The 144,179-nt window shown below is 42.4% G+C and overlaps 3 protein-coding genes and 1 pseudogene across 10 annotated transcripts; 1 reads left to right on the top strand and 3 right to left on the bottom strand.

Annotated features, from left to right (window-relative positions):
* Positions 1–17,362: 17,362 nt before the first annotated feature.
* On the bottom strand, positions 17,363–55,244 carry LOC139375142 (KN motif and ankyrin repeat domain-containing protein 3-like). 3 transcript variants are annotated; one of them, XM_071116682.1, is made up of 11 exons: positions 55,076–55,244; positions 34,022–34,110; positions 31,999–33,885; positions 31,739–31,841; positions 31,367–31,606; positions 24,410–24,500; positions 23,872–24,091; positions 23,533–23,675; positions 23,230–23,430; positions 18,473–18,571; positions 17,363–18,121 (listed from the first exon to the last, which is right to left on the bottom strand). In XM_071116682.1, exons 2-11 carry the CDS (start codon positions 34,056–34,058, stop codon positions 18,062–18,064), a joined length of 3,081 nt encoding a protein of 1,026 aa, XP_070972783.1. In that variant the 5' UTR covers positions 34,059–34,110; positions 55,076–55,244; the 3' UTR covers positions 17,363–18,061. The 3 variants fall into 3 exon arrangements, with proteins under 3 accessions (XP_070972783.1, XP_070972956.1, XP_070972871.1); XM_071116855.1 differs by lacking the exon at positions 55,076–55,244 and adding an exon at positions 44,762–44,815; XM_071116770.1 differs by lacking the exon at positions 55,076–55,244 and adding an exon at positions 42,768–43,047.
* Positions 55,245–68,617: 13,373 nt separating this feature from the next.
* LOC139411429 (angiopoietin-related protein 4-like) lies at positions 68,618–76,644 on the top strand (annotated as a pseudogene).
* Positions 76,645–79,963: 3,319 nt separating this feature from the next.
* On the bottom strand, positions 79,964–111,009 carry LOC139372511 (dipeptidyl peptidase 9). Of its 3 annotated transcripts, none has more exons than XM_071112352.1 (21): positions 110,862–111,009; positions 104,701–104,791; positions 104,264–104,502; positions 103,764–103,876; positions 103,131–103,304; positions 101,281–101,452; positions 96,402–96,512; positions 95,465–95,593; positions 92,048–92,109; positions 91,768–91,868; positions 89,279–89,456; positions 88,793–88,952; positions 88,406–88,485; positions 88,072–88,224; positions 87,811–87,946; positions 82,578–82,723; positions 82,284–82,430; positions 82,041–82,193; positions 81,574–81,716; positions 81,108–81,219; positions 79,964–80,796 (listed from the first exon to the last, which is right to left on the bottom strand). In XM_071112352.1, the coding sequence occupies exons 2-21, from the start codon at positions 104,754–104,756 to the stop codon at positions 80,704–80,706; spliced, it is 2,658 nt and encodes an 885-aa protein (XP_070968453.1). In that variant the 5' UTR covers positions 104,757–104,791; positions 110,862–111,009; the 3' UTR covers positions 79,964–80,703. The 3 variants fall into 3 exon arrangements, with proteins under 3 accessions (XP_070968453.1, XP_070968531.1, XP_070968378.1); XM_071112430.1 differs by having other exon boundaries at positions 101,281–101,449; positions 110,862–111,003; XM_071112277.1 differs by lacking the exon at positions 110,862–111,009 and adding an exon at positions 106,258–106,343.
* Positions 111,010–123,750: 12,741 nt separating this feature from the next.
* On the bottom strand, positions 123,751–143,730 carry LOC139372203 (DAZ-associated protein 1-like). 4 transcript variants are annotated; one of them, XM_071112041.1, is made up of 13 exons: positions 143,595–143,730; positions 142,274–142,314; positions 141,478–141,644; positions 140,912–140,977; positions 140,333–140,437; positions 139,988–140,036; positions 134,035–134,117; positions 130,162–130,309; positions 129,870–129,899; positions 129,145–129,297; positions 128,437–128,604; positions 126,045–126,137; positions 123,751–124,590 (listed from the first exon to the last, which is right to left on the bottom strand). In XM_071112041.1, the coding sequence occupies exons 1-13, from the start codon at positions 143,624–143,626 to the stop codon at positions 124,418–124,420; spliced, it is 1,308 nt and encodes a 435-aa protein (XP_070968142.1). In that variant the 5' UTR covers positions 143,627–143,730; the 3' UTR covers positions 123,751–124,417. The 4 variants fall into 4 exon arrangements, with proteins under 4 accessions (XP_070968142.1, XP_070968194.1, XP_070968267.1 ...); XM_071112013.1 differs by having other exon boundaries at positions 124,298–124,590; positions 140,333–140,440; XM_071112093.1 differs by lacking the exon at positions 126,045–126,137 and having other exon boundaries at positions 140,333–140,440.
* Between the last annotated feature and the right edge of the window lie 449 nt (positions 143,731–144,179).

The following is a 144,179-nucleotide window of genomic DNA, read 5'->3' as shown; positions in this document are numbered from 1 at the left end:
CTCTCTCTCCCGTCCCTCTCTCGGCTCACAGTGGAGGCAGCCGTCTGCAGTACAGGGCCGACGGGACATGGCGTCGGCGTTGGAGTGGCGTGCCCCTGCCCTGTGCACCAATGTGAAGTCATATGGCTGAAGCTCCTCCAACCAGCGTGCCACCTGCCCCTCTGGCTCTCTGAATGACATGAGCCACTGGAGAGCAGAGTGGTCAGTCCTTACAGTAAAGGGCAGGCCACCCAGGTATTACTTGAAGTGTTTGACGGAGGCCACAACAGCCAAGAGCTCCCACCAGGTGACACAGTAGCGGCGCTCATGTTTGTCAAATGTTTTGCTGAAGTACGCCACCACTCTCTCCCCCTCTGGCCCCACCTGGGCCAGCACCCCACCCATGCCCATATTGCTCGCGTCTGTGTCCAGGATAAAGGGCAAGGTGAGGTCAGGGGGGGCGAGCACGGGGGCCTCGATCAGTGCACGTTTGAGGGTGTTGAACGCCTCCTCACACTCCACTGTCCAAGTGAAATCCTTGTCCTTCGGCAGCAGGCGGTTCAGGGGAGCAGCGACGCTTGAGAAGCCCTGTACAAACCTCCTGTAGTACGAGGCCAGGCCCAGGAAGCTCTTCAGCTGACGCTGGTCGTGGGGGTGGGCCAGTCTCTGACAGCCCCCACCTTGTCCTCCATGGTGCTGATCCCCTCCTTCCCCACTTGGTGGCCCAAGAAGGACTCCTCTCTCCTCATGAAGTGGCACTTCTCGGGGTGGAGCTTCAGACCCGTGGCAACCACCCTCTCCAGCACATGCCGTAGCGCCCCCAGGGCTGACTGGAAGGAGCTGCCACGGGCCAGGATGTCATCGAGGTATACCAGACACTGCTGTCGGGGGATGCCATCCAGCACCCTGTCCATCAAACGCTCAAAAGTAGCTGGAGTGTTGCACAGGCCGAAGCACAGGACCTTGAACTGCCAGTGTCCTCTGTTAGTGGAGAAGGCAATTTTGGCTCTGGCCTCTGGGGAGAGGGGTACCTGCCAGTAGCCACTGTGGAGGTGTAGTGAGGAAAACCAGGAGGACCCCCTAACTAGGTCCAGCGACTCATCGATACATGGTATGGGGTATGAGTCCTTCCTGGCTACCTCATTCAGCCGCCTGTAGTCCACACAGAACCTCAGCTTGCCCCCCTTCTTAGGAACCATGACGACTGGCGCCGCCCAGGGGCTGTCTGAGGGCTCGATGAAGTCTGCCCGCTGCATCTCCAACACAGCCTTGTCTGCGCCTCCTGGCGTGCCAGCGGGATACGGCGGGGATGCATCTTGATGGGTCGAGCATCATCTGTGTCAATCTCATGCTGCACCAGATGAGTCTGATCCACCTCTTCCTCACTCAGCGCAAAGCTGTCTCTGAATTCAAACAGCAACTGCCATTCCTGCTGCTCGGGGTCAAGACCAACACAGTTCCTCCCCCATATCTCCCTCACTGCAGACAGTGTCCTCTCCTCTCCCATCTGGGGTAGCTGGACTGGGGGGGCGCAGCCCGGGCTCACAGAGGGCTGTGTCGTGGAAATAACTGGGGGAATGTAACACACAGCCGTAGGTGACAGAGGGGCTGGGGAAAAGTCACACACGGATGTGGGGGGGGGGGGGGGGCAGCCATGAGTCTCTGCTGCTTTAACTGTTGGAGTAAAGGGTTTGTTGGGTTGCATGAATGTGACATTAGGGGGGGCCATGGTGACTGCCGGCCCTCCCTGGAAGCTCAGTGTGCCCCCATTTAGGTCTAACTGGCAGCCTGTGCTCCTAAGAAAGTCCAACCCCAGTATACAAGGGTCCTGCACAGCCGCCACCCACACAGGATGACGCACAGACCTGCCCCCTACTGTCAGAGTCATTAATCCCTTCCCTTTCATGGGTTTCAGCTCACCTGTGACTGTGCGGAGCTGCACAGTTGTGGGCTCACACTGAGTTCAACCTGGCACAATATCTGGCCTCACCAGGGTTACTGTGGACCCAGTGTCCACCAGGGCAGAGCAGGGCACCCACTCCACAGTGACATGACAACACAGGTCCGGCCCACCACAACAACAGGCTCCATCCGCTTGCCCTCGTCTGCTTCTGGGGGAAGTGGAGCCTTGCTTCGCCATCTGTGCCGGTGGGCTCCTCCTGGAGAAGCGCTACCCGGTCTTTGCGGACCCCGAGCCGTTTCCCTTAACTCTGGGGGGCATTGGGCAAACTCGGCGCAGATGGCCTGGCTGGCCACACCCCCAGCAGACCCTGGGACCAGGGTGTGTGTTTTGTGCTGCCTGTAGCGACACAGCACGAATTAGTTCTGTCATTTCAGCCACCCATGCAGGCTTTTCCGTCTCCGGGCTGCTCTGCCCCCCAGCTCGCACAGGAGGTCTGTCTCCCTGCACCCCCACCAAAGCCCCAGCTGAAGCCCACACCAGCTCCCTCTCCAAAGCCATCTCCAAGGCTATCTGCAATGACTCAGGATGAGGCTGTCACGATTCTTCAAAGTCGAACCCAGAAGCAGACCAGGACAAGGAGAGTAGGAAAAAGGTGAGTATTTATTTACAAGTGAATGGGTAGATATATCCAGGTGGTGTAGCGGGTAGCGGTGATGAGTTAATGGGAGTAAATAGGTGGATCCAATGGGGAAGCGGAATCTTCTGACGACCAGGCGGGAATGGGGTAAATGATCCGGGTGAGTAACTGAAGACAGAACAAACAGAGGTAAGTTCAAGGCAAGCAATATGTAACAAACAACAAAACAACTTCTATCCAACTTGAGGCTGATACTCTGGCACAACATACTGTTCATGGCTAACGATCCGGCAGGGAATAGATGTCAGGTCCGGGCTTATGAAGAGGAGAGATGATGATCAGGACCAGGTGTGCAGATAGCTGATGGGATACAGGTGCGGGTAATCAGAAACCCCAACTGGCTACATTGCCCGGCAACCAGACAGGGTGCGTTCCAGGACGCCGGAAAAACTCTCCAGGACAGAACATAGGCAAAAAACAGACTCAGGAAACGGGATTCGTGACAGTACCCCCCCTCCGACGAACGCCACCGGGCGGACTACCCGGAGCGCCAGGGTGGAGGCGGTAAAAGTCACAAAGCAGGTCATCGTCAAGGATCTGACGCCGAGGAATCCAACTCCTCTCCTCAGGACCATATCCTTCCCAATCCACTAAATACTGGAACCCTCGACCCCTCCGTCTGGAGTCCATGATGCGGCGCACCGTGTAGACAGGACCACCTCCGATCATCCGAGGAGGAGGAGGACGAGGAGGAGGGGGCAACAGAGGACTGAGGTGAACCGGCTTGAGGCAGGAGACATGAAAGGTGGGGTGTACTCGAAGCGTTGCCGGCAATTTTAGTCGGACCACAGCAGGGTTAATGATTCTCTCCACCACGAACGGACCAATGAACTTTGGTGACAGTTTCCTCGACTCAGTCCGTAGAGGAAGATCCCGTGTAGCCAACCATACCTTATCTCCGATGGTATAAGCGGGATCAGGAATACGGCGACGATTCGCCTGGATCTGATACCGGTCAGAAACTCTAAGGAGAACCTTCCTGGCCCGATGCCAGGTCCGGTGGCAACGACGAATGTGGGCCTGGACAGAAGGGACCGAAAGATCCCTCTCCTGAGAAGGAAACAAGGGAGGTTGGTATCCGTACAGGCATTGGAAGGGGGACATCCCAGTGGCAGATGAAGGAAGGGTATTATGGGCATACTCGACCCAGGGTAATTGAGATGACCAAGAGGTGGGATCAGAGGAGACAAGACAACGCAGCGTGGACTCCATCTTCTGGTTGGCTCTCTCCGCCTGACCATTAGATTGGGGGTGAAATCCAGATGTGAGACTGACTGTAGCTCCAATGGCCAAACAGAAGGATTTCCAGACAGCAGAGGTAAACTGAGGACCACGGTCAGAAACAATGTCACAGGGCAACCCGTGGACCCTGAACACCTCCCTAACCAGTATCTCGGACGTCTCAGTGGCAGAAGGCAGCTTGGAGAGGGGAACAAAGTGGGCAAACTTGCTGAATCTATCCACAATGGCCAGAATAACCGTGTTACCAACAGAAGAGGGCAACCCCGTGACAAAATCCAGGGCCAGATGCGACCAAGGTCGTTGGGGAATAGGTAGGGGGTGAAGAAGCCCAGAGCTGGCCCAATTGGTACTCTTATTCTGCGCACAAACAGGACAAGCGGCAACAAACCTCCGGGTATCTTCTCCCATGGCAGGCCACCAAAATCGTCTGCGCAGTAGCGCCATAGTCCGAGCAACACCAGGGTGACAAGCTATCTTGCTGGCGTGGGACCACTGAAGGACAGCAGAACGAACCGACTCAGGCACGAACAACCGACCGGGTGGACCGTTACCGGGCCCGGGCTGTGTCCGAAGAGCCGCCATCACCTCCTCCTCAATCCTCCATGTAACGGCTCCCACGACAACGTTCTGGGGAAGAATCGTCTCAGTCTTGGCCTCACTCTCCTCCGTCTTGGAGAACATCCAGGACAGGGTGTCCGCCTTCCCGTTCTTCGACCCAGGTCGGAACGTCAGGGAAAAATTGAAGCGTCCAAAAAACAAAGCCCACCGGGCCTGACGAGAGTTGAGACGTTTAGCCGATTGCACGCAAGCCAGATTCTTGTGGTCAGTCCAGACCACAAACGGTTGCTCCGCTCCCTCCAACCAGTGACGCCACTCCTCCAAGGCAAGCTTCACAGCGAGAAGCTCCCGGTTACCCACATCGTAGTTTCTTTCAGCTGGAGAAAGACGACAAGAGTAGAAGGCGCAGGGATGGAGTTTACCGTCAGTGGAGCTACGCTGGGACAGGATGGCGCCCACCCCCACATCAGACGCATCCACCTCCACAACGAACTGACGGGAAGTGTCAGGTTGAGAGAGAATCGGGGCGTTGGTGAATCGGCTCTTCAAATCTAGAAATGCTCGGTCTGCCTCAGGAGACCAACAGAATTTTCTGGTGCAAGACGTCAGTACAGTTAAAGGGGCGGCCACCCGGCTGTAATCACGGATAAACCTCAGATAAAAATTTGCAAACCCCAGGAATCTCTGGAGCTGCAATCTCGAACCGGGCTGAACCCAATCCCGAACCCCCCGAACCTTCTCTTGGTCCATCTTGATCTCTCCCCTGGAGATGATGTAACCGAGGAAGGACGTCGTGTGGGCGTGAAAATCACACTTCTCAGCCTTCACGAACAGACGGTTCTCCAATAACCGCTGCAGGACCTGCTTGACATGCTGAACGTGGCTAGAAAGCTCCTTCGAGAAGATGAGGATATCATCCAGGTAAACAAACACAAAAATACCAATCATATCTCTCAGAACGTCATTCACCATACTTTGGAACACAGCAGGAGCGTTGGTCAGTCCAAACGGCATCACCTGGTACTCGAAATGTCCCATCGGAGTATTGAACCCAGTCAACCACTCGTCTCCCTCCTTGATCCGAACCAAATGATAAGCATTACGTAAATCAAGCTTCGTAAAAACCGTAGCACCCTGTAAAGAATCGAAAGCCGAGCTCATCAAGGGCAGGGGATACTTGTTCTTGACCGTAATATCATTCAAACCCTGATAATCAATACACGGTCGAAGAGAGCCATCCTTCTTGCTCACAAAAGCTCGCTCTGCACGGAGGGGGGCATGTGAGCATATGCCCGCCGAGAGAGGCTCTCAATGTCATTAGCTAGCGCCCGTAGTGGCTGCCTGCATCTATTACTCAGTGGCCAACACCTCATTTGGCCGCCTTTCATTCCAGTTCTCTGCTGCCTGTGACTGGAACGAATTGCAAAAATCGCTGAAGTTGGAGACTTTTATCTCCCTCACCAATTTCAAACATCTGCTATCTGAGCAGCTAACCGATCGCTGCAGCTGTACATAATCTATCGGTAAATAGCCCACCCAATTTTACCTACCTCATCCCCATACTGTTTTTATTTATTTACTTTTCTGCTCTTTTGCACACCAATATCTCTACCTGTACATGACCATCTGATCATTTATCACTCCAGTGTTAATCTGCAAAATTGTAATTATTCGCCTACCTCCTCATGCCTTTTGCACACAATGTATATAGACTCTCTTTTTTTCTACTGTGTTATTGACTTGTTAATTGTTTACTCCATGTGTAACTCTGTGTTGTCTGTTCACACTGCTATGCTTTATCTTGGCCAGGTCGCAGTTGCAAATGAGAACTTGTTCTCAACTAGCCTACCTGGTTAAATAAAGGTGAAATAAAAAAATAAAATAAAAATCTATATTTAGGATGTTTTAAACATTAATCAGCAATAAGGTTCCAACCGGAGAATTTCATTGTCTGAAGAAACGCATTGGAACGGAAGAACACTCTCTCGTGACCTCGTGCAATGAGACCGACGCTTTCTGCCAGACCACTCACTCAAAGAGCTATTATGAGCCCCTCCTTTATAGTAGAATCCTACAACCAGAATCTAAAGACGGTGACATCTTGTGGAAGCCCTAGGAAGTGCATAAGCATCCATATCTAAAATGGACTTCAAATGGCACTGTTTTCAAAATCGAGTTCTCACTTCCTGTTTGGATTTCTTCTCAGGTTTTTGTCTGCCATATGAGTTCTATTATACTCACAGACATAATTCAAACAGTTTTAGAAACTTCAGAGTGTTTTCTATCCACCAGTAATAATAATATGCATATGTTCCCATCTGGGAAAGAGTAGGAGGCAGTTTACTCCAGGCACGCCTTTCATCCAAAAGTGAAAATGCTGCCCCCAGTAGTACTTTCAAGTATTTTTACCAAAATATTTTACACCACTGCTAAATGAGAGAATGATATCGTGATTATTTCAATCAATCCAGTGACCATTTGTTTTGCTAACTCTATTTCATGTGCTACAGAAGCACCTCTAACCAAACAACAGTGCTAAGTGGCTGCACACTTTAATTAAAGGGTAACTACACTCACTTTTTTTGTGTGGTCTCCTGATTTGGTTAAGCATTGTTATAGACTTACAACATCCAATGTTGTTGTTTTACTATCAAAAGAGGGACTTGGAGATCAAAAACCTGAAAAAAAAATGGAAAACTCTGAATGTATCTGTTTCAATAGAAGGCCTACTATTAGACTATTTGCACAGTACAGCTTGGTTTGGCCTGACTGTGAAAGACCAATATGGGATTTATAATTTTAGGTCATTGTCCCTGTTTCTCATAGAATTTTTGACACAGGGGCCTTTCCTTCACCTGGTGAAGTAAATAATTAAATAATATAAATAATTATATTTGGGCATAATTAGAGTATACCCACTTCTCCAGGCACCATTACACCACTGGATAGGTGAATGTGTTCTATTGATCTGAAATTGTGCTGTTGCTACTGCCTATTAGCTGTACAATTGTAACGTTATACAGGGGGAAATATGATAAATTATTCACATTAACACGTAGCATCAACAACGAATGAAAACATGACATTTTTAGAACTGTATTGTTTGCATTTTGATAGCCTTGGGGCACAACATCAGGAGTCTGTGTATTGGTTGGAGTCCCTGAGTTGTGCATGGTGGTGGTTTGCGACTGAAAATAACCATACCACAATATAACCGTCTGGCTTCACTTTTCCTGTGAACAAAAGCATATGTATAATCTCTCGGAACTCTATTTACCAGACCTAAAATGAAATGTATCATTCGCTATCAATTTATTGAGGCGGCATGTAACCGAAAGGTTGCTGGATCAAATCCCTGAGCTGACAAAGTAAAAATCTGTCATTCTGAACAAGGCAGTTAACCCACTGTTCCCCGGTAGGCCATCATTGTAAAAAAATATTTGTTCTTAACTGACTTGCCTAGTTAAATAAAGGCTCAATTAAAAAAAACATTTAAAATAAACTTTTGTACAAACTCCAACTTTTGTCAAAATCCAACTTTTGTACAAACCGCACCATATTCCTGCTGTGTGAACAGTGGTAGATTTTGTGGTAGGAATTCTCACGTGAAGTGCGTGGTCTAATGTTAGCCCGCTGTCTAACTGTCTAACAACGCAAGATTATGGTGTGGTTTGGACAAAAGTTGAATTCTGACATTTATAAATGCAATCTCTGATGAGAGACTAGGCTCTCCTCCATCTTGTACTGCGTTGTGAACCCTATCCTATGCTCTCCGTCCAGTAGTGGAACGAGATTGCATGAAGAAGACGTACGACGTAATGAAATACATCACGATGTAAGCAGGGCATAACCCTTCAACATTACTGCCTTCTTCTTTGGTATCATGGCGTTTGCACATTTTGTTTGTGCATGCCCCCACTTACTGTGTGGTAGTGTTTGTTCATCCTCTTACATTAGTGATATAAAAAGGGGAACAATTGTTTAAAAAAGTTGCACACCCAACCAACCCTACACCTATATAACACTATTTAAAAATCTCAAAACATCTTAGTGGCCATCATCTGCAGTAAAATCTCAAACACCCAGGTACTTCTCTGCAGCTGCCACCTACACCCATTAAAAACCCACTACCCCATTCCACTACTTTGACCCTATCTGCTCCTTCACCATGACAATGGCCTGGGAGGATGGGACATCACCCCACAACACACCCTGTAACTCTTCTGTCAAATCTCATATACCCAAATACTTCTCTGCAGCTGCAACCACAACATACATTTTCTGTGATTTACGTTCCATTTCTGCAGTACAGTTGATGACCATTGCTATGAACGCTAAGAAGCCAACCATATGTAAGCAATAAGGCTCGAGGGGGTGTGGTATATGGCCAATATGCCACGGCTAAGGGCCGTTCTTATGTTGCGGCGTGCCTGTATATAGTCCTTAGCCGTGGTATATTGGCGATATACCACAAACCCCCGAGGTCCCTTATTGCTATTATAAACTAGTTATCAACGTAATTAGAAGAATACAAATAAATGTTTTGTCATACCCATGGTATACTGTCTGATATACCATGGCTTTAAGCCAGTCAGCGTTCAGGGCTTCAACCACCCAGTTTATAATGAAGCATATATCACTCGTTGTTCTATCCCTCTGCTGGCTTAAATCCACTACTCAGTGGGATCCTCTCAGGATCTCCCACCCTTAACCCAGCATATGACACCTTCTGCACTATACTCGGACTCTGGCCACTTCAAACTGCCTCTAGCACTTCCAAACTACAGCAACATGGGCACCCCTACAGTTGACACACACAACTTTATCCACTGAAACTACACAATCCTCTGTCCCATGCCCTTCTGCACAAGTCCCACATCTTGGAATCTCCCTCTGACACACTGCTGCAACATGACCATAAATGTTCCACCTGAAGCAGCGCAGTGGATGCGACACAAAAGCTCTAACAGGATAACTGATGTATCCTAACATGACTTTGTCCGGTAGAGACTGACTCAAAACTAAAAAGGACTGACAGTGACTGATCTGATGAAGATTCTCTGGTCGGATGAAACCAAGATTGAACTCTTTGCCCTGAATGCCAAGCGTCACATCTGGAGGAAAGTACAGGGAGATCCTTGATGAAAACCTGCTCCAGAGCGCTCAGGACCTCAGACTGGGGCAAATGTTCACCTTCCAACAGGACAACGACCCTTAGCACACAGCCAAGACAATGCAGGAGTGGCTTCGGGACAAGTCTCTGAATGTCCAAGCCAGAGCCCAGACTTAAACCCGATCAAACATCTCTGGAGAGACCTGCATTATTTCCCACCCACCACCCGCCAACCCCCTCTTTTATGCTACTGCTACTCTCTGTTCATCATATATGCATAATCACTTTAACCATATCTACAGTGCCTTGCGAAAGTATTCGGCCCCCTTGAACTTTGCGACTTTTTGCCACATTCCAGGCTTCAAACATAAAGATATAAAACTGTATTTTTTTGTGAAGAATCAACAACAAGTGGGACACAATCATGAAGTGGAACGACATTTATTGGATATTTCAAACTTTTTTAACAAATCAAAAACTGAAAAATTGGGCGTGCAAAATTATTCAGCCCCCTTAAGTTAATACTTTGTAGCGCCACCTTTTGCTGCGATTACAGCTGTAAGTCGCTTGGGGTATGTCTCTATCAGTTTTGCACATCGAGAGACTGACATTTTTTCCCATTCCTCCTTGCAAAACAGCTCGAGCTCAGTGAGGTTGGATGGAGAGCATTTGTGAACAGCAGTTTTCAGTTCTTTCCACAGATTCTCGATTGGATTCAGGTCTGGACTTTGACTTGGCCATTCTAACACCTGGATATGTTTATTTTTGAACCATTCCATTGTAGATTTTTGCTTTATGTTTTGGATCATTGTCTTGTTGGAAGACAAATCTCCGTCCCAGTCTCAGGTCTTTTGCAGACTCCATCAGGTTTTCTTCCAGAATGGTCCTGTATTTGGCTCCATCCATCTTCCCATCAATTTTAACCATCTTCCTTGTCCCTGCTGAAGAAAAGCAGGCCCAAACCATGATGCTGCCACCACCATGTTTGACAGTGGGGAGGGTGTGTTCAGGGTGATGAGCTGTGTTGCTTTTACGCCAAACATAACGTTTTGCATTGTTGCCAAAAAGTTCAATTTTGGTTTCATCTGACCAGAGCACCTTCTTCCACATGTTTGGTGTGTCTCCCAGGTGGCTTGTGGCAAACTTTAAACAACACTTTTTATGGATATCTTTAAGAAATGGCTTTCTTCTTGCCACTCTTCCATAAAGGCCAGATTTGTGCAATATACGACTGATTGTTGTCCTATGGACAGAGTCTCCCACCTCAGCTGTAGATCTCTGCTGTTCATCCAGAGTGGTCATGGGCCTCTTGGCTGCATCTCTGATCAGTCTTCTCCTTGTATGAGCTGAAAGTTTAGAGGGACGGCCAGGTCTTGGTAGATTTGCAGTGGTCTGATACTCATTCCATTTCAATATTATCGCTTGCACAGTGCTCCTTGGGATGTTTAAAGCTTGTGAAATCTTTTTGTATCCAAATCCGGCTTTAAACTTCTTCATAACAGTATCTCGGACCTGCCTGGTGTGTTCCTTGTTCTTCATGATGCTCTCTGCGCTTTTAAACGGACCTCTGAGACTATCACAGTGCAGGTGCATTTATACGGAGACTTGATTACACACAGGTGGATTGTATTTATCATCATTAGTCATTTAGGTCAACATTGGATCATTCAGAGATCCTCACTGAACTTCTGGAGAGAGTTTGCTGCACTGAAAGTAAAGGGGCTGAATAATTTTGCATGCCCAATTTTTCAGTTTTTGATTTGTTAAAAAAGTTTGAAATATCCAATAAATGTCGTTCCACTTCATGATTGTGTCCCACTTGTTGTTGATTCTTCACAAAAAAATACAGTTTTATATCTTTATGTTTGAAGCCTGAAATGTGGCAAATGTGGAAAGGTCGCAAAGTTCAAGGGGGCCGAATACTTTCGCAAGGCACTGTACATGTACATACTACCTCAATAAACCTGACTAGCCGGTGTCTGTATGTAGCCTCGCTACTTTTATAGCCTCGCTATTGTATATAGCCTGTCTTTTTACCGTTGTTTTATTTCTTTACCTAACTATTGTTCACCTAATACCTTTTCTGCACTATCGGTTAGAGCCTGTAAATAAGCATTTCACTGTAAGTTCTACACCTGTTGTATTCGGTGCACGTGACAAATAAACTTTGATTTGATTTGAAATAGCTATGCAGCGACGCTCCCCATCCAACCTGACAGAGCTTGTGAGGATCTGCAGAGAAGAACGGGAGAAACTACCCAAATACAGGTGTGCCAAGCTTGTAGTGTCATACCCAAGAAGACTCAAGGCTGTAATTGTTGTAGCAAAATGTGGAAAATGTCAACGGGTCTGAATACTTTCCTAAATCCCTGTACACATACAGAGACAGAGGGGCGATGTTTCACTCGGTTGGATGCTTTCTCTGGTGAGACAATTTTTATTTGTCACATACGAATGTTTAGCAGATGTTATTGCGGGTGTAGAAAAATGCTTGTGTTTCTAGCTTCAACAGTACAGTAATATCTAACAAATAATATCTAACAATTTCACAACAATACAGACAATACACACAAATCTAAAGTAAAGGAATGGAATTAAGAATATAGAATTATTTGGGAAAGCAGTGTCAGAGCGACATTGACTAAGATAAAGTAGAATAGGATAGAATACAGTATACACAAATGAGATGAGAAATGCAAAATATGTAAACATTATTAAAGTGACTAGTGTTCCATTATTAGAGAGGCCAGTGATTTAAAATCTATGTATATAGGGCAGCATCCTCTAATGTGCCAGTAATGGCTATTTAACAGTCTGATGGCCTTGAGATAGATGTTTTTCAGTCTCTCGGGCCCAACTTTGATGCACCTGTACTGACCTCGCCTTCTGGATGAAAGCGTGGTGAACAGGTAGTGGCTCGGGTGGTTGTTGTCCTTGATGATCTTTTTGGCCTTCCTGTGACATCGGGTGCTGTAGGTGTCCTGGAGGGCAGGTAGTTTGCCCCCGGTGATGCGTTGGGCAGATCGCACCACCCTCTGGAGTGCCCTGCGGTTGCGGGCGGTGCAGCTGCCGTACCAGGCAGAAGTAAAATTATAAAAACACAGAGACGAAAGAGTTCCTTTTTCTCTTGGTACATTTCTTGAGGAAACCTTGTCACCCATGAATATGTACCACTGGGTGAATGTGCTGCTAAAAAAAGCCAATCCGGGCGAACATAAAGAACAAACACTGTTCATGATTCCACTCGTTCGCAAAGAAGGCAAATGTTATTAGAACTGTCAGATCAAGAATATAAGTGTTCTGAGCTTTGATCAATGCTGGGAGCAATATTTAGATGTTGACACGTAATTAATTTTGTTTACAAAATTTATATTTTGCACTATTCATTAATTTTTCAAATTAGAAAAAAATTCTGAAATCCGGACCTCGTTGTTCTCATATGTAGTTATGGCCATGAGAGCCCTTTATTGCAACAGAAGGCTCTGGTCTGGCCCGTAGACTATACAGACAGTCAGACCTATTTTATGAGGCAAGATTCTCTGACACAGATTAGAGACATGGTTCTGTGTCAGGTGATAAATTGTATAAACAATATAATATGTCATGTTATTACATGAATTTGCATTAAAAGATGGCTTGATGTCTGACAGGATGGTTATTGCTTGAAATACTATTTAACAAAATTTCACCTTTATGGCTTGATCATGTTTGACAGAAGAATACCTTACATCAATGTCTCCCAAACTTTTTAGTCCCGTACCCCTTCAAACATTCAACGTCCAGCTGTGTACCCCCTCTAGCACGAGGGTCAGCGCACTCTCAAATGTTGTTTTTTGCCATCATTGTAAGCCTGCCACACACAAACTATACGATACATTTATTAAACATAAGAATGAGTGTGTTTTTGTCACAACCCAGCTTGTGGGAAGTAAACAAGGAGCTCTTATAGGACCAGGGTATAACAACACAAGGCGAGATCCAGATGCAGACACAGGAGGCAGACGGTTTGAACTCTGATATTTATTATAATCCAAGGGGTAGGCAAAAGGCAGGTCGGGAGGGGCAAGAGTTCATAGCCAGGGCAGAGTCCAAAATGGTACAGGGCGGCAGGCAGGCTCAAGGTCAGGGGCAGGCAGAGTGGTCAGGCAGGCGGGCTCAGAGTCAGGACAGGCAAGGCAAAGGAAGACGAGAGAAAAAAAATAGGAGCTAAGAGAAAAAAAACACTGGTTGACTTGGTTGAACTGGCACAGACAGAAAACACAGGTATAAATAATGGGGAAGATGGGTGTAATTTTGCTCTTTATTTAGCCATCTTACTTATAAAACCTTATTGGTTCATGAAAAACTGTCACCATAGGTTAACCTTTCTAGGGCAGGCGTTCCGCTGAAAAGGCAGCGCGCGAAATTCAATTTTTTTTTTTTTAAATATGTAACACATTAACAAGCCCAATACAGCAAATGACAGATAAACATCTTGTTAATCTACCCATCATGTCCGATTTAAAAAATGCTTTACAGCGAAAGCACAACATATGATTATGTTAGGTCACAGCCAAGTCAAAAAAACACACAGCCATTTTTCCAGCCAAAGATAGGAGTCACAAAAAGCAGAAATATAGATCAAATTAATCATTAACCTTTGATGATCTTCACAATACATGTATGTTTTGTTCGATAATATGCATATTTATATCCAAAAATCTCAGTTTACATTGACACATTACTTGCAGTAATGTTGTGATTCCAAAACATCCAGTGATTTTGCAGAAATACTCATAATAAACATTGATAAAAGATACAACTGTTATTCACAGAATTAAAGATAGACTTCTCCTTATTGCAACCGCTGTGTCAGATTTCAAAAAAACTTTACGGAAAAAGCATAATCTGAGAACCGCGCTCAGAGCCCAAAACAGCCAGAGAAACATCCAACATTTTTGAGTCAACAGAAGTTAGAAATAACACCATAAATATTCACTTACTTTTGATGATCTTCATCAGAAGGCACTCCCAGGAATCCCAGTTCGACAATAAATGACTGAACGGTTCCATAAAGTCCATCATTTATGTCCAAATAGCCACTTGTTGTTAGCGTGTTCAGCCCAGTAATCTTCATGAGGCGCTGGCACTTCGTCCAGATAAAAACTCGAAATGTTCCATTACAGTCCTTTAGAAACATGTCAAATGATGTGTTGAATCAATCGTTAGGATGTTTTTAACATAAAACATCAATAATGTTCCAACCAGAGAATTCCTATGTCTGAAGAAAAGCACTGGAATGAGAGGTAAACTCTTGTCGGGAGCGCTCGTCATGAGACCAAGGCACTATGCCAGACCACTGACTCAAAGAGGTCTCATGAGCCCCTCCTTTATAGTAGAATCTTCATTCAAGTTTCTAAAGACGGTTGACATCTAGTGGAAGTCGTAGGAAGTGCAACTTGACTCCATAGACACTGTATATTCGGTTGGAAAAACTACAAACCTCAGATGTCCCACTTCCTGGTTGGATTTTCTCAGGGTTTCGCCTGCCATGAGTTCTGTTATACTCACAGACATCATTCAAACAGTTTTAGAAACTTCAGAGTGTTTTCTATCCAATACTAATAATAATATGCATATATTAGCATCTGGGACAGAGTAGGAGGCAGTTCACTCTGGGCACGCATTTCACCCAAAAGCCCCCTATCCCAAAAGAGTTCATGAGAAGGGTGTGCTTGAAAGGATGCACATAACTGCAATGTTGGGTTGTATTGGAGAGAGTCTCAGTCTTAAATCATTTTCCATACACAGTCTGTGCATGTATTTAGTTTTCATGCTAGTGAGGGCCAAGAATCCACTCTCACATAGGTAAGTGGTTGCAAAGGGCATCAGTGTCTTAACAGAGCGATTTGCCAAGCCAAGAACCTCTGAGCGCAGCCTTATCCAGAAATCTGGCAGTGGCTTCTGATTAAATTCAATTTTCACAGAACCGCTTGTTTCAATTTCGATGACACTCTCTTGTTCAGATATCGGTAAGTGGACTGGAGGCAGTGCATGAAAGGAATAACGAATCCAGTTGTTTGTGTCATCCGTTTCGGGAAACTACCTGCGGAATTGCACACCCAGCTCACAGGGCTTCGGTATATCACTTTTTTTTAACCTTTATTTAACTAGGCAAGTCAGAACAAATTTTTATTTCCAATGACAGCCTAGGAAGAGTGGGTAAACTGCCTTGTTCAGGGGCAGATCAACAGATTTTCACCCTATCGGCTACAGGGATTTAATCTTGCAACCTTTCGGTTATTAGTCCAACGCTCTAACCACTAGGCTACCCGCCTCCCAATTTGGCATTGTCTATAAGCTTGAGTTCATTTGCACACAAAAATTCATACAATGATGGAAAGACCTGTGTGTTGTCCTTGTTAATGCAGACAGAAAAGAGCTCCAACTTCTTAATCATAGCCTCAATTTTGTCCCGCACATTAAATATAGTTGCAGAGTCCCTGTAATCCTAGATTCAGATCATTCAGGCGAGAAAAAACATCACGCAGATAGGCCTGTCGTGTGAGAAACTCGTCATCACTCAAGCAGTCAGACAAGTGAAAATTATGGTCAGTAAAGAAAACTTTAAGCTCATCTCTCAATTAAAAAAAACCTGCCAATACTTTGCCCCCTGATAACCAGCGCATGTATGTTGTAAAAGCATGGTCACTGCACATATCATTGCATAATGCAGAAAATACACGAGAGTTCAGGGGCCTTGCTTTATCAAAGTTAACCTTTTTCACTGTAGTGTCCAAAACGTCTTTCAAGCTGTCAGGCATTCCCTTGGCAGCAAAAGCCTCTTGGTGGATGCTGCAGTGTACCTAAGTGGCGCCGGGAGCAAATGCTTGCATTCACGTTACCACGCCACTATCTCTCCCTGTCATGGCTTTAGTGCCATCAGTACAGATACCAACACATCTTGACCACCAAATTCCATTTGATGTCACAAAGCTGTACAGTACTTTAAAAATGTCTTCTCATGTTGTCCTGGTTTCCAGTGGTTTGCAGAAGAGGATGTCTTCCTTAATTGACCCCCCATAAACATAATGGACATATACCAGGAGCTGTGCCAGGCCTGCCACGTCTATTGACTCATCCAGCTGTAACACATATAATTCACTGGCTTGTATGCAAAGCAGGAATTGTTTCAAAACATCTCCTGATGCGTCATGAAACAATGTTGTTTGATGAAGTCATTGTCTGTATAGTTTCGTTTGACCTTTTCCTCCAGCATTGTCCCAGCCATATCCGTGGCAGCAGGAATAATTAAGTCCTCCACAATAGTATGGGGCTTGCCTGTCCTAGGCACTCGGTAGCTCACCATATAAGACGCTTCTAGCCCCTTCTTATTAATGGTATCTGTTGCTTTTATTCGTCTTTATTCTCGCTCAAAAAACTCCTGTGGCTTATTTTTTTAAATTGTCATGTATACGTCTGAGCAAGAATGAAAGTTTCCCTCGAGAGAGTAATGGTTAATGTGATTGGATGTTAATGATTTGACTAGGCTACCTGTATTTGACATTGTATTGTTATTTCGCTGAACACTAGAGGGTTTCATTTTATTTTTGGCAGTGAAATAAGGCTACTCAGGCGAGAGAGAGAAACTAACCCAAATGTATAGCCCCGTTGGAAAATATAAATGTACTGTTAGAAAATGTGAAGAAAAAAAAGAAAACAAATATTTTAAAATTTTTAAAATGTGAATCATATTTATATCTGGCATACCCCGGACGGCATTACTCGTACCCCAGTTTGGGAATACCTGCCTTACATCATCTTATTTAATGAACATTAACAGCAACCTTCTAGTATATCTGCTTAGTACAAAATTTAACAGAGTCACATGTTATGTAAATATATGTTTATTTTTTTACATGAAAATAGATACATGAATATACAAGGCATAGACAGTTAGTGCAAACTTGGAACTATTTTGGCATGAAGATTGAGAAGACTACTACTCAAGTCTCATTTTCAGTTAATTTATCACCTGATTTACTTAACAAAAGAAACATATAAATAGGTGGTCCAGGTGTTCTCTATTGTTACTACAAGCAAGGGGGGAGGCCAACCCGTCAAATGGTCTACTCCATGAAGTTTGCACTTGTGTCTAAAAAACACTCATTTGCTCAAAACATATTTTTTGTACCCTTACGTGTGTGTACATTACTGTATTTATACGTGGGATATTGTTTTTCAACAGGAAAAGTTGTTTTTTTAAATAGCTGGAGTGCGCCTTTAAAAGCGGGAGGGGAACTCAAACTAAACACAATCAATGAGTGCAAATATATGTGAGGTCTGCTTTACTGTATCATAGAAAAATATGCTGCAGACCTTGACCTTGTTGCAAATGCAGATTATTGGCTTATATAATAACGGTTTAAGGCATTTATTGAAAAAATAATATTATATTAACAATACAAATAAATGAATGACATATGCCATTATATAAATACATATATTTACGTAGACAGCGGTAGTATTGCAGTGGCGCATTTTCAATGCTCAAGTCCAGTTATGTTTGTTTTTCCATATTGGTGGCCCATTACTCCGCAGCAGGCCATGTCTTTTGAGGACTAGTGGGGCTTCGAGTCTTGGTTGTCCCCTGAAAGAAATATACCAACGTTTTCAGCCTGATAGTAATAAAACAGGGCAAAAATCACAATGAACAGTAATAAACTGGAGGGGAAAAATACATGGCGCTTTATAGAATGTGCTCTATGGGTCACTACTGCTACACATGTCAAGACAGGATCTTTCAACTAGCAGCCAACATACCACACCCAAACTAAACATTGGAGTGTAGCCGAAGCGCTAAAATTACACACTTCAAATAGTAGCAACATTGTGCATGACACAGATATGTTGTGAGTGCAACCTATACTGGATTCATGGTCTAACTGGATGTTTGTCATATAAAAAAAGGCAGGCCTCCAGACCAGTCTGGGGAACTCACAGCTGTCTGGGCTTTGGCGTAGTTCATGTGGGCGTAAAGCAGCACAGCTGTGTCATTGTGAGAGGCCTCCAGCGCGATGGACAGAGCATTACTGCCGTCCTAGAGAGGGAGGAACACAAAAGGGAGAGCAGGCTTAGCTATAAATCCTCTGAGGATACACATAGCACTCCTGCACATTCATAGCCACAACACACAGTTTAGGAAGATTAATCATTTGTAGACGCAAATTGACTTGAAAATCTATGGCAAGACCTGAAAACGGTTGTCTAGCACTAATCAACAACCAATTTGACAGAGCTTGAAGAATTTTGAAAGAATAATGGGCAAATGTTGCACAATCCAGGCATGGAAAGCTCTCAAGAGACATAACCAGAAAGACTCAAAGCTGTAATCGCTGCCAAAGATACTTCGACAAAGTATTGAGGTGTGTGAATACTTTGACATTTCTGTATTTAATTTCCCAAAATTTCTAAAAATATGTTTTCACTTTGTAATTATGGGGTATTGTGTGTAGATGGGTGAGATTTATTTTTATTTAATCCATTTTGAATTCAGGCTGTAAAGCAACTAAATGAGGAATAAGTCAAGGGGTATGAATACTTTCTGATTAGATTATTCAACCCCCTGAGTCAATAGATGTTAGAATCACCTTTGACAGCGATTACAGCGGTGAGTCCTTCTCTAAGAGCTTGGCACACCTTGATTGTACAATATTTGCACATTATTCTATTTTAACATTTTCAAGCTCTGTAAACTTGGTTGTTGATCATTGCTAGATAGCCACTTTCAAGTCTTTCCATAGATTTTCAAGCTGATTTACCGTAATTGCTGGACTATTAAGCGCACCTGAATATAAACCGCACCCACTGAATTATTAAAAAATATGTATTTTGTACATAAATAAGCCGCACATGTCTATAAGCCGCAGGTGCCTACCGGTACATTGAAACAAATGAACTTGGTCACTATCTTCCTCCTCCTGTGCACTGAAACCACTGAAGTCATCTCCTTCGGTGTCGGAGTTGAATAGCCTCAGAATTGCTTCATCCGATGTTGGATCGTTTTCATTGTCGCTCTCGTCACTTTCATCCGGAGGCAAATACCCCGCTGAGCTCATGCTGCCCCTTCAACACGCAGTAGTCCAGCCTTTCGAAACCCGTTGATGATAGTGGATTTTTTGACAATGCTCCACGCTGTCAGGACCCACTGGCAGACTTGATCATAAGTTGCTCTTCGCATGCGGCCCGTTTTAGTGAAGGATTTCTCCCCACTTGTCATCCAAGCCTCCCACTGAACAAGGAGCGCCACCTTAAATGCACGATTTACACTGATGTCGAGTGGCTGCAAATACTTTGGGCCATCTGCTTTTCTTCCCTCTGAAAGCTTTTGTTGTCTTTTTGCACTGAGTCAGTTCCTCACGCTGCTGTTTCCATCGTCTTATCATCGACTCATTAAGGCCAAGCTCCCGTGCAGCAGCTCTATTTCCTTTTCCAACAGCCAGATCGATCGCCTTCAACTTGAAAGCTGCATCATATGCATTTCTCCGTGTCTTTGCCATGATGAGGGTGACAAAATTACTACCGTAATCAGAATGATGGGAAGTTTGAGCGCGCTCGATTTACGTCACATTATGTGACGGTGCTCAGTTTTTTGCCGGCATGAATCTTGAGAAAGCGGGAAAAATCCATAAATTAGCCGCGTCATTGTATAAACGCGAGGTTCAAAGCGTGGGAATAAAGTAGCGGCTTATAGTCCGGAAATTACGGTAAGTCAAAACTGTAACTAGGCCACTCAGAAACATTCAGTGTTGACTTGGTAAGCAACTCCAGTGTGTATTTGGCCTTGTGTTTTAGGTTATTGTCCTGCTGAAAGGTGAATTTGTCTCCCAGTGTCTGTTGGAAAGCAGACTGAACCAGATTTTCCTCTAGGATTTTGCCTGTGCTTAGCTCTACTCCATTTCTTTTTATCCTAAAAACTTCCTAGTCCTTGCCAATGACAAGCATATTCATAACATGATGCAGCCACCACCATACTTGAAAATATGAAAAATAGTGCTCAGTGATGTGTTGGATTTGTCCAAACATAACACTTTGTACTCAGGACATAACGTTAATTTCTTTGCCACATTTTTTGCAGTTTTACCTTAGTGCCTAATTGCAAACAGGACGCATGTTTTGGAATATTTTATATTCTGTACAGGCTTCCTTCTTTTCACTCTCATTTAAATTGGTATTGTGGAGTAACTACAATGTTGTTTATCGTCAGTTTTCTCCTATCATATCCACTCTATAACTGTTTTAAAAACCCCATTGGCCTCATGCCTGTATCTTTGTAGTGACTGGGTGTATTGATACACCATCCAAAGTGTAATTAATAACTTCACCCTGCTTAAAGGGATATTCAATGTCAGATTTTTTTTTTACCCATCTACCAATAGGTGCCCTTCTTTCTGAGGCATTGGAAAAACTCCCTGGTCTTGAGTGTTGAATCTGTGTTTGACATTCACTGCTCAAATTAAGGTTTTTACAGATAATTGTATGGGTGGGGTACAGAGATGAGGTAGTCATTCAAAAATCTGGTTAAACACTATTAATTGCACACAGAGTGAGTCCATGCAACTTATTATGTTAAGTTATTTAGGCTTACCATTACAAAGGGGTTAAATACTTAACATTTCTGCTTTTCATTTTATTTTTGTACTTTTACCACTTTCTCTTCCCAATACAAGTCTTGTCCCATCACTGCAAGTCCCCTACGGACTTGGGAGAGGAAAAGGTCGAGAGCCATGCGTCCTCCGAAACACGACCCTGCCAAGCTGCACTGGTTCTTAACACACTGCTCGCTTAACATGGAAGCCATCCGCACAAATGTGTCTGAGAAAACATCGTCCAACAGGCAACCGAGGTCAGCTTGCAGGTACCTAGCCCGCCACAAGGAGTCACTAGAGCACGATGTGACAAGGAAATCTCGGCCAGCCAAACCCTCACCTAACCTGGACGACGCTGGGCCAATTGTGCGCCACCTCATGGGTCTCCCGGTCACGGCTGGCTGTGACACATATTGGGATCGAACCCGGGTCTGCTGTGACGCTTCAAGCACTACGATGCAGTGCCTTAGACCGCTGCGCCACTCGGGAGGCCTTCTGCTTTTCATTTGTTATTAATTTGACAACATTTCTAAAAACATGATTCCACTTTGACATTATGGGGTCTGTAATCCAATGACACAAAATCCCAATGTAATCCGTTCTAAATTCAGGCTGTAACACCATTTTGGGGGGGGAAAGTCAAGGGGTGTGAATACTTCCTGAAGGCACAGTATATATATATTATCCTCAGAAAACCTGGGGCACCAAATAAAATCACCTGCGAGCCAAATTTGGCCAATAAAATGACACACCCAAATCTAACTGCCTGTAGCTCAGGTAAGGTAAGGAGGTAAGGATATGTATATTCTTGATACCATTTGAAAGGAAACACGTTGAAGTTTGTGGAGAATATAACACATCACATCTGGTAAAAGATAATGCATTCAAAAAAGCACGTTTTTTAAAAATGTTTTTTGTTCCATCATCTTTCAAATGCAAGAGAAAGGCCACAATGTATTATTCCAGCCAAGGCGCAATTTAGATTTTGGCCACTAGATGGCAGCAGTGTGTGTAAAGCTTTAGACTGATTAAATTAACCATTGCATTTCTGTTCAAGATTTTGTATCAAGACTGCCAAAATGTGAATAATTGGCTTATTAATACATGTTCAAGTTCATAACTGCACTCTCCTCAAACAATAGTATGGTATTATTTCACTGTAATAGCTACTGTAAATTGGACAGTGCAGTTAGATTAACACGAATTTAAACTTTCTGCCAATATCAGATATGTCTATGTCCTGGTAAAATAAATTGTTGCATACAACCTCATGCATATCGCATTAACCTACGTTAGCTCAACCGTCCCACGGGGGACCCACCGATCCTGTAGAGGTTTTAAACTGCTGGGCCGGTGTGGGTACAGGATTTTCTTCTAGGCAGCTAAGCAACACACCAACTAAGTGACGCTGGAATCAGGCTGGAACGAAACCCTGCACCCACACTGGCTCTTAATGTCCCCCCCCCCTCGCTCTAGGTTACACACCAGCAAAGGGTTAACCCACATCTCTGTCTGTCTCCCAGTCCTCAACAATTAGCTCTATCCAATTGTCACAGGGTTGGGAAAAAAAGCATGTTCCCAAATACTTTCCCAGCCCCTCTCAGTCCAGCTGTGTCCTACTGAAACCCAATCCATGTGCTGCACAGCTAACACATTTTCCCCCAGATATGAGTCTGGGCTGGAGGTTCAAAGTAGTCTGAGAAAAATGTATTATAAAGTCATACTGTAGAAAAACACTTGGTGTATAGGTTCTAAAATGATTCTCTCTTATTGAGAAAATAAAAGTGTTCATACAAACAAGAATTTATCAAATAAATAAATTGAATATGTGTTTTTGTATTCACTTCTTGGGTGCATCTCAATGATCTATTGTGGTTTCCTCCTCTGCTCTCCTGTCCTTCATCTGCAGCTCTGATGTTAAGATGGGAAATATGGCTAAAGCCTATCAGAGCACTTGCTTTGATCTGCTTATTTTTTTCAGTTCAGCGTGAAACAGAAAAGATGTAGAGGATGAGGAAAGTGGACAGGAAGAGGAAGCCAGGTAAGCATATCAAGACACACTCTGTGAGTGTACAGGGTAAACAGACAGACAGACAGCAAAGGAACTCACATTGTCCACAATGGAGATGTCACAGCCCGGCTGGTCCAGGAGCAGCGAGACAATCTCGGCGCGGCCGTGCTCGCTGGCGCACATGAGCGCCGTGGAGCCCTCGTCATCCTGCACGTTCACGTCAGCGCCACAGTCCAGCAATGCCCGCACCATCTCCTGCCGTCCATGGCTAACAGCTAGCATCAGCCCCGTCTGGCCAGCCTAAACACAACTTAGCCCAGTTAGCATAGTGTTAGAGAAACACACATAAGCAGTATTGACAGAGGGGATAGAGTGGATGTGAAGTGATTGAGAAGGACTTGCCTGGCTGGCCTTGGCGTTGACATTGCCCTGACTGAAGAGCTTCCTGACCACCACCATGTCATCCTCCTCTTTCACAGCTGAGAGGGCCGCCAGCATGATCGCAGTGTAGCCTGCCTTGTTCTGCTTATCTACACAACACATGCCTGCACAGAGCACACACACACACCTTGTTGAAACCCCGGGGCATGGCATAACTAATGTGAGTTTATGCCTGTAGTTAAACCATAAATAACCAAACTTCTGAATATTCATTATAATAGGCCCTCTTCACTAAGGTCATAAACATTGACCCTAACACAACTTCCCAAAGATAAGTGAAGACTCCTCACTCCAACTAACCTGTGTCCAGCAGTAGCCCCACCACAGTGAAGTTGGAGTGGGAGACGCTGTAGTGCAAGGCTGTGTTGCCATTGCCATCGGTAATGTTGACGACGTGGGCCAGCAAGGCAGAGGAGACTTCTGTGAAGGCCATCAGGTAGTCTGAGACACGGGGCTGCTGGGCCAGCTTGGCACTGGAGATGCGGAACCATTCCAGCTGCACAGTGTGAGTGCTGGAGATCTATAAGACAAGACAAGGGAGAAGAAGAGAGGATGTGGGATAAGGATAAGGGATATAGGGATAAGGGGTATAGGGGTATGTCTGGGGTATAGGGATAAGGATACGGATGGAATACTACTACATAAAGGTTATCATACGAATATGATTATAAACACTTCAAGTCATGGAACTTTAAAATATCACTCTTAATACTGAGAGGGAACACTTGAGAGATGATGTGCATTTTGGAAAAAAACTAGCCGGAAATTGTATGGGAAATTTAAGATTTCCAGGATATTATCAGAGAAACAGAGAAATTAAAGGCATGCTGAAACTCACCACTTCTTTACTCTTCAGTGTTTTGACATCATCATTCAGATGGTTCTTCAAAATGAGACAAGCTTCACGCATTTTTGCACTCAGCTCAAACCTAGGACAAAGGATTACTGCAATTAGATGTGGAAGTTATCTATGGGTCGTGACAAACGGGGATCTAACACTTGTGCAGTTAGCCAATGGATGAGGCTCCTATTAAAAGTATTCAACTCATTTTTGTAAACATCTTGGCTATAATTCCTCGGCAATATTATACAGATGCATAGCTTCACAGATGATAATGTTGCGAAATAACTTTAAGATATTAGGGTTTCATATGTTAATTCAGGACTGATTTGCTCCCATTACTTATTTGGCATTTATGCTAACTTAAAAAAATTCAGGCTACAAACCAAAATAAAGGATTCAAGTTTTACTACCAACAGACTTCTTTCAAGGAAAGCAAACTATCAACAAAATATGAAAATTCTGTTATTTATCCCTTTAAAATTATGTTGAATACCCATTTAAATTTTTTCAGGAAGTATTCACACGCCTTGACTTTTTCCAGATTTTGTTGTTGTACAGCCTGATTTTTTTTGTCATTGTCCCACACACAATACCCCATTAATGTCAAAGTGGAATTATCTTTTTCAAAATGTTAACAAATTAATTTAAAAAAAATAAAAAAGCTGAAATGTCTTGAGTCAATATGTATTTGTTATGGCAAGCCTAAATAAGTTCAGGAGTAAAAATGTGCTTAACAAGTCACATAAGTTGCATGGACTCACTCTGTGTGCAATAATAGTGTTTATGATTTTTTAAATCTCTGTACCACACATACAATTATCTGAAATGCAGAGCAATGCATTTCAAACAGATTCAACCACAAAGACCAGGGAGGTTTTCCAATGCCTCACAAAGAAGGGACCCTATTAGTAGATGGGTGAAAAATAAGGATGCCTGTACAGAATAACAATATTCCCTGTCTGGCCCTGAAACCACTGAGGACTCTCTGGCTAGTGGGAGCATTCGTCCTTCTGCCTTCTCTGCCAGCGAAAGGTTCTTCTTCGTGGAAAAAAAGGACAAGGCCCTACGTCCATGTATCAACTACCGGGGCCTCAATGACACCACTCCTCTCCTTGACTTTCAAACCTCTCCAGGGGGCAAACACGGAGTGGAAGACGGCCTTCAACACAGCTAGTGGACACTATGAGTACCTGGTCATGCCGTTTGGACGCTCCCGCAGTGTTCCAGGCCCTGGTCAACGATGTGCTTCGTGACATGTTGAATTTATTTGTGTTTGCCTACCTCGACGACATCCTTGTTTTCTCCTGTTCTGCTCAAGAACACTTTCTCCATGTCCGACAAGTTCTTCAGCGCCTCCTAGAGAACCAGTTGTTCATGAAAGCAGAGAAGTGTGAATTCACCGCTCCACTGTCTCCTTTCTGGGATACGTCATCGCTGAAGGGGATGTTCAGATATATCATGAAAAGGTGAGAGAGGTGGTGGATTTGGGATTTCTACCGCTGCTTCATTCAGGGCTACAGCACCCTGGCTGCTCCCCTCTCTGCACTCACTTCTCCCAAGGGGCCGTTCACATGGTACCCAGCTGTAGACATGGCGTTTTTGAACCTTAAGCATCGGTTTACTACAGCCCCCATTCTCATCCATCGAGACCAGGGATATGGCTGAGGTCGAGGTCGACGCTTCTGACGTTGGAGTGGGGTCCGTCCTGTCCCAGAGGTCTGCCCAGGACCAAAAGCTGTATCCCTGTGCCTTTCATGTCCCATCGTCTCAACCCCGCTGAGAGAAACTACGACGTAGGAAATCGGGAACTTCTGACTGTCAAGATGGTGTTGGAGGAGTGGAGGCACTGGCTGGAAGGGGGCGGAACATCCATTTTTGGTGTGGACCGACCATAAGAATTTAGAATATCTTTGTGTCACCAAGCGCCTTAACTCTAGGCAGTAACTCTAGGCAGGCCCGCTGGGCTCTGCTATTCACCAGGTTCAACTTCACCATCTCCTACTGCCCAGGGTCCAAGACCATCCTCCCTACCTCATGTCTTGCAACTACAGTTGTCTGGGGTATCGAGAGCCAAGCTAACCGGATGCTTGTCCCTGATTTGGCCCGATCTCAGGTCCTGGAATGGGCTCATCCCTCCAAGCTCACCTACCATCCCGACTCCCGTCGAACCCTGGCCTTCCTCCAACAATACTTTTGGTGGCCCACTAAGGTTCCTGACGTCTCAGCCTTCGTCACCGCATGCACGGTGTGTGCTCAGAATAAGACTCTGCGGCAAGCTCCGGCTGGCCTCCTTCAGTCACTCCCTGTTCCTCTGGTCCCATATATCCCTGGATTTTGTCACTGGGCTTCCTCCGTCTGATGGCAACACCATTATCCTGACACTAGTGGATAGGTTCTCTAAAGCCGCCCATTTCATCCCTCTCCCCAAGTTACCTTCAGCCAAGGAGACGGCCCAGCTCATGGTGCAGCACATCTTCCGAATCCATGGAGTCACTGTCGACATTGTGTCTGATTGTGGTCCCCAATTCTGGAAGGAGCTCTGCACCCTCATTGGGTCGTCGGCCAGCCTGTCCTCCAGGTTTCATCCCCAGTCCAACGGCCAGATGGAACATGCCAATCAAGACCTGAAGCCGATGCTTAGGTGCCTCGTCTCGACCAACCCCACCACCTGGAGCCGGCAACTTGTGTGGGTGGAGTACGCCCGGAACACTCTTTACTGCTCGGCCACTGGGCTCTCGCCCATCGAGTCCATAGGGTATCAGCCCCTGTTCTTCCCAGAGCAAGAAGAAGAGATCAACATACCCTCGGCCCAGATGTTCGTCCTCCACTGTCGGTATACCAAGAAGAGAGCTCGGTCTGCTCTTCTCAAGACCACCTCAAGACCATTGTTGACAAGACGACCACCACCGAACTCCAGCTCCCCGCTATCGTCTCGGGGATATGGCTGTCTATGCGGGACATGCCCCTCTGGGTGGAGTCCAGTAAACTTTCCCCGTTTTATTGGTCCTTTCCCCATCTCTAAAGTCCTTAGTCCCACTGCTGTTCATCTTCTGTTGCCCCGTACCCTCCATATACATCCCACTTTCATGTGTCCAGGATTAAGCACTTGTTTCACAGCTCTATGTCTTCTGTTTCCAGGCCCACCCCTCCTCCCCGTCTCATCGACAGCCATCCGCCGTACACGGCAAGACGCCTACTGAGTGTTCGACATAGGGGCAGAGTTTTCCAATACCTGGTTGACTGTGAGGGTTATGGCCCGGAGGAGAGGTGCTGGGTCCCCCCTAAGGACATCCTGGACCCGGCCCTCAACGCCGACTGTCCCCACATGCACCCCGGTCAACCAGGTATGCGCCCAGGTAGCACACCAGGTGGCACCCCTAGAGGGGGGGGTACTGTCACACCCTGATCTGTTTTACCTGTCTTTGTGCTTGTCTCCACCCCCCTTCAGGTGTCGTTCATCCTCCCCATTATCCCCAGTGAATTTAGACCTGTTCTCTGTTTGTCTGTTGCCAATTCGTCTTATCTCGTCAAGTCTACCAGCGTGTTTTTCCGTGCTCCTGTTTTCCTAGTCTCCGTTTTCTAGCCCTCCCAGTTCCGACCTATTCTGCCTGCCCTGACACTGAGCCCGCCTGCCTGACCATTCAGCCTGCCCTGACCTCGAGCCTGCTTGTACCCTTCGGACTGACCTGGTTAATGAACTTCTGCCTGTCCTCAACCTGCCTATTGCCTGCCCCTTGTATTTTAATAAATATCAGAGACTCTAACAATCTTCCTCCTGTGTCTGCATCTGGGTCTCACCCTGTGTCGTTATAATTCCAAAAAATGCATCCTGTTTACAACAGGGCACTAAAGTAATACTGCAAAAATTTGGCCTGAATAAGTGTTATGTTTGGGACATATCCAATACAAATCACATTTTTTTTGTCACATACACATGGTTAGCAGATGTTAATGCGAGTGTAGCGAAATGCTTGTGCTTCTAGTTCCGACAATGCAGTAATAACCAACGAGTAATCTAAATTCCACAACTACTACGTTATACACACAAGTGTAAAGGGATAAAGAATATGAGATGAGTAGGTTATGTAAACATTATATTAAGTGGCATTGTTTAAAGTGGCTAGTGGCTAGTTTTTACATAAATTTCCATCCATCTCCATTATTAAAGTGAGCTGGAGTTGAGTCAGTATGTTGGCAGCAGCCACTCAATGTTAGTGGTGGCTGTTTAACAGTCTGATGGCCCTGAGATAGAAACTGTTTTTCAGTCTCTCTGTCCCTGCTTTGATGCACCTGTACTGACCTCACCTTCTGGATGATAGCGGGGTGAACAGGCAGTGGCTCGGGTGGTTGTTGTCCTTGATAATCTTTATGGCCTTCCTGTGACATCGGGTGGTGTAGGTGTCTTGGAGGGCAGGTAGTTTGCCCCCGGTGATACGTTGTGCAGACCTACCCTCTGGAGAGCCTTACGTTTGTGGGCGGAGCAGTTGCCGGTGATACAGCCCGACTGGATGCTCTCGATTGTGCATCTGTAGAAATTTGTGAGTGCTTTTGGTGACAAGCCGAATTTCTTCAGCCTCTTGAGGTTGAAGAGGCGCTGCTGCGCCTTCTTCACAACGCTGTCTGTGTGGGGGGACCAATTCAGTTTGTCCGTGATGTGTACGCAGAGGAACTTAAAACTTACTACCCTCTCCACTACTGTCCCGTCGATGTGGATAGGGGGGTGCTCCCTCTGCTGTTTCAGAGGGAGCACGATCATCTCCTTTGTTTTGTTGACGTTGAGTGTGAGGTTATTTTCCTGACACCACACTCCGAGGGCCCTCACCTCCTCCCTGTAGGCCGTCTCGTCGTTGTTGGTAATCAAGCCTACCACTGTAGTGTCATCTGCAAACTTGATGATTGAGTTGGAGGCGTGCATGGCCACGCAGTCGTGAGTGAACAGGGATTACAGGAGAGGGCTCAGAACGCACCCTTGTGGGGCCTCTGTGTTGAAGATCAGCAAGGTGGAGATGTTGTTACCTACCCTCACCACCTGGGGGCAGCCCGTCAGGAAGTCCAGTACCCAGTTGAACAGGGCGGGGTCGAGACCCAGGGTCTTGAGCTTGATGACGAGTTTGGAGGGTACTATGGTGTTAAATGCTGAGCTGTAGTCGATGAACAGCATTCTCACATAGGTATTCCTCTTGTCCAGATGGGTTAGGGCAGTGTGCAGTGTGGTTGCGATTGCGTCGTCTGTGGCCCTATTGGGGCGGTAAGCAAATTGGAGTGGGTCTAGGGTGTCAGGTAGGGTGGAGGTGATATGGTCCTTGACTAGTCTCTCAAAGCACTTCATGATGACGGAAGTGAGTGCTGCTGGGCGGTAGAACACATTACTGAGTACCACTACATATTTTCAAGCATAGTGGTAGTTACATCATGATATGGGTATGTTTGTAATCGTTGAGGAAAACCTGGTTCAGTCTGCTTTCCATCAGACACCGGGAGATGAACAGTGCATGGGTAAAATCGTGGATATCCATGGTATAGAGTTGTGCTAAAAAAACATGTTGACTCACCCCACCCACTTGTAGAGAAACGCCAATGCCACCCTCCTCTTTCATGTTGCCTAAACGGTGTATGACTCTGTCACACAGTACCCACTTTTAGTTTTGGTTGTCCTAGGCTACCTGGCTAAAATACTTGCTCGCTAGCTTCCTTTCATGGGCAACCAGGCCAACTAGTTAACATTAGCATACTACATCTAGAATTTCCATCTTCTCAGGCCAGGGGCACAATGTATGAATTTATGGTTGGATCATAATCATCGTTATAATTATTGGCCAGTACGGAAAATTTATTAAAACCACAAGTCCAAATCCCTACCGATGGCTAATTTAGGAAAGGGATTATTTTAGTTAGCTAGCTAGCCACCGGAGGACAACAACACAACGAGACGCAACAATTCAAGTTTTTGTCTGTCAATAATGAAGTTTGGCTTGTGATGGGATTGGTCTCTAGCCAAATCTAAACTGGCTTCCCTTGACACCTTTTTTGGTATGCCAGGACCATTCACAGCTGAGCTCACTGATTTTATCTCAACGCCGATTGTCTATTTATTTATTCATTTTTATATCAAGGGAGACCAAACACTCGCTGGCTTACCTTGCATTTAATGCTATGGGCGGCAACAATGTCATACTGTTTCTGACCAGACAGCATCAGATAGACACGTGACATACTGAGACAGAGGGGCGCTGTTTTGTTCGCTCGGATGCTTTCTCCAGTGAGATACATTCAGCCTCTGCGAATTGAAGGAAATTTATGAAAGACAGAGAGACGATTTTTTTTCTTTTTTTTTGGTACATTTTTTGGGGTAGCCTGGTTTCTCTTGGCATTCATGAATACATGCCACTGGAGATTAATTCACCTTTCAGCAGGACAATAATCTAAAACACAAGGCCTAAACTACACTGGAGTTGCTTACCAAGAAGACAGTGAATGTTCCTGAGTAGCCAAGTTACAGTTTTGACTTAAATCTGCTTGACAATCTATGGCAAGACCTGAAAATGGTTGTCTAGCAATGATCAACAACCAATTTGTCAGAGCTTTAAGAATTTGCTAAAGAATAATGGGAAAATATTGCACAATCCAGGTATGGAAAGCTCTAAGAGATTTACCCAGATAGACTCACAGCTGTAATCGCTGCCAAATGTGATTCTACTGTATTGACTCAGGGAGTTGAATCCTTATCTAATCAAGATATATTTGTGTTTTATTTAGAATTTTTTACAAATGTTAGAATTTTTCTTCCACTTTGACATGACAAGAGTATTTTGTGTAGATCGTTGAAAAAAATCAATGAAATGCAATCCCTTTGAATCCCACTTTGTCAAGGGATCAAGGGATGTGAATACTTTCTGAAGGCACTATCTGCCACCACTGACTTCTATGAGCTGTAGCCATAATCAAGCATACTTCTCTTTCACTTTATCTGGAATCTCCTCAGTGGCTCCAGTCCCTGCTGCTAAGGCCACATCATCACTATCGGTGTCATCTATATTCATGCTCCTCTCCTCATCGGAGGTCTCCTCCAGAGCGGCCGCTGCATCTTCATCATCACTACCGTCTGAGCAATCACCTACTTCACTGCCACCTGAGGAACTCCCCTCTTCCTCATCATCATCCTCCTCCTCTTCACTAGATGTCGACTCATACCTGGACAGAAGCACGTCTAGTTAGTTATCTTTAAGATTGGTCATAATTTCCTTAGAATATGGCCCGTGTATTGTCAGAGTAATGGTAATATGTGCTATTTGACACATTCATTGATGGCAAAGCACCACTTACCCCCCGTTGAGAATGCCAACAAACTGCAAGCTTTTCTTGCCGCTGCTGCGTGATTCACTGGAACTACTCCCATCCTTCTTCTTCATGATTGATTTCAACATACCTGTGGCCACAACGGATGTGGCGAGTGACCCAACCAGTATGCTAGTACATTGAATTCTATATTACTTTTATACCTGCTTTATTAGTGTGGGGGAATCATTTATCTTCTATATGAAGTACTATTGTATAACAGTTAAATAAATACACTTGGCACTCACTTCCAACCGTTGTTGCAGTTGTTGGAGTGCTGGGTGCCATTTCCTCCTCTTTCACTCCCTTTCCTTTGGGTAAACTGACCGTCTCCTTGCCAGGGTTGACCTTGTACTCCGCGATGGTCGTCTGTCTCCTCTTCAGCGCAGTGACTGGAGCTTTCTGCTCTATGTCCTCCTCCATGTACAGATTCTCCCATTGACTTCCAGTGCTGACCAGTACTACTGGGGTTGATTCCGCTTCTGCAGGGATCTCCACAGAGTCAGTCTGAGTGCTCTGGTCATAATATCCGGCTCTCAAATCCTCACCTACACATGCGTCAACCACCTCAGGACAACAGGAGACTGCGACATTCTGTGAAGCTGGTGCGGACATTGTAGAGGCTTCAGTCCCCACTTGGGCATGGGCAGAGTCTGGTTTGACAAGGACCCCCTTGTCGGACGTTGCCTTGGACTTCCTTTCATTCTCCTGGGCTTTGAGCACCGCCAGGACCTCGTCAGCCTGGCCAAGTCGCCCCTCCAGAACCGAGATGGACTCCTGCTGGAACTTGATGTTGTCCTGTAGGGTGTCGATCTCCCTCTGGGCATCGCTGCTTAGGCCCAGCTGGGATTCCATCACCCAAACTGAGGCCTCCTCTGTCTCCACTACAGCCTGCACCCCCTCCTCGCGGATGGCCGGCGCCTCCGTGGCCATTCCTTTCTCGCAGACGTCCATCTGCAGCGTGCCCTCTGAGGCGTCCTTGGTGCCCAGGCTGTAGTAGAAGACCCCAGCATCCAGCAACATGTCGTCCCCGATGGCCACAGACTTCTTCTCCACAACCTTTTCCGGAACTTTCTCAGAACGTGCTCCATCTTTTTCTGTCTTGCCTTCGAACTTCTCTGTCAGCTTTCTGAGGTCCCCTAATTTACTGGGACTCTTTGGACATCTGGGACTCTTAGGGGATAAAATAGGACGTTCCTGACTCCATGTGCCTGCGTCCAACGTGGTGGTATTAGTACTGCTGACTACTGTTGTAGCCTGTTGTTGGGCCACCAAGGTCTTCTTCTCCTGCAGTGCCAGTAGGAGCATGTCTTTCTCAGCCTGTAGCTTGGCCACCTCTCTTTCCAGCACTGGGACACCCTTTACTCGCTCCTCCATCTCCTTCAGTTGCTTCAGGGCAGTGGCCATCTGTTCTCTCACCGTCTGCAATTGGCTGGGGGGCAGAGTAGCCATTCCGGTGCTAGAGGCCGGAGTGCTCTTACCGGAGGTGTGGGGACTGGGTCTGTACAGGCTACTCTGAGATGGGCTGGGAGAGGCAGAGGACAGGTGCAAGAGCTGTCCATCCACGCTGGCTGCTGCACTAGCTGGGGTGACATGGGTAGGGGCAGTCCTGGGGTTTTGCTTTGGTGGGTCTGAGAGCTGGAAACGGGTGCCATTTTGGTGCTGATGGCTCTGCTCCTGCTGCAGTCTCAGGCTGGTCTCCAGGAGGGTCCTCTCTACTCTGGAGTTACGTAGTGGAGGTGGTGGTGGCACTTTGGCGCCGGCAGAGAGAGGAGGGCTGAGGACAGATAGCGAGGACAGGAGTTTCCCCTCACTGGGAGCAGAGCCAATGCGATTCCGTGGGGGCGGGGGAGGGGGCACTCGACCATCTTCGCTGGCGGGCGAGGAGAGGGACTCTGTGGAGGTCCAGCCGCTGGCGCGTCCCCCCACACTCGGGCTCCGCTGGGAAACTTTGGCCCCCCGGGATGACCTGCGGGAGTTGACGGGTGCCCGTCGGACGTGGTGGCCGCTTTCTATTTCCTCCACATACTTGAGGAAGTCCAGGTCCAGCTGGAAGCCATACGGTGTCTGAACCGAATAAGAGCCCTGTTGATCCGCCTCTTCCTGACTGGAGTATAGAAACGGTGCGCCCAGATCTACAAGCCGCAATAAAACATTATAATAACAGGTAGCAATTAGACTATATCCATAATTTGTTACCACATAATGACTTGGTAAATACCAGATGGAACTGAACGTCTAATGAAGTGAATAGAGGTGAAATGTGCTTACCAGGCAGCTTTGGGTTGACCTGAACAGACTGAGTCATGGTTGGGGACTGACACCTTTCAGCAGAAGCCCCCAGAGAATCTATTCACAACCTGGGCAGAGAATGGACACAGAGACTCAGATACCTGTGTACTGTATGTGTGTTTCTGAGGATAGTTTTCAGACCCCTTGACTTTTTACACATTTTGTTATGTTACAGCCTTATTCTAAAAAGGAAATATCACATTTACATAAGTATTCAGTTTGGCACACCTGTATTTGGGGAGTTTATCCCATTCTTCTCTGCAGATCCTCTCAAGTTCTGTACAGGTTGGATGGGGAGCATCGCTGCACAGCAATTTTCAGGTCTCTCCAGAGTTGTTCGATCGGGTTCAAGTCCAGGCTCTAGCTGGGCAACTCAAGGACATTCAGAGACTTGTCCCGAAGCCACTCGTGCGTTGTTTTGGCTGTGTGCTTAGGGTCGGAGCAGGTTTTCATCAAGGATCTCTCTGTACTTTGTTCTGTTTGTCTTTCCCTCAATCCTGACTAGTCTCCCTGTCCCTGCTGCTGAAAAACATCCCCACAGCATGATGCTGCCACCACCCTGCTTCACCTTATGGATGGTGCCAGGTTGGCTCCAGATGTGACGCTTGGCATTCAGGCTCTTTTGAAGAGTTTATCTCATTCTTCTCTGCAGATCCTCTCAAGTTCTGTACAGGTTGGATAGGGAGCATCGCTGCACAGCTATTTTCAGGTCTCTCCAGAGATGTTTGATCGGGTTCAAGTCCAGGCTCTGGCTGGGCCACTCAAGGACATTCAGAGACTTGTCCCGAAGCCACTCGTGCATTGTCTTGGCTGTGTGCTTAGGGTCGGAGTAGGTTTTCATCAAGGATCTCTCTATACTTTGCTCCGTTTATCTTTCCCTCAATCCTGACTAGTCTCCCAGTCAATGCCGCTGAAAAACATCCCCACGGCATGACGCTGCCACCACCATGCTTCACCTTAGGGATGGTGCCAGGTTTCCTCAAGACGTAACGCTTGGCATTCAGGCCAAAGATCTCAATCTTAATTTCACCAGACCAGAGAATCGTGTTTCTCATGGTCTGAGAGTCTTTAGGATAATCAATGGAAAAATGATGTACCTGAGCTCAATTTCAATACTCATAGCAAAGTGTCTCAATACTTATGTAAATAAGGTATTTCTGATTTGTTTTTTAATTATTTGCAACCATTTCTAAAAAACAGTTTTTGTTTTGTCATTATGGGGTTTTGTATGTAGATTGATGATGAAAATGTTTTATTTAATCAATTTAAGAATAGGGCTGTAATGTAACAAAATGTGGAAAAAAGTCAAGGGGTCTGAATACTTTCCGAATGCAATGTACATATGTAGGATCTTAATTTGATCAAGTTTTCTACAGCAGGAAAATAATCCTGAAGCAACAGGAAATGTAAATTATTATGTGGATTATAATTAATTGAGATTTTGGTTGATACATTTTTGGTAAGGGTCAAGTCTGAAATTTCAAAGTGGAAATGATACATTTCAGAAGCATTTTTAAACCTCAAATACACTCCTGCAACAGGGTGATCAAATTAAGATCAATCATCTCTATGTATTTTTCATGTGTTTCCCAGAGGTAAAGAGAGCATGAAGCTTAAAATTATACTATTCAGACCGTTACAGCTTGATGCTTCAATTAACTGCAGCAATTCCTTCTCATTCAAGATGAAACCTTGCCATAAACTGCCTATGAAGCTCTTACTGTAAGGAGAGCTGAAGACCTTCATATGTGACTTGTTTCAGGAAACTAGGCGTATGTCGCACGTCACTACTTCACAGGAGAGGCATTTGAAAGCAAACATTTATTTTTTATAAAAATGCATTTTTGGCAGAAATGCCTTCTGGAAATAGTGAACTTTCATGTGACATAAAAACAAACGTGTACGCTATCTGTAAATATGAACAAACATTTTCTGAAACCTAGTTGGTTTGGCTACGAAAAAAAGACAGGAAACTTCCCACTAGTTATGATTGCTTCTGTCTATAACAATAGCTGCTGAGTATGTGTAGGTAATCCTTTCTAAAGAGGCTTTTTTGAAAGATATCACAAAGAACTGTGATAATGTTGCTAATGCTCTCCACTTTATGGAGGACCGAGTTTTGAATTCAGTGGAATGCCCGGTGGAAGCTGAGTATGACAGCTAAGGAGTTGGAGAAAATTCTGGCATTTGATTGCAAATAACATGGAGGGAGTCTAGAAAATAACACACTGTTGTATAAAACACCTGTCTCCGGATTACATTGTCAAAATAAGGGCAACCACGGCATCCATGACAGAGAGGGAGAAGCATTCATCCACGTATACAATAAGAGAGTCTAGCTAGCTACATTTTCATATATTATAAGTTTCTAATGTTGTCAGAATGCTGTTTACATTGCAAGTTAAAGCGTACTGTTAGCTAGCTAGCTAATGTTACGTGTATGATCTGTGTAGCAATATTATTATTTTTAGAGCCATTTGCATATCCTACCAATCATTGACTTCAGTGATGTCATTTACAAAATAGCCTCCAACACTCTACTCAGCAAACTGGATGCAGTCTATCACAGTGCCATCCGTTTTGTCACCAAAGCCCCATATACTACTCACCACTGTGACCTGTATGCTCTCGTTGGCTGGTCCTCGCTACAGTCATAGCCAAAAATGTTGAGAATGACACAAATATGAATTTTCACAAAGTCTGCTGCCTCAGTTCGTATGATGGCAATTTGCATATACTCCAGAATGTTATGAAGAGTGATCAGATAAATTGCAATTAATTGCAAAGTTCCGCTTTGCCATGTAAATTAACTGAATCCCCCAAAACATTTCCACTGCATTTCAGCGCTGCCACAAAAGGACCAGCTGACATCATGTCAGTGATTCTCTCGTTAACACAGGTGTGAGTGTTGACGAGGACAAGGCTGGAGATCATTCTGTCATGCTGATTGAGTTTGAATAACAGACTGGAAGCTTCAAAAGGAGGATGGTGCTTGGAATCATTGTTCTTCCTCTGTCAACCATAGTTATCTGTAAGGAAACATGTGCCGTCATCATTGCGTTGCAAACAAAGGGCTTCACAGGCAAGGATATTGCTGCCAGTAAGATTGAACCTAAATCAACCATTTATTGGATTATCAAGAACTTCAAGGAGAGCGGTTCAATTGTTGTGAAGAAGGCTTCAGGGAGCCCAAGAAAGTCCAGTAAGTGCCAGGACCGTCTCCTGAAGTTGATTCAGCTGTGGGATCGGGGCACCACCAGTACAGAGCTTGCTCAAGAATGGCAGCAGGCAGGTATGAGTGCATCTGCACGCACAGTGAGGCAAAGACTTTTGGAGGATGTCCGGGTGTCAAGAAGGGCAGCAAAGAAGCCACTTCTCTCCAGGAAAAACATCAGGGACAGACTGATATTGCATCCGGAAAAAAGCTTGTCCAGTGAAGACAAGGTCATGCCAACAGTAAAGCATCCTGAGACCATTCATGTGTGGGGTTGCTTCTCAGCCAAGGGAGTGGGCTCACTCACAATTTTGCCTAAGAACACAGACATTAATAAAAAATGGTACCAACACATCCTCCGAGAGCAACTTCTCCCAACCATCCAGGAACAATTTGGTGACGAACAATGCCTTTTCCAGTATGATGGAGCACCACTCCAAGCATTGCTTATACAATAATGGGCTGCCATCAGTCAGGATGTGGCCCAGAAGTTAATTGGCAGCATGCCAGGGCAGATTGCAGAGGTCTTGAAAATGAAGGGTCAACACTGCAAATATTGACTCTTTGAATCAACTTCATGTAATTGTCAATAAAAGCCTTTGACACTTATGAAATGCTTGTAATTATACTTCAGTATTCCATAGTAACATCTGACAAAAATATCTAAAGACACTGAAGCAGCAAACTTTGTGGAAATTAATAATTGTGTCATTCTCAAAACTTTTGGCCACGACTGTACATATTTGTCGCCAAACCCACTGTCTCCAGGTCATCTATATGTCTTTGCTAGATAAAGCTCCGTCTTATCTCAACTCACTGGTCACCATAGCAACACCCACCCGTAGCACACGGTCCAGCAGGTATATTTCACTGGTCACCCCCAAAGCCAACACCTACTTTGGCCGCCTTTCCTTCCAGTTCTGCTGCCAATGACTGGAACGAATTTAAAAAATCACTGAAGTTGGAGACTGATATCTCCCTCACTATTTTTAAGCATCAGCTGTCAGAGCAGCTTACCGATCGCTGCAACTGTACACAGCCCATCTGTAAATAGCCCATCCAACCAACTACCTACCTCATCCCATATTTGTCTTTGTTTTTTCTGCTCTTTTGCACACCAGTACTTCTACTTGCACATCTTCATCTGCACATCTCTCACCACAGTGTTAATTACTCAATTGTAATTACTTCACCACAATGGCCTATTTATTGCCTTACCTCCTTACTTCATTTGCACACACTGGATACAGATTTTTCTATTGTATTATTGACTGTACATTTGTTTATCCCATGTGTAACTCTATGTTGTTGTTTTTGGCCCACTGCTTTGCTTTATCTTGGCCAGTTCGCAGTTGTAAATGAGAACTTGTTCTCAACTGGCCTACCTGCTTAAATTAAAATGTAAAAAAAAAAAAAGATAGTTATAGCCTGGTTAACACCTTCTATATCCTGTGCATGTGACAAATAAACCTGTCTTTTATTTGATATAGTGTGTATTTACCAGAGACAGTAATGTGAAGAACAACATGACCTGCACCAAAGTCAAATTAGGTCATAAACGTTAGGCCAAGGAGACCAAGTTCTAAAATTCTCCGGTAGAATGCCCAACTTTTATTTCGTCACACATTTACAACCATAAGCTATTTTCTGAAATTAGCTCGCCATTAACTTGCAAATAAGGATCTTGTTGTGAGTTTATTTTCCTGTAATAATGAATACAAATTAGCTAAAGTTAAGACATTGTCAGCTATATGATATGGTAATTATTTGAACTGGTTAGCCAGCTAACTTAAAACCTCTTGGTGTTAGGGGGCAGTATTTTCATTTTTGGAAAAAAAACGTTCCCGTTTTAAACGGGATATTTTGTCAGGATAAGATGCTAGAATATGCATATAATTGACAGCTTTGGATAGAAAACACTCTAACGTTTCCAAAACTGTAAAGATATTGACTGTGAGTATAACAGAACTGATGTTGCAGGTGAAAGCCTGAGAAAAATCCAATCCGGAAGTGCCCCAGGTTTTGAAAGCGCTGCATTCCAATGACTCCCTATTCAGCTGTGAATGTACCTCAACGAGCTTACGCTTTCTACGTATTCCCCAAGGTGTCTACAGCATTGTGACGTAGATTTACGCATTTCTGTTGAAGAATAGCCGTAGGCAGCCACATTGCGTAAGTGGTCACATGGTGGCTCCGAGAGAGAATCTCGTGTAAAATACAGAGGTAGCCATTACTCCAATCGGTCAAAGTGAAAAACGAATTGTCCCGACGAATAGATATTAGAAAAACACCTTGAGGATGGATTCTAAACAACGTTTGCCATGTTTCTGTCGATATTATGGACATAATTTGGAATATTTTTCAGCGTTGTGGTGACCGCAATTTCCGGGCGATTTCTCAGCCAAACATGAAGAACAAACGGAGCTATTTCGCCTACAAAAATTATCTTTTGGGAAAAAATGAACTTTGGCTGTCTACCTGGGAGTCTCGTGAGTGAAAACATCCGAAGTTCATCAAAGGTAAACGATTTAATTTGATTGCTTTTCTGATTTCCGTGACAAGTTTGCCTGCTGCTAGCAAGGCATAATGCTATGCTAGGCTATGATAAACTTACACAAATGCTTGTCTAGCGTTGGCTGTAAAGCATATTTTGAAAATATGAGATGACAGGGTGATTAACAAAAGGCTAAGCTGTGTTCCAATATATTTCACTTGTGATTTTCATGAATAGGAATATTTTCTAGGAAGATTTATGTCCGTTGCGTTATGCTAATTAGTGTCAGATGATGATAACGGTCCCATTCACGGGCTGGGCGTCACTACAGGTTAAGCTAACTTAACTTAACTTTAGCTAGCCAGCTAACAAGCTAGAAACGAACCAAAACATTCTTTAGAAAGTTGCTTTTAGTTGCCTGGTTTGCTAGATTGACATATACTAAATTAATTTTTAAACAGATGGGTTTATTGGTGTTAAAATATACCAGTTATGCTATTTTGGACCACCAGGCTGCTGATGTCATGCAGCCTGTCATTTTTGTGTTTATACTTTTTCATAAGAACAACGACAGGTTTGATGTCGAACAACAATAGAATGTTCATGATGTCACTGCGACAACTGTCTACAGATATGTCAATAGACGTAGTATAAACCAGTATTGAAATCTTTGGTTGTTTAGCACATGGCCTCAAGTGAATCCATAAAGAGACTGGTGGGGCTAATGCTTAAGAGGGTGTGACGATGCTGAATGAGTGTAGACAAAGAAGAGCTTTCCAGTAGGTGTACCAAAACATTCAAGGAAAATTTTCTCAAAAGTGGGGTTACAAATTTATCAACTTTCAAAGCAGAATTACTTTCCCATTGTTCCTCAACTGTTGTGTTCGATATATACTTTCTAGCTCTGAGTCTTTGCTTTTATCCAATGTAAAAAACACAATTTCTAATTTTGCTACAGAAGACCGAATTGAGCCAGTCGGTCACATATGTTCTCACATGGCTTACAAGACAGCCTCCTGGGCAAATTAAAAGTAGAGAGAATCCATTTAGCAATATTTCTGAATTCACCCCTTGTTGAAAAGCAATTTCCTACATTGGTCTGGGGTGGGGTTTTTAAAGCCTTCATAGCTAAAGTAGTATGTTATTTCTCTCACCGACCCAGAATGACAACTCTCGTAGAAAAGCTAACATACACAACAACACATATACAGAGTTCAGAGTTGTGGGTCACATTTCCTTAGACAACTAGACTAAGAAAGAGAGATTGACACAGGGTCAGAGCACCCTAATACACAAACACACAGATTCTGTTTCCCTATAGCCTCTGGCACATTCCACCACACTTCCCTCTCACAACTTGCTAGCATGGACCAGGCTGGGACATGTAGACCTACATGGTAGTTGTGATAACATAGAAGGATAAATTAAAAAACATCTCCAAATACATGGATTTTCTGTAATCTCTCGTTGTAATTCAAGGAGAAGCTATGCACAAAATGTTGACACTGTGACAGCAAAGCCCAGCGTAGCCTACATTAATATTCCACAAAGCAAGACATTGGATTAAAATAAAACACAAAAACTGATTGCAGAGGCTAGTCTCTACAGCCCCTTCCCTTCATCTCACCAAGCCAAGCTTATCACAAGAGAATGCCATCCACTGACACTGGCCATTAGCCTGAGACTTCAAGTGGAGATTGGTCTGGGGGACTCTGGTTAGCTTCAGACATGCCTGTTGTCACCGCTTTTATTTGACATCTAGCAAAAACATTTTCCTGGCTAGGGAACACTCTGGGCCTTAGTTATAGCCTATAACTTTAATAGGGCCAGGATTTCAATTCCCAGTCTGGTATAACTCCAAGGCCTTCTTCACAACATCCAGTCAAATTAGTCAAGGTGCTGCGCAGATTAACCAATCTCTAAATCATCTCAACTTCCAAACAACTAATTTATTTTATTTAGCCAGGATAGTCCACTCAGTAACAATTGCCACTGTTGCACATATCATCATGTTGGAAGGATTAGGTTATCTACACAGCCACAAACTCATAACCAACCTTGTGAAAAAGCCAGGGGTAACGAGGCAGGATCGACAACACTTAGATAAACACAAAGAAACCCTTAGTCAGGTATTAGCAACCACCAAAATTCCAGATCAGAAGAGACTCAGATCAGAAGAGTGTAACATAGACACGTAGCCTCCATCCCACCCACTCCCTCTCCTCAGATTAGAGGAGTGTAAAATAGACATGTAGCCGAGCCTTTATGCCACCCACTCCTTCCCTCACTCCTCCTTACTTAGTGTCACCAGCTCCCACTCAGCACAAACAGGCCCGTTCAAGATGTTTTTCCAGGTCCTGATGACAGGCACCAAATTACAACACACACACACAGTCAGGGGAGAAGCCACATCCCTCTGCCTAGTGGTTAGAGCGTTGGGTCAGTAACTGAAAGGTTGCTGGATCAAATCCCCGAGCTGTAAAGGTAAAAGTCTGTCGTTCTGCCCCTGAGCAAGGCAGTTAACCCACTGTTCCCCGGGCACCGAGGACGGATGTCGATTAATGCAGCCCCCCAGGGTTAAATGTGGAAGACACATTTCAGTTGAAGGCATTCAGTTGTACAACTGACTAGGTATCCCCCTTTGTTTCATCAACAGCAGTGAGCCACAGCCACAGCCATGTCACACACACATACACCCGCATGATGTGACCGCACACACAGACACATGCAAGCGCAACTGCCTGTTACACAATGTTCTATGTTGTTGTTGCAATCTTGTAGATCATGTCATATGATCCCATAAATGACAAAAACAAATGCCTATGGCTGTAAGTCAATATAAAACTAATAGAAGGTTTAACTTTGTAAAGCCGTCATTGGATTCGGACACACTGGAATACTCTACAAGTTGAAGCCAAGCTACTATAAACTAAGCAATTGCACATATTTCCAATAGCTGTTGATGGTTTCTATAAAGATTTGTTATCCTGTTTAACATAACGACTCTCTACCATTACCGTCATCACTGAGGTGGCTGTTTCCCCGGCATTCACCATAATTCTAACACTGAAGAATACTTTTTCAGCGCTGCTTTTCAACAGGAAGTGTTCTGGCCGAGGGCTACTGGCTACATGGCAGGAGCCATGTTTTGGAAAAGTGACCTCATCCCGGCCACCACCTCCCTTTTCCCTCAAAGGAGAGGGTCAACAGCAAACCCGGCTGACAATAGAGAAAGCAAGGCTTCTAGCTCCACAGATAGACGATAGTCACTCCAGCTCAGCCCACACTTATTAACCCAGATTCGGGTCTTATTGGGCAAGGCTATTCCTTCATCCTTCCAGCCCACCCCACCACAACTACAGGCTCATCTTTACCATCAGACTACTGAACATAACAAAAGCCCCATTCAGAAGAGACACACACTCATAGGGTAGTGCCTCACTCTAATCCTTGTTTGAGTCAGTGTGGCTCAGCTCAGTACAGCTCAGCTGCTGGGATAAATCTGCAGTTTCCTGAAGGGAAGCAGGTCTGAGAACAGCACCCGGCCCACAGGGGAAACCTCCTATTGTCTCGCAGTAGGAACTCAGGGCCGCTCCAATCCTGACAGGAAACCCATCGCTAAGGCCAAAAAGCTGCTTCCTGTGACACCAGAAGAAAAATCCAGGGAGAAGACAAGCAAAAACGAGGAGCTGAACAAACACACTACTTGTGTATTGCCATACAGGATTAACCCCTGTTTTACCAAAAAGGCTCACTTTTCTGTTTCCATCTACATGGGCCGGTACCCGTGTCTCACTGAGCCAAAGCCAGGCTACTGTTACTTTTCAGCTGTAATTTACATAACAATGTCTAACTGTGAACTTTAACACCTTCTCACAAAGCAACTATTTTGGTTATGAAGAGGTTGTTGATTCTGCTCTTCACAAGTTCTCACTGTCAGCCCTAGCTTTGGAAACACAATTTCCCTAGTATAAACAAAGGGGATGTACACTAGTGTAACACTGCTTTTACTGTCGAAAAGCAGCCTAAGTTTCTGCAAAACAAGAACACACAGGCGTGCACACAGGAATGCAAACTAGAGGTCGACCGATTATGATTTTTCAATACCGATACCTATTATTGGAGGACCAAAAAAGCAGATACCGATCAATCGGCCAATTTTTTTTAATTTTTTTATTTGTAATAATGACAATTACAACAATACTGAATAAACACTTATTTTAACTTAATATAATACATCAATAAAATCAATTTAGCCTCAAGTAAATAATGAAACATGTTCAATTTGGTTTAAATAATGCAAAAACAAAGTGTTGGAGAAGAAAGTAAAAGTGCAATATGTGCTATGTAAGAAAGCTAACGTTTCAGTTCCTTGCTCAGAACATGAGAACATATGAAAGCTGGTGGTTCCTTTTAACATGAGTCTTCAATATTCCAAGGTAAGACGTTTTAGGTTGTAGTTATTATAGGAATTATAGGACTATTTCACTCTATACCATTTGTATTTCATATACCTTTGACAATTTGATGTTCTTATAGGCACTTTAGTATTGCCAGTGTAACAGTATAGCTTCCGTCCCTGGGCTCAAACCAGCAACACAACGACAACAGCCACCATCGAAGCAGCGTTACCCATGCAGAGCAAGGCTCAGAGCGAGTGACGTTTGAAACACTATTAGCGCCGGCTAACTAGCTAGCCATTTCACTTTGGTTACACCAGCCTAATCTCGGAAGTTGATAGGCTTGAAGTCATTAACAGCGCAATGCTTGACGCACAACGAAGAGCTGCTGGCAAAACGCACAAAAGTGCTGTTTGAATGAATGTTTACGCGCCTGCTTCTGCTTACCACCGCTCAGTCAGATACTTAGATACTTGTATGCTCAGTCAGATTATATGCAACGCAGGACACGCTAGATAATATCTAGTAATATCATCAACCATGTGTAGTTAACTAGTGGTTATGATTGATTGTTTTTTATAACATAAGTTTAATGCTAGCTAGCAGCTTACCTTGGCTTACTGCATTCGCATAACAGGCACTCCTTGTGGAGTGCAACGAGAGAGAGGCAGGTCGTTATTGCGTTGGACTAGTTAACTGTAAGGTTGCAAAATTGGATCCCCCGAGCTGACAAGGTGAAAATCTGTCATTCTGCCCCTGAACAAAGCAGTTAACCCACCGTTCTTCGGCCGTCATTGAAAATAAGTGTGTGATAAATGTGTTCTTAACCGACTTGCCTAGTTAATTAAAGGTATAAAAAAAATAAAAAATAACAATTGGCAAATCGGCGCCCAAAAGTACCGATTTCTGATTGTTATGAAAACTTGAAATCGGCCCTAATTAATTCCGATTAATCGGTCGACCTCTAACGCAAATCCACTACAGCTCCTGGTCTTTTCCTGGCGTCCAAGCATCCCATCACGACACATAATGCAGAAATTAGACATGCAAATGTGTACACAGCATGAAGTGCCTGGGAAGTTCACAGAAATAACCCCCTGCCACCAGATGTTTCCCCAGGTATTTAGGGCCACATCCGTATCCGTAATTCTGTCTCGTAAATCATGCGTTGATGTCAATGAGGGATTTCGAGATACACATTGCAGTCCAAAGTTTTGCCCTTACAGCCTTAAATACGCTTCTAGACTAAAACCTAATCTTTTAACTATCAACTTGGGTATCAAACATCACATGCATCCCCCCCTCCCCCACACACATTCAAGCCCCACAATGAAGCATTATGCCACTTCGGTGGTGAGGCTGTTTGCAAAAGTTTTCTGAGGTCTCCTTGTTCCTTGTTCAATCTCCCATTCCCGTTCCCCCTCACTCTCCCTCCCCAAAGGGTTCAAAATGTCACAAAGTGAATTCAATCAGGCATTGGGGAAGTCCGTGGCTTTGAATGGTGTTAGGAAGGCCAAGTACAAAACCCAGTCTAACAGGACCTTGTCTTCCCACCCAGACACCATGTTGGCTCCAAGCACCACACTCAAAGTGGAGCTATTTGCATGCAGATTTTACAATGGTCTCAATGTCCTGCCCAAGCTCTTTCTAAAATGGTCTGAAGGTCTAGCTCCTCAGCAAGGGTCCTCATATAGGCCTTAGTGGAAAACAGAAATGGTAAGACATTCTGACATGTACTGTCTTTAATGTCCCTGGGGAGAAAGTGGATCAAATTAAAATAAATGAGTGCCATGGTTCTGCAACATCTTACTGTTCAACTTCAACCCAAGTTACTGTACTGAGATTGAATTAACTACTTAACATTTTCAAATGGTTTATTTTCAAACTGTTATATTGTCAACTAAGAAAACTGAGAAAATGACTTGACCGGACTTGGAATGGTCCAATAAATGATGCAATAAAAACATAGCCTAATGTCTAGGTCTCTGGAAACATGATCTTATTGACCCATTTGGCAAGCCTAGGGGCTGCATGCAGCATAGAGACTGAACCATTTGAGACTGAACCATTTGCCTTCTTCACAACAGTAGCAAATGAAGCCTCCAGATGTTTTATTTTCATACCTCCAGTAAAAAGACCAGATGTCAGCTAGCCGCAGTTGTCTAAAACCACACTCCAAAACCTGTTTATTACTCAGTTATTTCCTTTACTGGTGCAAATTACACTTATTCACCAACATCTTTACTTCAAGTTTATAGAGGAGGATAGGGACAGCTGATTTGTGGGAAAACCTTCTCCAGATCCAAGACTTAACAAAAACGACAATGCGTAAGCTCTGCTCACCTCAAAGTAAAGCTGAGAATCATACTGTATATTTAACTAGGCAAGTTGATTAAAAACAAATTGTTATTTTACAATGACAGCCTACCCCTCCCCTAACCCAGACGACACTGGGCCAATTGGGACTCCCGATCACAGGTTGTGATACAGCCCAGGATCGAACCAGGGTCTGTAGTGACACCTCTAGAACTGAGGTGCAGTGCCTTAGACCGCTGCGCCACTCAGGAGCTTTAAAATATATCCAGGCACAATCCCAAATTATCCCTGTAAGTGTTTAAAAAAGTGGCCTTGGGGAAATTGTTAGAAGCAGCTGATTGCACTTTAAGCGGGAATAAACAGCATCTCAAGGTACTAGATTCAATTAGTAAATAGGCTCTCTCCCCCAGACCTTGTTAGAGTTTACATGGGTATTTTTAGCTAATTTATTCTCACACACTGTATATCATGTAGTAGGGACTCAATCTAATATCCAAGATAGATTCAATTTAATAATGTTTCAATGCAATGAAAGCCCATTAAGCAGTATGCTCGAGAGGTCGACCGATTAATAGGAATGATTAATTAGGGCCGGTATTTTTGGACACCGATTTGGCCGATGTTTTTTTACACCTTTATTTAACTAGGCAAGTCAGTCAAGAACACATTCTTATGTTCAATGATGGCCTAGGAACAGTGGGTTAACTGCCTTGTTCAGGGGAAGAATGACAGATTTTTACCTTGTCAGCTCCGGGATTCAATCTTGCAACCTTACAGTTAACTAGTCCAACGCTCTAACCACCTGCCTCTCATTGCACTCCACGAGGAGCCTGCCTATTAAGCAAATGCAGTAAGAAGCCAAGGTAAGTTGCTAGCTATCATTAAACGTATCATAAAAAACAATCAATCAATCATAATCACTAGTTAACTAGCCTAGTGGTTAGAGCGTTGGACTAGTAACCGGAAGGTTGCAAGTTCAAACCGCCGAACTGACAAGGTACAAATCTGTCGTTCTGCCCCTGAACAGGCAGTTAACCCACTGTTCCTAGGCCGTCATTGAAAATAAGAATTTGTTCTTAACTGACTTGTTTAGTTAAATAAAAATAAAATTAAAAAACACATGGTTGATTATATTACTAGTTTATCTAGCGTGTCCTGGGTTGCATATAATTGATGCAACACAGGGGGATGATTTAACAAAAGCGCATTTGCGAAAAAAGCACAATTGTTGCACGGCTGTACCTAACCATAAACACCCATGCCTTTCTTAAAATCAATACACAGAAGTATATATTTTTAAACCTGCATATTTAGCTAAAAGAAATCCAGGTTAGCAGGCAATATTAACCAGGTGAAATTGTGTCACTTCTCTTGCGTTCATTGCATGCAGAGTCAGGGTAAATGCAACAGTTTGGGCAGCCTGGCTCATTGCGAACTCATTTGCCCGGATTTTACGTAATTATAACAATGAAGGTTGTGCAATGTAACAGCAATATTTAGACTTATGGATGCCACCCGTTAGATAAAATACTGAACAGTTCCGTATTTCACTGAAATAATAAACATTTTGTTTTCGAAATGATAGTTTCCAGATTCTACCATATTAATGACCTATAAATACTATAACTACAACCTAAAACCTCTTACCTTGGAATATTGAAGATTCATGTTAAAAGGAACCACCAGCTTTCATATGTTCTCATGTTCTGAGCAAGGAACTTAAAAGGTAGCTTTTTTACATCGCACATATTGCACTTTTACTTTCTTCTCCAACACTTTGTTTTTGCATTATTTAAACCAAATTGAACATGTTTCATTATTTATTTGAGGCTAAATAGATTTTTATTGATGTATTATATTAAGTTAAAATAAGTGTTCATTCAGTATTGTTGTAATTGTCATTATTACAAATATATATTTTTTAAATCAGCCGATTAATCGGTATCAGCTTTTTTGGTCCTCCAATAATCGGTATCAGTATCGGCGTTGAAAAATCATACTCGGTCGACCTCTAGTATGCTCCTACTCATATCAATAAAATCTTCTCTCTAGGACAACCAGTCATTTTTTAGGATGGTGTGTCAATCTCCAAGTTGGCCAAATAAGGCCGCATTTATTGTAGCTGGAGATTTTAACAAAGCAAATTTGAGGAAAACGCTACCGAAGTTCTATCAACACATTGACTGTAGTACTCGCCCTGGGAAAACACTCGGCCACTGCTATTCTCTCTTCCGGGATGCCTACAAGGACCTCCCCCGCCCTCCCTTCGGCAAATCAGATCACGAATCTATTTTGCACCTCCCTTCCTATAGGCAGAAACTCAAACAGGAAGTACCCATGCTAAGGTCTATTCAACGCTGGTTTGAATAATCGTAATCCATTCGTCAAGATTGTTTTGATCACGCAGACTGGGATATGTACCGGGTAGCCTCGGAGAATAACTTTGATGTATACACGGACACGGTGACTGAGTTCATCAGGAAGTGTATAGGGGATGTTGATCTTGTTCCCACTGTGACTAATAAAACATATCTAAATCAGAAACCGTGGACAGATGGCAGCATTTGCGCTAAACTGAAAGCGCTGACCACCGCATTTAACCATGGCAAGGTGACTGGGAATATGGTTGAATACAAACAGTGTAGTTATTCCTTCTGTAAGGCAATCAAACAGTACAGTCAGTACAGAGACAAAATGGAGTCGCAATTCAACGGCTCAGACAGAAGATGTCCAGTTGTCGGAAGTTTACATACACTTAGGTTAATTATGTGGATATATTAAAGCAACATCTCAAGACATCAGGCAGGAAGTTAAAGCTTAGTCGCAAATGGGTCTTCCAAAATGGACAATGACCCCAAGCATACTTCCAAAGTCGTGCAAAATTGCTTAAGGACAACAAAGACATGGTATTGGAATGGCCATCACAAAGCCCTGACGTCAATCCTATAGAAAATGTGTGAGCAGAACTGAAAAAGCATGTATGAGCAAAGAGGCCTACAAACCTGACTCAGTTACACCAGCTCTGTCAGGAGGAATGTGCCCAAATTCACCCAACTTATTGTGGGAAGCTTGTGGAAGGCTAACCGAAACGTTTGACCCAAGTTAAACAATTTAAAGGCAATGCTACCAAATACTAATTGAGTGTACAGTGGGGCAAAAAAGTATTTAGTCATCCACCAATTGTGCAAGTTCTCCCACTTATAAAGATGAGAGAGGCCTGTAATTTTCATCATAGGTACACTTCAACTATGACAGACAAAATGAGAAAAAAAATCCAGAAAATCACATTGTAGGATTTTTAATGTATGTACACTTCTGACCCACTGGGAATGTGATGAAAGAAATAAAAGCTGAAATAAATAATTCTGTATACTATTATTCTGACATTTCACATCCTTAAAATAAAGTGGTGATCCGAACTGACCTAAAACAGGGAATTTTTAATAGGATTAAATTTCAGGAATTGTGAAATACTGAGTTTAAATGTATTTGGCTAAGGTGTATGTAAACTTCTGACTTCAACTAGCCACTTCGCAGACGACGACGTCTTGCTCCCGGACAAGCTAAACACCCTCTTCGCCAGCTTTGAGGATAACACAGTGCCATCGACACGGCTCCGTAGCACTCACTTCTGTCATCATGAAGTGCTTTGAGAAGCTAGTTAAGGATCATATCACCTCTGCCTTACCTGACACCCTAGACCCACTTCAATTTGCTTACCGCCCCAATAGATCCACAGACGATGCAATCGCCATTGCACTGCACACTGCCCTATCCCATCTGGACAAGAGGAATACCTATGTAAGAATACTGTTCATTTACTATAGTACCCTGCAAGCTCATCATCAAGATCGGGGCCCTGGATCTGAACCCTGCCCTGTGCAACTGGGTCCTGGACTTCCTGATGGGCCACCCCCAGGTTGTGAAGGTAGGAAACAACACATCAACTTCACTGATCCTCAACACAGGGGCCCCACAGGGAAGTGTGCTCAGCCCCCTCCTGTACTCCCTGTTCACCCATGACTGCGTGGCCACACACACCTCCAACTCAATCATCAACTTTACAGACGACACAACCATAGTAGGCCTGATTACTAACAATGATGAGACAGCCCACAGGGAGGAGGTGAGGGGACTGGCAGAGTGTGCCAGGAAAATAACATCACCCTCAACGTCAACAAAACGTAGGAGATGATCGTGAACTTCAGGAAAAAGCAGAGGGAGCACGCCCCTATCCACATTGACGGGACCGCAGTGGAGAAGGCATACACGCCACTGACAGTCTGAAATGGTCTACCCACACAAACAGTGTGGTGAAGACAACGCCACCACCCGCAACCGCAGGGCGTTCCAGAGGGTTGTGCGGTCTGCCCAATGCATCACCGGGGGCACACTGCCTGCCCTCCAGGACACATACAGCACCTGATGTCACAGGAAGAAAAAAATAATAATAAAGGACATCAACCACCCGAGCCACGGCCTGTTCACCCCACTATCATCCAGAAGGCGAGGTCAGTACAGGTGCATCAAAGCTGGGACCAAGAGACTGATAAACAGCTTCTATCTCAAGGCCATCAGACTATTAAATAGCCATCACTAGCCGCCTACCATCGGTTACACAACCCTGCACCTTCTTAATTCCATTATTTTCCTTTGAGATGTGTGTGTATTGTTGTGAATTGTTAGATTTTACTACACTGTTGAAGCTAGGAAAAGAAGCATTTCGCTACACGCGCAAGCAATAACATCTGCTAAATACAGTTGAAGTCGGAAGTTTACATACACTTAGGTTGGAGTCATTAAAACTCATTTTTCAACCACTCCACAAATTTCTTGTTAAAAAACTATAGCAAGTCGGTTAGGAAATCTACTTTGTGCATGACACAAGTAATTTTTCCAACAATTGTTTACAGATAGATTATGTCACTTATTCCCTTCATCACAATTCCAGTGGGTCAGAAGTTTACGTAAATCATTCTCTCTACTATTATTCTGACATTTCACATCCTTAAAATAAAGTGGTGATCCCAATTGACCTAAGACAGGGAATTTTTAATAGGATTAAATGTCAGGAATTGTGAAATACTGAGTTTAAATGTATTTGGCTAACGTGTATGCAAACTTCCGACTTCAACTGTATGTGTTTGTGACCAATAATATTTTATTTGATTTGAATGATAACTCCTCCAATATCAGAAACAGCCAAGTAGAGGCCTTCTTCGCGGAATATTGGAGCCATTTGTATCATCAACAATAAACAATATGGCTGCTGTAGTGAATGATATCACTCTAGCGGTGTGGGGGCTGTGCTTTGGCAAAGTGGGTGGGTTATATCCTGCCTGTTTGGCCCTGTCCGGGGGCATTGCCGGACAGGGCCACAGTGTCTCCCGACCACTCCTGTCTCAGCATCCAGTATTTATGCTGCAATAGTTTGTGTCGGGGGCTAGGGTCAGTCTGTTAAAACTGGAGTATTTCTCCTGTTTCATCCGGTGTCCTGTGTGAATTTAAGTATGCCCTCTCTAATTCTCTCTTTTTTTCCTCTCTCTCTTTCTCTCAGAGGACCTGAGCCCTAGGACCATGCCTCAGGACTACCTGGCCTGATAACTCATTGCTGTCCCCAGTCCACCTGGTCATGCTGCTGCTCCAGTTTCAACTGTTCTACCTGCGGCTATGGAACCCTGACCTGTCACTGGACGCGCTACCTCTTGGCCATGTTCTGTTATAATCTCCACCCTGCATAGCCAGAAGAGGACTGGCCACCCCTCAGAGCCTGGTTCCTCTCTAGGTTTCTTCCTAGGGTTCTGGCCTTTCACCGTTCTTCTACATCTGCATTGTTTGCTGTTTGGGGTTTTAGGCTGGGTTTCTGTACAGCACTTTGTGACATCGGCTGATGTAAAAAGGACTTTATAAATACATTTGATTGATTCATTGATGGAGATGCAATATAAAGACCTCTCTATGGCAGATGGAGCCAACTTAACCATGGGGATGCAGACATAAAATCCACTGAAGGCCTTGATCAAAGGAGATGATTGTACAACTAGTGTTCAGGGAACGGTCAAACCTCAAGTGGCCTTGAATGAATAAGTCAATAATCTAACTCAATCAAACAATGAACAAAACTCTCTGCAGATTGGATATTCAAGGTGAATGAAAGGTAAAGGGAACAGGCAGAGAAGAAAACGAAACATAGTAAATTTACTATGATGGCATCAAGGTTTTGGAATATAGACCTATATATTACAGAATATAATATATATTTTCTTGTTTTGTTAGACGCTGAGAACGTCCTCAGCATCAGACAGTTTCACTGCCCCCACAACACCCGTCACTACATTTATGGTGGTTCTATTTTTGAAGACAGACACTGTAAGTCATACTCAAGTGTACAGTTGCAGGAACCCGACCATATCCCCCCCTGTGAGCTCATCAATGTTGTTGAAAGCTTAACATGTTACCGTCCAACACGCGTAATTGTTGTGATTTGCTACAATGAATCTCAAGACATATATAGCAGAACAAGACATCAGTCACTGCTCCTCGAAGGGGTTGACAACAGGCATGAGCAAGTGCTTTAGCTACTGTCAATCTGAGAAGGGCAATTTCATCTCCTATTAAAGCCTTTAAACCCACTTTTTTGTTTTTTTCCCACATTGCGTTTTGGTTAAACATCTAACTGAATTAATACAAATGTGCCAACTGCCAACTTTTTACCATTAATATTTTCTTGGATAGGAGGATGTTCACATTGTTATGAAGCCGTTTCATATGGATACTTACTTACAACAAGAAAGGTTAAATATGACGTTTTACTACAACTTTGGGGTTGTTCAAATAGATCTCAGGAGGAAATATTGCTTTCAATAACAGTTTGAAAAGCATTGCATTGATGGTGGAAAAATGCGGAGGCAGGGAATTCATGCTTAAACATAAATAATCACACTCTAAAACTTAACATAAAACTGTTTGCCACTTATTTTTTAACTATGGAGGCTACTGTCTAAGGGCACAACAAGTCAATGCAATTATCCTATGTACAATAGAGGCCTCTTGTTTGGACAGATATTTGCTGCTCAAATATGATTAATTCTGTTTTACATCCAACCTTAGCTTAGATCCTTTCTTCCCACATAACCAGTGAAAGGTTTAATTATGTTTATCTGTATATTGTTGTAGAAATGATCTAGCCTGCATCAATGGTTTATTGTCCATTAAAATATAAACAAAGAGATTTAGGAATGTACATCATGAACCAGTATGTTCTTGTAGATGCGCAACATTTTGTGATCTTACAATTAACATCAGAAAGCCAGATGGTTCACAACATGTGAATTCAGGATGAAAGCATATGGAAGTTACAAAACAATGATTTAATGAATTCGAGCTGGCAATAAGACAGTTTATAGCATAGAATCACATGACAGACAACATGGGGATGGTTAGCAGTCAAGTGGATGAATTACAGTCTGGACAAGCCATGTCTGGGGCACAACTCACCCCCCAATAGGAGAATCAATTGTGATCACAACAAGCCAATTCCACGAAGCTGTGATTCATTTAGTAATCCCCATATCACAATGTGATTATGTGTGTTATTATGAAGCAAGACACGACTTTCTTGTCCTCCACAGAGTGAATACAATTGACAGCACCACAGATTGTAGCCCTAATGGGGGATGTGCAGAGGGGGGGGGGGGGCATTTCACTGACAATGGAGTATTTTCATACCATGTCATGTCTTACTGTTTGTTTGATGATGACGACTTTGTTTAGCTACAACTCCAAATATTTTTTGCTTGGGGTAAAAAAAGTTTTTTTGACTTCCTGGGTGTATTATAATCTTAAATGTACTTGTCTAAATCTAATGTCACTAATCAACAGACATCCAGCCTCATGTAACACCTTTATAACGCCATTCTATGCGTTCAGTAGCCTATACATCGATGAAGTACTACTTTAACAGTTATCTTGCATGGGGTGTGTCAATTTCTCTCTCTTCTCAAGACTAAAATCACTCTAAAAATGTTTAATTAATTTGAATTAAATTCAAACAGATGTTCTTGGACTAGCCCAGTTTTGTTCAAATGGGGCTCTTTGTGGACCCGACGATACTGTCTTTATGCACACATAGGATATTAATTGTGGCTTTTCATGTGCTGTCTCTGAACAGTAAACTAAATAAATCCACAAATGTATGAACAATTTATTCGTATATAACGTTACTTGATTGGTTATACACAAATATAACCGTACAGTTGATGTTTTAAACTATGGCAGATGGTTCGCTACAGACTTTTCAGAATACAGTTGGTTACGGAACAAATATATGCCTACGATACGATGGGCTTCGTACGGGTCGGTAACATTCACAACTATCTGAGCACTATTTTCAATGCACTAAATAAGAAGCGCACACAATATGTTATGTAGGTCTACGTAAAAAGGAAAAGCGATAGAAATCAATCAAGGCATGGTCCATACAGTTGATAGAGCGGCAACTTTACCTGTTCCCTTTGCTTTTACGCAAATGTTGAGCCCATTTGATAGGCTATCGTTCGAGGAATATGTAGTGCATGCAATAATGTATCATTGAAATGTGTTTGTCTTACCTTTCAGACTTCCTAAGGCTTTCTTTTAACTTTCACTATAATTTCTCCGAGCATTCTTGGTAATAAAGTTAGGAAGGAAAAACATGCCACCCCTTGCGCTTTCCCACTCTTCAACAGGTTTATGAGTCAATGATAGACAGGCGAATCAACCAATCCGTGCAAGGGGATGTGTGCCCAATTGAAGTAGTAAGGGACAGAAACCGTGGAAAGTATTTTATACCTCAGTGGAAGTGACTGATGTATTATGATGTTATAGCCAGAATATAAATACTTTTTAATATGTTTCGAAAATTAAAACTAACTTTGCATATTTATCACAATATCTAAAAATAAGTTTGTGGCCAAATTCTTGAGTCATGATTGAGCAAAACATTTGTCATGTTGTAGTTGGCCTAGACTAGTGCCATTTGTCAATGGGAAATTTTGTTGCAGTGTCATGTACACTTTAAACGTGTACATGACACTGCAAAAAAAATTCCCCATGGGGACAATAAAGTCAGTAAGTAATGAGAAATAAGTTATTGTTTTGCCAACAGATCTTCTTTCTACATTTTATAAAAATGGCAAAAGTTTCACTACTGCTCTAATTCATAAATGTAGTCTCTGAAGTGTAAAATATACTTTATTTATTTGAGCAAAGATGTGTTCATGTTTGCCTTCAAGCTATTTAGTGCATAGTGGAATGTTTTGGAATTAAGTTAGCTTGTGATAACTGTATGAAAATAATTATGAAGAATATAGTTATCTGGTCAAATACCAATGTAAATTGGAAAGCCTGCATAGGAAAGGATATTGCCTTGATTTGCCATGAAAAGGATGTCAGTGACGTTTAATATGTTCTGCTCAATAGCATTATCTATTTAGAACGATCATGCCTTCATAATCAAAAATAATACACTGAACAGTAAGGTTTTGTTGCTATGAATTACTTTTGCATGATGTTTTTATTCTATGTGATTCAATTGTGTTAACTTCAAAGCATTCATAGGATGTCTGCTCTATTGCAAGTCATTTTGAGGTGACTGTAATAGGACATTGAATCAGAATCAGGAAACATTACAGCCATGCAACAAACAATACTAGGAATTTATCTTGGTGTGTTGGCTCAGAACAAAAACATCATCAGATTAACATCAATACAGATATACAATATAACACTGTAGAAACCACCATTTACACAATACATTCGCAGGAATGTCCCCAATGTGAGGTAATGTAATGAGGTAAGTGATGCATGTGTGTGTGGAAAGCGCATGGAGGGCAGGAGTGTTTTGGATAAAAGCAATTGCAATACTTCCCACTTGAGAATGCAAAGATGTGTGATGGGGAAAGTCACCTTAATATTTACCACTCCTACCACGCCTGGACAGCATTGTGTGTGTGTATAGCGGAAGCCAGTAAAATGAGAAACACATTTTTTTATGAGCATCCTTCTTGTACTTGCAGCTGTTCCTTTCTGCTGACCAGCAGTTTTTTTTTAAATTACAAACAGAAACAGCTACTACAGATGTTATGTTTTCCAGACAGCAGTTACTATTTTATTGTTCAGTGCTAGTTACAAAAACTCATTAACTGGGAATAAAATTGCAGTCTGATAGGATATGTTAAAAAAATGTAAACTGAACTATAATCTATAAAGAATTAACCAAGTCTAGGTTTCGCAGAGTAAGAATTAACCAAGTCTATGCTTCGCAAAGTGGGAGGGTCATCTTCAATGCCTTCTCGCATCATGTCAACACGTCTCACAATTTCTCCTATTGACCTGGCTGCAACCATATGGCCTAACAGTAGAGAGCACTATTGCATTACAGTTACTGTATTTCTCAGATTGTACAAGGCACTACTTACTGACCAGTAAAGCCTCTAAGGGTAGGGTTAAGATAAATCTGGTCACTGAATAAAATATTGTTCCATTTTACAAGAGCGTGACAGAGGGAACAGTGCTTGACTAACCACACACATATCTGACTAAAGTTTTGTAATGGCTTCCCTGCTCTGTCATGAACATTGAAAATATCTTTACTTTGATGAATCAGCAGAATGTATCTTCAAGAGAAACATCAGCCGTGTTTGAGAGCAGTTGCTGATCAATGATTGAGCGGACTGACTGATCTACAAATAATAATGAGCAGTTATTTAGGATGAAAGGTGATTTGTAGATCATTCAGTCTGCCGTCACCGACTGCTGTGAAGTCGAAACTCTGACATAGCCACTATTTTATAACAGGGTTTTTACTGCGGAAATAGACTGCAAGGAGAATGCTAAAAGTGGGAAAGGGGATACCAGGGTGAGCGCACAGATAGCGCTCCTTCTCTGTGATTTACCAGAGAAACCAGAGATAAGTTAAAGGAAAATGTCACAATTTTTCAACTTCATATTCATAATCTCCAGCACCACCCCAACATCCATCATATGTGAAAACTGCATGGTTCATTAGTCGTACAACAAAAGGACAGGCAGTGGGGCTGAAGAAAACAAGCACTGATTAATATTGAGATAATTAATAAAACATATAAAAAAATCCCTTGGGATGTCCTGTTGTGTCAACATCCTGAGGAGGAAGAGGAGACTGTTTTTATTGCTCCAATTCTAGGTTAGTGTTGACCCTCCCTTGGTATGGGTCCAGGGGTAAAACTGAGGAGCACAACATGACATTGACACAATGTAACAACAACAGACACTGGCAGAGACCTTCAAGATCCATGAGAGAATGGCATAAGTGATCAATCACTTCAGCTACTAACTTCTACAGTTTCCCATATCTCATTTTAAAATGTTCCTTCCATGTTTAATCACTGTTATGTGTGCCAGTTGAGTAATGCAATTAATGTAGGCTAGGTGTCAATGAAGACCACGGACTAGTGGTCCGTGTTCCTTCTGCCAAGCATTTAGATTAGTTCCGTTTCACATTTTCATTTTGAGCCATAGATAAAAGTCCATGCCTGTTTATTCTTATATCTATGCTCAGATTGAAATGTTTTGAGTGCAAAAATACTAACATAATATTTCTCTCCCAGATCCTTAGTTCATTGAACTCTGTGGTGGAGTGGAGGATGCCAGAGAATGGCGCCAGGATGAGTGTTGTGGGTTTTCCTCCAAGTCAGAAGCTGACCCCCGGTTGATGGCCACAGCAGAATAGAGAACTCCCAGGAGATGAAGAGTCCTGGGGTTACTGTTAGACATTTAGCGGAGGTCACTTTCTGACTGATTATCTTTCAGTGAGCCATGATAACATAGTTAGCTTCCACGCTACTGTTCACTGAGAGGCTAAATTACAACAATTACTAGTCATAATAACGTCATCATTGACCTCTCTATTTATTTTTCCATTCCTGGGGGCCTGTCATGCCAAATAGTGTCCCCCTCTACGTCACAATGGGATTCAATGAGTTCTGACGCAGTGGGGGACACTATTTGAATGGGGACATTATTTGGCATGACAGGCCCCCTTGCTCTGACAGATGTCTGTAGGAGTCTACCATGTCTCAGGGCAAGCAGACCCTCCTCACAGATGTAGGATCTTAATTTGATCACTCTTTTTTTTTGCTGAGAATTTGCGATACAAACTTGTAGTGTATTCATGGTTTAAAAGACTTCTAAAGTTTGTAATTTACACTTTGTAATTTACACTTAAAATGTCAGACTTGATTTACCCATAACGAAAAATGCATCTACCCCAACAAAACATTTCCGTTAATTAAAATCCACATAGTAATTCACATTTCCTGTTGCTGCAGGATTATTGTCATGCTGTAGCAAACTCGCTCAAATTACAATCCTGTAGGAGGTTGCATGTTTGTTTCACCAAGCCAATTTCATTAGTTGAATCAGTGCTGGACTAGAACACAAATATGCACCCTCAGGAATGGAATGTGAAACCTTGTTCTGTTATGTAAGTCCCTTACTGTCTATACAAGCTGCAGAAGACAGAGATAGGCTATCTAAAGGAGATAAAGCTTAGTGTGGGTGAAGGTTGTATGGGGGCTTGCCATTGCTACACGGGGGACACACACTCTCTAACCCCACAGGTTGGCACAGTATGTTATTGAACTACATCTCAGTGCTAGAGGCATCACTACAGACCCTGGTTCGATCCTGGGCTGTATCACAACTGGCCGTGATCAGGAGAGTGACGCACAATTTGTCCAGCGTTGTTCGGGTTGGGGAGGGTTTGGCAAGGGTAGGCCATCTTTATAAATAAGAATTTGTTATTAACGGACTTGCTTAGTTAAACAAAAGAAAAAGTTGTTTCAGCAGTGTAAAGCCTATGTAAATAGCAGGCGTGATGTCTCTTTTTTTAAATGCATTTACGTAACACTTCGATTTCCTCCTAATTGCAATTTACAGACGATATATAGTGGAGCAAAAAAGTATTTAGTCAGCCACCAATTGTGCAAGTTCTCCCACTTAAAAAGATGAGAGAGGCCTGTAATTGTCATCATAGGTACACTTCAACTATGACAGACAAAATGAGAAAATAAAATCCAGAAAATCACATTGTAGGATTTTTTATGAATTTATTTGAAAATTATGGTGGAAAATAAGTATTTGGTCACCTATAAACAAGCAAGATTTCTGGCTCTCACAGACCTCTAACTTCTTCTTTAAGAGGTTCCTCTGTCCTCCACTCGTTACCTGTATTAATGGCACCTGTTTGAACTTGTTATAAGAATAAAAGCTGTCCACAACCTCAAACAGTCACACTCCAAACTCCACTATGGCCAAGACCAAAGAGCTGTCAAAGGACACCAGAAACAAAATTGTAGACCTGCACCAGGCTGGGAAGACTGAATCTGCAATAGGTAAGCAGCTTGGTTTGAAGAAATCAACTGTGGGAGCAATTATTAGGAAATGGAAGACATACAAGACCACTGATAATCTCCCTCGATCTGGTGCTCCACGCAAGATCTCACCCCGTGGGGTCAAAATGATCACAAGAACGGTGAGCAAAAATCCCAGAACCACACGGGGGGACCTAGTGAATGACCCGCAGAGAGCTGGGACCAAAGTAACAAAGCCTACCATCAGCAAGGGCATTGGAGATGAAACATGGCTGGGTCTTTCAGCATGACAAGGATCCCAAACATACCGCCCGGGCAACGAAGGAGTGGCTTCGTAAGAAGCATTCCAAGGTCCTGGAGTGGCCTAGCCAGTCTCCAGCTCTCAACCCCATAGAAAATCTTTGGAGGGAGTTGAAAGTCTGTTGCCCAGCAACAGCCCCAAAACATCACTGCTCTAGAGGAGATCTGCATGGAGGAATGGGCCAAAATACCAGCAAGTGTGTGAAAATCTTGTGAAGACTTACAGAAAACGTTTGACCTCTCTCAATACTTGCAATGACATAAACTTTTGTTATTGACCAAATACTTATTTTCCACCATAATTTGCAAATAAATTCATAAAAAATCCTACGTGATTTTTATGGATTTTTTTAGCACATTTTGTCTGTCATAGTTGAAGTGTACCTATGATGAAAATTACAGGCCTCTCATCTTTTTAAGTGGGAGAACTTGCACAATTGGTGGCTGACTAAATACTTTTTTGCCCCACTGTATACACATAAATGATGATTATCTAGTTGATTTTGCCAGCAAAAAACAGTAAGAGGATGACCATTGGGAAAAGTTGGCATTGTTGTTTCCTGACTGACTCAGATTTTCCATGAGTGCGCTATCCTCAGCTATGTAATACTGAAACTGCTTGTAAGGAAACCAAATTGAGCAATTACTGGATTATCACACTCTCCCCTGCCATAGGCAGCAACCAAGCTTGCTCTGTCATAAGATTCCAGACTCTAAACTACCACCAACAACTATGGCCCAAACTACTTCTTCAGAAAATATATTTTCCATATGGCCTGTAAATTAGCCAAAGGGATGACAAGGGATATACGTATATTACTCTATAAATTCAGGGGAGTTCTTAGTTATAATTTCATCTGCTTAAAGTTGACGCTTAAAGGCATCAATAAGTCATAAAATCCATTGGATATTGTGTACTGGCAAGAGAAATTGTGTCGTATCCTATCTACTGTAAGACAAGAAACCAGTCATTTTTAAGGACATGCTAAAGTCCAAAATGGAGAGAAAAACATATGTTATATTTGTTGTCCTGGTAAAAAGGACTCAGAGAGTATTGGATTTGACAGACAGAAAGTTATTTTAAAATACCTGAATGAGTTGAACATAGTCATGTTAAAAACCCCTAGAGTCATACCCCCTCTGAAATCTAATTAGCATAATAGAAAAAGCCCCATCAAAATCTGTCCGTTTAAGAGATATCTGTTATCTTGCATGGGCTGCGTCTCAATCCACCACATCCACCAATGGTGGCCTTCCGCATCTGCGGTGGAAGGTGGCCGAGCTACAACAGGGTTTGTCAGACCATGAGACGTCCCAAAAATCGGTATTCTCACGAAAACGTCTAGCGTCTGAACAGTTTGTCCTACAAAACTATTAGGTAAGAGTTTAATACATTTCCAGGATACAGTTGAACGAAATTGGGCAGAATCCATTTCCAGGTTACAGTGACTGAAATTTGGCAGAATCCATTTCCAGGATACAGTGACTGAAATTGGGCAGAATATATTTCCAGGATACAGTGACTGAAATTGGGCAGAATGTAGGAGAGTATCTTCATGTCACGCCACAGTTGCAACATCATGGGAAAATCTATTTGATTAGCTGAGCAAGGGTTGAACATGTGTGTATAACAAAGTTTTAAGTAATGTTTGCTCCAGCAGGCATTCCACTCATGACACTTATCTTTTAAAAGTACGAAAATTCCAGTTGAATTCAGTAGACACGAGGTATTTCTTACCACATCTACAATTAACTTGGGGTGTACATTGATTTGTGGACAAGTGCATGTATGGTGTATGTTACCAATTGACCATGTAAGGGTTAAGGTCGGGGTAAGGGTAAGGGTAGCGGGTAAGGGTAATGGTTAAGGTTAGGCATTAGGTTAGGGATGTCCCAATAACCCTAGACAGCACCAACTTGATAGCATTTGGTCACATCACAAAATAGATTTTTAAATTAAAAGAGGCAACAGGTAAATTAACAGTGATATAGAGAAGATCATCTAGGACACAGTTCATATAAGGCCTATAGAAAGACAGACAACATGCAGAACACAGGTACTATACATTTGGAATCTGGGTGATGGGTCAACATGAAGATGAATGGAATTTCAGTTCCTGCATTGAAAATAACAGCTGTGTGGTTGCTAACATAAAATGTCAATTCCCCCACCACACCCCCTGAAAAAAAACAAGTGTAACCATGTGTTTCATGGAAAGGCATATACAGTGAGGGAAAAAAGTATTTGATCCCCTGCTGATTTTGTAAGTTTTCCCACTGAAAAAGAAATGATCTGTCTATAATTTTAATGGTAGGTTTATTTGAACAGTGAGAGACAGAAAAACAACAAGTACTAAGTCATGTTTTGCAGAGGGGTCAAATACTTATTTCCCTCATTAAATTGCGAATCGGTTTAGAACATTTTTGACATGCGTTTTTCTGGATTTTTTTGTTGTTATTCTATCTCTCACTGTTCAAATAAACTTACCATTAAAATTATAGACTGATAATTTCTTTGTCAGTGGGCAAATGTACAAAATCAGCAGAGGATCAAATACTTTTTCACTCACTGTAGTAATGGTATATCTACTGTCCTCTACTCTTCAGCTAAATAACAATTTGTGCAACTTGATGTTAAGATATTGAATGATCCCATTAAATCAAAACTAACAATGCGAGCGTACATTAATCAAAATCATAATCAAGGATTAACACATTTACACGTAGAAGCCTGTTTGTGGGTTTATAGATCTCAACTAATCAGTCATAGAACACTCCAGCTGTGCATGTCTAATCAGAAACAGCCATGGAAGTAAACTCAGCAACAAAAAAATTAACATCCCTTTTTCAGGACCCTGTCTTTCAAAGATAATTCGTAAAAATCCAAATAACTCCACAGATCTTCATTGTGAAGGGTTTAAACACTGTTTCCCATGCTTGTTCAATGAAGCATAAACAATTAATGAACATTCCCCAGTGGAACGGTCATTAAAGAGGCCTTTCTACTGACTCAAAAACAGCAAAAGAAAGATGCCTAGGGTTCCTGCTCATCTGCGTGAACGTGCCTTAGGGATGCTGTAAGGAGGCATGAGGACTGCAGATGTGGCCAGGGCAATAAATTGCAATGTCCGTACTGTGAGATGCCTAAGACAGCGCTAAAGGGAGACAGGACAGACAGCTGATCGTCCTCGCAGTGGCAGACCACGTGTAACAACACCTGCACAGGATCGGTGCATCCAAACATCACACCTGTGGGACAGGTACAGGATGGCAACAACTGCCCGAGTTACACCAGGAACGCACAATCCCTCCATCAGTGCTCAGACTGTCCGCAATTGGCTGAGAGAGGCTGGACTGAGGACTCGTAGGCCTGTTGCAAGGCAGGTCCTCACCAGACATCACCGGCAACAACGTCGCCTATGAGCACAAACCCACCGTCGCTGGACCAGATAGGACTGGCAAAAAGAGCTCTTCACTGACGAGTCACGGTTTTGTCTCACCAGGGGTGATGGTCGGATTCGCGTTTATCGTCGAAGGAATAAAGGTTACACCAAGGCCTGTACTCTGGAGTGGGATCGATTTGGAGGTGGAGGGTCCGTCATGATCTGGGGCGGTGTGTCACAGCATCATCGGACTGAGCTGGTTGTCATTGCAGGCAATCTCAACTCTGTGCGTTACAGGAAAGACATCCTCCTCCCTCATGTGGTACCCTTCCTCCAGGCTTATCCTGACATGACCCTCCAGCATGACAATGCCACCAGCCATACTGCTCATTCTGTGCGTGATTTCCTGCAAGACAGGAATGTCAGTGTTATGCCATGGCCAGCGAAGAGCCCAGATCTCAATCCCATTGAGCATGTCTGGGACCTGTTGGATCGGAGGGTGAGGGCTAGGGCCATTGCCCCCAGAAATGTTCGGGAACTTGCAGGTGCCTTGGTGGAAGAATGGGGTAACATCTCACATCAAGAACTGGAAAATCTAGTGCAGTCCATGCGGAGGAGATGCACTGCAGTACTTAATGCAGCTGGTGGCCACACCAGATACTGACTGTTACTTTTGATTTTGACCCACCCTTTGTTCAGGGACACATTATTCAATTTCTGTTAGTCACATTTCTGTGGAACTTGTTCAGTGTGTCTCAGTTGTCGAATCTTGTTATGTTCGTACAAATATTTACACATGTTAAGTTTGTTGAAAATAAACTCAGTTGACAGTGAGAGGACATTTCTTTTTACTTTCTGCCTCAAGATGCTGATACAAGACTCCTGCCACATGATACCATCTTCACCATTCACACACAAACCTGCAAAGGAAAAACAATAATGAGAGTTATTTTATTGCTGTGGTAGAAATCTAGTCTTCACAATCCCACACCATACCAGGGCCATATGGTATTTAAATGTACATGGCTTTGCACAATACTTGGGTCGCTCCACCAATTCCGTGCCTTTTGAGAAGTGTAACTTGGTCAAAAGAGACGTTTGATTTCACCTCATTTTAACATTCAGACAAAGAGCACATGTTCAACTTCATAAAAAACAAGTTTGCTCATCAAGAGTTTAAATAAAAATAAATAAATAAATACTAGAAATGTAACAGATGACAATTTTTTCTTAAACCAGCCATAAATCCCCTTGTGACAGGGGGAATGGAAGCTTGTTATGTACAACACGAACGCAAGATTTACACACACAAAACAATCAATATATATATATATATATATATATATATATATATATATATATATATATATATATATATATATATATATATATATATATATATATATATATATATATAGCTGGTCCATCTATGTGTAACAGAGTTGTAGTGTTATGCTGGACCCACCCCATTTTCCACCACAAAACACGAGAAAACATCAAAAAAGACTAAAACCAGCTCATATTGCATTTTTTTCCCCAAAAGGAATAGTTTCACCATATTAAAACGAGACTTCAGTTCACTTGTGTTATCCTTAAAATGAGGGACAGACATTAATCACTAATCACATTAAATAACTTTGTCAAAGTAACTAAATAGGGCCCTACAATGATAGCGAAACTTGGAGACGTGTGTTAAACGTCTTCCTAGAAGTGAAACACAGTTGACATGTCAAAATGCTTAATTTTGACACTTTAGCAAATGTTTTTTTGGGGGGGGAATTCTCTATTGGTTTATTAAAGGGCACTTCATATAAGAACGTTGGTGCACAATTTCTACTTAAAATATCTAGAAGGAACTCATTTCGTGGAATGACCCACTATTCTTTAGAATGCTGTGACATTTAAACCTATGGTTGGGAGCGTTTGTGTCTTGTGAAGGTTTCCTACACTGCTTATGAAATTAATTTGACCATTATTAGCTACATAGGCCTTATACCAGAGTAACGACAGTGGCTCAGTACCGGTACCCCCTGTATATAGCATATTTTATTGCGTTACTTTTTTTAAATGTATTTTTTACTTTAGTTTATTTAGTAAATATTTTCTTAACTCCATTTTTAGAACTGCATTGTTGGTTAAGGTCTTGTAAGTAAGCATTTCACAGTAAGGTCTACACTTGTAGTCAGAGCTTGTGACAAATAACATTTGATTTGAATAACCAATGCAATGACCTTGAAACAATGTTGCACTGTACATTGTAAGGACTTTTATCTATACTGAACAAAAATAAATGCAAATTACCCCTTTTTCCTCCCCCAATTTTTGTGATATCCAAATTGGTAGTTACAGTCTTGTCCCATCGTTGCAACTCCCGTATGGACTCGGAATAGGCGAAGGTCGAGAGCCATGCGTCCTCTGAAACACTACCCCACCAAGCCGCACTGCTTAACATACAACAATTTCAATGAGTTACATTTCATACGTATTTAGGAAATCAGTCAGTTGAAATAAACTCAGACCCTTATCTATGGATTTCACATGACAGGTCAGGGGCACAGCACAGCCATGGGTGGGCACAGCACAGCCATGGGTGGGCATAGACCCACCCACTGGAGAGCCAGGCCCACCCAAACATAAATAGTTTGCCCCCACAAAAGGGCTTTATTACAGACAGAAATACTCCTCAGTTTCATCAGCTGTCAGGGTGGCTGGACTCATCCGATCCCGCAGGTGAAGAACCTGGATGTGGGGTTCCTGAGCTGTATGGTTACACATAGTGAGGCCGGTTGGCCGTACTGCTGAATTCTCTAAAACGACGTTGGAGGTAGAAAAATGAACATTACGTTCTCTGGCAACAGCTCTGGTGGACATTCCTGCAGTCAGCATGCCAATTGCACACTCCCTCAAAACTTGAGACATCTGTGGAATTTTAGAGTTGCCTTTTATTGTCCCCCAGCACAAGGTGCACCTAATGATCATGCTGTTTAATCAGCTTCTTGATATGCCACACCTGTCAGGTGGATGGATTATCTTGGCAAAGGAGAAAAGCTTACTAACAGGGATTAAAAAACACATTTGTGAACAGCTCATGAAACATAAGACCAACACTTTACATGTGCGTTTATATTTTTGTCCAGTATAGTTTGGATGACTTGACTTAAAATAATTTTGCAAACTAGTATGCAAAACATACAATTTGCAAACATGTTCAGATTTACATAATAGTTTGTGTGAAGTTTTTTTTTTTTTTTTTTTACTATGATAAATTACTCAAACTTGCAGGAAGCAATTGTTTTTACTGGGTCAGGAAAAGTGTAGGTTCATCTAATTACAATTAAGTTGCATCACAAAGTTGACCATTGTGTTCTGGTGTGCATAAAAAAAACACTTCCTGGACACTAGTGGATTAGAGGTCAACAACCACAGTATCCTGACCTACAGTATCCTAGCAGTACAAGGTGACATGCAGGATGGCAGTCCAGGATTTGCGTCTTTAAAACACGATTCCCCAATTTCGGCCTACAGGTAATTTTATATATATATTTTGTTCTTGGACATAAATGACTGTAAAATCACCAGGAAACGAGCTCAAAGTGATTTTAATTTAAAAGATTTGTTCCCAAGTATTCCCCCACATAGAGGCATGTGATCATATCACAATGTAATCAAGGTTTTACATTACTCGGTTTTGTTTAGAATCCTTTCAGTGAATTTTCAGCGCACAAATGATTTATAACTATGGCTGAATGGAATAGGGGACCCCTGCTTTAAAGTTTCCCTGAGATAGTTTTGGAAACACTCTTAGGATGCTTATTACGTTGCATAAACATAAGTGCTTTTTTATTCCCCACAGGAACTTTTCTGGTTTCAATACAGCACCATGTTCTCTTCAGTCTCTTGTTCCACACAATGGTTTCTAGTCAATATAACCTCTTGAGAAAAAGGTTATGCAACTTGTCTACAACCGAAGACGCTGTCAAAATGCTACCATTCACTGACATATGGAACTTAAGCATCATATTAATTTTAAATAGCCAACTACACAAATACACAGTAATATGTATAAAACCATTTCATAAAAGTACTTCAAGTAAAATTCTTAGTCAAAAGTACCATTGATGGAACAGAAAAACAATGGTATTAATTAAATAAATGTCCTCACAAATGTTTGGCATAATGGATCTATCAAAACAAACTTGTGTCTAATGCAAATCAAAGGCTGTCACCACTTGCTTCGTCAAATTGATAATCCCCAAAATACCACTATTCTCTGAGCCTGAACTTTCCCCTACTTCACACACGGCCTCTGTTTGAATCAGCTTTCCAAAACACATAATGATGATCATGACTGTCCTGCTAGCTTGAGTGCACCAGAATAACAGGATCTAATAGGATAGGCTATATATGTTGTGCAACACTGCTAAACAAACAATAATGAATGTGAAACATAAACTAAATTAACAGCAACTTCCATCAGAGATGAGAGATGAGGTGAAAACTAAACTTCCTTAAAAGGAAAATCAAGATAGATAAACACATCTCATATCTTCTTTCCCAAAATACTTTCAGCAATAAACATTTTTGTTGAATATGGCCCAGAGATTGGGAAAATGGGCCCTGATGAGTCTCTGCTTGGCACTCAGCATTGAGATAGAACAGCGTCCTATCCAGGGGGTGTACTTGTACATCAAGCTGCTTCAGGCTACTGAAACTCATTTGAGACGTTCTGGATCACACAAGCCAAAGCTACTCACTTTATTTTTTATAACGTCACATAATGCATACTGGTCCTGTCAATAATGTACTATGAGGGTGTATTAGACAGCTTATTGCTCATCAAGGTCCATGTTCCCTAAAAGAATGTGACTAGAGGGACAATGGAGAGTTAGACTTTGCTTGCTGCACCCCTACTACCCGGGGAGCATTCAATCAGAACTGCCTAGTATCAGCAGCATGTGACTAACAGGATATATAAACCTCTGAGGCTATGTAACAGAAGAAAGAACAAGACTTTTCCAGCTGAGCTGAACCAAGATCAGCATTGTTGCTTCGACCAAAGACACTAGTGAAAACAAAGATGAAGCCAACAATGGCATTCCTACTGCTGTTAGCGGCCGTCTTGGTCCATATGGGGACCAGTTTCTCATTTGGGAGAGACAGGGCTCAGTACGCCTCCTGGATGACGTGAACGTGGTGGCCCACTAGCTTCTCCAGCTGGGCCAGGGCCTCAAAGAACACATTGAGAAAACCAAGAGGAGAGGCACTGAAGACCAGAGCCCAGGAGATGGTGGTGAACATGTCTGCTGAGGTGCATGCGAGTGCTGAGGAGCTGAGGGCAGAGCGCCAGAGAATCCACACCAGGATGGACAGGCTAGAAGAGCGGGTGGATGGAATGCAGCAAGGACGGGGGCTGAAGCTGAACAGCAGCAGTAACAACCACAGTGATGATGCCAACTTCATCCAGGTAAGAGAACAATCTGGCACTTTTTCACAATGCACTGTGGGTGATATCTAACATATTATCGGGGAGTAAATCTTCCATTACTTAATTAAATATGATTAATAACATGCTAAACGGAATAAAACAAAAACGTTAGAGGTCCAAAATATAAAGTTAGCTGCTGACTCACATGATAGGGTTCCAATACTTTTGTGTATTTTAATATTTTCAAAAAATGTGGCCCGAATCAACTACTTCGATGGAAGAATTTTAAAGTAATTTCAAATACTTTCCTATAAATAGCCTACTATTTGAAAGTATTTTCAAAAACGTAATTCAAATACAGTACCAAACATACCTGGTTCACATGCATGAGTATTTTTAGATTTCTATAAATACTGTGTATTTGAGTAATTTCAAAGTGTATTTCCAACTACATTCTAATTCCTAGTTGTTTTTTAAAAAGATTGAAATACTTCCAAATGTCTTTGGAAGTCATTGAAGTACCCTAAATAGTATTTGAACACAGGTTTCACTAACATTGACAGTTTGATCTTGTGATGGACAGTGAAGTTATACAAGTCAACCTTCAATATACTGCAATTACGGAAAGTACATCCGTGCCCCACATTATCAATATAGTCGGAAGAAGACATTGGGAACAACAAAAACAGATCTCATTTGTGTCACTTCTTTCCTCAGAGATTACTGGAGGCACAGAAAAAACGGATAGATAAACTGGGAAAACAGAACATGCACCTACAGGCACTCCAGGGCGAGGTATGTACTGTACAATAACCCTTATTGCGTGTAGGTGTGTGTACAATATCTGATGGAACATGTTTGTCTTTTCCCTCAGGTTAAACAGAGTAGAGTGAAGTCCGTTGTCAGGCGGAAACATCAGGAAATAGCAAAGAAGGATTACACTAAAGGAGTCGCTTCTCTAACTGTTTTTTTTTATTTTTATTTTTATTTTATTTCACCTTTATTTAACCAGGTAGGCTAGTTGAGAACAAGTTCTCATTTGCAACTGCGACCTGGCCAAGATAAGGCATAGCAGTGTGAACAGACAACACAGAGTTACACATGGAGTAAACAATTAACAAGTCAATAACACAGTAGAAAAAAGGGGAGTCTATATATACATTGTGTGCAAAAGGCATGAGAAGGTAGGCAAATAATTACAATTATGCAGATTAACACTGGAGTGATAAATGATCAGATGGTTATGTACAGGTAGAGATATTGGTGTGCAAAAGAGCAGAAAAATAAATAAATAAAAACAGTATGGGGATGAGGTAGGTGAAAATGGGTGGGCTATTTACCAATAGACTATGTACAGCTGCAGCGATCGGTTAGCTGCTCAGATAGCAGATGTTTGAAGTTGGTGAGGGAGATAAAAGTCTCCAACTTCAGCGATTTTTGCAATTCGTTCCAGTCACAGGCAGCAGAGAACTGGAACGAAAGGCAGCCAAATGAGGTGTTGGCTTTAGGGATGATCAGTGAGATACACCTGCTGGAGCGCGTGCTACGGATGGGTGTTGCCATCGTAACCAGTGAACTGAGATAAGGCGGAGCTTTACCTAGCATGGACTTGTAGATGACCTGGAGCCAGTGGGTCTGGCGACGAATATGTAGCGAGGGCCAGCCGACTAGAGCATACAAGTCGCAGTGGTGGGTGGTATAAGGTGCTTTAGTGACAAAACGGATGGCACTGTGATAAACTGCATCCAGTTTGCTGAGTAGAGTGTTGGAAGCAATTTTGTAGATGACATCGCCGAAGTCGAGGATCGGTAGGATAGTCAGTTTTACTAGGGTAAGTTTGGCGGCGTGAGTGAAGGAGGCTTTGTTGCGGAATAGAAAGCCGACTCTTGATTTGATTTTCGATTGGAGATGTTTGATATGGGTCTGGAAGGAGAGTTTAGAGTCTAGCCAGACACCTAGGTACTTATAGATGTCCACATATTCAAGGTCGGAACCATCCAGGGTGGTGATGCTGGTCAGGCGTGCGGGTGCAGGCAGCGAACGGTTGAAAAGCATGCATTTGGTTTTACTAGCGTTTAAGAGCAGTTGGAGGCCACGGAAGGAGTGCTGTATGGCATTGAAGCTCGTTTGGAGGTTAGATAGCACAGTGTCCAAGGACGGGCCAGAAGTATATAGAATGGTGTCGTCTGCGTAGAGGTGGATCAGGGAATCGCCCGCAGCATGAGAAACATCATTGATATATACAGAGAAAAGAGTCGGCCCGAGAATTGAACCCTGTGGCACCCCCATAGAGACTGCCAGAGGACCGGACAGCATGCCCTCCGATTTGAAACACTGAACTCTGTCTGCAAAGTAATTGGTGAACCAGGCAAGGCAGTCATCCGAAAAACCGAGGCTACTGAGTCTGCCGATAAGAATACGGTGATTGACAGAGTCGAAAGCCTTGGCAAGGTCTATGAAGACGGCTGCACAGTACTGTCTTTTATCGATGGCGGTTATGATATCGTTTAGTACCTTGAGCGTGGCTGAGGTACACCCGTGACCGGCTCGGAAACCAGATTGCACAGCGGAGAAGGTACGGTGGGATTCAAGATGGTCAGTGACCTGTTTGTTGACTTGGCTTTCGAAGACCTTAGATAGGCAGGGCAGGATGGATATAGGTCTGTAACAGTTTGGGTCCAGGGTGTCGCCCCCTTTGAAGAGGGGGATGACTGCGGCAGCTTTCCAATCCTTGGGGATCTCAGACGATATGAAAGAGAGGTTGAACAGGCTGGTAATAGGGGTTGCGACAATGGCGGCGGATAGTTTCAGGAATAGAGGGTCCAGATTGTCTGGTAAGCCTAATACATCATAATAGAATATGGACATCAAGACCTCTGCAGGCTTTTATTGACAATTACATGAAGTTGGTGCAAAGAGTCAATATTTGCAGTGTTGACCCTTTTCAAGACCTCTGCGATCTGCTCTGGCATGCTGTCAATTAACTTCTGGGTCACATCCTGACTGATGGCAGACCATACTTGCATAATCAATGCTTGGAGTTTGTCAGAATTTGTGGGGTTTTGTTTGTCCACCCGTCTCTTGAGGATTGACCACAAGTTCTCAATGGGATTAAGATCTGGGGAGTTTCCTGGCCATGGACACAAAATGTCGATGTTTTGTTCCCCGAGCCACTTAGTTATCACTTTTGCCTTATGGCAAGGTGCTCCATCATGCTGGAAAAGGCATTGTTCGTCACCAAACTGTTCCTGGGTGGTTGGGAGAAGTTGCTCTCGGAGGATGTGTTGGTACCATTCTTTATTCATGGCTGTGTTCTTTGGCAAAATTGTGAGTGAGCCCACTCCCTTGGCCAAGAGGCACACATGAATGGTCTCAGGATGCTTTACTGTTGGCATGACACAGGACTGATGGTAGCGCTCACCTTGTCTTCTCCGGACAAGCTTTTTCGGAATGGGGATTCATCAGAGAAAATGACTTTACCCCAGTACTCAGCAGTCCAATCCCTGTACCGTTTGCAGAATATCAGTCTGTCCCTGATGTACCGAGAGAAGTGGCTTCTTTGCTGCCCTTCTTGACACCAGGCCATCCTCCAAAAGTCTATGCATCACAGTGCGTGCAGATGCAGTCACACCTGCCTGCTGCCATTCCTGAGCAAGCTCTGTGCTGGTGGTGCCCCAATCCCGCAGTTGAATCAACTTCAGGAGACGGTCCTGGCGCTTGCTGGACTTTCTCGGGCGCCCTGAAGCCTTCTTCACAACAATTGAACCGCTCTCCTTGAAGTTCTTGATAATCCAATAAATGGTTGATTTAGGTGCAATCTTACTGGCAGCAATATCCTTTTCTGTGAAGCCCTTTTTGTGCAAAGCAATGACGACGGCACGTATTTCATGGTTGACAGAGGAAGAACAATGATTCCAAGCACCACCTTCCTTTTGAAGCTTCCAGTCTGTTATTCGAATTCAATCAGCATGACCGAGTGATCTCCAGCCTTGTCCTCGTCAACACTCACACCTGTGTTAACGAGAGAATCACTTACATGATGTCCGCTGGTTCTTTTGTAGCAGGGCTGAAATGCAGTGGAAATGTTTTGGGGGGGAATCAGTTCATTTGGATGGCAGAGAGGGATTTTGCAATTAATTGCAATTCATCTGATCACTATTCATAACATTCTGGAGTGTTATGTTCTGTTAATTACTGATGTCCCCTTTAAGGCGGGAGCACCCTTGGTCATGCGCAGTGTTGTTCTATGTTATTCTGGTACTAACTAGTTTGAGTAAATGTGAAGCTCCAGTTCAATTGCTTGTATTCAGAGTCTTTCTTATTACATAAATAAGTACTAAGTGTTAAGACACTACATGGAGTATATGCAAATTGCCATCATACAAACTGAGGCAGACTTTGTGAAAATGAATATTTGTGTCATTCTCAAATCTTTTGGCCACGACAGTAGACATTTATCTTTCAGTCCTTTGTATACAGTCATTGATAAACATGTGCATTGCCCTAGACCAGGTATACCCAAAGTGGGGTACGTGCAATGCCATTTGGGCTAAGCAAAATACACACTGCTCAAAAAAATAAAAGGAACACTTAAACACAAAGTAACTCCAAGTCAATCACACTTCTGTGAAATCAAACTGTCCACTTAGGAAGCAACACTGATTGACGATACATTTCACATGCTGTTGTGCAAATGGAATACACAACAGGTGGAAATTATAGGCAATTAGCAAGACACCCCCAATAAAAGAGAGGTTCTGCAGGTGGGGACCACAGACCACTTCTCAGTTCCTATGCTTCCTGGCTGATGTTTTGGTCACTTTTGAATGCTGGCGGTGCTTTCACTCTAGTGGTAGCATGAGACGGAGTCTACAACCCACACAAGTGGCTCAGGTAGTGCAGCTCATCCAGGATGGCACATCAATGCGAGATGTGGCAAGAAGGTTTGCTGTGTCTGTCAGCGTAGTGTCCAGAGCATGGAGGCGCTACCAGGAGACAGGCCAGTACATCAGGAGACGTGGAGGAGGCCGTAGGAGGGCAACAACCCAGCAGCAGGACCGCTACCTCCGCCTTTGTGCAAGGAGGAGCAGGAGGAGCACTGCCAGAGCCCTGCAAAATGACTTCCAGCAGGCCACAAATGTGCATGTGTCTGCTCAAACGGTCAGAAACAGACTCCATGAGGGTGGTATGAGGGCCCGACGTCCACAGGTGGGGGTTGTGCTTACAGCCCAACACCGTGCAGGACGTTTGGCATTTGCCAGAGAACACCAAGATTGGCAAATTCGCCACTGACGCCCTGTGCTCTTCACAGATGAAAGCAGGTTCACACTGAGCACGTGACAGACGTGAAACAGTCTGGAGACGCCGTGGCGAACGTTCCGCTGCCTGCAACATCCTCCAGCATGACCGGTTTGGCGGTGGGTCAGTCATGGTGTGGGGTGGCATTTCTTTGGGGGGCCGCACAGCCCTCCATGTGCTCGCCAGAGGTAGCCTGACTGCCATTAGGTACCGAGATGAGATCCTCAGACCCCTTGTGAGACCATATGCTGGTGCGGTTGGCCCTGGGCTCCTACCATGCAAGACAATGCTAGACCTCATGTGGCTGGAGTGTGTAAGCAGTTCCTGCAAGAGGAAGGCATTGATGCTATGGACTGGCCCACCCTTTCCCCAGACCTGAATCCAATTGAGCACATCTGGGACATCATGTCTCGCTCCATCCACCAACGCCACGTTGCACCAGACTGTCCAGGAGTTGGCGGATGCTTTAGTCCAGGTCTGGGAGGAGATCCCTCAGGAGACCATCCGCCACCTCATCAGGAGCATGCCCAGGCGTTGTAGGGAGGTCATACAGGCACGTGGAGGCCACACACACACTACTGAGCCTCATTTTGACTTGTTTTAAGGACATTACATCAAAGTTGGATCAGCCTGTAGTGTGGTTTTCCACTTTAATTTTGAGTGTGACTCCAAATCCAGACCTCCATGGGTTGATACATTTGATTTCCATTTATAATTTGTGTGATTTTGTTGTCAGCACATTCAAAAAAAAGTATTTCATTATTTTAGTGTTCCCTTTATTTTTTTGAGCAGTGTATATTTTTCTTCCTTTCTTCACATTTTCAAAACAGCCCATTTATATTTTCCAACGGGGCTATACATTTGGGTGAGGTTTGTGACAAAAACTCACTCATTCTTATGTTTAATAAATGTATCATATAGTGTGTGTGTGTGTGTGGCAGGCTTGCAATGATGGTAAAAATAAATAAAAAATAAACATTTCAGAGTGCGCTGACCCTCGTGCTAGAGGGGGTACGCAGCTGGAGGTTGAATGTTTGGAGGGGTACGGGACTAAAAAGTTTGGGAACCACTGCCCTAGACCATTATACAAGTAGCCACCGAATAAGTTTAATGAATGGTTACTGATCAACATGTTTCGTTTTTGCTGTTTCAGTTGGTCACGGACTGCCATGAGTTGTTCCTGAAAGGGGAGAGAAATAATGGAGTGTACGCCATCCAGCCTCGCAACTCTCAGCCCTTTGACGTCTTCTGTGAAATTACTGCTGGTGAGTGAAAGGGAAACTAAATCGCCTTGTTCTTGGTTGCTCTAAACTTCGATATCGCCAATGGCTGGAATTTGTCCTGGCGGATACAGGCTTCTCCAAGAAAAGTTGCTTTGCACAGAGAAAACCCAATCGGCTGTGGAACAATTGGAACATTACTTGGCTAATTCCTTCTCTTCCAGTCTTTTCGGTGGATGGACTGTCATCCAAAGACGGCAAGATGGATCCCAACATTTCAATCAATTATGGGAGGCCTATCAAAAAGGCTTTGGCAGCCTGAAAGGTGTTATTTCATTAGAGCAAATGTATATGGAAACCCTTTCAATACAGCCAATATTCATGTTTAAATAATGCACACGTTCATGTAAATAATCTGGATTCTAATTCTCTTTTAGGCGAGTTTTGGCTGGGCCTGGACAACATCCACACTCTGACCAAACAGGAAGAGCTCACATTGCTGGTGGAGCTGTCTGATTGGATGGGAGAGGCTCAGTCTGTGCAGTATACATTCCAATTGGATGGAGAAGAGAGTAACTACACCCTCTACCTCCCCGAGAGTTCATGTGATAGACTGGAAAGTGGCTTAACCACCGGGCCCTCAGGTCTGTCCTTCTCCACTATTGACAGAGACAACGATCTGAACACAGACGTCAACTGTGCCAAGCAACTCTCAGGTATTTTAGTGTTTCTTGAACATTTTACTCTAAAAATGTCCTATTTTTTTTTACCTCACTGAACTTATCTAAAAGTATGTTCTCTAACAAGTGTTTTGTTTCCTCATAGGTGGCTGGTGGTTCAGCAACTGCGGCCAATCCAACCTGAATGGCAAGTACTGTAGAAAACCCAACATACTTCAAAGACGACAGCAAAGGAAGGAACAGATGTTTTGGAAGACCAACCATGCCCTGAGGACCACTGTATTGAAGATTGCCCCAGCTACAGTGGATCACGGTTATTATTAGACCTTCAGTATAAAAATAGTATACAAAAAGTGTACAATATTGAGCCTGTGAGTTTAAGAACTTAATTTCCCACTGTCAACAAGATGTTAGCAGAATTACCATGAATTTTGTTGTTCATAACATCTGCTTTTGTGTAGCAATCTTGCAAGAACATCTCATTCACTTTGGATCAATGTCTCAGTGGACACTATTTCAGTCACATCGCCTGATACATTGTAGCACTTTACACCTTTTGGAAGGGTCCAACTGTTTATTTGAGTTGTTATACTTTGTCAGTCGAATGTGAGAAACTCAACGTCATATTGTCACTTCTATACTTCCAATAGTAATATATTGTACATTAATATCCATTTTCAAAATTCTTTGAATGAAACTACTTCAAACAAAATATCTTAAAAAAATGTAAAAGTGACAGTTATATTTGCAATGGTTGATTGCTTGGGTGAAATGAGTCCTTAAATCTATGACTTATCTTATTTTGTATTTCTGGATCCTTAAGGTTTATAGTTGTACTCAAGATTGCACAAAGAATCATAAAACATACCACTCCTAGTGAAATAAAAAACGATACAACCGCTTCACTTAAAATTACAGACAGATACAAGCACAACCAAGCTTAGTATTCCCCAAGTTATAAATGAAGGGTTATCATGTCTAATTTGCATAAATGGCCAACGCCCCATAGAAACAGAACACAGTGCATAGAACATAAATTACAGACATCCTTACAATAAAGGCATAAGAATTCCAGGGGTTGTTTTTGTACCATATGACTGATAACGGAGTTACAGTGTATTCGGAAAGTATTCAGACCCCTTGACTTTTTCCACATTTTGTTTTACGATACAGCCTTATTCTTACCCCCTTTTTCATAATATCCAATTGCCATCTTGTCTCATCTCTGCAACTCCTCAACAGGCTCAGGAGAGGCGAAGGTCAAGTCACGCGTTCCCCAAAACATGAACTGCCAAGCCGCGCTTCTTATCACCCGCTTGCTTAACTTGGATGTTAGCCACACAAAAAAAGTGTGAAACAAATCGATCCTGTAACAGGTGTGCCTTGTAAAAAGTTAATTTGTGGGATTTATTTCCTTAATGCATTTGAGCCAATTTGTTTTGTGACAAGGTAGGGGTGGTATACAGAAGATAGCCCTATTTGGTAAAATACCAAATTCATATTATGGCAAGAACAGCTTGAAAGTTTCTTCAAGTGCATTTGCAAAAACCATCAAGCGCTATGATGAAACTGGCTCTCATGAGGACCGCCAATGGAAAGGAAGACCCAGAGCTACCTCTGCTGCAGAGGAAAAGTTCATTAGGAGTTACCAGCCTCAGATATTGCAGCCCAAATAAATGCTTCAGAGTTCAAGTGACAGACACATCTTAACATCAACTGTTCAGAGGAGACTGCATGAAATCAGGCCTTCATGGTTGAATTGAACTACTAAAAAGGACACCAATAAGAAGTGACTTGATAGGGCCAAGAAACACGAGCAATGGTCATTAGACTGGTGAAAATCTGTCCTTTGATGTGATGAGTCCAAATGTGAGATTTTTGATTCTAACTGCCGTGTCTTTGAGACACACAAGAGTAGGTGAACGGATGATCTCTGCATGTGTCTCACCGTGAAGCATAGAGGACGAGGTGTGATGGTGCTTTGCTGGTGACACTGATTTATTTTGAATTCAAGGCACACTTAACCAGCATGGCTACCACAGAACTCTGCTGTGATACGCCATCCTATCTGGTTTGCTCTTAGTGGGACAATCATTTGTTTTTCAACAGGACACTGACCTAATACACCTTCAGGCTGTGTAAGGGCTATTTGACCAAGAAGGAGAGGGATGGAGTGCACTGATGGAGTGCACTTTAGGTTACTACATGATTCCATGTGTTATTTCATAGTTTTGATGACTTCACTAATATTCTCCAATGCAGAAAATAGTAAAAAAAAATACCTTTTAAAATCCTTGAATGATTGACTGGTACTGTCACTATTCAGACCCTTTATTCAGTACTTTGTTAAAGCAACTTTGGCAGCGATTACAGCATCAAGTCTTCTTGGGTATGACGCTACAAGCTTGGCACACCTGTATTTGGGCAGTTTCTCCCATTCTCTGCAGATCCTTTCAAGCTCTGTCAGGTTGAATGGGGAGCGTCGCTTCACAGCTATTTTCAGGTCTCTCCAGAGATGTTTGATCGGTTTAAGTCCGGGCCACTCAGACTTGTCCCAAAGCCACTCCTGCACTGTCTTGGCTGTGTGCCTAGGGTCGTTCTCCTGTTGGAAAGTGAATATTCGCACTTGTCTGATTTCCTGAGCGCTCTGGAGCAGGTTTTCATCCTGACTAGTCTCCCAGTCCCTGCTGCTGAAAAACATCCCCACAGCATGATGCTGCCACCACCATGCTGCACCGTAGGGATGGTGCCAGGTTTCCTCCAGATGTGACACTTGGCATTCAGGCCAAAGAGTTCAATCTTTGTTTCATCAGACCAGATAATCTTGTTTCTGATGGTTTGAGAGTCCTTTAGGTGCCTTTTGGCAAACTCCAAGCGGGCTGTCATGTGCCTATTACTGAGGACTGGCTTCTGTCTGGCCACTACCATTAAGGCCTCATTGTTGGAGTGCTGCAGAGATGGTTGTCCTTCTGGAAGGTTCTACCATCTCCACAGAGGAGCTCTGTCAGTGACCATTGGGTTATTGGTCACCTACCTGACCAAGGCCCTTCGCCCCCGATTGCTCAGTTTGGCCAGGTGGCCAGCTTTAAAAACGATGGAGGCCACTGTGTTCTTGGGGACTTTCAATGCTGCAGAAATGTTTTTTTTTTACCATTCCCCAGATCTTGGCCTTGACACAATCCTGTCTTATAGCTCTACGGACAATTCCTTCGACATCATGGCTTGGCTTTTGCTCTGACATGCACTGTCAACTGTGGAACCTTATATAGACAGGTGTGTGCCTTTCCAAATCATGTCCCATCAATTGAATTTACCACAAGTGGACTCCAATCAAGTTGTAGAACCATCTCAAGGATGATCAATGGAAACATGATGCACCTGAGCTCAATTTCGAGTCTCATAGCAAAGGGTCTGAATAGTAATGTAAATAAGGTAACTACTGTTTATTTTAAATAAATTAGCAAAAATGTCAAAATGTTTTTTTTTTAACCTTTTTCATTATGGGGTATTGTGTGTTGACTGATGAGGGAAAAAAATAAAATAATAAATTTTAGAATAAGGCTGTAACGTAAAAAATGTGAAGGGGTCTGAATACTTTCCGAATGCATTGTACATGTGACACTATTGATACATTTAACATTGCGATTGAGATGAAAGTCAGTAAAAGTTATCAAAAGCTAAAGAAGCCTGCGTCATCTGAGGCGACAAGCTCAGCAAAGACTTGATCACTAGAGTGAAATGGCATTGGAGATAGTAGTCTTAATGACTTACTACATTTAGACAATCGTTATAAAAGAAGAATTCCTAAAAATACTTTATTTTAATACACACTTAAAATACCAGTTGCAGGTAGTGTGTGGTTTCCGTCCTCAGCGGCCACACCATTTGGCTCACCACACAACACTGTAATCCACCATGACTTACAACAGCACAGTCCAAAGTATGAACAAAAAAATAATTTACATTTTAGTCATTTGCAGATGCTCTTATCCAGAGCGATTAAAAGTAGTCCATATACTTTCATACTGGTCCCCCTTGCTAACAGGGTGTGGCACAAATATCCCAAATAAAAACAGAAAATCACTCCATGATGCTAACGAGCTATTTTTCTCAAAATGCTCATGTTTGCTCTATATTTTCTACTTCTCTCCTTCTTTGCAGTCATTGTCCAGTTAAAAACTGACAGGTGACGACCCTCTGCTCTCGGCGTGGGAAGGGGTTGGTAGCATGTGAGGGCTTCTCCAGGCTGTTATAAAAAATCTTGGTTTTTAAGAGTGGTGTGAGGGATCGGATGCAAATCGCAGATGATGGGGCACAGTGTGTTTATCACAGGTGGCACCTTAATTGGGGAGGACCAGCTCATAGTAATGGATGGAACGGAATAAATGGAATGGTTTAAAATACATCAGACATGTTTGATACCAATCCATTCACTCCATTCCAGCTATTATGACCAGTCCTCCACTCACTAGCCTCCTGTGGTATATGTGAAGGGGCATGGTAACATTGGGCAGTGGTTCTGTTCATTCAACTGCAGCCCTCAGAGGTACTGCTGGAGGAAGTGCAGCAGCATAATCTCATAGTGCTCTCCAGACTCTGGGCAGCGGATGCTGTGTCTCTCATTGGGGTAGATCTGAAGAGATGGAGACAAAGGAACAGATGGAGGAAAGAGAAAGCCCCCGGAAAGGAAGCACCTGTCGTCCTCATTTATAAAATGTTTATTTTAATGTGCTCTGAAAAGAGTCCCACACTTTTCTTCTTTGTAGCGAATGAGTGTTTGTTTTCAACAAGGTGTCAGCTAAAGCCTGGGAAAAGGTTCCACTCCACATATTCAATTCTCTCATCATTGCGCGCCATTTTATACAATGAAGTTGAATGAACACTGTGTTGTCGGTCTGTGTAATATGGGGCACATGTACACAACTAAACCCACTGCCCTCCTACCTGTAGCTGATACGGCTTCCCCGCACGGATCAGTTGAGACACCAGGAAGTTGGTGTGGAAAAAGTGCACATTCTCGTCAAGGAATCCATGTAATATAAGTAACCGGTTAGGCCTGGGTAGGAAAACAAAATATAAAAGATTATCCCTAGAAAAGCTTAAAAAAAAACTAATTTTAATTTCCCCTCGCATCAGAACTTATCCTGGTCCCAGATCTGTTCGTTATGTATAGCCAACTCCTATGGTCATTGTCATAAGAGTTGCCTATACAGCACAAACAGAGCTGGGATCAGGCTAATTGAGACATACATTCCAAGCAAGTCTGTCCCATCAGGACCATATCAAAAACAAGTGATGAACAGTGTTGCAGGACAGCCGCACTTTGGAGTCTCTTTAGTGCTGCCTTTACGTATTGCCTGTGAAGCACCCTGAGGTTGACAGTAAACGGTAATGAATGGTGATGACTCACTCGCTGGGCAGCTTGTCTACGTGCAAGGCGACAGAACCGGCTTCGTATCCCTGCTGGTTGTTCTCAGGTAGGTCCATGTAGCGCTCCGTGTAACCGGTGTCATAGGCCATCCACACCGTCACAGGGGCACCCGCTATGGCCACCTAGACCATACAAGGACACCTCAAATCAACCAGGCTTTTAAATTAATGCTAAAATGACTTAATTTTAACTGATTGAGTGAACAGTAACCATATGTACAGTACAACCAGTCAAGATTTTGGAGCGTTAAATTCAGTTTTAGAGTCAATATTTTGAGCTTGTTGATTTAAACCAGGGCTGGGCCACATTACTACCCCTTCATGGTTCAAAGCCATAGAACTACACAGCCTGCTGTCACAATTAATTTCTTACACAGAATGCATGTGAGGTGAAGTTGTGACATAGTCCAAAGATTAATCAGCGGCGAGTTCGAACTTTCCTCTCACCTTGAAGACGTTGGGCCTGTGGACGAGGCCCATGAGGGAGAGGAAGCCGCCGTAAGACCAGCCGTGGATGGCCACGCGACTCAGGTCCACAAAAGTGTAGTTTTCAGCCACATACTGCAGCCCCTCCACCTGGTCCTCGATCTCCACCTGGCCCTGAGAACCACAGGTGAACCTAGGTGAAAGACTGACACCTACAACACTGGTGTATGGTTAGTAGAGATGTGAAGTCGTGTTACTGTTTACCATTTTGTTTTTCAGAGCTCCCTCAAACTTGAGGCCTCTCTGACAGGAGCCTCTCCCGTCAATGACCACGACGGCGTAGCCTAGTGACGCTAGCGTATTCAGTCTCAGGTACTTCACTCCTTTGTATGTGTTATTTACTAACTGCACCTGGAGCACACAAACCCCCCCCTCAACATTAAAAACATACGAGATAAAACCTTTAACATTATTATTTTTTAATATAACTAGCCTTGAAATCCAAACTGTCACAAACAAGACTATATTACAGAATATAAATATTTTTATTGAACAAACCTGGGGGCCTCCATACACAAAGAGGATTGTAGGGTGCTTCCTGCCAGGTACCAAGTTGTGTGGTTTGTACAACATGCCGTAGAGGTGGAACCCTGAATTCCCTGGGAAAGTAAAGATCTCTGGTGGGATGTAATCTCCTGGGCGCCCTGAGAAATAACATTAACACCAATATGAAGTCAAATGCATATCACTATCGAGGTCAACTGTAGATACTATAGATGTTCATTCCATTGGGGGAGTTATTATTGCAAGGGCAGATTCTATTGATGTGACTGCCCTGGGAAAGTGACTCATTCAACTATAAATAAGCAACATTAAATTTGCAGGGCCATTCTGTAGTCTCAACATGTGAGTTAAGTGTGATGCCGACAGCGTGCTTATGGTAACACAGTTCATTGATACGTTCATGTTTTGTAGTCAGAGGTGAAAAGCCAACAGAAGATTTCAATGCATTGACCCTAGTGATGAGTGGGATACTTAGATATTACAATATTATTTTGGACGATATTATAAAATCGATACTTTCACACACAGAAAATATTCAGACCCCTTGACCTTTTCCACATTGTTAACTTAGCCTTATTCTAAAATGGATAAAACACCCCCCCCCCCCCCCCCCCTCTCAATCTACACACAAGCAGGTTGACATTTTTGCAAATGTAATAAAAATAAATAAATAAATAAATAAAACCCCAGAAATACCACATTTACATAAGAATTCAGACCCTTTACTAAGTACTTTGTGAAAGCACCTTTGGCAGCGATTATAGCATCGAGTCTTCTTAGCCCCTTTTCTCTCAAATTCTGCCTGAATGACATGCCCAATGTAAACTGTCTGTTGCTCAGGCCCTGAAGCCAGGATATGCATATAATTGGTACCATTGGAAAGAAATCCCTTTGAAGTTTGTAGAAATGTTAAAATAATGTTGGAGAATGTAAAACACAAAAGATATGGTAGGAGAAAATCCAAAGAAAAACCAACCAGAAATGTTTTGAGAGAGAGACCATCCTCTTACAATGGCAAGTATATGGTCACACTGAAAATTAGACTGCTGACACCCTGTGGAAGCTATGTTCAAGGTTTCCGGCTTGTAACTTCAAAAACAAATAAGAAATAACAGTTTTATTGGAAGGACAGTCTTGGAAATTAATGTTTGCGCAAGCCATGAAGACATTACACACCTGCTAAAATTAGCTTCCTATTGAACATACTTCTTTCCATAAGAAATATTAAAGTTTGATTACATTTTAGGGTATCTGAGGAGTAAATAGAAACGTATTTTGACTTGTTGAAACAAAGTTTAGGGGTAGATTTTCGGATTCCTTTCTCTGCAAGTTGAATGGGTGGACTACTCAAATCGATGGCGCCCACCAAACTTACTTTTTGGGATATAAAGAAGGATTTTACCTAACAAAACGACACTACATGTTATAGATGGGACCCATTGGATGACGTATCAGACGAAGATTTTCAAAAAGTAAGTGAATATTTAAATCGCTATTTGTGAATTTATGAAACCTGTGCCAGTTAGAAAATATTTTGATGTGGGGCGCCGCCCTCAAACAATCGCATGACATGTTTTGCTGTAATAGCTACTGTAAATCGGACAGTGCAGTTAGATTAACAAGAATTTAATCTTTCAACCGATATGACACGTATGTACCTAAATATCCATAATATTTATGATTATTAATTTGAATTGCACACACTCCAGTTTCACTGGAAGTTGTCCCGCTAGCTGGAAGCCTAGCCATAAAAGGTTAGCCTTATTCTAAAATGGATTCCATTTTTTTCCCCCCTCATCAATCTACACACAATACCCCATAATGACAAAGCAAAGCAAAAACAGGTTTATAGACATTTTTGCAAATGTATTCAAAAAATATATTTAAAAAAAATATCACATTTACATAAGCATTCAGACCCTTTACTCAGTGCTTTGTCGAAGCACCTTTGGCAGCGATTACAGCCTTGAGTCCCTGGGTATGACGCTACAAGCTTGGCCCACCTGTATTTGGGGAGTTTCGCCCATTCTTCTCTGCAGATCCTCTCCATCTCTGTCAGGTTGGATGGGGAGCACTGCTGCACAGCTATTTTCAGGTCTCTCCAGAGATGTTAGATCGGGTTCAAGTCCAGGCTCTGGCTAGGCCACTCAAGAACATTCAGAGACATGTCCCTGAAGCCACTTCTGTGTTGTCTTGGCCATGTGCTGCAGGGTCATTGTCCTGTTGGAAGGTGAACCTTCACCCCAGTCTGAGGTTCCGAGCACTGTGGAGCAGGTTTTCATCAAGAATCTCTGTATTTGCTCCGCTCATCATTCCCTCAATCTTGACTAGTCTCCCAGTCCCTGCTGCTGACGAACATCCCCACAGCATGATGCTGCCACCACCATGCTTATTTGCTTGACAATCGGTTGACTAAATTTTGTGACCGCCACAGACCTAGCCACCACCATGCTTCACCATAGGGATGGTGCCAGGTGGCTTCAGTCTAGCCACTCTACCATAAAGGTATTGGTAGGGTGCTGCAGAGATGGTTGTCCTTCTGGAAGATTATCCCATCTCCACAGAGGAACTCTGGAGCTCTGTCAGCTGTTCACCTACTCTGCGTCTCACAAAGACACAGTAGTTGGAATCAAAAATCTCAAAGGACATATTTCCACCGGTCTAATGTCCATTGCTCGTGTTTCTTGGCCCAAGCAAGTCTCTTCTTATTATTATTGGTGTCCTTTAGTAGTGGTTTCTTTGCAGCAATTCAACCATGAAGGCCTGATTCACGCAGTCTCCTCTGGACAGTTGATGAATCAGATGCGTCTGCTACTTAACTCTGTAAAGCATTTATTTGGTCTGCAATTACTGAGGCTGGTAACTCCACTGAACTTATCCTCTGGGTCTTCCTTTCCTGTGTCAGTCCTGTCATGACGTTGGCCTCTTTGGGTATAGCAAGCCCCATCACCCTCTCCCTGCCTCCCCCTTTCCTCCTTCAACTAGGTTGCTGTGGTCAGAGAGACGTCGTAAATTCCTGAGGATCTCCTCATGGACACACAGTACAGAGAGTAAATTTTCATAGAGGACAAAGGAAATCCTTCCACCTCACAGAACTTGAGGTACGAACAAATTTCATGTTCCAGAGAAAGTATAAAAGATTGAAGAATCCAGCTACGAACTGGTCCGTTTGTCACAACTTGGGGAAGCCCATGGGAGAAGGTGTGACCACATTACCATAAAGCTGTTCATATAATAGCCTCAGATATGAGGTTTACATCTAATTGTTGTATAAGATGAATGAGTGAGTATGATACTGTTTGTATAATTGTGTAATATGATTTTGGACTGTTTAATGAAGAAAAATACAATTACCTTTTGATTTGAACTAAATCAGAGGAGGCCTGAGCCCAGTTAGGGTCAGGCCTCCTGGAACAGCCCTTTTTAAGCCCTTACGAATAAAACCCCCACTCGGGTTTTCGATCAGCAGACCGAGCTTACCTCAATTACGAGATGGCTAAAGGTTGCAGACCATGTTTTTCTCCATTAGGGGAGACAAAGGTTGTAGACCATTGCTGAATCTTTTAACCATACCATGTGGTTAAACTCTTAGACTATCGATACCGACAGAATAAGAACAAGTCTTTGATATTAATTACTAGTCTGCAGCTAGGAATTTGGTATCATTGAATGTGAAGAACGACAACCGCCGAAACATCCATTCTATAATGGATAATAATAATAATAATAATAATAATAATGAATGAATGCCACTCTGAACTAACCTCTATAACCACGACAGAGAGACAGGGAGAGAGATGGACAATTCTACAAAAGAAACAAACTTTTCACCAGCGATCAAGACGACACACTGAGCGTAAATATATATATTGATTGCAATTGTTCCCGAATGAGTGAGCGTTCATGTGTAAAGGATTAGCATTTCAATTGTTATAATTATCACTCTGTAGTGACTTCTTAGGTCGACCCCCACTTCCCCTTTTGTCTAACAAGCCGCCATGCCGGTTTAGCCCACTAGGGCACATTCTCCTATCATTTCATGTAACCACATTTACCTTGTTTGTTTGGTTGTTTATGCATTTCTGTGAATTACTTAGTAATAAATAAATTATTTAAGACAAATGATGTATGGATGACTCATAGTGAAGACTGGGTTCGTGCAGATAACCAACAATTTACAACGTTTGGAATGAGACTAACGTGAGGTAAAGTAAATAATTCATTAATTCGAAGACTAATTAATCAGATAAAATATCAGAAAAGTTATATTAGGAAATTATAACTTTGTAATCTGAATATTCTTCCTTGGTGCCCCGACTTCCTAGTAATTACAGTTACATGATTAATCAGTCTAATCGCGTAATAACTAATTACAGAGAATCTTTGATAAAAACTTCAGTTAATGATAGTAAAGACACGACAGTCCTCATGAGAGCCAGTTTCAACATAGCGCTTGATGGTTTTTGTGACTGCACTTGAAGAAACTTTCAAAGTGCTTGAAATTTTCCTGATTGACTGACCTTCATGTCTTAGAGTAATGAAGGACTGTCGTTTCTCTTTGATTATTTGAGCTGTTCTTGAGCTGTTCAGACTTGGGTCTGTTACCAACACTACTGATTGGCTCAAACAAATAAACTTAACAAGCATTCCAGGTGACTACCTCAAAGCTGGTTGAGAGAAAGCCAAGAGTGTGCAAAGCTATCATCAAGGCAAAGGTTGGCTACTTTGTAGAATCTCAAAATATAAAATATATTTAGATTTGTTTAGCACTTTTTTGGTTACTACATGATTCCATATGTTATTTCATAGTTGATGTCTTCACTATTATTATACAATGTAGAAAATAGTAAAAATAAAGAAAATGTGTGTGTGTATATGCATGTCTGTATGTATGTATACACACACACACGCCAAAACTCTGGTATTTTTCATCCTATAGCTTGTACTCCATATTTTTAAATAGTGAGCCAACATGTTTTCAGCACTTTCATTTCCATAACTGATCAAACTAATTTTCTCATGCCCTCTCGTCTCTCTGAGGCAGACATATAGTAAGCAATATGTTTGCAGCACTAAAATCGCAATAAAATTGCAGCATTGAATCGTAATACATATAGAATCGTGAGAACCGCAATACATATCGTATTGGCACCCAAGTATCGTTATAATATCGTACCGTGAGGTCCCTGGCAATTCCCAGCCCTAACTGACCCCCTTTCTTACTTACCTGTGGCCTCCATCATGCTAGCCCAGAACTCAGGCTCTTTGTGCAGTGGATCACTCTCTGGGCCCGTCAGCTTGTAGATGTGGACGCAGGGAGGTGTGCTGACATTACTGTAATGGCTGACAAACATGTCAAAATTCTGCAGAAACATAAGAACAGGTGAGGTCAACTAAATCTTCAAAAAGCTAAAATGCCAAAACCTCCAAGCTTAATTTCAAGGAAAAAAGAAGATGACAGAGCTTGTCGCTAAGGTAATGTACCTACCTGGCTTACAGAGCAGCTGTGGGAGAAGCCTGGCTTGGTCAGCCTGACCATATCCCCCGGGGAGTCGTAGCTCACAGTGTATAGGTGATGCTCCAGGGGCGTATCCCGCGTGCCTTGGAAGTACACCAGCTGGGTAGCCTCGTTCACCCAGATCTGAGTTGGTAGGGAGGGGAGACAATGACTGGGATGTTTTGCTTTCTACTGTGATAGCTGATGAGCGGTGACAAAGGGCTGTGGCACAAAAGAAATGGGGTGATTTCCATGCTCGCCACCTTAAAATGCTAAAACCCTTTAGGCATTCATTTTAGATAAGAGGTGTGTGTCTAGGGCTTACCTTGGAGCCATGTCTGGCCAACACCTCCCACTCTCCACTGGTTAACGTCACCTCTTCCTTGATCGGGCACTTAAAGTCCTCTGAAAGGAACAACCAGTAGACTAAATGAGTTGACCACAGGTGGCTGGAGGCACCTTAACTGCAGAGGATGTGCTCATAGTAATGGCTGGAACGGAATAAATGGAATGGTATCAAACAAACCAAACACGTGGTGTCCATGCATTTGATACCCATTCCATTCATTATCATCAGCCGTCCTCCCCTCAGCAGCCTCCTATGGAGTTGACCTCCCAAAATATTATCAGAAATAGATTTGGGAAGGTGCACCTCTATTCACATCTTTACCATTAATCCATAAATCAGAGTATAAACAGTGTATTCTGCTACCCTCTGTCTGCATGTAGTCTCTGGTCCACTGGTAGCAGCCCTGTTGTAACAGCGTGGTTACTTTGTACAAATGGCAGAAGCCAGTTTTGGACTCGTTCGCCCAGAGGAAGGTGATCTCATCATCGTTTGTTTGAATGAAAGGATAAAATATGTCATGGACCTGAAACAAAGAAAAGGCCTTGCCATAACATGAGTCCTAGAAGAAAGAGCATTTTCTGGTCTCAAAAGGTTAAGACTAAATCTTTTCATTTCAAAATGTATAATTAGAAGAGAATTTTACCTTAACATTCATGTGACTACAAATTAACCAATAAAAACTACAATACAAGTAACAGCAATATCAACCAAAGGCATGAAACTACAACTTTGTGCAAATCAGGGCACTGCAAGCAGTAAGGATGATTTCTATTACATATTGAGTTCCATGCTTAGATCTCAAGTCAAAATCTAGGCATTAGAGCCGAAGCCAGAGTTATTTTAACTCACGTTGATCCAGATGTCGGTGATCTCCTCGTAGATGATGAAGGGGTGAACCCCCTCTGGCACAGCCTCCACACTCTCCTCCCGTTGGGCCTGGTCCTGGGTTACAGGGATGAACAGGGACGGGGGCAGCAGGACCAACTGGAGCCTCTGTTGGCTCCTGTCCAGCAGTACCGCCCATGCACTGCACAGAGGAGCAGTGGGTTGTCAGGGTCAAATAATTAGCTGGCTAACGTTGCTAAATAGTCTCATGAATTCCATATTTCCTAGTTGATGTAGAGAAAGACAACCTTGAAATTGAAAGGGTATATACATTATTTTAATTAAATGAAAAATAATTTGTTACAGTATACAGTGGGGCAAAAAAGTATTTAGTCAGCCACCAATTGTGCAAGTTCTCCCACTTAAAAAGACGAGCGAGGCCTGTAATTTTCATCATAGGTACACTTCAACTATGACAGACAAAATGAGAAAAGAAAATCCAGAAAATCACATTGTAGGCTTTTTAATGAATGTATTTTCAAATTATGGTGGAAAATAAGTATTTGGTCACCTACAAACAAGCAAGATTTCTGGCTCTCACAGACCTGTAACTTCTTCTTTAAGAGGCTCCTCTGTCCTCCACTCGTTACCTGTATTAAATGGCACCTGTTTGAACTTATTATCAGTATAAAAGACACCTGTCCACAACCTCAAACAGTCACACTCCAAACTCCACTATGGCCAAGACCAAAGAGCTGTCAAAGGACACCAGAAAAAAATTGTAGACCTGCACCAGGCTGGGGTGACTGAATCTGCAATAGGTAAGCAGCTTGGTTTGAAGAAATCAACTGTGGGAGCAATTATTAGGAAATGGAAGACATACAAGACCACTGATAATCTCCCTCGATCTGGGGCTCCACGCAAGATCTCACCCCGCGGGGTCAAAATGGTCACAAGAACGGTGAGCAAAAATCCCAGAACCACACGGGGGGCCGTAGTGAATGACCTGCAGAGAGCTGGGACCAAAGTAACAAAGCCTACCATCAGTAACACACTATGCCGCCAGGGACTGAAATCCTGCAGTGCCAGACGTGTCCCCCTGCTTAAGCCAGTACATGTCCAGGCCCGTCTGAAGTTTGCTAGAGAGCATTTGGATGATCCAGAAGAAGATTGGGAGAATGTCATATGGTCAGATGAAACCAAAATATAACTTTTTGGTAAAAACTCAACTCATCGTGTTTGGAGGACAAAGAATGCTAAGTTGCATCCAAAGAACACCATACCTACTGTAAAGCATGGGGATGGAAACATCATGCTTTGGGGCTGTTTTTCTCCCAAGGGACCAGGACGACTGATCCATGTAAAGGAAAGAATGAATGGGGCCATGTATCGGGAGATTTTGAGTGAAAACCTCCTTCCATCAGCAAGGGCATTGAAGATGAAACGTGGCTGGGTCTTTCAACATGACAATGATCCCAAACACACCGCCCGGGCAAAGAAGGAGTGGCTTCGTAAGAAGCATTTCAAGGACCTGGAGTGGCCTAGCCAGTCTCCAGATCTCAACCCCATAGAAAATCTTTGGAGGGAGTTGAAAGTCCGTGTTGACCAGCAACAGCCACAAAACATCACTGCTCTAGAGGAGATCTGCATGGAGGAATGGGCCAAAATACCAGCAACAGTTTGTGAAAACCTTATTAAGACTTACAGAAAACGTTTGACCTCTGTCATTGCCAACAAAGGGTATATAACAAAGTATTGAGAAACTTTTGTTATTGACCAAATACTTATTTTCCACCATAATTTGCAAATAAATTCATTAAAAATCCTACAAATGTGATTTTCTGGATTTTTTTTCTTCTCATTTTGTCTGTCATAGTTGAAGTGTACCTATGATGAAAATTACAGGTCTCATCTTTTTAAGTGGGAGAACTTGCACAATTGGTGGCTGACTAAATACTTTTTTGCCCCACTGTATATGAATATCAAATCATAGTTACTGTAGCTGGCTAAATTTTTGGTCATGCTCTGTGATATACCCCTCTGGAGAGAAGAGATAAGTGCTGTTCAAAAGATAACCAGCCCGCATTAAGATTGATTGGCTATTGGTTTCTTGATGCGGTGACGTTTGCCTTAGCGGAGACCTCAAGACAACTGTCATCCACCAGGAGTGGTTAACTTGCCATTTCAGCCCAGCCGGTAGCACAATGGTGTGAGAATTAGTCCAGATTGCTGGTGAGTGTGGGATGGAATAGAACTTTAGGTGGTGTTGACCTACATAACACGATCGGGCTGTCATTGTAAATATACATTTGCTCTTAACTGACTCGCCTGGTTAAATAAAGGCTAAATAAAAAAATATCTGAGATGAAACCACAAGGCTTGGTGAGGTTTTCATATTTACAAGGACTTTACTCAATGACAGGAACAATTACACCTTTACATCACAGATATAATCCGCTCCATGGCACAGATAGCTTTGCTTAGTTGTGTTTATTCCAGTCTTTTGAACTCACTATTTGCCGTCTTTTGTCCAGCCGGCGCGGGCGATGTACTCAACCCCAGGGAACAGAGTGGTAAAAGGCAGGACCAACTCCTTATCCTGGGTGCTTACAATCTAATGATAACAAGGACTCATAAGAATAGGCAGAAAGGCATTGAATGACATACAGAAACATATGGAACACATAAAAGACCACAAAAAGGGAACAGAAGGCAACATACAAGATGACATGCAGAATACGAAGACAGACCAATACAGTTTAAAACCATGAGAACTTTTTAAGCTGTTCTTACTCTGCCAAGGTGGTCAGTTCTGATTTCTACCAGTTTGAAAGTAATTTGAGGATTCTTACTCCCTGAAAAGAAAGATGGAGAAGGGCAATACAAGTTACCCGTCTTAGATATCACGTATTGTCTGGCACTCCTGTCTAATAGCTCAAGTTACTCAAATGTACAGTACCAGAAACACCTACTCATTCAATGGTTTTGATTTATTTTTACTCTTTTCTACATTCTAGAATAATAGTGAAGACATCAACACTATGAAATAACACATATGGAATCATGTAGTAACCAAAACACTATTAAAACAAATACAAATATATTTGAGATTTTTCAAAGTAGCCACCCTTTGCCAAGTGTGTGCAAAGCTGTCAAGGCATTCTCTCAACCAGCTTCATGAGGTAGTCACCTGGAATGCATTTCAATTAACAGGTGTGCTTAGTTAAAAGTTAATTTGTGGAATTTTATTTCCTTCTTAATGCATTTGAGCCAATCAGTTGTGTTGTGACAAGGTAGGGGTGGTATACAGAAGATATCCCTATTTGGTAAAAGACCAAGTTCATGTTACATCAAGAACAGCTCAAATAAGCAAAGAGAAGCGACAGTTCATCATTACTTTAAGACATGAAGGTCAGTCAATACTGAACATTTCAATAACTTTAAAAGTGTCTTCAGGTGCAGTCGCAAAAACCATCAAGCTCTATGATTAAACTGACTCTCATGAGGACCGACACAGGAATGGAAGACCCCAGAGTTACCTCTGCTGCAGAGGATAAGTTCATTAGAGTTACCAGCCACAGAAATTGCAGCCCAAATAAATGCTTCAGAGTTCAAGTAACAGACCCATCTCAACATCAACTGTTCAGAGGAGACTGCGTGAATCAGGCTTTCATGAATTGCTGCAAAGAAATAACTACTAAAGGACACCAAAAAGAAGAGACTTTCTTGGGCCAAGAAACACGAGTAATGGACATTAGACCGGTGGAAATCTGTCCTTTGCTCTGATGAGTCCAAATTGGAGAATTTAGGTCCAACCGCCTTGTCTTTGCAAGACGCAGAGTAGGTGAACGGATGATCTCTGCATGTGTGGTGTGATGGTACTTTGCAGGTGACAGGTCATGATTTATTTAGAATTCAAGGCACACTTAACCAACATGGCTACCACAGCATTCTGCAGTGATTTGGTTTGTAAAATGTGATATGGCATTTATTTTTATTTTTTATACCTTTATTTAACCAGGCAAGTCAGTTAAGAACAAATTCTTATTTTCAATGACGGCCTAGTGGGTTAACTGCCTGTTCAGGGGCAAAACGACAGATTTGTACCTTGTCAGCTCGGGGGTTTGAACTTGCAACATTCCGGTTACTAGTCCAACACTCTAACCACTAGGCTACCCTGCCGCCCCATGTGCCATGTGTAATATCAATTTGTATAGTTTACTTAGCTACTTGAGTCATCTCTCTCCGCTCTTTCTCTCCGTGCCATTTTCCACAGACTTAGCCATGCCCCCTTTCACTCAAGGAGAGCATTTGATGTTCCTCAACCACAACACACTTGCGCTCAGTCTGCATGGTCAATGCAGCACATACAACAATGCTGATGATGACAAGAATGTCGTTTTCACTTTGCAGCTTAATATAAATCCACTAGCATTCTATAATGACACTATAAGTTTGTTTCTTACATCAATAAACAGCTAGTTTGTCTTCACTTAGCAAGTTGCCCTGAATCTTGTGAGATATTAAATGTTAGCCGCTAATACTAATAGCTAGCTAGTGAGATGTACTGAGTAAGAGCAAATGTAGCTAGCTAATACGGCCTGATAATACCAGTGACGGTGTAGACCTAAATCAGCATGTTGTTTGTGCAACAGTATCTTCCAAATCAAAGAGGAATATGCAAAGCAGGAATATGTTAGCTACATGAAGTAGCTAAGAGAAAACATGCAATGTATTTAAAGCTTGTAGGATCCCCTAGGAAACACTTATAAACACTTTGGTTCTTACCCTGTCCCAATAACACCTCCCTGGCATTTTAATTTGCCGTCATCTCAAACACTATTCAAAGTGCACACTATTATAGTCTAACTATAGAATTAGAATAGACATTCTATTTCCATGATTCCAACAGTTTTGCTCTACTTCTCAAGTCAAATCGCAATTGGTAAAATATAAGTCCTAGATTATTTGCCCATATCGTGCAGCCCTATGTGGCAGTGTGAAATTGTCAATTGAGCAGTGGTGTAAAGTACTTAAGTAAAAATACTTTCAAGTACTACTTAAATCATTTTTTTTGGTATCTGTACTTTACTATGTTTGACAACTTGTACTTCACTACATTCATAAAGAATATACTGTACTTTTTACTCCATACATTTTCCCTGACATCTAAAAGTACTCGTTACATTTTGAATGCTTAGCAGGACAGGAAAATGGTCCAATTCACGCACTTGTCAAGAGAACATCCCTGGTCATCTACTGCCTCTGATCTGGAGGACTCACTAAACACAAATGCTTTGTTTGTAAATTATGTCTGAGTGTTGGTATACCCCTGGCTATTTGTAAATATAAAAAAACAAGAAAATGGTGCCATCTGGTTTGCTTAATATAAGGAATTTTAAATGATTTTTACTTTTACTTAAGTACATTTTATCAATTACATGTACTTTTGATACTTAAGTATATTTCAAACCAAATACTTATACTCAAGTAGTATTTTACTGGGTGACTCACTTTTACTTGTGTCATTTTCTATTAAGGTACCTTTACTTTTACTCAAGTATGACAATTGGGTACTTTTTCCACCACTGCAATTGAGTGCAGTGCTGAAATTTGTTTTGGTTGAAGTTGAATTGAACAGTATAAAACAATCAGAATGGAGAAAGACTCACTTAGAATGTATGTGCTGCCACCCTAGGATCATGTAGAACTTCTACTTTTCAAAAACAAAAAAATACCATGATATAATATTTTGGCCATATCGCCCAGCCCTAGCTTAGCATATATGGGAACTCCTTCAAGACTGTTGGAAAAGCCTTCCATGTGAAGCTGGTTAAGAGAATACCAAGAGTGTGCAAGGCTGTCATCAAGGCAAAGGGTGGCTACTTTGAAGAATCTAAAATATATTTTGATTTGTTTAACACTTTTTAGCTTACTACATGATTCCATATGTTATTTCATAGTTGATGTCTTTGCTATTATTGTACAATGTAGAAAATAATACAAATCAAGAAAAACCATTGAAAGAGTAGGTGTTTGCAAACTTTTGACTGGTACTGTATATTGAAGTATAAAATCCAACTCTGCCTAGCCACAATAGTCACATGAAAATGTAGATAGTAGCCAATACAGTTCAATAAAAAGTTATGAATCAGTACTACTAATACTTAAAAAAGGCGATTTGGGGTGGGGATGAGGGTGAGAGCGGACCTGTGCGGGGGTATCTGTAAACATCAGCCTTGCGCTCCTCCAGGGCTGGGGAGGGAACGTGAATTAACTCCACCTCTGACTCATCCACCTCCTCATACAGTAACTGGAGGGTCTTCCCCCCATCTGGGTCTGAAAGAGAAACTTATTGAGTTGACCATTTTATTCAAAAGCAAGTATGTGCTAAAGTTTTTTGGGGTATCTGTATTTTACTATTTATATTTTTGCAACTTTTACTTCACTACATTCCAAGATAAAATAATGTACTTTTTACTTCTTACATATTCCCTGACACCCAAAAGTACTCGTAACATTTTGAATGCTTAGCAAAACAGGAAAATGGTCTAATTCACACACTTAAAAAGAGAACATCCCTGGTCATCACTACTGCTTCTGATCTGGCGGACTCACGAAAAACAAGCTTCATTTGTAAATTATGTCTGAGTTTTGGAATGTGCCCCTAGCTAATGTGCCCCTAGCTATTTGTTTAATACAAGACATTTGAAATGTGTTGTACTTTTGATACTTAAGTACGTTTTACCAATTCCATTTACTTTTGATACTTAACTATATTTAATACCAAATACTTTTAGACTTTTACTCAAGTAGTATTTTACTGGGTGACTAACTTTTACTTGAGTCATTTTCCATTAAGGCATCTTTACTTCTACCCAAGTATGACAACTGGGTACTTTTTCCACCACTATGTGCTTTGTGTTTGAGTAGCCTAACCTGGCTTAATTTGTCTTCAACAATCCAGTAAGATTTAACTAACCTTTTTTAAATGATTAAACTTACAGTAGTAATGAAAAACAAAGTGCATATTATTGATAAGATAAAGAGAAATCAGGAGTCCCTGTTCAGTCAAAAGCTACATCTCTGGTAGAGGGAAAGGAAACATAAGGACAAGCATCACAAAAACCATCCAGAAAAGACTAACCTTCAGGAGCAGCTGGCGACCACCAGTAGCCCGTGAAGCGGTCAAACTCCTCCTGGATTACAAAGGTGGCAATGCCTGCAGACTTGGGGTCCTCCTTCACATTATTCATCCCTAAGAAAAGGTAGAGAAGGATGCACTGTCAGGAGAATGCTCTCTGCTTTCCATTTTACGTTAAAAGATGATGCCCTTTCATTAACAACCTTAATTTAAAATATTAAAATAATAACAAAATTGGTCATCAACACTACAGGATACTATTTTAAAGAAAACTCTTGCTAGTGTATTTGCACATCATATATATCGTAGCACGCGCTCCAGCAGATATATCTCACTGGTCACCCCCAAAGCCAATTCCTCCTTTGGTCTTCTTTCCTTCCAGTTCTCTGCTGTCCATGACTGGAACGAATTTCAAAAATCTCTGAAGCTGGAGACTCACATCTCCCTCACTAGCTTTAAGCAACAGCTGTCAGAGCAGCTTACAGATAGATCACTGCAGCTTTACATAGCCCATCTGTAAACAGCCCATCTATCTACCTACCTCATCCCCATACTGGTATTTATTTATTTTGCTCCTTTGCACCCCAGTATCTCCACCTGCACATTCATCTTCTGCCAATCTACCATTCCAGTGTTTAATTGCTATATTGTAATTACTTCACCACCATGGCCTATTTATTTCCTTAACTTACCTCATTTGCACTCACTGTATATAGATTTTTTGTTTTCTTTTGTTCTACTGTATGTTTTGTTTATTCCATGTGCAACTCTGTGTTGTTGTATGTGTCGAATTGCAACGCTTTATCTTGGCCAGGTCGCAGTTGCAAATGGGAACTTGTTCTCAACTAGCCTACCTGGATAAATAAAGGTGAAATAAAATTACAAATATATATTTTTTTTACCTTTATTTAACTAGGCAAGTTAGTTAAGAACAAATTCTTATTTTCAATGACGGCCTAGGAACAGTGGGTTAACTGAGTACCAAAGTACATTCATCTCCCGGAGACAGAATACGTCTCCTTCCTGAGTGGTACGACGGCTGCGTGGTCCCATGGTGTTTATACCTGCGTACTATTGTTTGTACAGATGAACGTGGTACCTTCAGGCGTTTGGAAATTGCTCCCAAGGATGAACCAGACTTGTGCAGGTCTACAAATGTTTTTCTGAGGTCTTGGCTGATTTCTTTTGATTTTCCCATGATGTCAAGAAAAGAGGCACTGAGTTTGAAGGTAGGCCTTGAAATACATCCACAGGTACACCTCCAATTGACTCAAATAACGTCAATTAGCCTATCAGAAGATTCTAAAGCCATGACATTTTCTGGAAATTTCCAAGCTGTTTAAAGGCACAGTCAACTCAGTGCATTTAAACTTCTGACCCACTGGAATTGTGATACAGTGATTTCTAAAATAAATAATCTCTGTAAACAATTGTTGCAAAAATGACTTGTCATGCACAAAGTAGATGTCCTAACCGACTTGCTAAAACTATTGTTTGTTAACGAGTTTTAATGACTCCAACCTAAGTGTATGTAAACTTTCGACTTCAACTGTACTCTGCATTTGGTTGGGGTAAATACTGTGAACTGCTGCCTTGACAGATTCGTGTTTAACGTTTGTGCAGTCAATATTTTTTTTTATTTTATTACTTTTACCCCTTTTTTGTGATATTCAAATTGGTAGTTACAGTCTTGTCCCATCGCTGCAACTACCCTACGAACTCGGGTGAGGCGAAGGTCGAGAGCCATGCGTCCTCTGAAACACGACGCTGCCAAGCCGAACTGCTTCTTGAAACACTGCTCGCTTAACCCGGAAACCAGCCGCACCAATGTGTCGGAGGAAACACCGTCTTGCTGGTGACCAAAGTCAGCACGCCACAAGGAGTCGCTACAGCGCAATGGGACAAGGAAATCCCAGCCGGCCAAACCCTCTCCTAAGCCAGACGATGGCTGGGCCAATTGTGCACCGCTTCATGGGTCTCCCAGTCACGGCCGGCTATGACACAGCCTGGGATCGAACCCTGGGCTGTAGTGACGCCTCAAGCCTAGACCGCTGCACCACTTGGGAGGCCCTGTGCAGTCAATATTTAACTTTTGCTCCAAATCTACCTGGCGTGGCAGACTGCGATATCAGGTTTAGAACCAAATGAAAACAGTCTAATTGAAACCCTCAAATCCTTTTCCGGTATGAGGTGGCCTGCCCATGCACAATCAACAAAAGCATTATGCCTCAATTATGCCAATGTTAGTCAGTCTCTTCTAGAAGTATCTGAGGATGAAAATCTAACATGGCTCTACCACTCTACACTCAAATGGATAAACTTGAAATAGCTTTCTCTTTAACTTGTGAAACACAATACTCCAACGTTTTCAGAATACAAGCACTGCACTTAAGGTAGTCCAACTGGACCTGTCTAAGGGTGTTCGTTTGGTGGCCTCCTTTAGAGATTATGGCCTCCTTCAGAGATTGTGGCTATGCTCCGGGATCCGTTTGATAGCTTTGAGAAGAAAGGAAAGGACATGTCGCCAAGCGTTCCAACGCTTTACAGACCTAACACAACTGAGAAGATGACAAAAACACGCTGATGAGTCAAAAGAGGCAGAGCCTGACTGTCGTTAATCAATGACAGTTTAGCAGAAATTTGCTGTTTGTGTTCACCGTTGTGATTGACACACTTATTGATGAGTTGGATAGGAGGTATGAGTCATACAAAGAGCTAAACAACTGCTTTGGATTTAACAATATACCTTCACTTTCCACATAAGACCTACATGGATCTGCACTCAACCTTCAACGTAAATATCAATCTGACTTGCAACATGATTTTCCAGATGAAATTGTCCAGTTTAAAGCATGTATTAAAAGTAGGGGGGGAAATTGCTTCACATGTTCTAACAGAGCAATCTACAAGCATTCTTTCACAATGTTGACATTGCCTTGCGAATATTCTTGACTTTACCCGTTACCTATGCATCAGGCCAGTGGTGCTTTTCAAAGCTTGCTTGTCAAAAACAGACAAATCAACAATGGGACAGGAAAAGACAAACATTTTAATCTTATGGCTCTAGGGAATGATCTACTCAGAGCACTTGATTTCAAGGACATAGCTGCAGATTTCACTGCTTGGAAAATTAGGAACAAAACCATTAAGATAAGCCATGATGACACTTTTTGCAACAGCATAAGGCCTAACGCTCGACCGCTGGAGAGGCTGTCCAGGCAGCTGGTAGTGCTGAAATGGCGGAGGCCGCGCTCTTGTTTTCTTTGCGTAGGCTGTCTGGATGGTATCTGTCCATGGTCCTCCTGAATCAATATTGTGACCATGCTGTGTAGCCTAGGTTATGCAACTGTAATAATATGCTTTGTGGACTTTAATGTTGCTCTCCGATTTTAACTGTGATAATTATGAAACAAACATAAAATGTTATGCTTACTGTGTTGTATTGTAGCCTAGGCTCAATTTATTTAGTGTATTTCGAGAAGACACACACATATATAATCCCATGCATAAGGGGCTCATTCATCAAGCTAGGGGAAGCTAAGCTCTCTAAATAAATTGAATTAAATTTGCCCAAATTATATAGCTCATGATTAGCCTACTCCTGTCTATTATACAGAAATAAAATAATTCAAAATAGGCTACTAAAGCATGATTTGGCCACAGAGGATCATTAGACTCTTACATCGCATTGCCTACAGTCAGAAGGAAAGGCAGCATGCACAATATGGGCAGATGATTGTTGTGTAGCGACTGTCAGTGAAAAGTAGAGGCCCAGCCAGGCATATCGGAATATTTAAAAATACAATCACGGGAAAACATAGCTTGGAAAGCAAATGGTTATTGATGTAATGAGAAAGCAATGAAAAGACTAAATCTGTCTGAGTTATCCAAATTCTCAAATTAATTGGTGAGGGTGCACTACGCATATTCACTCTTTATCATTGTTGGGTCAGTTTGTTTTTGGACAATTTCCTCCTCCAGTTTAGATGGATGTTATATTCTGTTTGTGTCTCCCCTTCTTGTAGGCCTATTTATATGGACATCATTTTTATTGATATGTTTGTCAGTAAAGTAGGCTATTGGTAATTTGTTGTAATAAAAAAGATTCTGCCAATGCCTCTAGTCATGTAAAGTCTAGTAGAATTACAGGAAATGTGTTTATAAAAAGCCAAAAAATAAATTTTGTCCAAAGAAAGGTAGGTATCTGATATAGCCTAGGCCTACTCTACGCTATACGTGCTCAGCCATGCATTGAACGGTCTTTTTTGCAAACAGTGATTATTAGCCTTTTTTTTATCGTAAAAAAAAAACTATTTTTTTGGCAGGCCATCTAACGATTTGTCCAGGTAAAAATGTACTTGAACACGCATTTCACAATCTGACATAATGGTCTCCTACCTTTTGGGCTTTACATTGCAGATAGTACATTTGTTCATGGTTCTAGGTCGTTTTTTAAGCATTTTGAACAAAGAGCAGTTTGGGAGCCAAATAAGCAGTCTCTTTTACGTGAATGGAGCCAAATGAGCCAGCTCACCGAAAAGACTCAGAACGCCCATCACTACCCTCTCTCCCCTCACACTGACCATCAGATGCAGGCCTTCAGTCCAGTAAAAAAAAAAATTATGCTCACTCAGCTGTGCCTCACAAGTAATACAACAAATGATCCATTACGTGTGATCATATATCTAAAATGTTGAATAATATTGTATTGGGCCTATAGCACAAACCTCATTGCTATATAACTGTTTTTATATGGTTAATGTTGCAAAAACTTAAGTTGTTTTTTTATCTGAGAGGTAGATCTCGGCTTGAATTTTGACTCAGAAAGTGATCTTGATTCAGTAAAGTTTGGTGACCACTGCTATACATCATTTGTGCCAACCTTTATGGCAGTAGGTGAGTCTCCTCTCCTCCCCAGTCTCGATGCTGGCCACCCACAGGTCGTTGCTATTGATGAAGGCCATGAAGGTGGGGTCGCCTGGGGAGATCTTGGGGTCCATTCGAGTGCCTGAGCATTGGGTCTTAATCTCTACAGGCTTCATGGGGGACGCCTGCTAAACATCACACAGACTTTCAGGTATAGAAGTTACCATGCAACAGACAGGTTGGTTACCAGAGTGCCTACATGTCAAAGTATTTTCTATCACAAACACTTGTAGGTGACCACTTGGTACACTTCTTTATTTTAGAAGTGTATAAGGCACTTTGTATACTTCACTTTAGCAATGTACAGTCATGGCCAAAAGTTTTGAGAATGACAAATATTAATTTCCAAAGTTAGTTGCTTCAGTGTCTTTAGATATTTTTGTCAGATGTTACTATGGAATACTGAGGTATAATTAAAAGCCTTTGGTACTTATGAAATGCTTGTATTGACAATTACATGAAGTTGATGCAAAGAGTCAATAGTTGCAGTGTTGACCCTTCTTTTTCAAGACCTCTGCAATCTGCCCTGGCATGCTGTCAGCCCATTCTTGCATAATCAATGCTTGGAATGTCAGAATTTGTGGGTTTTTTTTTGTCCACCCGCCACTTGAGGATTGACCACGCATTCTCAATGGGATTAAGGTCTGGGGAGTTTCCTGGTCATGGACTCCCTTGGCTGAGAAGCAACCGCACACATTAATTGTCACAGGATGCTTCACTGTTGGCATGACACAGGACTGATTGTAGCGCTCACCTTGTCTTCTCCGGACAAGCTTTTTTCCAGATGCCCCAAACATTCAGAAAGGGGATTCATCAGAGAAAATGACTTTACCCCAGTACTCAGCAGTCCAATCCCTGTACCGTTTGCAGAATATCAGTCTGTCCCTGATGTTGTCCTGGAGAGAAGTGGCTTCTTTGCTGCCCTTCTTGACACCAGGCCACCCTAAAAAAAGACTTCGCCTCACTGTGCATGCAGATGCACTCACACCTGCCTGCTGCCATTCCTGAGCAAGCTCTGTACTGGTGGTGCCCCGATCCTGCAGCTGAACAACAATTGAACCGGTCTCCTTGAAGTTCTTGATGATCAGATAAATGGTTGATTTAGGTGCAATCTTACTGGCAGCAATATCCTTGCCTGTGATGTCCTTTTTGTGCAAAGCAATGATGACAGCACGTGTTTCTTTGCAGGTAACCAACCATGTTTGACAGAGGAAGAACAATGATTCCAAGCACCACCCTCCTTTTGAAGTATCCAGTCTGTTATTTGAACTCAATCAGGATGACAGAGTGATCTCCAGCCTTGTCCTTGTCAACACTCACACCTGTGTTAACGAGAGAATCACTGACATGATGACAGCTGGTCCTTTTGTGGCAGGGTTGAAATGCAGTGGAAATGTTTTTTGGGGGATTCAGTTCATTTGCATGGCAAAGAGGGATATTGCAATTCATCTGATCACTCTTCATAACATTCTAGAGTATATGCAAATTGCCATCATACAAACTGAGGCAGCAGACTGTGAAAATTAATATTTGTGTCATTCTCAAAACTTTTGGCCACGACTGTACAGAGCACTTTGAACAATTATTTCCTTTAAAAACACACAGAGCACTTTGCACACTTCTTCATTTTCACAATGTACAAGTTCGGACTACCGTACATATATTTGAAGGACTTTGCTTTCATGACACTTTGCTTTCATGACCACCCAAATAACCAAGATGCCAAGATAACTGTATTGTGTTAACAACAGTATGATCCTAACTTTAATAGGAAGGTATGAGCTGTGTCGTGTAAATAATACTCACAATGAAGCCATTATGGCCTCCGTCACGACAGTAGAACAGGCTGTTGCTGGCCTGGAACAGGAAAAGGCCGCTCTCGGCGTGATAATCATACGATGTGATCCCAAAGACCCCCAGACGTTTTCTCTCCCTCAGCAGCTCCTCCTCCCGGGAGTACACCCCATGATGAGGGGTGGCCTGATGGTCAGGGAAGATACGTAGCAGACAGTGAGACAGCAATGCAGTGTTAGCTTAGCATGAACACCAGCGTGTTTTGGCTTTAACCAAAGTGCGGTTTTCTGGGCAACAATAGTGGTACCTTCATTTTGCCACTCGTGTTTACAGGGGAAATTAATGATAATATGTTTTTTGGGGGGCATAGTATTGATGGCTGTGTCATAAACAGAGCATAGACAAACACAGGCACTCCCAAAGGTCGGAAGTACAGTAGTATTCCATTAGGTGCCAACTGAGCTGACCCGTGTATGTCCTCCTCTACATAGTTCACATCAGTGCTGTGGATGAGGACATGCATGCAGAAATGCCTTGTGAATGTGTGACGAACTTCTTGAGGTGAACAACATTTTTGTTTAGATTTCCCAGAAATCCGACAAGTGGCAAAAGGGAGCCCAGCGGAAGGGGCTGAGGGTTCATTACCTGAAAGTGATCTAGCATCTGTTTCCACGACAACACCAGAAGGGCCTCTTTCCGAATCTTCTTGGGAATCTCTGAGTAAAGTAATGAGTTTTCCCTACTTCCATAGGGCATTCCTAAATGAACATGGAGTGGAAGAAACGGGTTGAGTTAAAGAATATATTTGCATCGCTAAGTCTGTTTATCTTTTGTCTGTGTAACCACAAAGTTCAAGGATATTGTCACTGATATTGGTTGTTCTGAGGTTGTTCCTAAAGAGTTTCTTCCCATTGTAATGTTCCCTATAGCCTACCTTCTAACATTAATGGTGCAGAGGGAATCAAACACAAGTGAAGAGATCAAATATACACATGAGATTCCTCCATTTCCCACCCCTATTCACATTAGTTAATTATGATACACCGTACTGTCACCATTGCGGTGCTGTTTGTTGACAGAAATGATGACGACTCCTCAAAATCCATTATGGGATTTCCAGTGAGGGTGTGGAGGTGTGACCTCACCAAGGTAGTAGAGTCGATGGGAGTATGGGCTTGACTCGTCCTGCCTCTGGACAAACTGGAAGTCGTGCGGGGCCTTGTTGATGACCATGCCCGTGTACTTGCGGCTACTATGGATGATGTTCCGCAGGCCGTCCCATGAGTGCTTCTCCACAAAGAACTGGGAGGGCACGTCCTCCATCTCCACTACCTCCGAGCTGTCCGAGAGCTCATCTACAGCAGTCATTCTGAAAGCTGAATAACTGACCCATAACAATAGAAGTCACCAACAACATGATACAAAGCTGAATATAAGTACATACATGTTACTGAGTATTGAATACAAGTAAACGATGAGAACAGACGGACCAGCTAGTTGTATAGGTTAAAAAGGTCCAACATGTCACATTAAGCCACATTTGACCAAATGAGCACTGTAGAATGCAAGATTAGTTACGCACCTTTTCCAACTACCTTCTGTTTCGTCTTCAAGTTTCACCCTCTTAACTCTATGCATTAACCGGCCAACAAGCCTGAACCAGATTTGGAAACCTAAAACAGAGACATTGGATTTATTTGATACAGTCACTATAATACATGCCCATTCTCTTAAGGAACATTACAGTGTGAAGCTAAAACCCTACCATGACATATTAAAGAACATTTTTTTAGAATACGTAGGAGACTGACACCAGACTGAAAATCCCCTGCATGAAAGAGGATTATCGTACAAGGACAAGCCAGAGAAACAGCACAGAATCTGCCATAAACATCCCGGATGAACAAGACTTCACAAAACAATTCCCTAAAAACTGCTATACCGAAGAAATCTCCACACCATTGTTCTTTGACTTGCTTCATTGAGGCACAGCTCAGCGACTCACTTGGGAAAAACTTTTCTCCTGCGATGGTCTAACTATGTGTGACTCAGGACAATGCTAAAGAATGCTACATGCCTCTAATGTCTCAACACTTAGCCAAGGACTGGGTGGTTGAATATATTTTATGACATATATGTTTTTTTGTTAACTACTAAATAGTAGCCTGCAGCAAAGTGTGTTTAAATCATTTTGAAGTTGTTACCCATTTCTGCTAGTTAGTTTTTGCTACCATGTGGGTTTTAGCTTGCTTGAGCCTGCTAACTGCGTGTTAATTCATTTTAAAACATTTATCTTACAAAGGAGTTGTTTAATCTAACTGCTTAACTATTTATCTGTACATGGAATTGTATTTGGGGTTTTTTTACAACAAAAAAATTACAATCTTTACAGGAAAATGCCACGGGCACTATCTGATGTGTGAAGACATTTCACTGCAGCTAATGTAGAAGGAAAATCTGTGTACATTTGCAAATACTGTGCCAAATCATATGTGACGAATGCAACAAAGATGCAGAATCATCTGGCCAAGTGCATAAAGTTCCCTCAGCGCTCACAAGAAGCAACCTCTGACAAAAGTCCCGCTACTTCTATTCGAGGTGAAAATTATGAATCAGACACCTTATCAATAGCAACAGCTCATGGTCCTCCTGGAATCAAAAGTGTTTTTGACTCAATGGAGGAATGTAGACAGAGAAATGCTGATGAATGTCTTGCTCAAGCTGTGTATGCAACTGGTTCACCTCTGATGCTCAAAGGCAATGTGTATTGGAAGAGATTTCTGAATGTTCTTTGCCCAACATTTGTCCAACCAGACATGCTTTATCTACTCATTTGCTGGATGCAGAGTTCAAAGTTCAAGTGAAGGTCAACCAAATCATAGAGAAAGCAGACTGTATTGCAATCATCTCTGATGGGTGGTCGAATGTTCGTGGGCAAGGAATAATTGACTACACCATCTCCACCCCTCAACCAGTATTCTACAAGAGCACAGACACAAGGGACAACAGACACACCGGTCTCTACATTGCAGATGAGCTGAAGGCAGTCATCAATGACCCTGGCCCACAGAAGGTATTTGCACTGGTGACAGACAATGCTGCAAACATGAAGGCTGTTTGGTCTAAAGTGGAGTCCTACCCTTGCATAACACCCATTGGCTGTGCTGCTCATGCATTGAATCTGCTCCTCAAGGACATCATGGCACTGAAAACAATGGACACACCCTACAAGAGAGCCAAAAAAATGGTTAGGTACGTGAAGGGTCATCAAGTTATAGCAGCAACCTACCTCACCAAGAAAAGTGAGAAGAGGGGGTTGTCGAGGACTCCGGCCACCCTGGTCGTGGACTGTTCTCTCTGCTGCTACACGACAAGCCAGTCTGGGTCCAGGAGGCTTCTGGACAGCTTCTACCGCCAAACCACAAGACTCCAGGACATCTAGTCAGGTGGCTGCCCCACCGCCACTCTGTTGTCATCTATGCATGGTCACTTTAATTGGCTCTACCTACATGTACATACACCTCGGCTGGCCAGTGGCCCCACGCATTGACTCTGTAAAGGCGCATGTGACTAATAAAATTTTAATAAGAGCACCACATTGAAGCTGCCCACCAACACCCGTTGGGGTGGTGTTGTCATCATGTTTGACAGTCTCCTGGAGGGGAAGGAGTCTCTCCAAGAAATGGCCATATCACAGTCTGCCCTGCCCACTTCACTGTTGCTCCAAGCAGAGGAAACTGCAGTTCTGAAATACATCAAAAAGCGTGAAGACTTCTGCCTGAAGCCCATACACGCCACAGTGTACATGTTGGACCCCAAGCATGCTGGCAAGAGCATCCTGTCTGGTGCAGAGATCAACAAGGCCTATGGTGTCATCACTACCGTGTCTTGCCACCTAGGCCTGTATGAGGGCAAGGTTCTTGGCAGTCTGGCGAAGTACACTTCCAAGCAAGGGCTTTGGGATGGAGATGCAATATGGCAGTTGTGCCAACATATCTCATCAGCCACCTGTTGGAAGGGACTTTGTGGATCTGAGGCTCTTTCCCCTGTTGCCTCCATCATCCTCCAAATCCCACCAACATCAGCCGCCTCAGAGCGCAACTGGTCCTTGTTTGGGAACACACACACCAAAGCATGCAACAGGCTGACCAATACAAGGGTTGAAAAATTGATGGCCATCCGGGCAAATTTTAGGCTTTTTGAGCCTGACTACGAGCCATCGTCAACATGGATGGAAAGTGACAGTGAAGATGAGACCTCAGAGTCTGATGTTCAAGAGGTGGACATTGAGGAGGTCCAGTGAGAAGACATAGAAGCCTGAGAGGAAGGCAACCAAAGCTTTAGTTTCTAGACTATCATTTTACAGATGTATGTTGAAACTGTTTTTGGGAGATGTGATGGATCATTCAATATTCCCTTTTGTTGTTCAGTGAAATCATCCCATGTGAAGAGTCAACTAAATTAAAGTTAAATTTGTAACTAAATAGTTGTTTTTATTTATATTGGAAGGATTTAATCATTTGCAATTATGTCTACTTATGATAAGGTAAAAGGGTCATGTTTCTGTCTCCATATGATATGGTAAATATATCCAATGCAAAAAACAAATATTTAAACAGTATTAATATTAATTTGCATATATTTCCATTAATTCCCTTATATTCCCATGGAAAGTTTCCACCTCTGAATATTCCCCAAAATGTGCCACCCTAAAAAGAAGAATATGTATGCTTTTATCCTCAATGAGCTACACAATCCCCTTTGAAAGCTGAACATGTAAGCATATCCAACACTGAAAAGGCAACAGGTTAGTGGGTTAACAGCTTAGTATGCAGCTCTGCCTAAACCCCTCATGGTGGTGTTTTCGAAGGTGACCGTGGCGAGAACTAAACTATTCTCATTAAAATTTTAATATCTCCATAGAGAAACTGAAACAGCCAGAAGGAAGAACCCCAACTCACAAAAACCCAGAAGAGCTTCAATGACTGTAAGTAAACAATGATGGGTTTGTGGTGGTACTATGGGATTTTAGCAAGGCGGGTGTATTTACACTAATTTTTATCAACACATCGCCTGCGCTACTCGCTCATCATTCTTCTCCTCCGTCCTATTAGTAGAAACTTAAACAGGAAGTACCCGTGAAAAGGAGTGTTCAACGTTGGTCTGACCAATCAGAATCTATACTTCAAGATTGTTTTGATCATGACGACAGGAATATGTTCTGGGTTACCTCAGTAACATTGACGTTATACACTGACTCGTTCACTGAGTTGTGCCCCCACCCACTGTGACGATTAGAATTTATCCAAACCAAACACCATGGATAGATGGAAGCATTTGCACAAAACTGTAAGCAGGAACCACCGCATTTAACCACAGTAAGGTGACTGGGAACATGGACGAGTACAAACAGTCCAACTATGCCCTCTGTAAGGCAATCAAACAGCCAAAACGTCAGTACAGAGACAAAGTCAAGTCGCAATTCAACTGCTCAGACACGACATGTATTTGGCAGGGAGTTCCGACAATCATGGATTATAAAGGAAAAACCAGCCACGTCGAGGACACCGACACCTTGCTCCAGGACCAGCTAAACACCTTCTTCGCCTGCTTTGAGGAAAACACAGTGCTACTGATGGGGGCCACCCATCATGTTTGCGGACACATTCAATCGCTCCCCATCCAGGTCGGTTGTCCCCCACTTCCTCCAAAATGTACACCATTGTTCATGTAGCCAAGAAAGCAAAGGCAGCCTAACTGAACTAAATTACTATCGCCCCGTAGCACTCACTTCTATCATCATGAAGTGCTTTCAGAGGCTAGTTAAGGATCATATCACCTCCACCTTACCCACCACCATAGACCCACTACAATTTACATACCACCCCAACAAATCCATGGATGACACAATCGCCATTGCACTGCACACTGCCCTATCCCATCTGGACAAGAGGAATACCTATGTAAGAATGCTGTTCAACTACAGCTCAGCTTTCAACACCATAGTGACCTCCAAGCTCACCACTAAGCCCGGTCTGAACCACGTCCTGTGCAATTGGGTCCTCAACTTCCTGACGAGCCGACTCCAGGTTTTGAAGGTAGCCAACCTCCGCTGATCCTCAGCACATGAGCCCCACAAGGGTGCGTGCTCAGCCCTCTCCTGAACTATATGTTCACTTGATTAAGCATGTCTCAACTCAACCACCAAAATGGCAGACGACACAAAATCGAAGAGACAGCCTACAGGCAGGAGGTGAGGGCCCTTAGACTTCCCAAATGTGGGACCCACTTCCTCTCTGCTTACCTCATGTCAAAATAAAAGTCCTGCATGTCTGCCATATGTGGACAAAAAAGGGATAACTTGTTTTAGACATGAGGTAAGTAGAGACGAAGTGGGTCTACAACAGACTCCTGTTTGGAAGTCTGTTGAATAACAAAATCCTTTAGATATTTTGTCTCAAATTTCCCCAATCATAATGACCAACCTTCCTGCCTACAGACACACAGTTGAAATAGCATTGCATTTAACATCTGGCTTCCCACGGAGTGTTTTTATGCAACCCAATCCAATAGAAAGCAACGCTAGTGTATGTAAATACCCCTGCGTTGCTAAAAGCACCTACCGTGGTACATGGCTAGTTTTGGGTTGGCCGTTGATCATGACTCAGTTCCATTACATTACACATAAGAGTCATTGGACGAAGGCATCTACTGTACAGGGGAGTTTTGTTAAAAGCTGCGACGGTCGGTCGGAACATTAACAAGCATCGCTTGCAGTACGGTTTTGGTAGCATAAGAACCTTATCAAAAAACGAAAAGGTTCAATTGATACACCTTTATAGGGTTAGTGTTCCCACACGGCCATATATCCATGTTACAGTGCGTGTTTACGGAAGACAGAGGTGCTAATTAGCATGCTCCGAACAAATCCAAATGTATTTGTCACATGCACCGAATACAACAAGTGTAGACCTTACAGTGAAATGCTTACTTACAAGCCCCTAACCAACAATGCAGTTTTAAGAAGAAAAAAAAATAGAAAATATAATTATAATAATAATTAAAGAGCAGCAGTAAAATAACAATAGCGAGGCTATTTACAGAGGGTACCCGTACACCGGTGTTTAACGGAAGAAGGCCGCCAGAAACGTGTTTTCACTGAAAAATGCTGTCCGCTGCAAATCTGATAAAGCCGGTAAAGCCGGCGATCCATAGCTAGCAACTCTACATTGTTATTTGTATTATTTAAAACTCCTAATGTTAGGGGTTAGTGGCAGTGTCAACACAGCCCATACATTCACTTACATTAAACATGCCCAAGTGTGGATTGTAATCTGTCCAGGTCCATAAAAAACTATTTTATTAACTAACTAGTAAAAGTTAAATAGATTCATCCTCGGATACTGACAATGACGATGGGAGTTTAGGTAACGTTAGTTGGTTCTGTGGCTAGCTAGCTAGATAACGTGAACTAGTACGTTTTATCGTTATATGTCACGCCATTAGCAATCCAACAAACTCTAAACGTAACGGAAAAAAATGTTTTAACAAGGACCCGTTTTCAGTAATTCATTTCAGGATAAATTTAAGCAATTGTCGGAGCTTTACTAGCTACACTGCTGTGTTGACAGCAGGGGGCTGTTCTGGCTAGCGAGTTAGCCTCAGCGGCTAGCAAGCTAACGGTTAGAAACGGATCTAGAACTGTCGGCTTACGGAAATAACAACATCAGGTTTGGTACTTACAGGTTCAACCCTAGATTTTCTCTCACACGTTTCTAACTTCTGCTTTAATGGTGCGATTAGATGTTAACCAGTTATAACTGCGTCCATGGCATGTAGCTCATCAGACAAAACAATCACGGAAACGAATTTGGGAAGCCTTAACGAAAGCGACCCTTCAACCGGAAATCATACATATTTCAGCATCAACCATTGCTAATATCAGAGACTGAAGAGGAAGCGAGACACCCCACATACTGCTTTTTTTTTCCCCCTAACATGTTTTTTTTTTTTTTTAAACACAGGCTGCGTTTTCGTCTTCTGGTTCAATCAAAGTCGATTGACTAAGTAGGCCATACCCAGCTGATATTGCGTTGATGGGTTGGTTGTTTAGAAACAAAACTTTAGGTTACGACCGTAACCCCGTTCTCTGATAGTATGAGTGAAGTATGTATTCGTCAGAAGCCTTTAAGAAGAGGCCTTTAAGCTAGCCATGATTGGCTGGACGTCGAGACCTGTGTGTCGGGGGAAAAGTGTCTATCCTAACCTAAAAGGTCCAAGTCAGCGTCTCTGAGTCTTTCAAAAATAAGCTACACCTAGTCCTCGCACATGCAAAGAGGGTGGTCCAGTGACCTAAAGTTATTTTTCAAGTATTTGTTTCGGTATTTCACTTATGGGAAAACGGACTCCTGTATTGCCAGACAAGCTTATCCTGACGACCGACTGCCCTGTGCGATATATCACACAAATGGGCTTTGCCACCAGAAGACCCAACACGTAAAACAGTATGCGCCAGGGTCGGTGCAGTGACATCGAGCCTATAATACTTCGCAAATGTATGAGGTGAAGTCCAACTCGCTGCTGAGCAAATATCTTGGATAGATATGCCCAAAAATAAATCGCAGAACGTAGCCATTCCTCTAATGCAGTGGTTCCCAAACTCTTTACAGTCGTGGCCAAAAGTTTTGAGAAGGACACAAATATTAATTTCCACAAAGTTTGCTGCTTCAGTGTCTTTAGACATTTTTGTCAGATGTAACTATGGAATAATGAAGTATAATTACAAGCATTTCAAAAGTGTCACAGGCTTTTATTGACAATTACATGAAGTTGATGCAAAGAGTCAATAGTTGCAGTGTTGACCCTTCTTTTTCAAGACCTCTGCAATCTGCCCTGGCATGCGGTCAGCCCATTCTTGCATAATCAATGCTTGGAATTTGTCAGAATTTGTGGGGTTTTGTTTGTCCACCCGCCTCTTGAGGATTGACCACACGTTCTCAATGGGATTAAGGTCTGGGGAGTTTCCTGGCCATGGACACAAAATATTGATGTTTTGTTCCACGAGCCACTTAGTTATCACTTTTGCCTTATGTCAAGGTGCTCCATCAACTGGAAAAGGCATTGTTCGTCACCAAACTGTTCCTGGGTGGTTGGGAGAAGTTCCTCTCGGAGGATGTGTTGGTACCATTCTTTATTCATGGCTGTGTTCTTAAGGCAAAATTGTGAGTGAGCCCACTCCCTTGGCCAAGAGGCAACCCCACACATGAATGGTCTCAGGATGCTTTACTGTTGGCATGACACAGGACTGATGGTAGTGCTCACCTTGTCTTCTCCGTACAAGCTTTTTTCCGGATGCCCCAAACAATCGGAAAGGGGATTCATCAGAGAAAATGACTTTACCGCAGTCCCCAGCAGTCCAATCCCTGTACCTTTTTCCTGGAGAGAAGTGGCTTCTTTGCTGCCCTTCTTGACACCAAGCCATCCTCCAAAAGTCTTTGCCTCACTGTGCATGCAGATGCACTCACACCTGCCTGCTGACAATCCTGAGCAAGCTCTGTACTGGTGGTGCCCCAATCCCGCAGCTGAATCAACTTTAGGAGACAGTCCTGGCACTTGCTAGACTTTTTCTTGGGCACCCTGAAGCCTTCTTCACAACAATTGAACCGCTCTCCTTGAAGTTCTTGATAATCCAATAAATGGTTGATTTAGGTGCAATCTTACTGCCAGCAATATCCTTGCCTGTGAAGCCCTTTTTGTGCAAAGCAATGATGACGGCACGTGTTTCCTTGCAGGTAACCATGGTTGACAGAGGAAGAACAATGATTCCAAGCACCACCTTCCTTTTGAAGCTTCCAGTCTGTTATTCGAACTCAATCAGCATGACAGAGTGATCTCCAGCCTTGTCCTCATCAACACTCACACCTGTGTTAACGAGATAATCACTAACATGATGTCAGCTGATCCTCTTGTGGCAGGGCTGAAATGCAGTGGAAATGTTTTTTTGCGATTCAGTTCATTTGCATGGCAAAAAGGGACTTTGCAATGAATTGCAATTCATTTGATCACTCTTCATAACATTCTGGAGTATATGCAAATTGTCATCATACAAACTGAGGCAGCAGACTTTGTGAACATTTATTTGAGTCATTCTCAAAACTTTTGGCCACGACTGTATTGTCCCATACCCCTTCAAACATTCAACCTCCAGCTGCGTAACCCCTCTAGCACCAGGGTCAGCGCATTCTAAAATGTGTTTTTTTCCCATCATTGTAAGCCTGCCACACACTAAACGATACATTTATTAAACATAAGAATGAGTGAGTTTTTGTCACAACCCATCTTGTGGAAAGTGACAAAGAGCTCATATAGGACCAGAAAAAACTCACCCTTCTCCCTTTGGAAAATATACATGGACTGTTTGAAAATGTGAAGAAATTAAAAAATATATATATATTTTTTTTTTTGGTTAAAAATGTGAATCACATTTTTATTTGGCGTACCCGCACAGCATTGCGCGTACCCCAGTTTGGGAATACCTTCTCTAGTGGAATGAGCCTATAGGCCAGCAGGAGACTGAAGACCCTTACTTGTGTAGGCCAAAGCAATAGCCCCCACTATCCAATAGGATAGTTGTTTAGTGAACGCTTTACCTGTTCACATTTTCTGAATTCCTTAGGTCTGTCCATGGATATTGGCAGAGTGTGTACTGGGCACAACATATGCAATTGTTGATAAAAAGCTACCAGCCGCAATGACACCCTATTGTTACTGGGTGCAAATTGTGCACATGACGAGTGCACTGAGAGTGCGTGAATGTCACTTACATGCTTGGCGGAGGCCAATGTTAGTAATAGCAAGGTCTTAAATGAAAGCATCTTCAGTTCCACCTGATCCAGGGGCTCAAAAAGATGTTGGCATAGAACATCCAAAACAATTGATAAATCCCATGATGGGCAAGCTGTTTGGACACTGGACGCAAACGACAGGCACCCTTCATGAAACGGGCGACAAGGGGGTGTTGTCCCACTGCCGTGCTCCCAAAACCCACACTACAAGCCAAAATAGATGCTAGATATACTTTAATAGCAGAAAAAGCATGTCCTTTTTCTAATAATTCCTGTACAAATGACAGGATTACCGGGACAGAGCACTGGAATGACACTGTCTGTGTTTTAATGCACCATTCCTCAAATACAAGCCATTTACAATTATAAAGGGACCTGGTGGATGAGGCTCTAGCACTCTGAATTGTCAAATTACATTTTGGGGAAGCCCAACATTGTTCAAGTTGAACCATTCACGGGCCAGGCCCAGAGCGCCAACCATTCTGGTTGAGGATGGAAAATCTACCCTCGCGCCTGGCACAGTAGGTCCCGATGCAGGGGGGGGGGGGGGGCACGAATGAATGCATAGTAGTTGAGTGATCTCCACTAACCAGTATTTCTCTGGCCAATGTGGGGCTATTAGTATGAGAGATAGACCCTTCTCCCGCATCCTGGCTAGGGTGGGGGAAATCAGGGCTAGTGGGGGGAATACATACAGGAGGATGCGTGACCACCCGTGTGCCAATGCGTCCACACCCATCAGTGCATCCCGATCCCTCACGGAAAAGAACAGTGAACACGGAGTATTCTCCATTGATGCATAAAGATCTGCTGGCATGCCAAAGTGCATCCAAGCCTGATTGGCTACCTCTGGGGGGAGCTTCCACTCTCCGTATAGAGGGTTCCCCCTGGAAAGTAAATCTGCAACCAGATTCAGTACTCCCGGTACATGAGTAGCTCTCAGTGACTGGAGATGCACACTGCTCCACATAATCAGTCTGTGTGCCAGTGTGTGTAAGTGAGGGGATCGCACTTCCCCTTGTCTGTTTATGTAAGCCACAACAGTGGTATTGTCTGTTCTGACTAGAACATGACGACCCTCCAGAAATGGGAGGAATTACTTTAATGCTAGGGACACTGCACAGAGTTCCAGGCCGTTTATGTGAGTAGATCGGAGATGGGGTCCCCACACCCCATTGACTGTTCTGCCCTCGTGGGTCGCACCCCAACCCAAGAGATGAGTCTGTTGTGACTACGTTTCTGAATAAAACAGTGGCTATCTGGGCACCCTGTGACAGAAACGTACGGTGTCTCCAGGAGGGCAGTGTTACCATGCAGTCTATAAGATCTGTACACGGTGATGTTTGTGACATATTGGGGTCAGACCTAGAGAAGAGACCCAGCCTTGAAACCCTCTCATATGCAAACATCCTAATGGGATGACTACTGATGCATCAACCAGCGGCTTTCAGTAGACGCAGGTTGAGGTCTGTGGCAATATAGATCTCATCCCACAGACCTGGCTCCGGTGACCGCTAGCTCCTCCTGTAGCTCAGCTTGGTATGCCAAGGGCATGGAGGCGGTGCTGAGAGCCCTTACCGCTGTGGCGACCGATCTGTAGACCTTCTCTGTCGCAGAGGACTGGAAGCACCCGTACTTGTAAGGTGGGGCCAGTCAAGGTCATGGAGGACTTCTGGCTAGGGTGTAGATGGGAAGCCACAAAGGGGTTCGATGGGGGGTATGTAGGCAAGCCCAATCCCCACCATGTCAACACAGTCCATCACCGACCCACCTTGGACAGGGTACTTGGAGGAGAAAGGTGTACTCCAGGTACGGGTAACCTCTTCCATGCATTCTGGGAAGACTGGTAGTAATTGCCTGTTTTCCCATTTTATTTTTGGGTAGCCGCTTACCTCGTAGCGGGACGTGGTTGTCTCTGCTAATACATTTGGCCAGGGAATCACTAGTTTATTCGCAGAGCGCTTGCACACGTCATGCAGGTTCACACCAGGAACTGGTGGGGATGGCGCCCCGCCTGCGTGACCGGTTTCAGATTCCCCGGCAGGAGGCTTGATGGCCTGGCCTGACGGGGATGAATGAGTCTTTGTCTCCATCTGATGATTCTGAAAGGAGGCTGTCGCAAAACCCTGTGGAGTCGTTATCATCTCCAATCAGGAAGCCTGGCAGGGAGGCCTCAAGGTCATTGCTGGAGTCCTCCAACAGGGGGGCAATGGCATCGAGCTGGTCGCCCCAACTAGCATTAGCCGTCGATCCACGATTCCACGTTGGGATATCCATCGCCTCTGGTGAGCCATCAGGGACGCCGGCCTCCATGTTAGGGCCCTGTTGACTCTGTGATGGAGGCTCTTCACATTGAAGAGGGCACAGCGTTGACAGTAGCCAGGGGAGTCTAAGGTTTCCTGGGCATGTTGCAGCCCAAGGCAAGCGGAGTGGGTGTCTTTGGGCGATATCTTGTTTCCACAAGAGCAGATTTGTGCCAGGAGCTTCTCCTTGTTTGTGGTGGGAGATGCTTTTGTTGTCATAGCTTGGATGCTATGTTTTTAGCTGTCAGAAAAAAACTAGAGTTGTATTCTAGTCCGATAGCTAGCAATTAGTGGGTTATGTGCGACGGTGGCAGCATACCGTTTTCAAAACAACAGGTTAGAAAAGATAGCTTGGTGTAGCTATCAAAAATGTTTCTTGTCGAAGTAAAACCACAAAAGCTAGCTAGCGTGGTGGCTTGCTTGCTAACGACTTGTTGCTGTTTGGATACAGCTAACTTGGTTGTGAACAGGTTAGCCGTGTCACAGCTGTACCCGTTCCTCCCTCAAATAATTTCCTCTAACTATGGTGAAGGAAAAGGAAAATTGTGACCACCACACAGTCCCGAGAATAGCGCCCGGTGAGCGAGTTCTGGAAAATGCAGTCATGTCTTTGTGGGCTATACTCAGCCTTGTCTCAGGATGGTAAGTTGGTGGTTGAAGATATCCCTCTAGTGTTGTGGGGGCTGTGCTTTGGCAAAGTGGGTGGGGTTATATCCTTCCTGTTTGGCCCTGTCCGGGGGTGTCCTCGGATGGGGCCACAGTGTCTCCTGACCCCTCCTGTCTCAGCCTCCAGTATTTATGCTGCAGTAGTTTATGTGTCGGGGGGCTAGGGTCAGTTTGTTATATCTGGAGTACTTCTCCTGTCCTATTCGGTGTCCTGTGTGAATCTAAGTGTGCGTTCTCTAATTCTCTCCTTCTCTCTTTCTCTCTCTCGGAGGACCTGAGCCCTAGGACCATGCCCCAGGACTACCTGACATGATGACTCCTTGCTGTCCCCAGTCCACCTGGCTGTGCTGCTGCTCCAGTTTCAACTGTTCTGCCTTATTATTATTCGACCATGCTGGTCATTTATGAACATTTGAACATCTTGGCCATGTTCTGTTATAATCTCCACCCGGCACAGCCAGAAGAGGACTGGCCATCCCACATATGCTCTCTCTAATTCTCTCTTTCTTTCTCTCTCTCGGAGGACCTGAGCCATAGGACCATGCCCCAGGAATACCTGACATGATGACTCCTTGCTGTCCCCAGTCCACCTGACTGTGCTGCTGCTCCAGTTTCAACTATTCTGCCTTATTATTATTCGACCATGCTGGTCATTTATGAACATTTGAACATCTTGACCATGTTTTGTTATAATCTCCACCCGGCACAGCCAGAAGAGGACTGGCCACCCCACATAGCCTGGTTCCTCTCTAGGTTTCTTCCTAGGTTTTGGCCTTTCTAGGGAGTTTTTCCTAGCCACCGTGCTTCTACACCTGCATTGCTTGCTGTTTGGGGTTTTAGGCTGGGTTTCTGTACAGCACTTTGAGATATCAGCTGATGTACGAAGGGCTATATAAATAAATTTGATTTGATTTGATTTGATGTCGAGGTAAGTTTTATGATGAAAAGCAAGAAGAGGTGTTTGAATGACTCAGAGATGCTGCATTGGACCTTTTATAGGGTAGGAGGGACACTCTTCCCCGACGCGCATGTCTCGACGTCCATCCAATCAAGGCAGGCGAAGTGTAATAAAGGCTTCTGATGAAGCCGTGCATCGACAAGACAGAACAGCTGCCTCTGGTAAGACAATGGGTGGCGGTCTCGAGGTTTTGCTCAGCTGAGGAAGGGTATCTCATGATAAGCTGTAGACCACACTATTTACCAAGAGAGATTTCAAAGCTGTGTATTTACCACCACAAACCAATGCTGGTACTAAGACCACACCCAAGAAGCTGTATAAAGCCAGGTGGCACTCCTAGTGGCCGGGGACCTTAATACAGGGAAACTTAAATCCGTTTGACCTCATTTCTACCAGCATGTTACATGTGCAAAAAAAGGGAAAAAACACTCTAGACCACCTTTATTCGACACACAGAGACACATACAAAGCTCTCCCTCGCCCTCCATTTGGAATCCACTGCTGAACAGCTAATCAAATGGCTACCCGGACTATTTGCATTGACACCACCCCCTTTTTTACGATGCTGCTACTCACTGTTTATAATCTATTATCTATGCTTAGTCACTTTACCCCTACCTATACGTACTGTAAATATTACCTCAATTCCCTCGACTAACCTGTATATAGCCTTGTTATTGTTATTTTATTGTTGCTCTTTTATTTTTTACTTTAGTTTATTTAGTAAATATTTTTCTTAATTCTTATTTTTCTAAAAACTGCATTGTTGGTTAAGGGCTTGTAAGTAAGCATTTCACGGCTCATTTGACAAATAACATTATTTGAGTTGATTTGACAATTATCAGCAGTTGAAATCATGACGTTGATTACTTTAAACGTCTTCTCCAGAACCGCTTGACCGATTGCCACCAAATTTGGTCTATAGTATCTATGGATGAAGACCTTCAAACACATTTTCCAAGAATCTAGCTAAAACAAAGTGGTCGCTATGAGCCAATGAGTTTGTATGAATGGTTTTCCCTTTCCGACAGCGCCACAATGTGGCCAAACTCAGCCACACTTTACAGGTTAGTTAGAGTCATATAATTGAGTCAAACAGATCAAGACATCTAAATATGTGCCCGTTATAGCACAACCGTGTGGTCGATCTAAAGGTGCTTGCATATGTTGAGTGTTGACACTGTTTGCAACATGTGTACCAAACGTGAGTGATTTATAGGCATTTATGTGCGAGACCACACCCACATGAATGTTTATTGGTCAATAACGGCCATTTTGTTTTTGGTATAAGTCTGGAAAATATTGCGTTGAGAGATCTTGGTCCATAGATGCCACATATCAAGTTTTGAGCAGATCGGTCATTCGATGCCAGAGTGCCATTTTAAGTGGCAGAAAATCCATCATGGTCGACTTAATGGATCCTTCAGACAAATGTGTTCCTTGTGAGAATGACCTATGTACTGATTTTCATGATTCTAGCTCAAACAGGGTAAAATTAGACATATTGTCTTCGGATGAGCTACTTCTGTACTGTTTACTACACTTGCCAAATTTCAGAACTCAACATACAAACGATACATCAGAACTCAAAATCAAACTGACCCTGCAAAATAATATGCTTTTGATGTATTTTGGACTATTTTCAATGCTGTTAACTACTTTAAACGTTTTCACCTCCAGAATCGCTCGACCGATTGGCAACACATTTGGTACATAGCATCTATGGATGAACATCTTTAAACACACTATTGTCCAAGATTCTAGCTGAAACAATATGGCTGCCAAGAGGCAACAAGCTTGAGTGAATGTTTTTTCCTGTCCAACAGCGCCACAATGTGACCAAACTCAACCCTATTTTACAGGTTAGCTAGACTCACACCCTTGAGCATTTGTGCCAAATTTCATCAGATCAAGAGATATAAAAATGTGCCCAACGTGTGGTAGATATGAATGTGCTTGCATATGTACCACATTTCATTAAACATACGAATATCTGTGGCTGATTTACAGTATATGCATTTATGTGACAGACCGCACCCACGTGAATGTTTATTGGTCATGTTGTTTGACATACTATCCTGGATGTGTTTACAGACCTTGGTCCATAGATACCATATATCAAGTTTTGTGAAGATCGGTCATTTGGTGAAAGAGGAGCAGCATTTGAACTGTTTTTCAGAAAATTCTAAATGGTGGAAAATCCTTCATGGTGAACCTTGTGGGTTCTTGAGGCAAATGTGTTCCTTGTGAGGAGATGGACCCACAGTATGTACCACATTTTATGACTAGGTCACACAGGGTTAGGGGCATGGCCTTTCAAAGTTTGCATTTTCAATCGCTTGTTTTTGGCCTACCATGTTGTCAATTGTCATGGCATTGCATGGGAGGGTGTGGCTTTTGGCCCTTTATATTCATGCCAGGTTGTACCCTCCTGGGACTTACCTTCTCACGAAAATGTGCATGTGAATTTCGGCTTTACAGAAGAAGATTAAAAAGAAGAATGAACCGGAACAAAAACAATAGGGTTTCACCAGCTTCGCTGCTTGAACCCCTAACTAGCTGAAACGATCCACCAATGATTCCCTATATGGCATCTTCTTGTCATTAACCACGTTTCCACTCAATTGTTATGCAAGAAAAGTCATACCGGGCTTCCGAGTGGCGAAGCGGTCTAAGGCACTGCATCTCCGTGCTAGAGGTGTCACTACAGTCCCTGGTTCAATTCCAGGCTGTATCACAACCGGCCATGATTGGGAGTCCAATAGGGTGGCACACAATTGGTCCAGCGTTAGGGTTTGGCCTGTGTAGGGTGGCACACAATTGGTCCAGCGTTAGGGTTTGGCCTGTGTAGGCCGTCATTGTAAATAAGAATTTGTTCTTAACTGACTTGCCTAGTTAAATAACGGTAAAATAACACTGTCATGACAGCTGTGATGGAAATAGGAAGTTTCGGTAAAATTGTATAAATGCCGACACATAATTTGTTCGTTTGACATGGTGGGATCTTTTTGTGTCGGTAATTAAATATATGAGAATTCTGCCTTTATGCGCAAATATTGACATAATAACCATCATATTGAAGTAAACTTGGAGTCACGTGATGGTATGGCGTGTGGCCTCCCACTGCGACTCTTGAAACCATGCCGTTTATTAGGCTGCAGATTAAATAAATACATTGGGGTGGTGAACGTGCACGATGATGAGCTTGATGCTCATTTCCAATAAATATTGAGGTTCTTATTCTGGTGACGTGATGATGGATGCTTGATTGCTTTTTGACAAATAAAAATATTCTCGCTCTTATCCATAATAATGTCATCATGTAAACTAGCCTCCCCTTGGCTAGAGCGCACGTAAAACCAGAGTAGGCACATTTGCTATTTAACGCAACCGTTTTTGTGGCAAAACTATCCGTAGAGGTGAAAATCAGATGCAAACAATTAACTTTAGATTTTTATTCGGTACATGAACACGAAAAAGTACATTTTGGTTACACTATGTCATCAAGCAATAATTTCTAAAAGCAACAAATCCGTTTGTTGGAAACACCACTGGTGGGAAAATTCAAAATTTTCCACCAGCAGATTTTTGAATATTCGCATGGAAATCTTTTGCCAATTGGATGGAAACCTAGCTATTGTTACGAACTATCTGGCCACACAGAATCACAATACCCAGACTTTTGACCCCTTGAAGAGTGCGCATCTTAATTTATCCACCATCTTTGATAATATAGTCAATGAACAAAAATATAAACACAACACGTAAAGTGTTGGTCTCATGACCTGAAATAAAAGATCCCAGAAATTTTCCACATGAACAAAAAGCATATTCTTATCTCGAATTGTGTGCACAAATTTGTTTACATCCCTGTTTGTGAGCATTTCTCCTTTGCCAAGATAATCCATCCACCTGACAGCTGTGGCATATTGAGAAGCTGATTAAACAGCATGATCATTACAGGTGCACCTTGTGCTGGAGATAATAAAAGGCCACTCTAAAATGTGCAATTCTGTCACACAATGCCACAGATGTCTCAAGTTTTGAGGGACTGCAATTGGCATGCTGACTGCAGGAAATGTTTGTTCATTTCTCAACCATAAGCTGCCTCCAAAGTCATTTTAGAGAATTTGGCAGTAAGTACAACTGGCCTCACAACCGCAGATGTGAATGGCGTCGTGTGGGCGAGCGGTTTGCGTTGTGAACAGAGTGCCCCATAGTAGTGGTGGGGTTATGGTATGGGCAGGCATAAGCTACAGACAATGAACAATGGCAATTTGAATGCAGAAATACCGTGACAATATCCTGAGACCTATTGCTGTGCCATACATCCGCCGCCATCACCTCGTGTTTCAGCATGATAATGCACGTCACCATGTCACAAGGATCTGTACACAATTCCTAGAAGCTAAAAATGTCCCAGTTCTTCCATGGCCTACATACTCACAAGACATGCCATCAATTGAGCATGTTTGGTATGCGCTGGATCGATGTGTACAACAGCATGTTCCAGTTCCCGCCAATATCCAGCAACTTCACACAGCCATTGAAGAGTGCGACAACATTCCACAGGCCACAATCAACACCCTGATTAACTATATGTGAAGATGTACCGCTGCATGAGGCAAATGGTCACACCAGATACTCACTGGTTCTGATCCACACCCCTACTTTTTTTTTTTAAAGGAAGCTGTGACCAACAGATGCATATTTGTATCCCCAGTCATGTGAAATCCATAGATTAGGGCCTAATGAATTTATTAAAATGTACTGATTTCCTTACTGTATGAACAGTAACTCAGTAGAATCTTTGAAATTGTTGCATGTATATTTTTCAGTATAGATTTTACAACCAAACCAAAAATTACAAAGCTGGAACTAGAGCACCCGTGGGAAAACTGCCCTTTGAATTTCTTAAGAAAAAAAGTCACCCAAAGGTTCTGTGCCATGATAATGTAGTTAGGCTAATGATAGGTAAAATAATATTTTATGATGGTTATTCCATGGTCTAAGCATGAGACCAACTGGGTTTGAAAATGTGTCATCTGCACAACGCAGAATTGTTAGCCCGCTGAGCTAAAGCCTATTGGCATTACCTTGGGAGAGAAAACCATTGACATGTTCAGTGTTTATATGTGTGCAAATATATATTTTTGATAAACTAGGGGGGCCAACCTGATTGGGTGTGACAGAATATTCAGGTTTTAGTTGATATAGTAAGTGAAACCTGGTACATTATAATTCCACTGTATTTGTTTTTTGCCCAGACTGTGGCCCTGTCCAGAAACAACACAGCTCCTACCCCTTCATGATTCATGTAAATACAAAATAATTTGATAGGTGTAAGCAACATGGTATCCATCCAAGCTGATACTAAACATACAGTACATGGGGATACTAGATAATTATTTTTAGCACTAGTATGCCATCTACTGATGATTGTCTGTCCAAATCATTCACTTCCACAGAGGACTCAGCAGTTTAAATGCATCTTATTGTCAGGTTTTGGGGAAATGAGGCTATTATCTGGCCTAGTAAGTAATTTGTACAACTTAAAGACCACATAGTGTGGTGTTAATCTATTTTTTTTTAATGGTTTTAATCATTTTAGTGTAGTACAGGTACGGCAGTGCATGAGTAAGTAGCCTTGCACGAGCCTTGGCACATTTTTACAGTCTTTGGTATGACTTGGCCGGGGATCAAATTCACAAACTTCCAATCTCAGGGTGGCAACACTAACCACAAGGCCACTGAGTTGATGGAAGAATCCGGTAGCCTTAACCAATCCCTAGTAGTTATACTCAAACATATTTAGTGACATTTAAGTTGAAGCATTGATGGCCAAGATGCAGGACAGCAACCAGAGGCAGGATATCTTTTATTTGAAATAAGTTCCTTTCTTTTTGCATAAGTGAAAAATGCACTCAAACAGCCACCTGAGGGAAGTCTACATCTTTAAATAAAAAACAAGCAAAGTGTACATTTTTAGTACAAAATTGTCTTAAAAAATTGCACAGATTGTGTATAATATATATATATATTCATATTTTCCATTTTAAACAAACTTTAAAATAAAGGCTCAGAAAGTAAACAAAATCCACCAAATGAAAAATAAAAACATTTTCCCTAGAATTTAAAGCTGAGGAAACTTGAGACCCTGTTTTCATTTCTGTATCCAGCATAAATATACATATCCTTATATATATATATAATTTTTCCAATCTCTGTGCTCTGTATTTGACCAGAAAATCAAAACCTATTGCAAAGTAGTTAAGTCCTACTATAAAACATGGGGGGAGAAACAAAGGTTATTTCATTTCAACAGGTTATGCAAAAGTCTTACATCAACTTTTACATCAAGTGACATTGTAACAGAAGTAATTGGAATCCCTGGTTTTATGAGTTCACTTTTTCTCAAATTGTGTGTATTTGTGTTCCAAAAAACATCAATCCAGAAATCCAGTTTTGCTTATCACCAGAACACATTTCCCTGACTTTAGAACTGAGCGCTGTGGCGGTTGGAGACGCTCAGCGCCGGTATGGATGGAAGCCCGTTACGTTGTGATTCTGCACACGAGCAAAAACGGCTGCGGCAGCCTGGGGTCCCACTGCCGGTTGTGCTGTTGGTGCCCCGTAAGAGGCAGTCTGCTGGCTGGGGTCTGCGAAAGTATGCCCAAACCCACTCAGGTCCTGACCATAACCTGTGAGGGTGGGTAGGTGGAGAACAGGGAAGAGAGGTTCATTATCAGGATCGTAAATGGTATTAAGTGAAAGTCCCTTATTTGACCTATAATAAATACATTGATCATAGTTTCAGGGCCTTCTAATGTTCATGTTAAATATTGTATTCCTTCCATCGTGAGCCTCCATGAACCTACATTCAGAGTTTGGTTAGCCAATTAGGAATGGGCGCTTCCAGTGTAAATCAATTGACTTATAATTGAGGATTCAAAGATGTAATCTGAACTCTTGTGAAAGGCATAAACAAAAGGAAAACAGTATAACAAATACTTAAATCAGTTTTCAGTCACACAAGCACACACATTCTTTTTCCAGACACTGGATGGCACCATCTCCCTGCAATCCACTGTAGTCAGAGAAGCAGGGAACTGCATAGACATTCAGTGAAGACAGGTCTGAACAGTTCCAACTCATGTCGGACAGTACAGAATAACAAAAACATTTATGAAATGAAACAATAGAAATGGTATAATACAAGGCTGCAAGAAATAATTAAGAAGAGCTAATAGCAGAGGGGCTAATATGACCAAAGAAATCAAATATAAATTGGGTATTCGTTCACCAGCCAGAAGTTATTTTTTTCTTCATACAAAAGTCCCTTAGATTATCATCATTCTTTTAGCTGTCATAAGGAGATGGCATTTGAAAAACAACAAGTGAATTGACTGCCATCACATTGAATAACAGAGCAAAATAACAGAGAGCAAGAGAAAAAGTAAACAATGTTGAACATAGTACACCACGAACGCATTTTGCCAATTAGATCATCCCCTTTTTAACAGCAAAGCTATGCAGAGAGAGAGTGGACAAAGTGAGGACGCAGGTGTTGTTAGTATAACAAACTACAGCTACTACAGGAAATGAGGTGTAACACTGTTAGATGGAATATTCATACCTTGAGATATGGACAAAAATAACTCAACCTCAAGTCAATGAATACTGTAGCTGTATTTTAGTATACTCTAGAACAGTGGTATTCGAAGTCAGGGTCGTGGGGGAACAAAAGGTCATGTGTAGAGATTATTGTATGGAACAATATACAAATGTTTTTGAGAAGGAATTAGAAAATGTATTTATTGGTTTATTTTCATTTTGATAAGAGATGAAAACGAATAGAAGATTATTTGTTGATGTAAAATTTTAACGTTAACCATTTTAAGGCTGTGTCATTATTTGGGGTGGGGTCGTGAGAAATTCTTGGGGAAAACATTGGGTCCCCAGAAATTCTGGTGGAAAAAAATGAGGTGCCCGCTGAAAAAGTGACTACCACTGGTCTAGGAGTATGTACTTTGTATGCACAAACATACCAAAGTACATGCAGGGGAAAAGTATGCAAGGGAACATTAAAGTTGCAGTTATGTCTATGTACCGAACTGTACTTTTGGTGGTTGGAAAAGACGATGCTCACACCTACCTGCACTACTTCCTCCCTGCACATCCTGACCATTACTGTGAGAAGGACGCGTTGGTCCGTAGGAAGAGGGCTCCTGAGGGTAGTTACCCAGGCCTATCAGGGAGACGAGGAGACTACGTTGACTGAACCCAGATAGAGAGTCTACTTTACTTTAAAATGGTCCCCTTCTTAGACCTGCCACCTGGGGCTTGGCTTAAATTAACACTTATTACACTCTCTCTGACTGCTGTGAGACTCCTGCTAAAATCAGTGCACACATCCTTATTACACTCTCTCTGACTACTGTGAGACTCCTGCTAAAATCAGTGCACACATCCTTATTACACTCTCTCTGACTACTGTGAGACTCCTGCTAAATCACATACATCTTGAATTAGAAACACATGGGGTAGATAGGCTACTTGCTAATGCCCTTTGCTGCCTGTGGCTATGGTTACTGTACTAAATTATTCTAAAATCAGGCGGCTGACACTAATGGTTAAGAGCAGGATGGGTATGCAAAGCACAAGCATGAAACACCGAACAAGATGGGAATCTCACACCTGACAGTTACAGGGAAATATACAATTTATATAGTCAAATATAAATTATGGTAGAATATACACACACAGTGACCAGTTTATTAGGTACACCACCCTGTTCACAAAAATTGTTATCACCTACAGACAGTGAGTCATGTGGCAGTGGCTTGCTATATAAAGCAGGCAGACAGGCATCGAGGCATTCAGTTACTGTTCGATTGAACTTTAGAATGAGCAAAATGAGTGACCTAAGCGACTTTGGGCGTGGCATGATCATTGGTGCCAGTATCTCAGAAGCGGCCGCCCCCTATGGCTTTTCACGCACCACAGTGTCTAAGGATTACCAATAATAGTGCGACAAACAAGAAAACATCCAGTCAGCGTCAGTCCTGTGGACAAAAACAGCTCCTTGATAAGAGAGGTCGAAGGAGAATGGCAAGAATCATGCAAGCTAACAGGTGGGCCACAAACAGACAAATAATGGAACAGTACAACAGTGGTGTGCAGAAGAGCATCTCGGAACACACAACTTGTCAGTCCTTGTCATGGATGGGCTGTTGCAGCAGACGACCACACCGGGTTCCAATCCTATCAGCTAAAAACAAGAAGCGGCTCCAGTGGGCACGTGATCACCAACATCGGACAATTGAGGAGTGGAAAAACGTTGCCTGGTCCGACGAATCCCGGTTCCTGTTGTGCCATGCGGTCAGGATTTGGCGTAAGCAGCATGAGTCCATGGCCCCATAATGCCTGGTGTCAACGGTACAGCTGGTGGTGGTGTAATGTTGTGGGGAATGTTTCCTGACACACGTTAGGTCCCTTGTTACCAATTGAGCAACATTTGAACGCCACACCTTGTAGAATCCATGCCCCAAAGAATATGGCTGTTCTGGAGGCAAAGAGGGGACAGACCCGGTACTAGATGGATGTACCTAATAAACTGGCCACTGAGTGTATACAGTCTTGAAGAGCTATACACTAAGAGATATTAACAAAGCAATATATCCAAGTCTGTGTCTCCCTATTGTATTTTGTTTACGAAGGATAAATGCCAGTAGGAAATGAGGGGGAACACAGAATGAACTAACTAGGCTACATAAATTAACCTTCCAAACAGCAAGGATTTACCAATGCATTTTGTTTAAAGAGGAAGAGACCTTGTGCAAAAGCCCCGCAATTGATGACAATGCTGGATTTATTGATACAATAAGTATAATTGGAGAGTAACTGGAAAAATCCTGATACATTTCATAATGATGTATTGCATTGAGTCTTCTCATAACAGCTGTAATCTGTTAGTAGGAAAATATTGGTTTCAGGCCAATTACGCTCAAGAGAAAAATAACATGCAGGATCCATCGACACCAGAGCTCATGCCAGGAGAGAAAAGCCAACCAAGTCAGTGACAAAAAGGGAACAGTTGGCCAAACTGCCTGTCACTTTTGCCAGTAAAATATCTACCTGGTTTATCTGCAGTTTGGTGGGCATTCAAACTCCTCTCAAAAACATTGAGAGGCAGGATGATCTAATTCAAACCTACCATGGGTTACCCATTCCCATTATTCCCCAGCCCCACCTGGAAAAATGCTGAAACGGGTGGCACTGAAGAGTCCTGGGTATGGTGGGACTTCTATAGCATTTCCATGGTCTGGAGGGTATGTATGCAAGCGTGTGTATGCATGTGATGTCATTAAAGCTAAATTGTACCAAAAGGCAAGCTCCTGCTTGTTTGAGGGTTGCAGTAATGAGCTTTGGCAAGGGGGCGGTTGTTGACCCAATAAAGCATCCAACATAATGGATCCATCCAGTACAGGCCATAATAACAGTAGGGTTGAGGGCGGGGCTGAGGAATTCATGGAGGCTCTACTTACCATACTGGCTGTAAGGGAAGTCCGGCTGTCCCGTGGGTGCTTTGCTCATGTCCTGAGTAGGTGTGGTGGCTGGAGCAAACCCCAGCGGCCCTGTTCCTGGAGTCGTGGGCGGGGGCGGCACTCCTTGTGGTGCATACTGGTCACCATGAGGCGTGCCAAAACTGTACCCTAAACCAATGCCAGATGGAAGAATCATTATAATGTACATTCTGAACTATCAATGATAAAATGTTAATGTCTCGTACAGGTTATCATAATCAAAAGAAACATAACATGATTATTGTAGTAGGAGCTGCAACCCTAGGCATTATAAAATAATATATTGTGAAGACTATATTAACGTTCTTGTGAAGACGACATTAAAATATATTTCAGAACCATAAACGTGTGTGTTACTGTTGGTGTTGCAGCACTGCTATCAATTTATTCAAGACAAAGCTGGCAGTGAAAGTACAATGATTTTCCTCCTTCATTTTCTGATTTAGCTGACTTTCATCAATGCCTGCATATGAAACTCGCAGTGACCTTTCAGAGTTACTTTTAAGAGGTATTTGTAAATGTGTGTAGACGTTTTTAACAAAGCAAAACACTGCAATCATATTTTGGCACATAATATTGTTAATCACAATATTTACGATATGAAAACAAAATAATGTATGTAGATGGAAACACTTAAAAAAAAAATGACAATACAGCACAGCTACTGACCAAACTGAGGTGGTGTACTGTATCCCTGTTGAGCGTAGGCCTGAGGTGCCCCAAACCCCCCCGCCGGGGCCGCTGTGACGAGGAATGCGTTGAATGGCGAGGGGGGCTGTGCGGGAGCTCCACGACCCGCAGATAAAGGGGGCCCGTACCCACCTGAGACAGAACACAACGTATAGTTACGTATATACATACACACATGATGACAGGTGTCTATTGCTACATGTTCAGTCCCAGATATACCCTAGATGAAACCCACTGTCAGCAGACACTGCATATTAGACAATATTTTCAACATGGGGAGAACCGTGTCAAAAATAACAAAAATGCAACTTGTATATGAATGTGGTGCATTCTAGAACTCGAGCATTAAAGCTACAATAGCACTTGCTTGACCTAAGATACAGGAACACCGCTGGGATTGTTTGGGGGTTGGTTGTATGATACATGACAAGCGAGGGTGAAGGGAGGTAAGAATCATTAAGCCCATTATCTGTCTTGAGAGGGAAATGAGCAGAGTGACCTCAGCCATTACAGCTGACACCGTGATAACACTGGTGCTTAACGGACAATAACTAATTGGTCAATATGGAAAATACAAAGTGCAAGACAATGTCTGTCGCAATACTTTCTTGATAAGTTAACTGTCACACAAGACTATTTACTATTTAAAAAAGCAAGTTAGTGAGATATCTGAAATGTTCAAGTGATTCAAGGACAAAACATACCCAAGGGCTGGCCTGTAGACACCCAAACTCCTTCAAAGAGAAAATAGTTGACAGTTTATTTATACTGGCACAAAACCAATCTCGCAATATGTAATTGGTAACTGTGGTACTGTTGTCAGTAAGTTGACCATTCCTAAAAGTTACATTTCAGTGCTGACCCAGAAATACAATGTTATAACATAAGGCATCAGACATTGTAACAGTTTCCAATGCTATCTTTCTTCTAGTTATAAAATAATGTCATGTTCCTGGTCTGAGAGATCGAGCCGTGCCTGGCTGGTCTCCCACTCACCCGGAGGCCCATAACTCTGCTGCCAGCCTTGGGCAGGCTGTGCCGACCAACCATTGGCTGCACTCAGGATGCCTCTGGGTCCCCATTGGTTAGGTCCAAGCTGGCCAGGAGCGTTGCTGTCCCGAGGTTCAGCCTTTTTCACTTCCACCTGGACAAAGGACAAGGAGGGCACACATTGCAAGACCAGTAATTTATCTTCAAAATCCCTTCCTTATCTAAACTCACCCATTACTAATATTTATCTTTAACATATCAGCTTGAGGGTTTCAGTTTTACATCTTATCTGAGCCAACACTGCTGCCTAATACAGATAAAAAGTTGCTTAACAATATGTTTCTCAGGTATTTCAGTCACAATAAGGTTTTGATACATCAATTTATGCAATTGATTTAAAATGGTGCTAAAAACGTCATGAAAACTACAACTGGTCTACCTGAGAAACATAGAATTCCTATTTACTGTTTTTTTTATGCCCTTTAATTTTTATAAAAACATCTAATGGAAGGTCAAGACTTACCTTTCCCGGGCTAACGCTTAAATAATCTCAATTATGTTTAACTTGGAGTAGAATTTCAGAGGGAAATGGATGTAGAAAGAAATGTGTATCATATCTATCAGAATAAGAGGTACAACATGCAGACAATAGAAATGGATAGTCATAAGTCAATATAGAAATGAATCTTCATACTGTGTCAGATAATGGAGAAAATTGCAATGTTGCTTAATTGACTAATACCCATCTGATTTGCTCATCTCAGACAGAATAGAAGTACCTGGTATTGGACTGGTCTAACGTTCAATGAGGTTGAAAAGCCTGTTCTTTTAACATGCCAGATGGCTTGTGAGGCTACCAGCCATTATCTGCCCTAAAAAAAGAAATTGTAGCGTCACTTGCTGTAGCTAGCCAGCAACAGAGATACCAGCAGTTTACCAGAGCGAAAAATGGGTTTAAAACTAGGGGGGAGACTAGATAGAAATAGACTAGGCTCTATAGAGGTTGAGTTATTGAGGTCACCTTGCATGAGGAAAACGAATCGCAATTCTTCCCCTGCTTTAAGGTGGTGCTACCTTCTTTGGCTCCCCTTTCTTCTCTGTCGACCTAATTACAGGCACGTTTCCATGAGTGCCCCCCGCCTAGCCTATAGCGCAGATACCTGGGTCCTCTCCCTCGGGCATCGCGGCTGGAGTGATGGATACCACGACTTCGGTACACTCCCCAACAGCAGACCTGGGATTTGTGCCACAGTTTGATGTGCTCCACTTTCTAATTTTATCACTTTTATTCCCCTAAGTCCCAGCCTAAGGTAATGTCAACTCAAGAAAAATATCTCAAGTCGAGCCCCAATTCCTGCTGGAAATCAGGACAAAGTCAAGGAGAGTCGGTATGAGTACAGCACAATGTAGGTAGGGTCTCATACATCAATCATGAACAGACATGGCTTTAGTTTGTACATTTAACGAGGTCAGAATGGGTTAAACTATGAAACATTTGTAAATAAGTAAAACATGTCTGCGTGGACATTTAATGTTCTCTTTCAATAAAATAAAAAGTATCTTTGTTTGGGGGGGGAATCGGAGTGCTGAACTCAATTTTTTCCAAATGTTTAAAATGTATTTTGTCAAGATAATTACTTCTGTAAGAGAGGATGTCTCAGAAGTAGCTAAGCTAAAGTGTTTTGTTAAAACTATAAATGATGAATGATTGGGCATAAATAAATACAAATTTAAAAACTCTGCTGGTATCACAGAACTGTGGCTTTAGGCACCCAATTAGCTAAGAAATCTCCATTGGGAGAAATTATTGAATGAATAGGGGCTTCAACTAGCCCTTGAAAAAGACCCACCCATTTTGGTTGTCAGAATTGATCAACACAGTATGGAGATTCTTAAACTGAGGTCACTTAATTGAGGTTGTTTCACTTTTTAACAAGTTGAATAGGAAATATATCAAATAGCTCAAATAGTAAGTGACCTGCCAACAAAATAAGAAAAAAATAACTGAACAAGACCAATCCTTTAGGTGATTTCGTTGTGGTAAAATACACACTTATCTCCAGGGGTGAAAGTAAGCCGGTAAGTCTTCCCGGCAAAAGAAAGTGGACTTACACCGTACCGGTAAAACATGAGCCTATCACAATAATTAAAACAAAATGTCAAGAAAACTGTATGCTTTTACAACATTTATCATAACCGCATGTCAGCCGGATGAAAAATTAGCGAACGGACTTGAAAATGGGTGGAATACAGGCCTACGATGCAAATACGGTGGTTCAACGAGAACACTGACATTTTTATAAGGCAGATGACTGGCTGAGACCGACACGCACAGAAAGCAGTAGACATCAATTCAGGCTACAAGTGTAGGCATAATGATAGCTTAATGTCATTACATTTTTGGTGTTTTAAAGGGATAGTTTGGCTATGTGGCCCTTTATCATCTTCTTCCCGAGTCTGATGAACTTGTGGATATAATTTTTTATGTACGGTGGTGTTCGATTTGATTGACACCCTTGATACAGATTAGCAATTATTTTTTTGTTATTATTATTATTTTTTAAACATTAGTTTATACTAATACAATTGCCCAGAGAAATAGATATAGTTGAACAAGTCATACTTTTTTTCCTCACAAAAAGGTAGCGGTCAAAATATATGACACCCCTTTTTTTTCAATACCTCACCTTGCGAGGATAACAGCACAGAGCCAATTAACAATTTCTTCATGTGTGCTTGGGGTTAATGTCTTGCCAGAAGATCCACTTGCGGACAAGTTTCAGTCTCCTGGAAGAGGCAACCAAGTTTTTGGATAAAATGTCCTGGTACTGGGTAAAGTTCATGAAGCCGTTGACCTTAACAAGGGCCCCAGGACCAGTGGAAGTAAAATAAGGTGAATTATTGAAAGGTATTGAAAACAGGGCTGTCAATTTTTACACTTTTTATTTTATTTTTATGATTGTCAAACAAAATCTTTCTCTGAGCAACAATTAGCATAAAATAATATAATTTCCCAATTGTTTTCTATAGAATAACTCAGTATTTTAATTATTTATTTTAGTCATTTTTACTCATCTTTATCAAGGGAAACAATAATTTCAGACTCCACTGTATCCGCGTTCAGTATGAAGGTAGAGGTAGTTTCGCGAGCCAACACTAACTAGCATTAGCACAATGACTGGAAGTCTACAGGAAAAGCTAGCATATGTTTGACAATCAGATTGAAAACATCATGACTGGTTGTGTTTATGCTACATGAAAAGGTAATACATATTAATTTAGTAAAATTACGAGATCCTATTACATGAATAGGGATTCTATACATAATTCTATGATCAGGCCCTCGTAATCGCCTGCAAACACATGAGATCCTGTACCGGGAAGAAATAAAATCTACTTTCACCCCTGCTTATCTACCATTATACGCTCCAAAACTGGCAACTTGAATCTCAAATGCCAGAGTAAGTATTGTATTTGAAGTAAGATATGGAATATCTTTAACAACCTAAAGGAGAGGTCAAAATAAACAAAGCCTTGGGCGACTACAGGAGTTGTACATAATATTTCAGAGGGGAGCCCAAGTCTTTTTTGCAACAAGTACAAGGCCAACCAGGCCATTGAAAGGTTGCAGTCAAGAAAAAAAATAGTGCCCTGATCTTTAGGAAAATATTTGGAGTACCACATTTCCGTAATCTTCAGCCGTGTCATTATCACATGAAGTTTACAGGAGCTTTAGGCCTTCATGAAAGAGTAACCAACCTCATTGGTGGCCCCTGGAAATAAGAGCTGTAACTCCAAAGGTAACAGCGCCAAACAATGCTTCCCGTCGCCCAAGCCTCTGTTTGATCTTGAGGGTAAAATAAAACTACAACTACACACTTTTTTGCCCATGATGTCGTGAAAATGCATGTTGACAGCCTGGTCCACTGATTGTTCGGCCTCGAAAGTAATAAATCCAAAACCTAGCCAACGACCAAGAGTGAATCAAGGTAGCAGGGTGTTGTGACAACACAAGATGAAGAACAGTATTGGGGTCAGCAAGACAGGGATCCATCAAGATTGAGCTGGAGGCTCCTGGGGCTTGGATGATGTCGCTGACTTGCAGCAATACACAAGTTGAAGTTTGGGGGCTGAGGCACTTTTATCATCCAATAAACTTTGCACCAATCCTCTCCATGCTAACTCTTAAAAATATTTTTAAAATAGTTCTAACATAGCAAAGTAAATGTAAGTAACATTTGCTTGTACTGCATTCATGCATTATATAGGGGATTGAAAATGTAATTTATATTCAACTTTAATATATTTACATGCAGTGCAGTCAGTGGAACTACCGAGGAATATAAAAACTATAGATTTTATGACACATTTGAGTGGTTTCAAAGCATTAATTTCTATACTGGATTCCAATTTGACCTGTGCTATTGATGTGACTTCATGCAGTTTCATCCAAACCCCACCTTGATCTGCCCCTTGGTATATTTCTGTGCAGCACAAACTGACAGCATCCAATGTTAATGCATAACAAAAAATGGAGAAACAGAAACTGTACAATGTCTAAAGATTTCTCCAAGCTTTCCCAAATTTGGTTTTATGTTTTGAGTCAGCCAGGATAAGCCTAAATGGAAAATTACAACATTACTTACAACAGCAACACAAAGATATAGGCCATTTTGTCTTCCGAATGTGTAAGTAATAACTAATGATGCTGTCAAGAGTTTACATGGGGGATAAACAAAGTTCCCTTCAAAACAAGGAGAAAAACCCCACTGTGTGAGGATTCAACACTTACTATATAAAACAAAAACAGTGAAATTAAGTAGCAAACCAACAAAGATTTGATAAAGGATTGATGGTGAATCATCTGGTAGCTTTACATTGAAATAGACAAAGTCTAACATAGACCCTAGGTTATTCTCACACCCTTTAAGCACAATGACTACAGTCTCTTCATGATATGAAAAAGAGCTCTAGCTGAACTTATGGATATACAGCACTGTAATTTAGCATAGCCATACCATCTTTGATTCAACTGTACATTTAGAAGGCAAACATTGGCAAATGTCCTGGTTCTGATAAGGTCTAAGGGGAGTACACATCTAAGGCTCTAAAAAACTTTTCAGAGTTTGCAGTAGCAAAAGCACACAACACTGAACCAGTTTCATTTTGATAAATGTATACCAGTGGCAGAATTGGGTTGTGAGAACATCTCCACTGAGGGGCCTAACCTGATTCCAATTCAATGTCCTTTGAGACAAAATAGATTTTGAAACCTCTAATTACATGTCAAGCCTTCCCAAGCCGCCTGATCTACAACTAAAAATACCATCCATCGATGACCTGTCCTTAATCTAGATTCAAAACTTAGTTTAAGCATTTAGAGACATATTGGTAACATTCAAGTCGAACATTTGCTGCAAACTGAAAGCCGCAAACATTCCTAGAAAATATATATTTTTAAATAATACAAGTTTCAAAACATCCTAGGTCCTTCTTAGCGCAACAAAACTCAGTTCATATGATGAATCTAAACTTTGTATACACCCCAAATTGACAGCCTGCACATTCCATTTGGGGATTTTACATCTGGCCTGTACCTCTGTGATACCACTCAGTACACAATAACCTAAAGGAGAAAAGACAAATCTTAAGAGACACCATTAATCACATTCAAACCATTCACAAGAAGGAGAAGAGAGAAAGAAAAATAGAAAGGGCTTACTTACAAAAATACTTAACTTTCTACATATGGGAAAACACGTAATATATATGTATATATTTTTAGATATATCAGACATGTCTAAATTAAACAAAAGAAAACTTAGTTCAATGCCGGACTTTAAAAGTATTTTATTAAAAGAAAAGTCTGGATATTATCCTTGATTATCTTTAAGGTTATTGCTGCGTATCATCGTGTAAATTCAGATGACAAACTATTCTGTTGGTCTCCCCAAAAGAGAGATCAATGGATTCTGAAGGAGAAGAGGGGGAATAAATTATGGAAGTCATTCATGACCACTGCATCATTGCTATGTAGGACAAGTGCAAAAGAAACAGCTCTGAGCAAACAGACCAAACTAATGTATATTTAAACTGTTTTGAGAAAACTGACCAGACTAAACAACATCAACCCATGCTTGTCTTGTCATTCTAACTGTCAACTAATTTAAACAGACTGAGTAAGGACTTCCACTTAAAACACGTGTCAAACTCATTGTTCCACGGACGGCTGAGTGGCTGTGGGTTTTCGCAATACCCTTGTACTCAATTCATCAATCATAGTCACTAATTAGTAAAGACCCCCCTCACCTGGTTGTCTGTCTTAATTGACAGGAAAAACTAAAACCCTGTAAACACTCGGCCCACCGAGGAATGAGTTGAACACCCCTGACTTAAAGGGATACTTTGGGATTTTGGCAATGCGCCCTTTTATCTACTTCCCAGAGTCAGATTAACTTGTGGATACCATTTGTATGTCTCTGTGTCCGGTATGAAGGAAGTTAGAGGTAGTTTTGCAGAATCATCTGCATAATTGTGCTTGTTAACTATCAATACACTGGTGAAGCTCTGCTATTTCAACATTTAATTAACCTCTTACTTCTACCCCCTCCTTTTTCGAACATTCTGTTAAAAAATCGCGCAACTTTTCAGCGTCCTGCTACTCATGCCAGGAATATAGTATATGCATATGATTAGTATGTGTGGATAGAAAACACTCTGAAGTTTCTAAAACTGGTTAAATCACGGCTGTGACTATAACAGATCGTGTGTTTCATTGAAAAACGCAAGAAAAACTGCTCTCTGAAAGCTAAAAATTATTTCCATAAGTCACTTCCATGGGTTGTTAAAAGAGGACAAAATGTAATATCGACCTGCATGCAATTCATACAAATTCCACACGATGACGCCATTGTCGTCATTTTCAATTGATTTTTTTGTTGGAAAATCCATCTATCTGGCTTCCGTTTCTTCCAGTCTCCACCCGGATGTTGTTAATGTGGACATTGGCAGCCATTGATTTGCAAACGAGGAGCTATTGAATATACATCGCCCTGTAATCATTTTGATAGATTATAAACGTTTACTAATACCTAAAGTTGGATTACAAAAGGATTTCGAAGTGTTTTGTGAAAGTTTATCGTCGACTTTTTTAATTTAAAAAAATTACGCAGCGTTTAAAAACAATGTTTTTTTCTGAATGACACAGCTTCCATAGAAAGCTATTTTGGGTATATATGGACCGATTTAAACGAAAAAAAGACCCAATAGTGATGTTTATGGGGCATATAGGAGTGCCAAGAAAGAAGCTCGTCAAAGGTAATGAATGTTTTATATTTTATTTCTGCGTTTTGTGCTGCGTCGGATAAGCAGAGTCTTTGTTTACGTCGCATTCAGGCATTTTCAGGTGGTGCATGCTATCAGATAATAGCTTCTCATGCTTTCGCCGAAAAGCATTTTAAAAATCTGACTTGTTGGCTAGGTTCACAACGAGTGTAGCTTTAATTCAATACCCTGCTTGTGAATTTTGATCAAGGTTTGAGTTTTAACGAGTACATTTAGCATTTAGCGTAGCGCATTTGCATTTCCAGGTGCCTACTTGAGACATATGCGTCTCAAGTAGAGTCAAGAAGTTTTAAGTCAAACTAAACGAGGAATGTTAGCACTTACAGTGGGGCAAAAAAGTATTTAGTCAGCCACCAATTGTGCAAGTTCTCCCACTTAAAAAGATGAGAGGCTTGTAATTTCCATCATAGGTACACTTCAACTATGACAGACAAAATGAGAAAAAAATATCCAGAAAATCACATTGTAGGCTTTTTAATGAATTTATTTTCAAATTATGGTGGAAAATAAGTATTTGGTCACCTACAAACAAGCAAGATTTCTGGCTCTCACAGACCTGTAACTTATTCTTTAAGAGGCTCCTCTGTCCTCCACTTGTTACCTGTATTAATGGCACCTGTTTGAATTTGTTATCAGTATAAAAGACACCTGTCCACAACCTCAAACAGTCACACTCCAAACTCCACTATGGCCAAGACCAAAGAGCTGTCAAAGGACACCAGAAACAAAATTGTAGACCTGCACCAGGCTGGGAAGACAATCTGCAATAGGTAAGCAGCTTGGTTTGAAGAAATCGACTGTGGGAGCAATCATTAGGAAATGGAAGACATACAAGCCCACTGATAATCTCGCTCGATCTGGGGCTCCACGCAAGATCTCACCCCGTGGGGTCAAAATGATCAGAAGAACGGTGAGCAAAAATCCCAGAACCACACAGGGGGACCTAGTGAATGACCTGCAGAGAGCTGGGACCAAAGTAACAAAGCCTACCATCAGTAACACACTACGCCGCCAGGGACTGAAATCCTGCAGTGCCAGACGTGTCCCCCTGCTTAAGCCAGTACATGTCCAGGCCCGTCTGGAGTTTGCTAGAGAGCATTTGGATGATCCAGAAGAAGATTGGGAGAATGTCATATGGTCAGATGGTCAGATGAAACCAAAATATAACTTTTTGGTAAAAACTCAACTCGTCGTGTTTGGAGGACAAAGAATGCTGAGTTGCATCCAAAGAACACCATACCTACTGTGAAGCATGGGGGTGGAAACATCATGCTTTGGGGCTGTTTTTCTGCAAAGGGACCAGGACGACTGATCCGAGTAAAGGAAAGAATGAATGGGGCCATGTATCGTGAAATTTTGAGTGAAAACCTCCTTCCATCAGCAAGGGCATTGAAGATGAAACGTGGCTGGGTCTTTCAGCATGGCAATGATCCCAAACACACCGCCCGGGCAACGATGGAGTGGCTTCGTAAGAAGCATTTCAAGGTCCTGGAGTGGCCTAGCCAGTCTCCAGATCTCAACCCCATAGAAAATCTTTGGAGGGAGTTGAAAGTCTGTGTTGCCCAGAAAGAGCCCCAAAACATCACTGCTCTAGAGGAGATCTGCATGGAGGAATGGGCCAAAATACCAGCAACAGTGTGTGAAAACCTTGTGAAGACTTACAGAAAATGTTTGACCTATGTCATTGCCAACAAAGAGTATATAACAAAGTATTGAGATCAACTTTTGTTATTGACCAAATGCTTATTTTCCACCATAATTTGAAAATAAATTCATTAAAAAGCCTACAATGTGATTTTCTGGATTTTTTTTTCGAATTTTCTCTCGCATTGTTGAAGTGTACCTATGATGAAAATTACAAGCCTCTCTCATCTTTTTAAGTGGGAGAACTTGCACAATTGGTGGCTGACTAAATACTTTTTTTGCCCCACTGTATGTCAAAGAATATTAAAGTTTGAAATGAGACCCAAAATCTATTCACACATCCTGAATAACAAAAAACAATAAACCTTCATCTCAATAAGCTTATTTCAAACTACATGTATTACTATAGCATGTTAACATGTTCCTAATAGAACTAAAACATCTACACAGGCAGCCCAATTTTGATATTCTTTCAACCAAATTGGTCTTTTGACCAATCAGATGGGCTCTTTAGCCAATAATAGGGCAAAAGATCAGAATTAGGCTACCTGTGTAAATGCAGTCTATATGCATCAGAAGCTGATTCTGTCACACAAAGTCAAGGAAAGATGTCTTAAATGAATGCCAACGTCATTCAACTTTCTCACCATGTAAACAGGTCTGCATGGGGAAAGTTCAATGGTTAAGGATGAAAAAAATGTTCCACCACAAGACACAGGGGGTATAGTTATAATTGAGTGGGGGTGAGGGGAAATGAATGCGCTTATCCTATTTGGGTCAGAATAGTTTGTCATAAGATTTAGAGATGGGAGGTATGGAAGAGAAAAACGAGATCAGCTTTTACCTCGGGGCCTCTGTTTCTCCGCGTCATAGATCATTACCACCTCTGTGACCTTGGATTACACAAAGGAGAACATGGGCTGCATTAGGATTCAGACCACTAGTATTGCCATAGCATGCATCACTCAGTTGGAACCATAGAATTAGGAAACAAATTTAATAGGCTCTCTATGGTTTGAACACTGACACATTCTATATCCTCAAATTGATAGCATTTTAACAGAAAAGTATGTTTTTCCTGTGTTCTTCCAAGAAGCAGTTCCTGTATTGGATCCTGGTAACTGTTTTAGGTATAAAACAAATGTATAAAGCTATACAATACAGTATACACTATCTTAACAGGACTCACCACTCCAAATCTATTGAAATATTCCCGGAGTTCTGGTTCACCACAGTTATGGGGGATTCCGCCGACAAATATCTTCTTTGATTTATTGCTGTCAGCTTTGCTGCCCTTCTGAAACAAAGAATGGGGTCTCAAAGCCAGATCGAGAATCACACTGAAGACGAGGCAATTCACCATCATCTAGCTAGACAGTCGAGAAGAAATTAGCTTCTCTCTCCTTTTGCCCTGGGGTATAAATGTCACGTCGATGCAAACACTAGTCCACACAGATCAGGGTGCACTAGTGCCTTCGCTTCAGCGTTACTGAGACAAACTATTTCAGGATTGCAGCGTAATTCATTTTTACAGAATCACTTAGTCTAACAATTACTTGGAAATAATTACATTTTAAGCTCCTTAGCAGAAGTCATGTTAACAGCAATAAGCCTCAGTGTGACAGACGCGATTTCTAGAGGCAGATAGGACCCAGCTTATCAAAGGACAAAAAGGATCCAATTCAATCCATTCTACCCAGGCTTGGTGCCCTATTTCTGTAGAGGACATACAGTACCTAGCCTCCACGAAACGAAATACGCTCCTTACCCAGCCGTCCTTAGTTCGTACTTTTTCAGGTTGCATTCCCCTGGGAGTACATGGCTTGGGGTCAATCTAAAGGCAAAGGATGAAATCTCAGCCTTCAATGAAAAAGCACCTTCAAATGTTCCCTCCAATTTATCAGGTGAATTAGACTACTCAATAAGGCCACATACAAATGGAATAAATTAAATATGTGCAATACAATTAACTTTACAATAAATCACAATTTAATTGCAAGAAAATAACCTTTATTATAGCAAAATGGTCATGTTCATATTGCTGCATATAAAACGCACTGTCTGCAGTTAATTATCTGTTAAATGTTGTTAAGCATCTGAACAGGTAACATTCAGCCTGCTTTGCATATAGCCCATCAGAACAGTCCAGGGATGTCCTTCAGAGAGCCAGCCTTTTGTTTTCTGAAGATGCCAGTGCGCGCTATGGGTTTACTATTACTTCATTAGCTCTGTGTAATACTTTACTGAAAAAAGTCCCCATTCCCATGCAGTGCTTAATCCTTATCTCACACTTCACAAAGGGCATCATTGGAAAGACACATATTTAACACTCACATTTCTGCCATCGAGATTATGGGGTTTGGTCTCCAGTACAGTCCGGACACAGTTGGGGTCTTTGAATTTGACAAAACCAAAGCCCCGGGACTGATTTGTGGTTTTGTCCTTCATGATGACACAATCAACTACTTCCCCATACTGCGAGAAATAGTTTCTCAAAGTTTCTGATAGAAAAGAGGACATTGACATGAGTCGGACGACGCCATTACAGAATCCTTTAGGGATATATACAAAGCCTAGTGTCCTGACATTATGGGTAATGTGTTTAAAAGTTCACTGGATGCAAAGCATGAACAATACATTTACATTACAGGCATGTATCTTTGGAGGCGGAGCACCCCCCCCCCCCCCCCCCCCCGCGGAGCACCCCCCCCCCCCCCCCCCCCCCCCCCCCCCCACACACACACACACACACACACACACACACACACACAAGGTAATCCCATGGAAGGACAAACAGAAATACATAGTACTGTGGCTACTGCTCATAACTTCAGAAAACACTGTCAGAGTGAAGAGTGTGGTGCAAAGACACACATTGTCTAATCAAGCATGATACAGAGAAGGGCTCTGAATGCCTGTGGCTAAAGAAAAACTATTGTAAAGCTACTAGGTCTGAGCAATTATGAGAAAAGCCTGCATGTGTGGTTTAACTGCAATACATGATAACATGCTACCCTTTGGGTACTCCAGAACAACATTTCCATGCAGACACTTTCATGTTCAAGCACAACACTATCTGCATTGCAATACACCTAATATTGACAGGTTGGTAATTAGACAGCTGACTCACCCTGTGTTGTACTCCAGTCCAAGCCACCCACAAACAGTTTCCTATAAAATTAAGAAAAAAGCCGTCCTTTGAGGACACTTGAGATGGTCCATCATTCCTTGGACACAATAAACCAGTCTCAAATGGTTTTGTGGCGTTAATGTGTGACTATTAGTTGTGCGACTGTGCCACATAACTATACTTTTTATGCAACCTTAAAATAGCTTGAGTTGTATTTGAGCGGGTGTTTCTATAGGTAGCTGATGTTTCGTATCAACACAAAACGTCCTAACGTTAGTCCTACGCGTGGCTCATTATGCATAGCTATGAACCCTAGGTACTTTCTATTAAAAGGCTGGAATATAGAGGATGACTTGTTTAGCCCCGACAACACTTCAGGTCTTTTTTTGTTTTATTCCTACTGCGACGTATCCAGTGCAGGCTAAAATAAGCCAGACATGAGAGACGTTAGCTAGCTAAAATAAATGATCCTTGCTGGATATTGAAAATAGCGTTAACTGCACATCGATCTAGGCTAGCTACATATTTGACATTATACTCTTATCAGCTGTATGCCGACATTCAAAACTAGGCAAGATATCATAGCCTCAACTATAATTTCGTATGGATAATTTAGATAGATCAAACCAACATTATCCAAATCCTCTCAATCCAATGCCCGCTAAATGTCCTGAAAGAGTCCTCTATCAAGTTCATCAAGTGAGTAACAGCGCAATAAAACTCGCGCCAGCTACAATTGAAGACGTTGGCTAGCTAACGTTAGCTAGTTGGCTCTAATATTTTTTGGGGGAAATCTGTTAATCTGTCAACTTCAATCAAACTTCTACCATCACACTCAAAATAAAATTGGCAACAACTAACGTAAACATGAAGATATCAAAGCTTCGACCCCTTTGCCCACATTTTTACCACACAATAGCTAACGTTAGCTAAATACAGTAGCTTGCTAGTTAGCCGCTAACATTGTAGCTACTGACTCGTTTCAGTTTCTATTTAGCTAGGTGGTTTGTTAGCTAAATAGTTGAGTTTTTCAATTAATTATTCAATGACAACTTGAAAAGTAATGTATAAATGGTATCTAAACCAATGTCATGCGTTTCCAAATTATTAGCTAGTAGTAGCTAGGCTAAAGTCAACTAACGTTCGCTTACTATCTAGATGGCTACCAGTACATATACTTAACAAAATGCTAACTAATGTAGCTAGCTGAGTAAAAGTGGTGATGCGGGTGAGATCTACCACAGTAATAATTAATTCAAGTTAAAAAATATATATAGCTATTTAACTAATTGTCATTAATTATATGGAGATCACATCTTACCCAACTTCATCTCCGGCTAAGTTGCTGTTCATTTCTAGACTAGTGTGCAGGGAACTGGTGTGCTGTCACCGGTTCGGTGTATTGCTTCAGTAGCTACTACCGCCCCTCTACTGTAGCTACTGTACTGATACCAGAGGAAGGTCACTCTGCTTTTGGTTCAAACTGAATCTGCGCAATGACGACATGTTTGCCACGGGGCCACCTGCAAGGGGTAAAAAAAAAAATACAGAACAGTTCTGGGATATGTAGTTGAAATTCAAGATGTAGTCTCTTTATTGACAAATTCGATCAGAAAATCAAATAATACTGCCCCGCACAGGCACATAGTGCATACCCTTGACCATGGACCAAGGAGATAGAATGGGTGACTTTGTAAGCCAACTAGCCTGCACAAAATAAGCAGCCTTTTTCACAAGGACCCCTTTTACAATAGTTTATAGTTTGTTTTCTATGAGTGCAGATTATTGTGTAGTAGGCCTAGATCTACATCAATCAGGGGTGCAGATTTAGTTGATCAAGTCTTGACTCTCCAAGATGACCATCTTGTATCACACTCAGTATGCTTTCATTGCTCTTTGATCTGAT

This window comes from Oncorhynchus clarkii, chromosome 1 (genome assembly GCF_045791955.1).
Source record: "Oncorhynchus clarkii lewisi isolate Uvic-CL-2024 chromosome 1, UVic_Ocla_1.0, whole genome shotgun sequence".
Lineage (NCBI taxonomy): Eukaryota > Metazoa > Chordata > Actinopteri > Salmoniformes > Salmonidae > Oncorhynchus > Oncorhynchus clarkii.
The sequence above is the reverse complement of the archived record's forward strand: the minus strand, read 5'-3'. Positions and strand labels throughout refer to the sequence as shown.

Excerpts from the sequence above, each read along its gene's own strand:
- LOC139372203 (XM_071112013.1), bottom strand. The coding sequence starts at position 143,626 with ATGAACAGCAACTTAGCCGGAGATGAAGTTGG. Across the intron at positions 140,978-141,477 it reads ATAATCTCGATGGCAGAAAT|ATTGACCCCAAGCCATGTAC; the intron begins GTGAGTGTTAAA and ends CTTTGCCTTTAG. Across the intron at positions 140,441-140,911 it reads TACGAACTAAGGACGGCTGG|AAGGGCAGCAAAGCTGACAG; the intron begins GTAAGGAGCGTA and ends TCTTTGTTTCAG.
- LOC139375142 (XM_071116682.1), bottom strand. The coding sequence starts at position 34,058 with ATGACTCAGTCTGTTCAGGTCAACCCAAAGCTGCCTG. Across the intron at positions 24,501-31,366 it reads CCAGATAAAGTGAAAGAGAA|GTTTGAGCTGAGTGCAAAAA; the intron begins GTATGCTTGATT and ends CCTTTGTCCTAG. Across the intron at positions 18,122-18,472 it reads ACGCCAAAGCCCAGACAGCT|GGGACAACCAAGACTCGAAG; the intron begins GTGAGTTCCCCA and ends TATTTCTTTCAG.
- LOC139372511 (XM_071112277.1), bottom strand. The coding sequence starts at position 106,294 with ATGCATGAGCAGCACAGCCAATGGGTGTTATGCAAGG. Across the intron at positions 82,431-82,577 it reads TTGTGTATGGAGGCCCCCAG|GTGCAGTTAGTAAATAACAC; the intron begins GTTTGTTCAATA and ends TGTGTGCTCCAG. Across the intron at positions 82,194-82,283 it reads GAGCTCTGAAAAACAAAATG|GGCCAGGTGGAGATCGAGGA; the intron begins GTAAACAGTAAC and ends TGTGGTTCTCAG.